This window comes from Spermophilus citellus, assembly GCF_964194105.1.
Source record: "Spermophilus citellus genome assembly, chromosome: 12".
NCBI classification, from domain to species: Eukaryota; Metazoa; Chordata; class Mammalia; order Rodentia; family Sciuridae; genus Spermophilus; species Spermophilus citellus.
In genome coordinates this window covers 12718786-12834831 of record NC_138198.1, presented here as the reverse complement: position 1 = coordinate 12834831, position 116046 = coordinate 12718786, and the positions used below count along the sequence as shown (strand labels likewise).

Here is a 116046-nt window from a genome sequence, read left to right as displayed (position 1 = left end):
GTTTTCATCATTTTGGAGTTAACTGGGGTTGGAGTGACAAAGATTTGAGACCATTCTCCAATTTAGTGAATACTGGGCACTTACTGTGTGCAAAACACCATAAGACACAAGAAATAGAAAAGTAGTCGGCATACATTCTGGTGGGAGAAGGCATTTCCAGTTTACAAAAGGAAATGGGTTCTGCTTTGTAAGAAAGGTAGAAACTGTATAGTTGGCATAAAAACCATTTACTTAACTGAGCTGGCAAGATTTGGAAGGGATGTGGGATTTCAACAGGTGGAGTTGAGGTGGAGGAAGGTGAAACAGGGTAAAGTGCTTAGGAAATAGGTAAAAGTCTGATGGAAGAGCAGAGAACATTTAAGGAGCCAGTGGGAGATTAATCTGGAATCATTCATTGTGGAAGGTTTTGAATATTTGTGGCTGAGGCGTAACATTTAGAGCACTTGGTAAAGAAGCTATGGGAGATGTTTGACTTTGAGGCATCCGTGACTATGGGGTGGGGCCTGTGTTGGCTCTACTAAATGTCTAAGGAGATTTGGAGTCAAGAGTTCTATTCCTCCTTTTCAGTGGGCAAGAAGGCTAGATATTGAGGTGTAAGATGATGGCTAATGTTTGTTGAGTACGGTTGTGTACCAATTCTTTCCTAGATGCTTTACATGAGTTAACTGCTTTATATCCTCACAGCAAGCCTCTGGGGCCAGTCATCTAAATATGCTTTTACAGATGAGAAAACTGGGCTTATTGCTACTCATCCAAGGTACAAAGCTAGGATGAAACAAGGGAGAGCAAGCACTCAGATGTAGGTAGCTTGGCTTTACTGCCTGCAGATCTCTTTGTCACTAGAAAATCATGAATATAGCAAAGTGACCAAGAAGTGGTAAACAAATGACCAAGTCTGGAAAACACTGTCATAAAATGTATACCATCAGTAGAGAACCTACAAGTTTACGTTGGCCCTCGGTTCAACTTGACCCTGATCAGAAGATGCTACTAGGTCTGGAGGGTTTTAAGAGGAGAGATCAAGAGAGGTGCAAAGAGGCCATAAAGCAGAATAATGGAAGGTGTGTGTATGTATAGAGAGGAGCAGCATTTTTCGTAGAGAAGGGAACCAGTAGAAAGGGTAAACAGGATTAATAACTAGGCAGTTTTTTTTTTTTGAGGAAACAAATTAATCAAATGAATGGATCAAGTTTAAACCAAGTTTAAATTCAACTCAGTGTTTTCCCCTCTTCATTCCTCCCAAGTGCATCTTTAAAAAATATCCAGTAACTGCTGAATGAAGTTAAGGAATTAGTTTTGGGAAAGAGGGACCTCTTTTACCTGACACTATATGGAAGAAATTTTGAGGTAAAGGACTGTATGAAAACTTTTTGCGATAAATTTTGAATGAAAGGTCCGCAAGACCTTTTTGGTCTGAATGACTGAAAGCAAACTGCCACATTTCAGCGCCTGCCAAGAGGTGGTAGGAAAGGTCCGCGGCTGCTAAGGACGGGAGGATATCATTCGCGGGGGCGAAAGCCAGTGTCCTGGGGTCCCAAAGTGAGCGCGGTGAGCTCCGCTTCCAAGCAGGCCAGGGCGTCAGGGCGGCACCCCAACTCCGCTACCCGGCGGCCGCGGCCGCGCAGCTTCAAACCCAGGGCGCGCGGGCCCCTCCAATCAGCGGCTCCAGCCGCGCTGTCACCCCGCGCCACCCAATCCAAGGCCGGCTCTGCGCCCCCGCCCTTCACCTTCTGACGCGAACTGACGTAAACCCGAGGGCCCACGGTAAGGCCGGCTGGGGGCGGTACGCACATGCGCACGCGCACTGGCGGTGCCGCCGGACGCGCCTTCTCTCCGTGGGCGTCTTTGCAGCCCTGACTGCTCCCGGAGCCTTGGGGGTGGGCTGGGTGAGTAGGGGCGGTAGCTCGATTCGGGGCTGGGGGGTGGCGACGGTTGGCCCGGAGGCGGGCGGGCCGCGGCCCCCGGGCTGCTCGGGCCCTGCGAGGCCACTTCGGGAGGGCAAGCGGGATTCTGGGCCTTGAGGTAGGCTTCTGGTGGGTGGCGCCCTTGCTTCCCCCACCGCTCGTTTGGTGTCTGGTAGCTGCGGAGGGACAGACGCCTTGTTCTGGAGTTGCCTGCAGGGCCTCTGCCTTCGTGGGCATTGTGGTGGCGGTTCTGGCTTCTTTCTGTCTAAACTGACCTGGTGGTAACGTCGTTCACGTCGAGGGTTCTGTTGGTATACCCAATCACTCAGTCACTCCCTTAGGCTTCTGTGTTCACCTTCATTCCTAAAACCTTCCATTTCTTACCTATGATTTTCTTAGGAACAGAACGTTGAATTAGATAATGTTTAATATCAATGTGTTTTTGCGTTGCTCTTCGTTTCAGACGTTGTTTAGTAAAGCATGAGGTTCCTCTCCATGCTGTCGTTTGGAGGACAGCTGTGTATATGACAGTGTTTCCATCTGTGGTTACCACTTTGAAGTCATTCTACTGGAGTTTTATCTGCTGGAAAATCAACTTTTTCTCCAGATTTCAGTATTACTGGCGAAGTTTGAGGTAAGCTTTGAAAAGTAACATATTAAATGTTTAGCTAATTCTGAATTTTATCTTCAAGGTGCCAAGAGTAAATGATGAATGTTGGGAAATTTGACTAGGTTTTGGGTTCCACAGCATGCACTTTTAGTGAACCTTTATTTTATTTATTTATATGTGGTGCTGAGAATCGAACCCAGGGCCTCACAAGTGATAGGCAAGAGCTCTACCACTGAGCCACAACTCCAGCCCCTCACAGCATGCACTTTTAAACATGTTCAATTGGATATGTTGATCTACAGCTAAGGACTGCAGAAAATGACCTTTTATGTATCCAGAAATATTATTAAACTGATTTAATGCTAGTAAAGCCATATGTGAAATGGTGAAGATGGCTACTTTGTTTCAAATATTGCAGAGGAAAAGATATCAGTGTGTTCACTTTAAATGGTGGAGGAAGTGTGAATAATGCAATGCAGAGGGAAGTTAGGGAATTTTTCCCTCTAGGAAAGCTTTAGGAATGTGGGTTTGTTCATGAATGGTCTAGAACAGTATAATCTTTCTGGAAACAAGACAGACAGGTACTAGATTACATCTTGAGGAATTTCTTTTTTTTTTTTAAGAGAGAGAGAGAGAATTTTAATATTTATTTTTTTTTAGATTTTGGTGGACACAACCTCTTTGTTTGTATGTGGTGCTGAGGATCGAACCTGGGCCGCACGCAGTCCAGGGGAGCGGGCTACCACTTGAGCCACATCCCCAGCCCATCTTGAGGAATTTCTTAATGGGTTGTGTTTCCATAGCAAATCTCTGCTGAAGCACTTAGCTGTCTATTCTTTGACAGGAATTATCAGCTCCCTGAGGAGGCCATCATATTTAATTTTGCATTCCTGATCCCAAGTACAGTGGTTTTTGCTTGATAATGATTGTTGCATGTGTGATCTTTGAGTAATAACAGAAGTTTCCTTGGTTCTGACCCCTTCTATGTAGAGATAACCATTGAAGAGTTCTGTGTGTGTGTGTGTGTGTGTGTGTGTGTGTGTGTGTGTATGTTTTTTAAATAACTTTATTTATTTTTGTATGTGGTGCTGAGAATCAGACCCAGTGCCTCACATGTGCTCGCCAAGTGCTGTACCACTGAGCCACAATCCCAGCCCTCACTATATATTTTAAGTAGTTTGTATGTTTAGAAATGAATGAATATCTTAGTAATTATAAAACTGGACTTGGGCAGGCTACTTGGGAGTCTTATGCAATAATTTTGAAGTAAGAAGTAGCAAGCAAGGGGAATGTAGCAGTGGGCCTCAGCTCCAGAGATGTATTTGAAATTAGAACTATTATAAACTGATAACTCATTGAGAGCAGGAGAGATCAGAATGGTCCTAGGTGTTTTGGTAATAGGCAGTGAATAAGGATGACATCAAGACTGAAGATAACTGGAGGGGTTGGTGGAGGAAAGGTACTAGTTTGGTTTTGTATTTGTTGGCTTTGCATTACCTGAGGGACATTCAGGGATAAGGTATAGTTGTCATAGAGCCATTTGGAAATCAGGATCTAGATCTCAGGATAGAGGTCCTGGCTGAAGGTGATTTGAAGATGAGGGAGGTGGCATTAATATAGAGGAAAGAACACTCTAGGACCAGACTTACTTAGTGGGAATCCCCCTGCTGTCTCACTTGCACCCTATAACTTGGAAAAGTATCTAGATTCTCTCTCTTGTTTCCTTGATAGTAGGGATAATGGCTACTTTATAAACTTGACAAAAGGATTAGGAAAATTATAAAATATCAAGCACATAATTTGATAATAAAGTAGACATGGAATATCAACTTGTATTCCCAGCTTGTGTATTAGATTCTGGAAATATATTTGAACAAAAAAGACAATTTCCCAAGAAATGGACCTTCTAAATATACAGGTATTAAAGTCAAAGATGAGGCAAATGCCAAGAATGTTGCCCCTCTTTCAGTTTACAAATATTTATTGAGTAGCTACTGTTTGCTAGGTGTTGTTCTAGACATTGGGTAATAGTGATGGACAGATAGGCAGGCCCCTGCACTCAGATGGCATTGGTTTCAGTGGAAGAAGACAGACAGTAGTGGTAAGTGTAGAATGGATGTGATAGGCTGTGGGGTTACATTTGACTTAATGATAAGGGAGAACCTTTCTTAGAAGGTGACATTTAAGTTGAGATGAAAGGAAGATACTAGCTATGAAGAAATTTGGAAGAAGAATTTGAGTAGCATCTTCTGAGTATTGTGATCAGGGTCAAGTTGAACCAAGGGCCAACGTAAACTTGTAGATTCTCTATTGATGGTATAAATTTTATGTCAGTGTTTTCCAGACTTGATCATTTGTTTACCACTTCTTGGTCACTTTGCTATATTCATGTTCCAGTTGTACTTTATTTAACTGAAAATTTTTCTTTGAATGGGTTTGCTGTTTAAACTGTATACTCTGAGCATGGGTATTGTTCAGTGGTAGTGTGTGTGCCTAGCACACTCAAGGCTCTAGGTTCATTCCCCAGTACCAGAACACAAAAACCTAGAAAGTATTTTCTGAAACTAGAGTTTTGCTTTTGTTGTTTGAATTTGTCTATTCTATTTAAAAATGACTATAAAATTGCCAAACTTTTTTTTTTTCTTTTTTTCTTTGTGGTGCTAGGAATAGAACCCAAGACCTCAAACATGCTAGACAAGCACTCTACCCTCTAAGCTATAGGTCTCAGTCTACTTCCAGATTTTCTTTTTTTTTTTGGTATGGGGGTTGAACTCAGGTGCACTGAACCCCTGAGCCACATCCTCAGCCTTATTTTGTATTTTATTTAGAGACAGAGTCTCACTGTGTTGCTTAGCACTTCGCCTTTGCTGAGGCTGGCTTTGAACTCCTGATCTTCTTGCCTCAGCCTTCCGAGCTGCTGGGATTACAGGTGTTTCCCATTGTGCCTGGCCCTGCCAGACTTTTAATCTTTTTTTAAAAAAAATTTTAGTTTTATATTTCTTTAGTTGTATATGGACAATAGTACCTTTATTTTGTTTATTTATGTGGTGCTGAGGAATTGAACCCAGTGCCCCAAGCATATGAGGCAAGCGCTCTACAACTGAGCCACAACCCCAGCCCTAGACTTTTAAACACACCCTATAATCATCTGTGTATGCCGTCTGTATTATGCCTGATCCTTGCTTTCTTTATTAGATAAGTTTGTGGTAATTCATGTTCCTGGCCATACCAAGCCAATGGTACTTTAAACTCCTGTATTTTCACTACTGTGTTAAAAAAGATAAGTTTAATGTTTGATGTGTATATTCTGAGCTCTAAAGTAGCATGATACTCTGAGTCTTACTCAACCTCAGAATAGTATTCCTTTTTAGCGATGTTGCAAAAACATCATTTTCTAAGGGTATTACTTTTCTAAGATTTATGGGGCTTGTACTCTTTATCATTAGAAAAAGTTTTATAGTAATACTTGATTTATAAAAATGCTTTTGTTGTTGCAGTGAGATGGATGATTTTCGAGGTATAGCAGAAGAGTCATTTCCAAGCTTTTTAACAAATTCATTGCTTGGTAATAGTGGGATTTTGGAAAATGTCACTCTTACTTCAAATCTCGGCTTGCCTGTTGCTGTTTCCACACTTGCTCGGAATAGAACCAGCACTGATAACAGGTAAGATTTATCTGAACATATATTTTCTTCAGGTCTATAACATTACTAATACACAGAAAAACTGTTTTTCCTGAAGGGATGTGAGTCAGGGTCCAGGAAGTGCTAAGACTTGGATTTCTGTCATTCCACTTCTCTGTGTGCTTCTCTCTTTGAAACTCTGTTGTTTGCTATTCTTTCTCTCAATTCACTGCTTTCCTGTTCCATGTTGCAGAATACTGCAACACAAACTGAAAAGGCACCTGTGAATTGCATTTTGTGAATTGCTGGTCCAGTGTAGTTTAGGTGTCCATTCCAGAGCCAGCTGGAATGGACATGTATCATTACATGTAGGATCTTTAGTAACATATAAAGCTTGTCCATGTTTAACTGACCACTCTTTCATCTCCTCTCAAACTAGCCAACAGGGTTAGATAAACTCTCTAAAAACTTAGCATTAAGATTTCTTTTTTCTTTTTTTAAATCTGATTCTTTTTTTGAATTTGTTCTTTTTTAAAAATTTTAATACTTTTATTTTTTTTAATGTATTATATTTATGCGGTGCCGAGGATTGAACCTAGTATCTCCCACATGCTAGGCAAGTGCTCTACCACTGGGCTACATCTCCAGCCCAGTGTGTTCTTTTTAGATATACATGACAGAGTATATTTTGACATAGTGTACATACATGGACTATAACTTATTAGAATCCCATTCTTATGGTTGTACATGATGTAGCATTAAGATTTCTGTGACTGGGGCTGGGGTTGTGGCTCAGCGTGGTAGAGTGCTCACCTGGCATGTTCGAGGCCTTGGGTTCAATCCTCAGCACCACATAAAAAGAAATAAAAATAAAGGTATTGTGTCCAACTACAATTAAAAAATAATTATAAAAAAAGATTTCTGTGTCTGTATTTTTGTTTTTGTTTTTAATTGAGGCACAGAGATTTATTTAGGAAAGTAAGGATTACACACTCGATTGCACAGCTATCTGTAGAATGAGGAGCCAACTCAGTTATTTATTTATTTTTTTTTAAAGAGAGAGTGAGAGAGGGGGGAGAGAGAGAGAGAGAGAGAGAGAGAGAGAGAATTTTTAATATTTATTTTTTAGTTCTCGGCGGACACAACATCTTTGTTGGTATGTGGTGCTGAGGATCGAACCCGGGCCGCATGCATGACAGGCGAGCGTGCTACCGCTTGAGCCACATCCCCAGCCCCCCAACTCAGTTATTGATACAGATGAATATCCCAGTGCAGATCCACAGGTTTCTGGTGCTTTTCACAGAAGATTATGGTTTTGGTGGTGGTTGGTTTTACTGTCATGTAGCACTGTGTCATGGTGAATTTTAAATGTATCTAATTTAATTCTTGACAAATTTGTGTAGGTATCCTGATATCCAGACATCCTACTTAGTAGATGGGAGGTTTTCTGTTCCATCTTCATCATCTCCCAGTTGCCAGAGTGATGCTACACCAAGAGAGAGGTTACAGCTTAGCTTCCGGGATGATGAGTAAGTTCATATCTTTATTACCTTTCATTACATTAGACGTTGGTCTTACTCTATGGAAAATGTAAGTATAACTGGGTATCGTGGTATGCACCTGTGCTACTTGGGAGGTTGAGGCAGGAGGATTACAAGTTTGAGATCAGTCTGGGCAATGTAGAAGAGATGCCATCTCAAAAAAAAAAGGACTGGGGATATGGCTCAGTGGTAAAGCACACCTAGGTTTAATCCCCTTTACCAAAAAAAGTTTTTAAAAAATGTAAGTATAATTGTGCCTCTGATTAATTATAACCATCTTTAAGAGTTTTTTTCACGTGTTTTAATTATATTTTTGGCCTTTTGAAAACATTTTTTCTGATTCTAAAAGTAATATATATTCATTGGGAATAAAATAGAAAGTACACAGAACTGTTAGAAAAACTCCTGTAATCCTGTTAATTAGAGAATAGCCACTGATTACATTATCACTTATAGTCTTCAAGATTATTTTCTCTGTGCATATTTGTATTTAAAAATTTCTTACAAAATAAGATTAAATTATTGTTTTTAACTTAAAAATTAATATATTTTGTTCATCTTTTTATTATAATTAATATAAATCTGTTATAGTGTTTATGACTGTGTACTCAAGTCTGTTGTGGGCATTTAGAAAATTATAGTTTTGCTACTATTAAAAGTAATGAATTCTTTTGGCAGTAGTGGGGTTTCAATCCAAGGCCTTGCATATGCTAGGAAAGCACTCTAGTATTCTGTCACCGAGCTACCTCCCCAGCCCTATAATGGACTTCTTTAAACATATACTTTTATACATACATTTTGCACACTTAGGATATTATTAAGATAAATTTGTAGGATTTAAATTGCTGAGTTAAAAGTGTTTTCATTGTAAAGATTGTTATCAACACATTACTGTTTAGAAAGCTTGTACCAGTTTACCTGCTCACTAGATGTATATGAGAATGCCTATTTGTATGAGCCCCACCCAACATTTGTTACTATTATTTTTAATCTTTGATTTTAGAGATAAAAATAATTTATACATGTGCCCATATGCATGGAAGAAAGTCTGTCATTCCATAAAATCAAAATGTAAATGGAAGTTACTTCTTGGTTGCGGTATTATAATCTTAAGATTTTCTGTGTTTTAAATTCATATTTGAGTATTTACAGGACTGAACATACTTCAACATTCATTACTTACGTGTCAGTTGTGAATTACCTATTGGTAGCCTGTATATATAAATACTTTCTGTATGTTAAAGATATCAACTCCTTGTACGTTCATTTACTCCCTGTGTATTTTTGATTGATTGCCTAGTATGCACTATTCTATCATTAAGAAGTACCAATGAACAAAACAGATGTTTAATGGAAATTATAAAAATATGCCAGTTTCATGGTATATTAGAAGGAAAATGTGCTAGAGGAAATTAAATCATGATAAGGAGGGTTTTGGAACTGCCAAAGGCATTGTCAGTGTGGGTCTCCTTGAGGACATAAGATGCAAGCCAGAACTCAAGGGAGAATGTTCGCTCCGTGGACACTGGGGGAAAGAAGAGGACCTCAGCAAAGGGTCACCTGAAGACACTGAGGTTGGAGCACACCCATTGTGTTCACAGGGCAGCAGGGGCCAAGGCAGGTGAGCAGGACCCTGATTCTGACCCTAAGTGAAATGAGAAACCATTAGGGGTCTCATTCAAATTACCTTTGAAAAGAAAATGGTTTCTCATCTGGCTACTGTGTGGGGAATAGACCATAGTGGTGAGATGGGAGCAGGAAGACCACCAAGGAGGCTGGCTTTCAAGGAGAGGGGGAGATGGAGAAGAGAGAAATGCACTGGGCATGTCTTTAGGTACTTCAGCATTGAGAAAATGGGGACAAGAGGGAGAGACAAAGACTAAGAATTAGTGATCAGAGGCAGGAAGAAAACAGTCTTCAAATCTGTGTCAAAAACATGTACGTATATAGTGGGTTAGTGGTACACACCTGTAATCCCAGCTAATCAGGAGTGGAGGTAGGAGGATTACTTGAGCCTAGGATTTGAGGCCAGCCTGGGCAACATCTCAAAAATAAAAATCCAAAAAAGATAGGGAAAAAACTCCCTGCAATTGAAAACACAACAAACTATCAAATAAAACATGAGGAAGAATTGACCACCAGAAAAGGGGGGAAAAAAAAAGAATCACCCACCAGGATTATCATAGGTTAGGCCATCAGTAACCTTCACAAGCAGTTTGATGGACATAGAGAGAGGCACAGTAGCCTGCTGAGCATGAGTTTAAGAGAATGGAAGGTTGATTTAGAGGCCAAGGACAGCACATGGCATCTTCCTGCAAAGGAGGAGAAAAATGGGTCTGTGGTGGCTGTTGGATGTAGTGGGTCAGGAGACCTTTTGCCTTTTTTGAGGCAGGAGACATTACTGCATGTTTGCATGATAATACGAATGATCTCCAGGAAAGGTAAAATTTCATTATGTAGAAAGAGTAAATGAGCCACAGCTGTGTCTGGAATGCCCCGGAGGGAGCAGCTTTAGATGGCTGGACCATGGACAGCTCCTATGTGCTCTCTGGTGCACCTGGTGGTAGGAATCTGCATTCCCTCTTCAGAGCCTCAGGTTAAAAGCTGGCCCAGTGAAGTAGGAAATGTGGTCATCAAGTCGGAGTGAGGGTAGAAAAAGAGCAGTTGGTGGTTTGGAAAAAGAAAAAAAGAAGTAAATAATCCTATGGTAGTAAAGAAAAGAGTTGGACAGCATTGAGGGCTCATTTGAGGGCTTATGTCGGGAATATAGCGTGACACCAGTGTGATTGCACATTGAGCTGCAGAGGTGCAGGTGAGGAGTAGGTGAGAGTTGATTTAACCAAGCTGTGGTTTGATGAAGGCGATGGGAGAGGAGAGCTGAGGATGTGTGATGGCCATGGGATTCAGGTTAGGGAGGAGGAGTCCGTAGCAGAGGGTGAGGAAACATGGCTTGTGGTGGTGGTGGGGAAGGGTTGGAGGTACAGGTGGGTCAGAGGATTATAGAGTTTTGGTACTAGAGGCAGGTGACATGAGGAGTGGCAGGGGACTCAAAGCTGTGAGGCTCTGGGAGAGTTACCTGGAGGTGGTAATGAGGGGCAAGGAAGGCACATGCATTCCGTCTCCATGCCCAGTGATGCCAGGGTTGCAGGAGGAACAGTGGCCCTTTGGACAGAGCTCAGGGAAAGCACTGACCTCCTGGGATATCCCTGCTTCCATTAAGGCAGTAAAGCCAAGGAATGTGAGGAAGAGACTCCGAAATAACAGACCTTGCTGGTCCAGAAGGCACAGTGGAAGGGTTCTGTTTGATGGAGAGGAAAGGGAGATGTACAGTTTTATGGGGCCTAGGATGCCGGCAGTGATGGGTCCTGGGCTTGTTGTAGGAACTGAAATGGATCAGTGAACGACATCATAGACTCCCTCTTCCACTGATGTTGGTAGGGAGACAGTGACAGGAGGGGTGGGGTGGATCTTGGATTAACCTGATTCTTGATGGGAATCAGGAGGTCTAGAGAGTATCTTGCTGATGGACAGGAGGCATGGTGAGGGTAATCTTGGATGCAGTGTGTGGCCTCTCTCACTGACTCCATCAGGGAAGAGATTAGTGTTTGAGGCTGTCCCTTCACTCTTGAATGATCTGAAGACCCGGGTGCAAGGGCTTCCTTTGGCCACTAATGGAGAATTGACAACTGGAGAGGCATGGTCTTATAAGGGACAGCTTCTTTGACTCTTGGAGGGTGTGCACGCAGATTTATATGTTTTACAATGTCTTTATTCTAACTCTGGATTAAATGCTTTAACAGACTCTAGGTGGGACGGGACATCATGGCAGAAGATGAAAATAAGCTTAACAAAATTTTGAAGACATATTAGAGAAGCCTGATGCCATTTCTTTTTTATTTTTAATTTTATTTTTTGAGTGTGTACTGGAAATTTAACACAGGATCACTTTAACACTGAGCTATATCCCCAACCCTTATTATTTTTTGAGACAGAGTCTCACTAAGCTGTTTAGGGCCTCCCTAAATTGCTGAGGCTAGCCTTGAACTTTTGGTCCTTCTGTCTCAGTCTCTCAAGTTGCTGGGATTATATAGGCCTGCCACCATCCCTGGACTGAGGCCTGAGGCTGTATTATTACTTTTTTTTGCATTTGAATAATTTTTTTCCTCTAGAAACTTAGAATCTTTTGGGTCCCTTGTAGGTGGAGGTATTTTCTATTTGGGATCAGTGTGGAGATTTGTGTTTTTCTTCTAGATAATTGTTATTTCTTCAGCAGTTGATTCCATTTTCTTTCTTTTTCTGAAAGAGAGGTTTGAATTTCCTGGGTTAATCTTTTTCCATTTTTTTCTTCTATTTTTTCTGTTTTTGGTGAAAAAAGACAATATTCTAGATAAATTTCTCCTCTTTGTTTCTCTTTAGTGAATCACTTGGCAATCATAATTTTGAGAGCTTATTTGTCTCTTAATATTTTAAAGGCCACTGTGTGTGTGGATGTAAATGGCTACTTGAATATTTTCGAGGATTCTAATTAGAAAATTTTCAAAATACTATACATTATTCCTTATGTCATGTTATTTAGTTTGTTCTCTTTCATCTCTTGAACTGTTCTTGTTTTCCTTGTGTCTATTTTGTGGCTATCTTCTGGGCTGTGAGTGTGGGTATTTGTTTTAGTTATTAGCCTTTTTGCCACTGCAGTAAAAGGATCCAACCAGAACAACTACAGAGGAGGAAAGGTTTATTTAAAAACTCTGGGTTTCATAGCCTCCATGACCCCCTAAATCCATAGACAGAAGGTGCCATTCCTCAGGGCTTGAAGTGAGCAGGACATCATGGTGGAAGAGAGGGCGAGAAGGAATCAGCTCACATGATGATCAGGAAGCAGAGACTCTGCTCTTCAGATACAAAATATATATCCCAAAGGTATGCCCCCAAAGAACCACTTCCTCCAGCCACACCTCACCTGCCTCTGGCCCTTACCCAGTTAATCACATCAGGAATTAATCCACCAATTATATTAAGGCTATGATCTGAGAAATGATGTGAGCTCTTGGAGTACACCTTGTATTCAAACCATAACATTCCACCCTGGCCCCCAAAATCTCTTGACCATCTCAAAATACAAAATATGTTTAGTCCTTTTCTTTTCTTTTCTTTCTTTCTTTCCTTTTTCTTTTTTTCTTTTTCTTTTTTTTTTTTAATGGTGCAGGGGATTGGGGATTGAACTCAGGGCCTTGTGCATGCAAGGCAAGCACTCTGCCCACTGAGCTCTATCCCCAACTGTCGCGAGCAGCTCCCGAAGCTGGAGCGGGCCTTGGTCTCGGAGGTCAGCCGCAGGCGAGTCCCCGGCCGTGTCCTACCCGGACCAGAATCCCCGGCGACACGAACACACCACACCGACTCACGGAGATGTCTTTCCAATGCTTCATTTATTCTCACAGCAGTCCTCACACAGCAGCAGCGGAGCAGAGACCGGACGGACCAATCAGGCGGCTGGTGTCAGTGCCTAACCTGAGAGGTGCTGCCTGTCCTCCGTGCCTTATATTTATACTAAGCCTAGTTTGTTTACATCTTATTGGGGTTTTTCCCTTACATCATTTGTTTTTCACTACCTTATCCATACCTAACACACTTCGCACTCATCACTATCTTATCTATACCTAACACACTGCACACTTGTAGCACAACATCAAAACATGTTTACCTAAAGTTAATATTATCTATACCTAACATGCTGCACACTTGTAGCACAACATCAAAACATGTTTACCTAAAGTTAATATTCACTCCATACAATACCTAATACTTATTTAACTACTATTCACTCCATACACCAGCCCTATGTTTAGTCCATTTCTAAAAGTTCCCATAGTCTCAAAATTTTCAGGAGTACCCAAAAGTTCATGTTCAAAATTTCCTGAGGCTCAGGGCAAGCCTGCATCATAAGTTCCTGTAAAAATTAAAATGAGTTATGAATATTCAAGATATAGAAGCATAAAAAGAAGGGATGGAACTGATACCGCCTTATGGTGACAAGTCCTGCTTCCCCACGTTGAAATTTGAACATTAGAGAAGCACACCCAGGCAAACATACAAAGCAGGGTTTATTTTAAAAGGTTAACATAGATTTCTCCCCTCCTGCGAAGGAGAAGGGGGCCCATAGCTCGTAACCTGGTATCCCCAGAAGGGAGGTGTTCTGCCCTTTTTATATGTCCTAGGCTTCCTTTGTTCTCCTGTCTTTCCTCCTTGTCTTTCTCCTTCCTGGGTCCTGTCTCCATGACTAGGCCCAGGAATGCTTGGTGGGATGGGCCTCAGGACGCATTAGCAACCTTAGGGAGGCAATTCTTAGGACAGGTTACCTTGGCAACAGGTTGTAGCAGGGGCAGGTTCTTGATAAGGGTGGAGGAAGGGCTCTGAAGGAATTAACTTTTCAATCCCTCAGGGGACAGTCTCCAACTTGCCTTGGAGATTAACTCAAAATTGGTCTCCTTGATCTTACCCAACTTTATTTACCTATCTATACTGACTGCCTGTCTAATTTTGGCTTCAGAACCAAAGCAGGACTGAAATCTGGCTGGGCAAACAAGTCCTATAGTTCTTTGTCTGTCATCTTAAATGTATAACATCGTGATGTTCTCTCCAAAGGGCTTGTGTGGATCTGCCCTCTTGGCCTTGTTGGTTCCAGCCTAAGCGGCCTTTCTGTTGGCTTGTCTTTGCTTAATTCTTGCAGTTTCCCTAGAATGATGTCCCATGTAACTGGAATTTCTTAATCTTGAGGGGCTTCACAGCAGCTTCATCTTCCCCCTCATATCTCCACACTTCGCCTTCTTATTCTGATCCTGCTGTGCTTTGCCTGGCCTCCCAGGCCTTCCTTTGGAAGCCTCCATGACCCCTAACTCCAGCATCCTGCATTTCTGCAGAACCAGCACCTTATGGTTTACACAAAGGTCTGCCATCATCTCAAATAGGATTAAAGCCTCCAGGTTCCTTGGCTGCAGTAGTCTCTGAGGGTCTGGGTGACAAAGTATTTTGGAAAACCTTCCTCTAGTATAGGAAGGATGCCCCACTGGTCATTTCAAGAGAATTTTTACTTTAACTGCATTGAGCCTGAGATGGGTGTGGTCTTTTCAGCTCCTGAGATGCCCTCAAACCATTTTTCTCTTTGTCTCTAGGTAGAGTCTTTAGCATTTGCTTAGTATTGTTACTTTAACAACTATAAATTCCTTAGCCTCAGTTTTACTCCTGCCTTTCAAGTTCAGGTTTTCCCAGTATGCTCTGCTTTCTGCTCCTGAATTTCACAATAAATCTGGCTAAAAGTCACCAGCAATTTCCATGCCACTTGAATGCTATGCTGCCTAGAAATTTTTCTGCCATATTAAGAAGTCCATTGCTTTTAAAGTCAGCCTCACAGAAAGTCTCAGGACATGGGCAAAATGGAGACAGTTTCTCACTCAGAACATAACATGAGTGGCCTCTAGTCCAGTTAAGAAGAGTGTTCTCCTTTTCCTCTAAACCATCTTGAGCCCTGATTTCACTGTCCAGAGTTCTATTGGCATTCCGGTCTTCTGAGCTCCCACCAGAATCAGCCATTAAGCATGGCTTGTAACAACCTAAAGCATTTCCAGCTTGCACTGCTAAACATCTTAGAATTCCTTCCACCAATTCCAGAAAGCTCAAAATGCTTATGAACCGCATGGTCAGGTTAGTCACAGCAATGACCCCATTCCTGGTACCAATTTTTGTTTCAGTCAGCTTTTGTGCTGCTGTGATGAAAGGAGCGGGACGAGAACAACTGTAGAGGAGGAAAGGTTTATTTACAGGCTTACAGTTTCAGCGGTCTCAATCCATAGACAGCAGGCTCCATTCCTTGGGCCTTGAGATGAGGCAGTATATCATGGCAGAAGAGAGTGGTAAAAAGGGAACCAGCTCACATGATGATCAGAAACCAGAAAGAGAGAGAGAGAGAGAGAGAGAGAGAGAGAGAGAGAGAGCCACTTTGAACTCGAGATACAGAATTTATACCCCTTGCTGTGCCCCTAATTCTCACCTCCTCCATGATAAACAGTCTGATTCCCTCTTAAAATTGGGAGCCATCTTGCCACAGAGACATAAAAAGCTAATTTCAGCTTTACTATAATAAATTACTGCAAATTCTAAACTGCTTGGAATGCCTGCCCGTGCCTTGAACTCACCCATGCCTGGCTTTCCCTGACTAGATAACAGCCCTCTCTGAAGCTCTAATGACCTTCATAAATTCTGATGTTGGGGCCAGCAAAAATATAAACTAGTCTTTGTATTATGCTCGTCAGAGTTTTATTATCTGTAGCCTTCCTTTGTGTAACTTTCTGGGTTATAAAGCTGAGCTGCAAGAAAGCTGTCTTTGGCTCCCTTGGTTTTTGTTGGGAGAGGCAGCCCAGCCGGTTGAAATAATAAGCTTGCTTTAATTTGATTTTAATTGGAGTCAGTGGTCTTTTCTTTGCGTGTCTAACACTGCAGACACACCCCACCTGCCTCTGGCCCCTATCTAGTTAATCCTATCAGGGGGTCAATTCACTGATTGTGTTAAGGTTATGACCCAATCTTTTCTCCTCCAGACCTCCTGGCATTATCTCACAAGTGAGCTCTTGGGGGACACCACATCTAAACTGTTCAGCATCTTTGGCAGCTATGGGTAGGTCTCATATCCTTTAGACTTTCACATGAATTCGAAGATTGGGAGTCTTAAACTTAAGCCAAGTGTTTAAACCATATTCTGCATTTCTTTGTCCCCACAGGCATTTATATCCTTGTCAACTGGGGAGTCCTTGCACTGCCCCCTTGCCTGGTGTTCTGTGTCATGTTTACAAAGCCATTTTGCTTGTTTGGCTTGCCTGGTAGACTTTCTCCTGCCCTTCTTCATTCCAGCTGTAGTAATGAAACATTTCTGCGGTTCTCACTGGCAGGTTTGTTTTTTCCTGTGCTTCTGGGCCCTTTTATTATAGTTCTCATTGTGGTTTCTTTTCTCCTGCACATCCCATCTACCTTTCAGGTTCTAGAACCTAGGGTACGCCTGGCTTAGGACAGGAGGTGAATCTCATGCAGATTGCTTTAACTTTTATAGATTTCCTTATCATTATTCATTGGACTCCTGGAAGTTGCTTTTGCTTCTTTGACTTGAAGCTCATGACTTATTCTGAAAAGTTTTCATGGGCTAATGAAAACAAAGGATGGCTGTAGTTTGGGGAAGGATTTGTTTTAAGGGGTGTTGGTGAGTTTAGAATGCCCCATCCTTCACTCTCTCTATTAACCTAAAGTTCTGATGGTCTCTTGGTCATACTGTATGCTTTTCTCAAGGGAGGACTCTAACACATGGAAGTTAACCTGAATGTCTCGACTTGTTTCTTATTTATTCATGTCACTATCTTTCCCCCTTTTCTTTCTGTCCTCTGACAAATGGCTTTCTGTCCATAGATACTCTTTCTGCCTGCCCTTGCCCACTTTTACTGAGGGTGACATTTTCCTGTACCTACTTGTGAGTGTACTTTTGGCTTAAGCTATTGGCCTTTACTGTAGCCCCAGAAAAGACTGGGAAATAAATTGTAGTTAAGATTGCAGAATTGCTTCTGCCATGGAGGTTAGGTGAATATGGAAAGATCATTTTTCTCTTCATCCTTCAGGACTGAATTTAACTCTGGCTCTAGGTATCTCTGTCAGTTGGTGAATTTATTGCACTAAGAGGCTTTTTCCTATAGTTTCATTTCCGTTTGGCTTTGGTAAGCTGCTACAGAACCGAGGTCTTTTATTGGATTCAGAGGAAAATTGTCCTTAAGGAAAAATATTTTCATTTACATATAAAAAAGCAGTGGTAAGTAGAAAGTTAGGGCTGACAGTAGGTGCGGATAAAAGGAGAATTCTAAAATCTTTATTAATTCAGAGATTTAGCTCTTTTGGCAGTTATACCAGTATTCTTTAAACCTTTCTTATTTTTAGAAAGCTGAGGTTTTTCTGGACATAATAGTTTCAGGAATATTTAGTGTACGAAAGAAGAAAAATATAATTTTATCCCTTGAGAGACAGAGTAGCAGTACCATGTCTCCCTTGGTTTTGGTAGACTGGTTTCTGGACCCAGTCTGTTGATTCAGTTCCTCGAGCAACAACAGTATTACCAGTTGCATGTTCTAGTCGTACTTAGAGATGTTTCTTTTCATTGTCTGTATCTATTTTTTTTTTCTTTTTGAAAGGTGAAATATGTAACTGGTAAATACACATTTTAGAGATTTACCCAAGGTGACTAACATTTTTGTCTTTATTCTGTTCTCTAATAAAAGTTCTATCTCTAGGAAAAAGAACTACATGGAAAGTCCACGTTTGTCCAATGCTCTCATGGAACAGTCAGCTTTTCACACTGCTATGCCAAGAGCACAAGAGGAAGAGGCCAAAGTTTCAGCTTCCTCTCAGGGTCAGGATTTTTTGGACCGGGTTTCACCACTGGAGCAAGTACAAGGTCCTGAAGTATTAGAAGTTATTTCTTAATGCAGACCATTTAATTTCTTTTTTCATTTCCCTTTCTTTGGACTGGTATTTATCTTATGCTATTGTGTGAAAAACTGAAAATGTTTTGGTTTGTTATATTCTTAATAGTCTAATATTTATAGTACTTTCATAGGGAATGGCCTCTTCACTGATCTCATAACTGTCTTCACTGATTAAGCTGAAACCTCCTTTCCTTTGCTGTCAGATGACCACAATATGCTTTATGTTCAAGACAAGGAGCCTGTTTCTACCATATCTCTTTTTGTCCCAACAATTAATTGCTCTCATCAAGTCATTTTTGTTCTTAAACTTATTTTTATGTAACTGGTGAAATATGAACTCTAAAAGAAATTATTGTTTCCAGGAAAATCAAGGTGAATACTTTGGAAAGACTAAAAAGTGAGTCATTTAAAAAATTGCTACCAGCTGGCCATGGTGGAACACACCCAGCAGTTTGGGAAGGTGAGGCAGGAAGACAACAGCCTCAGTGACTTAGTGAGACCCTGTCTCAAGATAAAAATTATCAAGGATTAAGGATGTAGCTCAGTTTAGAGCACTCCTGTGTTTAGTCCTAGTTCAAGGAGTGAGGGGAATGTTACCAACTTAGATATTGGGGGGAAACTATAAGAATGTGGGGAAAATTGTTAGGAAAAAGAGTTACAGGTTTTTATCTTGTTCTGCTTTGCCACTGTACCCCCATTGAACCCAGGGTCTGTGCTGAGCTATGTCTCCAGACTTCTGATTTCTTTTATGTATTCTGCATTTTAAAATTTTTTGTGGGGGGGGGGGTACCAGGGATTGAACTCAGGGGCACTCAACCATTGAGCCACATCCTCAGCCGTATTTTGTATTTTATTTAGAGACAGGGTCTCACTGAGTTGCTTAGGGCCTCGCTGTTGCTAAGGCTGGCTTTAAACTCTCGGTCCTCCTGCCTCAGCCTCCTGAGCTGCTGGTATTTCAGGTGTGCAGCACTGCACCCAACTACATTTTCTTTCTTTATTTTTCAAAACTGGAAATGGAAAATTGCATGCTTTTGGGTCATATAGCAATACATGTGATTCTAAACTGTAGTTCAATACCCAAAGACCTTGGTTGATCAGTTAAGATTGATGAATGAGGGCTGGGGTTTGTGGATCAGTGGTAGAGCGCTCGCCTACCATGCGTGAGGCACTGGGTTCACTCCTCAGCACCTCATAGAAATAAATAAAATAAAGGCAATATGTCCAACTACAACTAAACAATAAATACTTAAAAAAAATTGATGAATGAATGCACATTCATGTGTTTTAGTAAAAAATTTTAATGGACGTTTGTATTTTTCTTTCTTTTTTATTTTTTAATTTTTTTGTGGGGGTGGGTACCAGGATTGAACTCTGGGGCACTCAACCACCGAGCCCCATCTCCAGCTCCACCACCCTTTTTTTTTTTTTTTTTGTATTTTATTTAGAGACAGGGTCTCACTGAGTTGGTTAGTGCCTTGCTTTTGCTGAGGCGGGCTTTGTACTTGCAATCCTCCTGCCTCCGCTTCCTGAGCCACTGGGATTAAAGGTGTGTGCCACCACACCCAGCCTCATTTGTGTTTTTCGTAATGAAGAATGGCAAATAGTATTAAAGTGGAATAATAGGCAATAAAAGAAATAAATAAATTAGACTTCATCAAAATTTAAAATTAAGGCTTCAAAAGACATTTATCAAGAAAGTAAAAAAAAAAACGAATGGGAGAAAATATTTGTGAATCAAATATGTTGAAAGGAAGTAGTATTCAGAATATCTGAAGAACTCCAATAATTCAACATTAAAAAGACAAAAGGGTAAAGGATTTGAAAAGACATTTCTCTATAGTAGTTCTCCAAATGGTCAGTAACACCTGAAAAGATACTTAATGTCGTTATCATGAGGAAAATGTAGTTCAGCAATCACAGTGCCAGTTCACATGTGAACCAAGACTGGAACCAGCAAGCGTTGGTGAAGGTGTGGAGATATTGAAGCCTCCTGTATTGCTGGTGGAAATGGGAAATGGTGCAGCCACTGTGGCAAACAGTTTGGTAGTTTCTTAAAACATTACACCACATTACCCAGCACTTCCACTCTACACACACACTCAAGAGAAGGAAAAACATGCCCACACAAAAACTTGTGCATGAATGTTCATAGCAGTATTATTCACAATAGACTAAAAGTAGAAACTGTCAAGTATCTATGAGTGGTAAAAGGGTAAACTCAATGTATTAAGTTCACATGATGGAGTATTACTAATTCATAAAAAGGAGCAAAATACTGGTATGTGCTATAATATAGATGAACCTTGAAAATATCAGACACAAAAGGCCACAAAATACATGTTTCTATTTATCCATAGGCACTTCCATAGAGATAGAAAATTGATTTATGGTCATCTGGGCCTGGGAGAGAGAGGAATGGAGGGAGAGAGATTGTTAATAGGTTTAGTGTTTTTGGAATGAAAAAAATATTCTGGAATGTTAAAGTGATGATGGCTGTACAGTCTTGTGAATATACCAGAACCACTGAATTGTAGGCAGTAGGAGGGTGAATTTTATAATATGTAGATTATATATTTTAAAAGCCCTCCCATATAACTAAGTTTCATTTGAAATAAAATTTTGTCAATCTTGATTCATTTCTCTTCAGTTTCTCTCCTGAGTCAAACTTAAACTTAGGGCCTCATGTATAGTGAACAAGGGCTTCACTTCTGAGATACACCTCCAGCTCCCTCCCTTTTCTCCAAAATTCCAGATGTCATTTCATTTCTATATATTTTAGTGTATGTTTATTTTTTTATGTGACCACAGTGCTGTTAACACAGCTGACAGTTCTTCATCTAGTATGGCAGTTGTGTTGCTTGAGTGGGGTGTGAGGAAGATGACTGTGTCACGGTGCACTCATTACAGCTCTGATGTGCATACTTGGAGTAAGCAATGCCTGTCACATGTAGTTTGCCCCTCTGGTTGGACTTATGCACTTGGCTGGTTCTTTGTCATCTCTCCTACCTACCCACAGGAAGAAGTTCATGTTGCAGTTTTGAGATTAATACTCAAGTTCTGTGGCATGTGAATGCCTCTATGATTCTCCACCCAAACTTAAGAATTTGACCAATGATGGATTCCTGTGCCATGTTTGAAAGAGCTTCTATTTCATGATAAAAACTTTGAGTTCATTAACTTGCTGTTTTTAGGTGTATGGATATTTGGTTGATAAAATAGTTTGTGCTCTCAGTTTTGGTCTTTGTTTTCTTAACAGACTCATCTGTTGATTTTCATTTACAATCATGGATTAATAATCAGGAAGACAAGGTAAGTTTTTATGTGTTATTGATTTCTGGAGTGTCATGGGGGAGCAAAAGGCATGTTTCATAAGTGTGTTAGTTAAGATTAACTACCCTTCTAACCTCTAGGGACCCTTCTGATAGTACAGCATAACTACAGTTGATCCAGCTTCCGCAAAAATGGGAGTTTAGCTCAAGTAATAAGAAAGTTCAAGGGTAACACTGGTACTATGCAGTGCCTTCGGTATTTATATGACTTGTTTGTACTGTTTTCTGTAAAATTACATTAAGATCTCATGTTTTTATAATAAAAAATTATATATTTTGCAATCTATGTAGCTATCTATTATAGTGTGAAATAAAATCGAATCTTAGAGGGAAATGTTACATTTTCATTCTGGGCCTAGAGTAGTAAATTGCTGTGTACCTTCAGGGTTATGTGGTTCCTGTGTTGAGGAGCAGAGATCAGTCACTTCAGTGAGGGTTACGTGTCCAACTTTCTGTTACCTTCATCAATGAAGCAAGCCTCGCACTGCTCAGGGTTTAGTTGTGCATTTCTGTAGTGATTTTCTTAGTGGGTTCTCTAAGCATGTAGAAGCAATATGGTAGATGCCTTAAGTTTTAAGAGTGTCTTTCTGAACCGTTGGTGGGAGGTGGGGAATGGAGTGAGGGCATGCAATACATGTAAAACAGTTTTCATTTCTTTGACTAAATTTTGATTTCAGATACTGAGCACATTATAGATTGAGGAAATACTTGATCCCTTTTGTAGACTTATACTGTGCTCTTTAAAGCAATGTGCTTCTCCATTACACACCTTATTCTTTCTTTTAGATTGTTGTGCCTGATGCTGGAAAACAATTTGAATACAGGACTCCAAACAGTGACTTCAGCCATATCTTACTAGAAAATGAGAAACTTATGTCACTGACAAGTTTGGAAGATTCTTCTGGTACTGATGAAGTAACTTTTGTTTTCCTAGTCCTTACCTTGCCATGCCACTGTTGCAATCATTATTATGCCCAATTTGGGGAATTTTTGCCTTTCTCTTTTTCTCCTATCCAGCAGCACTTCCACTGAGTGATAGGATTTAAAAAAATTTTTATGATCTATCCTAATACTTTAGTTTAACAACATCAGGGTACAAAGTATCTACCTAAAGGTGGTACTTATTGTGAAACACTGTGTTAAGAAAATGGAGAACAATAAAATATTTAGCCTTAGCTCTCTAAGAGACCTCAGCCAAGTGCAGGAAAGAGCAGCACAGCCACACTTCAGATTGTGTGAGGTCTCCTTCTACACTATGAAGATGTGCTTGGGAACCCTAGGGATGATGAGTTAATTCTGACCAAGGAAGCTCCCTGCAAAAAGATGGGCCCAGGTGAGGCCTTGGCGGAGAAGTGTGTTTCAGGAAGGAGCATCCGCTTTAGCCAAGGCTCTGCCCTGCAACACACAGGGCACGAGTGGGAACTAGGCAGTGACTTTGTGTGGCAGGTTTACAGCACCCATAGGAGGCTGCATTGGGCCTAAAGGCAAGCCCGTGAGCTGAGTGGGAAAAACACATTGCACAGTTCAGGGCAAAGATCACTGTAAAACGAGTTAAAATAGAATTGTGGATAAGGACTTAATGATATGAATTTATCAGATCTTTCGTTGTTTTTAGTAGTCTGCCTGCTTAGAGGGGAAATTGCTAAGTCAAAGGTAATGAAATTACTAAGTCAAAGCCAGGTGTGGTGGTACACATTGTAATCCCAGTGACCTGGGAGGCTGAAGCAGAAGGCTCAGCCTGGGCAACTTGGTGAGATCCTGTCTCCAGATAAAAAAATAAAATAAAGGGGCTGGGGTTGTGGCTCAGCAGTAGAGCGCTTGCCTAGCATGTGCAAGGCCCTGGGTATGAGCCTCAGCACTACATAAAAATAAAATAAATAAAATAAAGGTATTGGCAACTACAACTAAAAAATAAATATTAAAAAGATAAATAAATAAAAATAAAAAGGCTGGGGTTGTAGCTCAGTGGTAGAGCATCCCTAAATTTAAACTTCTGTACTGTAAAATAAAACAAAGAGGCGGTGCCACCTTATATTATTACTGTGGTTGAGAGTTACTCTCTGTCTTAACCTTTGCCAAACTTAAGTCATAGCATCGAAAACCCTTGCAGTGTCATCTCTCTTTTTCTTCACTTCTGTGATAGACTTATCCAGCCTTTGTTGGTAGTACTGACCACTTACTACACTGTTTTCAGAATATTACACTCTTTTCCCACTGGTTTGTGATGCCACATGTATCATATCCTACCTAACTTTCTGTGATATGCCAGGATCTGTTTTTATCCTTTTCTCTCAAGGAGGTTAAATATTGTATTTAAAAAGTGTTCATAAGTGACTTAATAAATGACTGAATTATAAGTTTTCTCATGTCAAATGTGAAAATAAAATCATACCATCCACTTGTTTTATAGCCTTTTGGTTAAAATTATGTATAGTTCAGTTCCTACTCTAAAGTACATTGTATTTTGCTCCATTTTATCAACAGATGATGACATTAATGATGAAGAGTTTTATGATGATCATTTGGAGGCTTACTTTGAACAGCTGGCAATTCCAGGAATGATATATGAAGATCTAGGAGGACAGGAATCTCCAGAAAAGGATTTCAAGTTGCCTTCAAGGGATCCTAGTCAGGTATGTTCTGGTCTTGATGATTTTTCATAAATTGGACATTTAAAAATTACTCTTGATCTCATTGGATATTAACATTAAATTTAAGCCTTGTTTTTCTTTAAACTCTTATTTTTCACCAGATACAAATTGATGAGCAATGTCTGTTTTTTTCCCACTTCTTCTTCCTCTTATTTGCCCTCACCCACAGAAAATGATAAGAGGGTAGTTGAGTGGCTGTCTGTTTTTCCTTTCTGTACATTACCAGTTGTCAACGTCTTATTACCTTTGCATTTCTTTCTCTGTAAGTACTTACTTCTCTGAATCATTTGAAAGGAAGTTACCAACATTTTATGACATTTCACTCCAGTACTTCAGCATTTATCTCATGAATAAGAACATTTTCCCTACATCATCCAATTTTATTATCTAATTTCGATGTATAAATTTAGATTAATATACTGTCTTTGTTCAAATTTGCCCTTGTTGTCCCCAACACATTCTTTAAGAATTTATTGAGAGATCATATTTGCTTGTGGTTGTCATATTTGTTTGTGCTCTTTTAATTTGAAATTATTTCATGAATGTTTCCTGGGCTCCTGATTTTTTTTAGAATAACCCATAATCTAGATACATTTGCTTACTTTTTCCCCTGCTTCCTTGATTAAACCAAGTATTTTGGTAAGCATTTAGGTGGAGTGTCTTTCTTGTGTGTGGATTCACGTTAAAAAGACCATACTGTGTTTTCTCATTGCTTCACATCGAGAGACATGGCTTTTTGTCCCAAATGGTGTTGCTGTTTGATAGTTTTGGTTAAGCTGATGGTAGCCAGATGTCTCCTGGTAAAGCTACCTTAACCTTTTGTTATTAAGTCATTGTAGGATGACCCATCAAGGTTTTGTGAACATCCTGTACCCAACAGCTCTTTATGAACTGAGTCACTTAGTTCCATTGCTAAAGCCTCTTGGAAGTAGGTGTTGAGTGGTGATTTTTCTAATTGCTTCTACATTTGTTACCTGGCATCCTTCAGGGAATCAGACCTCCTGTGCTCCCCCTCTTTTCCTCCTCAAAATGTTTAATTTTAATTTAAAAAATTAATATAGCTAAGATATTCTTTCAACAGGCAAATGAAAACAGTAGCTCAAACTCCAAGTGTCAGTCAGAAAATAACAGCTCTCCAGTTTCCTGTGGCTCACATTCTTCAAGAAGTTCTGCAACCACTCATGGAGAGGGCAAGGAAGGCTGGGTTGTCTGCTCACCTGGGACCAGTGAGTGTTGAAATATGATTCCTTTGTTTTTAAATTTTGTGTTGACTACCTTAAAAAAATCATTGCTTTGTTTTGAGTTATTATATATTTACTGTCTATTCCCTCAAATCATTGAATAGTCTAAAACTTTTTAAAAGAGCTTTCGTAATACCTTAGTGTATCATTCATCTCCCAGGTTAAATTTGCTCCTGAGTAGTTTCGTATTGTATGTTGTTAAATATGAGATTTTTTAAAAAAATTATTTTTAACATAGTTACTTGTTAAAGAGACACTAAAAGTAAAAATAATACCTTGTTAAGTTGGTGCTGTTAGAAATACCACAGTATGTACTTTTTGGATTCACTGTTATGAATGATGATATTCAGACATTTGAGAATTGGAAACTGATTCTCTGTATGGTGGCAGCTTGTCCTGTTTATTGCCTTTCCATGCTTATTTTCTCTTGCTGCAGTTTGCTAACCTTGTCACATGAATGCTAAGTATTAGGTTCACATAAAGTAATTGGATTGGCAAGAAGCAGTTATGTTAGAGTACTGAAATGTTGACATTGCTTTGTGATCTTTTTTCTTTATTTCAGGTAACTATGGAGGTACTAGAGATAGCAGAAGATATGTAGATGGTGTGTTACTGTTTTCCTGTAATTCCTGGAAAAGTGAGGAGGAGAAGGTAGAAGGTTTGAAGGGTATGGTTCCAGATCATAGCAGAGTAAGTTTATATATTTATTTTCATTCATATGGAAAACAATAAGGAGTCTTTTGTGTTTGTATGTACTACATTTTTAAAGTCATTTTATTTTTTTTGTTTATTTTTATGTTGTGCTGAGGATTGAACCCCGTGCCCTCACATGTGCTGGGCAAGCACACTACCACTGAGCTACAGTCCCAGCACCTACTACATTTTGTTTTAAAGAAACAATTATTGTTGGTGTTTGAAAAAGATAAAGTATCAGAATCACTCTTGATGATGTTGGTGTGTGTGTATGTGTGTGTGTAGATATCTGTATCACTAAGATTATGTAAATATACATTTATTGTATGTATTCTTATATTTAAACATTTACTGACTTAGATGCATTTGCTGAGTTCCTTAGCCCAATATGTAACCATTAAGTAAAAAGCAAACTGATCATCTTTTACCTTACTCAGCATCTTTGTTTCGTAGTTTCAGCTTTTCCTGCTTGTTAATGGCACCCTGTTTTTCCTGTGCTTGAAACAGATCACTACTTCGGGACTCTTACCTATTCTTTGTCTCTTCTTTAGTAACATGTATGCCTCAGCATTGCTCAGTGGTTTTTAATATAGAGGGAGTGTGTTTGCTTACATATAGAAAGAGACGGTCATTTCTCCTCACATTAATCCTTTGCATGCATCAAAGCAGCGAGTGATGGGGTTGTTGTTGTGAGAGAGGTGGAGTCCAGAAGACTGGCACCCATCGGTGTGTCCTGGCCTGTCTTAGACTCTTTTTTGTTTCATTCCTTTACCTCCATCTGATTTACTGCCCCACTTACACTGTTTCTGCTGCTCTGTCCTGCCTGTCAACACCACACTTTTGTCACATTAATTTTTTTTTATGTACTGTCTTCTGTGCCCTGTCTCATACTGATGGCCTGGAGGTGCCTGTCGTCTGGCCCTAGAGCATGTTGACTGTCTGGATGCTGCACTCAAGCCAGCAGTGAATTCGAGTTCCTTTTGCTCCATGTCTTTGTCTCCACTTTGTGGAGTTCATGTTTTGGAGCTTGGCCACTCTAATAAGTGTGTAATGGTACCTGATTGCTTTAACTTGCATTTTTTTAGGATCGTCTTTTCATGTGCTTATGTGCCAGATGAGCATCTTTTTGGTAAATGAATTTTTATCTTAAAATTTTTTAAAATACTAATAAACAAATCATTATTGTATATATTTATGTGACACTGTGTGAGGTTTTGTTTTTTTTTTTGTTTTCTTTTGCTTTTTCAGTACTGGGGCTTAAACTCAAGGGTGCTTTACCACTGAGCTACACTTTTTCTTTTCTCTGTGACACAGGGTCTTGCTAAGTTGTCGAGGCTGTCCTTGAACTTGAGATCCTCTTGTCTCAGCCTCTCTACTAGTTGGGATTATGGGCACGTGCCATTGTACCTGGCTTAATATCTGTATACAGTATGGAATGATAAACTGAAGTTATTAACATATCCATTACCTCACTTTTCCTTTTTTTGTGGTGAAACATTTGAAGTTTACTCCTTTGGTTATTTTGAAATGTATGTTATATTACATTTTTATTGATATAATATTGTTAATAATAATATGTATATTATTCAGTGTAGATTTCACAATTTATTCTTCTTGTCTAACTAAAACCTCGCACCCTTTGACCAACAAACAGCTCCACACCATCTCCTTCTGCCATGTTCCCCTGCCTCTGGTAAAAGTACTCTGCTCTTTGCTTTTATAAGTCTGAACTTGGTAGAGTCCATATATAAGTGAGATCATGCAGTTTTTTTTTCTGTGTCTAGCTTCATTTAGACATTTTAATGTCTCCCAGCTTCATCTATGTTTTCACAAATGATAGAATTTTCTATTTTAAAGACTAAATAATATTGCATTCTAAATACTTGCCACATTTTTAAAAAAATCTGTTCATCCTTTGATGAACACTTAGGTTGAAAAGACTTTCTGCTCCATTATATTGTCTGCTCACTTGTCAAAGCTCAGTTGGTGATGTTTCGTGGGTTTCCTTCTGGGCCCTCTGTTCTGTTGAGTTGACATGTGATCTAGTCTTTGATTAGTACCACACTGTCTTGTTCCGGTCGCTTTATAGTAGTAAGTCCTGAAGTTGGGTAGTGTCAGTCTTCACACCTTATTCTTATTTTTCAATACTGTGTTGGCCATTCTGAGTTTTTTGCCTTTCCATGTAAATGTTAGAATCATCTTGTCATTATCCAAAAGTTGGGATTACATCAGAGGTATAGATCAACTTGGAAATTCTCTCCATTTTATCCATTGCAGCCCTTGGCATATTAATCATAATTGTTTGAATTTTTGGTCTGGTAATTTCATCATCCTGTTTTCTCTGCTTCTGCTTTTTGTTCTTTCCCCTCTAAACTGTGTTTCTTGCCCTTTGGTATGCCTTGTAGTTTTTTTTTCTTGGTAGCTAGGCATGAAAAATCAAAAAGAGCTGCTGTTTGTAGGTGTTGGGGACAGGAGCGTTCCATTCTACAATTAGGTTTTGTGTTTTAGAGTGCTTGTACCTCTGGGCTGTGGATTTTACAGGTGATTCTCAGTTATTTTCCTCTGCTTCATTCTCAACAAGATGGCTAGAGGAAGCTGGAGTTTCTCCCAAGTTAGTTAGGCTCTGAGAAAACCCTAGCAGGTTAGGTTCTGGTTAACTGGTTTTCCTGAGGGGTAACTCTGTTAAAAAAAAATGGTTCCTCTTCCCTTCTTGCCAGAAGCCTGAGGGATTTTTCTCCAGTATTTGTTTTGAGAACCTAGTTGAGCTGCTGGAAGTAAAATTCAAAAAAGTGTGGGAATCCCCCTGTGAGAGGGTCCCCTGGAGTTTTCAAAACCTCTGAGGCTTATCCACACTGAGCCTGTAAATTCAGCTGCCGTTGAGGTGTTCTGTGCAGGTCTTCATTGCTGTGGAGGCTTCTGCTCAGGAGTTTGTGCTTCAGCATGTTTCTCTCTGCCTGACAGTTTCTCCAGGTTGGAGGCAGTCGTTCTGTCTTGGGATCTCATTTCTCTCACAGATCCAGTATGACACGTCTTGTTAGTGTGGTACTAACACTGTTGATTTGTCAGTTTGTTGGTGACTTCTGTGTTCCTAACATGTAGATCCAGAAACTGGAAATCACACCTGTATTACATAGTCAGGATTATTTTAAGTTGTTTCATGAGTAAGATAGCTAGTTTTCCACATTTAAAAAAAAAAATTTTTTTTTAGTTATACATGGACACGATATCTATATTTTGTTTGTTTATTTTTATGTGGTGCTGAGGATCGAACCCAGGGTCTCTCACATGCGAGGTGAGCACTCTACCACTGAGCCACAACCCCAGCCCCTTTCCACATTTTTTTAAAAAGTCTTTGCTCTTATCATATATGAAAAGCAGTTATCTAGTTTTAAGTGTCATTTCCTGGTCATCTTTGTTTTTTCCCTCCGGGAGGATTAATATTTTCCTGATTTTATAAAGTCTCTGTGATATGGAAATATAGTGATGTTTATGTAGTTTGGACTTCAGTATTTGTGTTAGTTCCTCAGGGTTGCCAGAGTGAATTGCCTCAGTCTTGCTGTCTTCAGACAGTGGAAATGTGTCCCCTCAAAGTTCTGGAGGCCAAAAGTCTTACCAGGGCAGTGCTCACTTCAGGGGGGTCTAGAGGAGAGTCCTCCCGGCCCCTCCCAGTTTCTGGTGGCCCTTGGCATTCCTTGCCTTAACGTGGCATCCTGCACTCATCCTCCGTGTTCACTTGGCTTCTGTGTATCTGTAGTTTTCTTCTCATTTCTCTTATCAGAACATTGGTCTTTGTACTTAGGACCCATGATAAATTCAGGATCATCTGTTCTCAAGATCCTTAGGTTAATTACATTGCAGTGACCTTGTTTCAGAATAAGGTCAGGGCTTACATGTTCTGTGTTTAGGATTGGGGTATATCTTTTGCGGGGAACACAGTTCAAAATACTATAGTATTATGTTAGAAAATGCTGTCTACTAATGAATGGAAAACTTATGTGGATTTTGTCCTATACTTTTACATCTAAATCATGTAGAATTTGTTTTGATACAGGGTAGAGAGGTAATTTTATTTTGTATAATAATGTTGTAAATTCATTCAGTTATTCAGTGACAGCCTAACAGTTGAACCTTTCTTCTTCCAAACTCACCATGTATTCTCTTATATAGAACTACCCCTCTTACTATTTTAACTTGAAACTTTGCTGATCAGACTGTTTTGTTATTATACATCGTATTATAACAAGAACTATCGTTATAGGTTTCATTGGCATTTGAGATCATGGTGGTAGCTGACTGTCTAAAAATAGTATTACAGGCAGTTGAGCCTCTCTTCAGTGATTGTAATTATAGAAAAGAATAAATGGCATTTTGGGAAAGTGTTAGAGATCATAATTTTAAGTCACTGGCTTAACTGATACAGTTATTATTGGGTTCTTTAGGGGCATTTATAGTACCTGATGTTTTGCTCCTATTAAAAGATATTAATGAGTGTTTTCATTGGCTTTTATTCATATTAACGAGACTGGTCATATAGGACTTAGCCACACCTATAGAGACTTATTGGTAACTACGAAAGTCAGATTTACAGTTTTATTGTCCTGTAATGTAACAAGACAGAAGATCTACTTTTTTTTTTTTTTTTTTTTTAAATACAGGGGTTGAACTCAGGGACAATCAACCTCTGAGCCACATCCCCAGCCCTATTTTGTATTTTATTTAGAGACAGGGTCTCGCTAAGTTGCTTAGGGCCTCTCTAAGTTGCTGAGGCTGGCTTTGTAATCATGATCCTCCTGTCTCAGCCTCCCGAGCTGCAGAGATTACAGGCATGTGCCACTGTGCCTGGCGAGGATCCACTTTTGGCTTCTAAATCTGTTGATGTTATTTTGCCATGACCACATTTTAAAGTTGTTTGGTAAATTGCTTAACATTGGTTCATATATAGACTATAGTGAATATGTATAAGCTGTTCCTTCATATAATTTTATATCAAAGGTACAATTTTTCCTATAATATTATAAAATGAGTTCTGAAAAACTCTGTTCTGTCCCTGATTTTTAAAGGAAAGTGCAAGAGAGGATGTTCTGGTGAAGACTGTCAGCACTACCAATGAGAAACTTAACCCTGTTTGTTTTTCTGACAAAACTACTGATAACAGTGGTTTTGATCTGACTGACTCCGTCAATCAGCCGGCAATGGTTCCTTATCAAAATAAGCACATGGCATCAGATTCAGAAACAATTTTGCACACAGATGGATGCTTAGACACAGAGACTTCTACCATGTCCGTTCAAAAAGATGTTTGCATAGCATCTTTGAAGCCCATCAGTGACAATGGAATTAGTTCCACTGATATTCTGTGGTCACCAACTTGTGACAGGAGAACATGTGACTGTTACGAGTCTGTTGAAAAGAATGAAGACCGTAAGTGGACTCTTTTATCTTTTTGAATAGAATTAAAGAAACATGTAAGATGTTTACACTTTTTTAAAAATATTTTTTTAATTGTAGTTCGATGCAATACCTTTATTTTATTTATTTATTTTTGTGTGGTCCTGAGGATCGAATCCATTGCCTCATGCGTTCCAGGCAAGTGCTCTACCACCAAGCCACAACCCCAGCCCTACACATTTTTAATAGGTTGTTTCTATGTTGTCTTTCATATTGAAGTATGTAAATGTTTAATGGATTTTAAAGGTTTTTAAAATATACCAATATTAGAGGATTTTTCCCAGAAATAATATTCGTGACCAGAATCAGAGCTCTTGTGCAGGTGCCTGGAGAGGTCCTAATCCCCTTTTCCTTTACCCTCATTTTCCACTGTGGACTTTTGTGAGTGAGGCTGACTCCCGCCATCAGGGAGATGGATGTTCCCTTTCTGAGAGGAAGGGCAGACTTCAGTACTCCTTGTGACTACAGCAGTTAACTTACTTGAGATGGATTCACCATTGCAGTTCTGCATGTGTTGTGTGGGATTTTGTTTTCTAGAACCGGATCTCCTACAGAGTGTGATCTATCAAAACGAGGAGGGCAAGTGGGTCACTGACCTTGCCTATTACACATCTTTTGATAACGAACAGGATGTGAATATTTCTCTAACTGATGAGATGAATGAAGACTTCAGATCTGGTTGTAAGTATATTTGACAGCCCCTTTTATTGTGCCCATTGTGTTGTTTCTGGTGGTGTTCTGAGAGCACTCTGTGTATGCTGATTAGCCGTATTACATTAGACCCCTTCTGAAACCCAACAGTGTTGTGCATGTGCTTCACTGGCTTTTATAGGAACAAAGGCTTGAGCTGGTCAGGCTTAACCACCTCCTCAAGCAAGCACGGTGGTCAGACTAGCACACTTCTACTTCTGTTTGGGACCTGTGGGGTTGTAGGGCTGAAAAAGACTTTAGGCTTACATAGTCACTTTTAAATTCTGTCATGAGCAAAAGAAATGTTCTGATAAGTGTACAGTTACCAATGGCAGAGTCCATTTTGGATAAAAACTTAAGAAATGACAGTGAAAATGATGGAAATGACAAAAAAGGTAAATGAAATCTCAGAGGATAGGAGCAGTAAGAGAAGCAGTTGTTGGTTACATACCCTCTGATGTTGGAAATATATAGGTTTAGGTCTGCAGATACAGGTCCGGCCTCACCTGGGAAGGCATCCCTATGCTGCAACCTTCGGTGCCTTAGCAGCTCTGCAGCTGGTATGAGGAGAGGCACTCAGTGGCCTCTAAAGCCAACTTGTTTTCAGTAGTCTGGTAGTCTCCAAGGCACCAGAGGAACAAGTATGCTGACTACTGCCTGTGCCAAGCTTCTCCTAAAGGTCCAGCGATGCAGCAGTACAGTTGAATAATGTGGTATGTCAGCCCTTGAGACACTGTCAGCCGGAAAGGGTAATTTAAGAATATAAAACACACAGCAGCATAACAGACACAAACCAAATGCCTTTGAAGTTTAGAGGAGAAATAACTTGCATGAGTGGGTAGCAAAAGGATTTCATAGAGATCATTTTGTGGTACAGTTACAATAGGTAGTCATCTGGGGACATTAAAAAATTCTAAAAGGAAGGAAAAACTCAAGTTGAAAGAATGAACTGGTATAGCCTGGGGATTTTTGAGAAGGTGAATGGTCTAGTGTGTTGACACTCAGGCCAAAATAAGGGGCGAGTAACAAAAGAGGTCAGGCAGGGCCAGGGTGTCAGAGAGTTTTCACTCCTGTGGTAAGCAAAAGGACCAGATGCTCCTCTTAACTGGCTCTGCAAGCCATCTTCTGGCAGTATTGATTGGTTGAATGGGAAATGGAACAAAGTAGCTAATGAAAGACATGGAAGTAGAGCAATTAGGATTTGGTGACTAGATTTCAGAAGATGGTAGAAAGGCATAAAAAGGATTGTGTTTTGAGTTGCTTGGGAAAATGGCAATACCATTAACTGAGATGGGGATATCAGAAGAAATTGTTGGTTTTTGCTATTGTGTTTTGAGATGGAGGTATTTACTAGTTGGAAGTATGGATTAGAAATCTGTAGGTAAGTTATAGTTGGACTTGGTCAGTACATCTTGATTTAAAAAGGACAATGAGGGCTGGGGTTGTGGCTTAGAAATAGAGCACTTGCCTAGCATGCATGAGGGTTTGATCCTCAGTACCACATAAAATAAAATAAAGACTTTGTGTCTACCTATAATTAAAAAATAAATATTTAATAAAATAAAAATAGAAAGAACAACGACGACAGAGCATGAGCAGTGAATATTTATTTTGTCACTTAAAAAGTCAGAATTCATGAGCTTCTCGTGTATTGCTGTTGGGAATATAAATTGATTCACCATATTGGAAGGCTATTTGGCAGTATCTTGTAAAGGTGAACTTTATGAACTTCATACTACCTGACCTAAAAATTCAAAACCCAAGAATATACTAGCAGATAGGGTGTATCTATTAACCAGATAACACCCACTAGAATGCTTATAGCAGCATGGATTGTAGTAGCCCCATATTGGAAAGCTCCCTAGTTCTTATCAGCAGGTTAACTAATACCCTATAATGTCATGTGATGTGATGTGACAGAGTCTAAAAATTAATAAGACTGTACACTTATGAAGTATATTGTAGGCTGTATACTATACTTTGGTAAGCAATTTTTTTTTTTAAATTGGTGCATTGTAGTTGTACACAACCGTGAGATTTGTTGCTACATATTTGCGCACGTGCATAGAAAAACAATATAATTTGGCCAATAATCATTCCCAGTATTTCTCCTTTCACTCCTTTCCTCATTTCCCCTTATCCCTTTCCTCTACTCTACTGATCTCCCTTCATTTTCATGGGATTTTCCCCCACACTCCCATTTTTCTTTTCCTCTCCCTATAGTAAGCAAAGTTTTTAAATATTAGTGATTTAACTATAAAAAATTTAATTTGCAATTTATATTGTAGGTTAAAGGCCAATTCCTTAATACGTAGATAGTTCTAAAATCCAATAAGAAAAACACCTGCTACTCAATGTAGAATTGTATAAAGGTTATAAACAGTTTATAGAAAAGGAAATTAAAATTGTTTTCAGATGTGCAAAAACATTCATTCTTACTCATGGAGAGAAATGTAGTGTAAATCTACTCAATGATAATATTTTTCATTTATTTTATTGGCAGTAATCCCAGAGGTTGGTTATAACACTGTGTTGGCAAGGTTGTGAGGGAAGCATGTATTCTAGCCCATTGTTGGCACAGCCCTAGCAGTGGCAGTATTGCAGCATCTAACAAAGTTGCAAATGCACACACCAAACAACCAGGCCATTCCACATGGGGAATTCATTCTCAGGCACTCCTGCACAAATGGTATGTGATAAACACACAGGGTGAAGCAGCCTTTTTATAGGAAGGGAGGGGGAAATTGCTTAAATGTAAAAGAAGGTGAAGCATAAAGTTGGATCCAGGGCTCAATTTCATAAAACTTCCCTACTTATGGACTTTCGTCAGAAGAGTTACCTAAGAGAAATGAGCCTCTTTCCCATCTTCCCGCCCCTTCTCTGATGGCCTTGAGTTTTGCATTACTTCTGCCTTCTGCCAAGATTTAAGCACTGGGGCTGGGGGAAGCACATGGTTGTTTTAAAGTCCAGCCTGTGAAGGCTTCAGGCGACTAATAAGAGGACAGTTAGTTGGAGGCTCGGCACATAATTGAGCAAGGATTCCTATAAGAAACGAAACTCTGCTTCTGTAACATCTGTGACTGACTGATGATGAGCAGCTAAAGTAACAGGATACTCTCAACAGTCCCTTCCAGTTGAGCTATCTGCCCAGTGATTGAAAAACCATAAATGAGAAATTATATCCCAACTGATTCAAAGGTAAAAAATAAATAAATAAAAAAGAAAGATCATGTGACACTTGAGTAAATTAACTTTTTTCTGGGTGACCTTTTAAGAGACTGAGTTTCCTCCTTCCTCTCTTGGCTGTTGGAGCTGGTTGGTTGAACTTTCATATGAATGATCATGGTTTTAGCTTATTTGAGTCTGAGGTCCACAGGAGTCTCACAGAACATATTTATGTGGAATGGCTGTTTTGCCTGTAATTTCGGTGGCTGTGCCATAGGTCGAATGCCCTTGGATAAAGAATGTGTTTTGAGTGAGAAGTGACTGCTTCCCACAGTGCCTGTGGGCACTGGACTGTTCTCTCTGTGAGGATCTTCCGCTGTGTGTGGTACTCTGCTTTTCCTGACTGGGGCCATTACCCTGAGTTTCTCAGGTTGTGAATATAGATGGTCCAGGTTTCCAAAGGGGCAGTTTGGATCTAGTTAGTCCCTGATGACCATCTGAGAGTGGAGAGTATCTCCCTTGTTTAGGCCATGCAGGGACTATTCCTTCTGGCTTCACTCTGCACCCTTCTTCCGTCTTTTTTTTTTTTTAATGAACTTCATGACATTTCCAAATCTTATTTTGTGACTCACTAAGGCACTTATCTCCAATTTAAAAAATCATGGAAGTTTACAGGATATTATTCCATTCACGGATAATACTGTCTGTACATGTGAATTTTCATTGTTGTCTCCTCCCAGGTTTGAGGTCTCCAGATAGAACTCCCTTTGATTTACTAAGGGTAAGATTAGTGCCTTGAAAAACATGATTTCCTTCTGGTTTATAGAGTATATTATATATTATTTTTTCCATACAAGTATGGAATATATCTTATTCTAATTAGGATCCCAGTTCTGTGGGTGGTGAGATTTACTGTGGTGTATTCATTTTTTACATAGGAAAGTATATTACCTAAGACCCAGTAGGAACTTGGAAATGGGAGTGACTTCAACAAAGATATTACTTACAAAGGAATGATCAGTGTTAATAAAGTTCATCACAGGAAGTGTATCCCTGGGATAATAGCAGCAAGAAGCTATTACCACCTCTAGGCCTCAGAAGGCAAAGAGAGAGCAGTTATACTTTGGTAAGAACCTTGGAGAGTTGCTGAAGAAGGTGATCTTGGGCGAAGTGTTCAGGCACAGGGTGGGACAGTGAAAGAACTAGGGAAACGAACACAGCAGTCTCACGCTCCTTCTGCCTTCCAAGTACCAGGGATTGGGTGAGGTGCTACTGGACCCCGTGATGAGGTGCTTTTGGACCCCGTGGAAGTTTAGTTGATGCTGTCTGTGAACATCAGCTTCCTGGGCCACTCTGCTCCTCTCTGCACAGCCCCTCTAGTGCCTGCAGGGGCCCAGAGTGGACGGCAGACTTGGCAGCATGTTTAAAATTCCTTCTGTTCACATGCTTGGCAAGATCACATGCTTCTTGGCCTTCATTGCTCATTGGCCCCCAGTTTCTGAGGCTTTGATGTGGAGATAACCTTTGTGAGTGGGCTGACATTCATCTTACCTTGGAGTGGAGGTGCTCTGTGGGGACTTTGAGGGTAGGTATTAGGGGCCCACCTGTCCCTGAGGCTTCCTAGAATGTAGGATTTTATAAAACTGGTGTGTTCCTTGGCACACAAGTGATTTGGAATCCTACCTAGATGTCTTTGTGACTACTTTATAGAGAGGTTTGTCTGTCTGGTGGTGCCAGGTGAAATTCTGTGTGTATTCATGGGTGGTGAGTACCTAAACTCAGGTATGCCAGATTCTTCAAACTAAAATAATTGTCCACATTCTGGGGTGCTTTTTGGCACCTGGGATTGAACACAGGGCACTTAACCACTGAGCCACATCCCAAGCCCTTCCTATTTTTTATTTTGAGACAGGGTCTTGCTAAATTACTGAGACTGGCCTTGAATTTATGATCCTCCTGCTTCAGCCTCTGAGCCACTGGGATTATAGGCATGTGTAAACTCTCTTTTTTTTCTGGGTAGGATGTTGCCTAGGTTGGCCACAAACTCCTGGGCTCAAACATCCCTCCTGTCTCAGACTCCAAGTAGCTGGGACTATAGGAGTGTACCATCATGAAAAAATGCATTATAAAGCCCCTTTGGGCAAATTGGGGCAAATTAGTAAGTGATTGAATAATCACAGTAGTATTGTGTTCATTATCCAAAGTTCGATAACCATAGATTTACATACTTACAGATGCATAACTTATGTGAATGGGAGCGTTCACTTACTTGTAGAAATGTGTTTCTTCAATATTTCATTTTCCTAACTAACTTTTACTTGTCTACCAGCATAATGTAATTATATAAATTTGTTCTTTTTTTTTTTTAAGCTGAAGCATTGAATATGATTGCACAAGATGAGGAAAAATTTAATAAAGAGCATCAATTTATACAGGTTTGTAATTACTTACGAAAAGTAAATTTTTAAACTTTTCTTACATTTAAGTACAGGCAGAATGTTCATTTTTTTTGAATGATTAGTATAGAATCATTTAGTTTTCTTATGTTAAGACAGTTTTTGCTTTTTCCTTCTCAATTATTAATTGAAGAACTCTGGCCTACCAAAATAAATCTTCAGACTAGGAGTGCAGCTTAGTGGTACAGTGCTTGCCTTGCATTCATGAGGCACTGTGTTCATTCCCCAGTACCACAAAAAGATTAATAAGTAAAATATGGCTTTAATTCGCTTACTGCTTTAAATACCTTCATGGATATTTCTGTAGCTTTTAATTCTGTTTCTTTTAGTGAAGATGTATGCTTTTTAAAAATTCTTGCTCATTATGATTAGTGTTTGATTAAGCAGTATATTAGGACAATGCACTTTATAACTTGAGCATTTAAAAAATTAGTTTCTTGCTGGGCGCAGTGACACAGGTGAGTAATCCCAGCGACTTGGGAGGCTGAGGCAGGAGGATCGCAAGTTCAAAGCCAGCCCCAGCAATGGTGAGGCACTAAGTAACTCAGTGAGACCTTGTCTCTAAATAAAATATGAAGAAGTTACTATTTGGTTGCGACCCAGTGGTCAATTGCCCCTGAGTTCAATCCCTGGTGCCCCCCCACCTTCCCCCCCTAAAAGTTCTCTCTTTTGGACCTCATTAGTTTTAGTAGCTGCTTATGCTTGAATTTTTAATTTTTTTTTCCTAATTTTTAAGTTTTCATAGTTAATTTTGTTGTTGTTTTTATTTAGTTTCACATATTAGAATAACAGAAGATTTGCTGGGGGAAAGAATGAAACAATGACTTTTTTTCTTCCTAGGAAGAAAACATAGAAGCTCAGAATATTTCGGTTGCACTAGCAGACACATCCTGGGTTGCTACAGTTAATTATAATCTGTTGAGGAAATCACTTAGCACATCAGAGCTGGGCAGAGATGATGCCAGTTACATACGTCTGTCATTAGGAGAGTTTTTTGCACAAAGATCTGAAGCTCTTGGTTGCCTTGGTGGTGGAAATAGCGTGAAAAGAGTAAGTACAGAACATGCTTAAGTGGTTAAAGTCTCTGACATCTGAGCATGTTTTGAATTACTTTATCACAACACCAAACACTGGATAAAATAAAAGAAAAGAGGTTTGCTTTGGCTTACGATTTTGAAGTCTGGGAAGTCTAAGACTAGGTGGCTACATCTGGTTAGCCTCTGATGAGGGCTTGGTGCTGCAGCTCCTCATGGTGGAGAAGGAGATTTGTTTGAGAAGGAGAAGCAGACGTGCCAGAACTGGGAAGGGGTGCCAGACTTCCTTTTGCAGTACGTTGCCTGCTCTGCAAGAGCTGCATTAGGCCCTTCGTGAGGGCGGACCCTTCAGAACCCAGAAGCCTCTGAAAGACCCCCCACCATCTCTCAGAACCCTTAGGTGGTGACCTTAACGTGAATTTTGGTGGGGACAAATGATACTTTGAATTTTGACTGTCATGATGGTATTGCTAGAGCATAGTAACTTTAAAGCAGGGGCAGAATAGGAATATGATAGAACAATGGGGAGACTGAGCTTTTGAGTCACAGTTAGATCTGACTCCTCACTAGCCCTGCCTTTCAACTAGTTCTGTGACTTTGAAGAATGCATGTAGCTCTTCAATGCTTAATTTCCCCAACACTAAAAGTAAGAGTCTGTTTTACAGAGGTAAACACATTGGTACATAGAAAGTCTTTAGCCCCAGCGTGTGGCATTTGTCTCTGTTGTTGTATGTTTAACAGGTCGGAAGAAAATTCTAAGATTCACTTTTTAAACCTGTATAAAAAGATATTTCAAAATGTAGAGTATTTTGATTTAATAAAAGGTAGTATGTGTACAGATTTTTAAATGCAAATGATTATTGCTGCAAAGAATGAGTGTAGGGAAGGCACTGCTTCACCTGTGCTGGTCAGGATGATGTCCGAGGGGATGACATTGAGCAGGCTCTTAAAGGATGACAAAGAGGCAGCTGCTTAGAGCTCTGGAGACCCAATGTTCCCAACAAAGGGAGACCATCCATGAGCGTCCTGGAAGTTGGAGCCAGAGTGGTAAGATGAAGGCAGGCAGAGCTAATGTGAGGGGCCAGTGGTGGCAGGTAGGGTGGGTTGATGTTTAGTTCCAAGGGCCCAGTCATGTGAGTTCCTTGTAGGAGTGGGGTTGTATCTCACATGAACAAGCAGGAAGTGCTTGGAGGCAGGGAGCAACTCTGTCATGGTGCTGGGGCCCATCTCCAGGTGCAATAACATGCCACCATTTTTATAACTTGAGCATTAAAAAATGAGTTTCTTGCTGAGTGGGGTGGCACACGCCTGTAATCCCAGTGACTCAAGAGGCTCAAGCAGGAGGATCACGAGTTCAAATCCAGCCATCTTTGTTGGGACCCTGGGTGAGGAAAGTCACTGAAGCATAGAGGAACAAAAATAGGCAGAGGCTTAGTGAACAGGAAGAAAGGTGATGAAGATTGGGGACTAGGTTGACATGCAGAAACATAATAAGTATAAGGATTCAAGATTTGTTCTGAAGGTAAAGTCAACATGGGGAATTAGGGTAATTAGAGAGTATTTAAGTTGGATTTCATGAAGGGTATGTATTAGCTTTCTGTCACTGTGACAAAATACTTGAGATAACCAACTTATTTAGTAGAAAAGGTTTATTTTTGGTTCATGGTTTTAAAGGTGTCAGTCCATGGTTGTTTGGCCCTGTTGCTTTGGGCCTTGTGGCAGTACAGTACGTCATGGCAGGGGAAACTGCTCACCTTATGGCAGCCCAGAAGCAAAGGAAGACCAGAGGTGGTCAGGATCCCAATGTCCCCTTCAAGAGCATGTCCTCCATAACCTAACTTCCTTCCACTGGGCTCCACCTCGTACTGGCTGGTGACTGAGACTTGAATGCTTAGATAGGGAATAGTTTTGAAATACTTGATGTAGTGCTAGAAATCACAGTTGATTAACAGAACTTAAGTTTGAAATTGTACCGCCCTCCTGTCTCATCTGTGCAGTGAGTGATGAAGGAAAAATAATAAATATGTGAAAGAGGTAGATTTTCCTGCCTGGATTGATTGGGATTTTTTGAGATTTTGGGAGAAGTTGAAGAGTAACCGAATTTCTTCTTAAACAGGTGAACAGAGCACTGGATCATGGAAAAATATATCTATTTTTATTAGTTATGAGTTATGATATTTTATATGTACTAAATTTACTGGATCAAGGGAAGAAATTCCCAAGTGAAGACCAATCAAAAACTGAATTCTTGTTTTAGATTTGTCATTTGAAAGTAGCATAGGAAAGATGAGTGGGAATTCTGTGGCTGTGACCTGGCTCTTTGAATGCAGATCTTTCTAAAGCTCTCATTTCAAGTCAGCAGAAATTCACCTAATGTAATGCGTATTTTTTTTTTTGGTATTGGGGATTGAACTCGGGGCCACTCCTCCACTGAGCCACATCCCCAGCCCTGTTTTGTATTTTATTGGAGACAGGGTCTCACTGAGTTGCTTAGTGCCTGGCTAGATTGTTGAGACTGGCTTTGAACTTGCCATCCTCCTACCTCTGCCTCCCGAGCCGCTGAGATTACAGGCATGCACCACTGTGCCCAGCCATAATGCATATTTTTGAGGGTGTATTTATTGTATAAAACAAATGTCCTATACTCTAAGTTTAAGGAGGCAGGAATTTTTATCTTTTTTCCCTCATTGATTTGTCCCTGAAGATTAGAATAGTGCCTGACACTTAGTGGTTGCTAACAACAGTTACTGAAAGAATGAAGTTTTACTGAAAGAATGGATTTTTTAGTAAGGTTAACTTATTTGACACTATTACTGCTAACGTCTGAAAGCTAGCTGGTATTAAGGAAATAAAAGGTTTTCTCTGGACTTCTGAAGTTCATCTCTAATTATTTGATATTAAGAAGGAAGAAGAGTTTTGCCAAAGTCACTTAGCTGTGTTACCAGTATTAGATAAAATAGTCTAGAATTTATCAAAGCAGTTGAAAATTAAGGAAAATTAATTCATGTCTAATTATTTTTGTAGCCATCATTTGGTTATTTTATTAGCTCACCGGAGAAGAGAGAACCTGTTGCTTTAATAAGTAAATCTGATGTGTCAGGAAGTGATTTGGAGAAGGGAGTGGCTCATCCTAACCAGGATCTGTCTTCAGGTACGGATAAAGTGAACTGTGTTTTAGAGGAAACATTTTTTCTTAAACCACAACTTAGTACTTGTGTGATAATGTTTTTTATGAATGAAAACATGGATACTACTTCATAATTTTTCATTATTGGTTGCAGATTTGATTTATATGTAGCCCTATATTTCCTACTCAATCTACTTTCCTAAAGTAGACACAAGTCAGCCCAAATTCACCCAAATCCTTTAAAAAAAAAAAAAAAGCCCACAGAAAATTAAATAATTTTAAAAGAATGAGTTAACTTTGGCTTATTAAATTACCAAGTTAATGAATAAAAGATATTATGTTATTTCAATAAATTTTAGTTAAAGGTGTTTTGAAGTTTAGACTGTGGTAATCTAAATATGACAAATATCTCTGAAAAGCATTTATGATAAATATTTTAAATCAAATTTTCTTGGTTAACTTACAATTATTGAGCCATTCTTTTTCCCCAATACAATATGTTTTTCTATATATCATATGAGGTTGTATGAAATCTGCTCCATTTCTTAAAGAACCTATATTCCAATAGGAGTGTTGGGGTAAAAGGCCTGTGTGTGTAATTGGTTCATTTCCTACTTCTCTTAAGTAGTACCTATTTTGAATCAATGTGAAATGTTAAAAGCTGAAAAAAATTAATGTTTTCATTTCGTTGATTGATTAAAAATATATTGACTGGACATATAGTATGAAGCCTGGATTACATACAGACCCAGTTCTTCCTAAGTGAAATTAAATGAGTATTTGTAAGGCAAAAGTTAAAATCCAGTCTTCTTCCAAGTTTGTTCTTTGCCTAGGTGGCTATATGGTTGCTGTCTTAGTAAGGAGAACTCATGTTTGAGGTATGAAGATTATTCCTTGGCAATTAATCATTTTGACTAGTCCGATCTCAGACTGTTTCTGTGAGGGAGTGCATCTTGTAATTCAAGTATCCTTTGTTTTCTGCAGGAGATTTAGACGAACAGTCCGAGACACAGCCAAGTGAAGGATCAATTACACTTCGGGTTGAAGCCCTGGAGGGCACCTCTCTAGTGGATGAAAGTGATGTGACTTTAACAGCCAACAAAGACAAAACAGAGGTAGTAGCTCACACCTTTCCTGAAGGAAAGCTAAGATTATCTTATCACAGGTCTGAGATCAGATCACCTGAGAAGAATATATGCGGCTTCATATGTGTTTTTATTTTCTTGGATTCAATTTTATTACAAATGTCTTTAATTTTTTTCCATCAATTTTTAATATACATGTGAAAGACTTTATAAAACAAATCTACAGTTGATGAATTAATGGTCACAACTTGTGCATGCCCCAGGGCAAGGAAGAGAACACTGAGAGACACTTATAGACACACTCCCTGTATCTTGCCAGTTGATGTCTGGTGCCACCTCAGGACTAGACTAGCAAGAAGGCCATTGCCAGGTGCAACCCCCAACCTTGTGCATCAGAACCAGGAGCCAAAATAAACTTCTTTTCTTCATAACTTAAAATAATAATAGAGTAAAAAAAGAAAAGAGATCATTGCCAATAGCCCAGAAAACATTTTGCCCCCTCCTAGACGCTCTGCCCTTCATTAGTCCCCTGATGTCTCTAGTACTGTATTAATTTTGTCTGCTTTTGAACTTTATATAAAAGAATCCATGTAGCATTTATTCCTTTTCTTTTAACTCTTTTCTCTTCATCTTATGCTTATAACAAACCCATATATTCTGTTGTATGAATATTTGCAGCTTATATATCCATTCTATGGTCGATATACTTTCATTATGTTTTTGGTATTGGGCAATTATATGATGATGCTCTCTGAACAACTTCGTGCCTGTGTTTTGTTGGCAGTGTGCGCACTTGTGAGGTGTTCACCGAGTGGAACTCGTAGCTTGTAGGGTTTGTATTCCTTCATTTTTTTTCTGGAATGGTTGTACCAGTGTAGATTCCTTCCAGTAGTGTTTGATTCCTGTTACCACACATCCTCACAGCACTTTGTAGGTGTGTGGTTCTCTGATTGCTGATGGAGTTGAGTATTGTACATTTACTGGCCTTTTGTTTTCAAACGGGCTTTTAAAATTTTTTTTGGTGAAGTGCCTGTTCAAGTCTCTTGATCATTTTTCTAGTGGAATGTTTCTCCCGTTGATGTGGGAATTCTTTACATATTCTGGATAGGATCCTTTTGCCCATTATGAGTGTTTCACATAACTTCTCCCAATTCTTGACTTGCTTTTTCACTTATTTAATGTTATCTTTATTTATTGATTAGATCATTGCTTTCTTGTTTTGTTATAAATCAGATATCCGTGGTGGTGTGGATCTTTGTCTACGTTCTCTGTTGTTTTTTTTGGTCTCTTTGTCAACCTAGTGTCATGAGGACTTTGGTAAATATTTTTGCTTTATAATGAACTTTGGTATCCATAGAGTAAATCCTTTACATTTCATACCTGATTTTAATATCAGATTGTCAGCTTCCACACACCAATGAACTAATCCACCAGGAACCCTGTTGGACTTTTGTTGGGATTACATTTAATCTATAGAACATTAAAATTGACATCTTTATAATACTGATACTTGAACTCTATGAAAATTAAAGTCTTCAATTTATTTGTTTTAATCTCTGTGTATTTTATAATTCTTCATGCAGATTTTTTATGTCTCTTGTTAGACCTCTCTCTGAATTGTTGAAACATTTTAGTGTTTTACTTAGCTTCATTTTCTGTTCATTGTGACTATTCAAAGTATAGTTTCTTTTTTTTTTTTTTTTAATATTCTCACCTTATATCCAGCAAATTTATCTTTTGACTTCCCTCCCCATTTAATTGGTGCAATAGTCATATATATAATGGTGGAATTGTTACATATTCATACATGTACCTGTATAATTGGGCCAGTGTCACTCCCCACTTTTTCCCCTTGCACTTCCCTTCTCCCTCTCCCTTTCATGTACTCTGCTGATCTCCCTTCAGTTTTCATGAGATTCATCCTGCCCACCTTTCTAGTTCTTTTTCCTCTCTTGCTTACACATATGAGAGAAAATATGACCCTTGACTTTCTGAGTTTGGCTTATTGTGCTTAACATAATGTTCCCAGGTTCCATTCATTTTCCTACAAATGACATAATTTTATTCTTCTTTATGGCTCAGTGAAACTCCATTATGTATAGATACCACATTTTTTTTTTTAAATCAGTTCATCCATTGATGAATACCTAGATTGATTCCATAGTTTGCTATGAATTTTGCAGCTATACACATGGGTCACATGTATCACTCACACTAGCTGACTGACTTTAATTCTTCAGGAAGAATAATGTAGCAGGTCATATGGAAGTTCCATGCCTAGTCTTTTGAGGAGTCTCCATAGTGATTTCCATAGTGATTGTACTAATTTACAATCCTACCAACAGTGTAAAAGTGTTCCTTTTTCTTCAGATTCTCTCCAGCACTTTTTATTGTTTATATTCTTGATGGGTGCCATTCTAACTGGAGTGAGAGGAAATTGGGGTGCAGTTTTGATTTGCATTTCCCTAATTGTTGATGATATTGAACATTTTTTAAATAAATTTATTGGCCATTTGTATTTCTTTTTTTAAAAAAATTAATTTATTTTAATTAGGAATATATGGCAGCAGAATGCATTTTGATTCATTGTGCACAATCACAGCACAACTTTTTACTTCTCTGGTTGCACATGATGTTGCATCACATCACATGTGCAGTCACACATATACCTAGGGTAGTGATGTCCACCTCATTCCGCCATCTTTTTCTGACCCTATAACCTTTGCCCAGTCAAAGTTCCTCCATTTCTCCCCACCTCCCCACATCATGGATCAGCATCCACTTATCAGAAGGAACATTCAGCCTTTGGTTTTGTGGGATTGGCTTACTTCTCTTAGTATGATATTCTCCAGCTCCATCCATTTACTTATAAATGCCATGATTTTATTCTCTTTTATTGCTGAGTAATATTCCGTTGTGTATTTATACCACAGTTTCTTTATCCATTCATCTATTGAAAGGCACCTAGGTTGATTCCACAGTGTAGCTATTGTGAATTGAGCTGCTATAAGCATTCATGTGGCTGTGTTACTATAGTATGCTGATTTTTAGGGTATAGACCCAGGAATGAGATAGCTGGGTCAAATGGTGGTTCCATTCCAAGTTTTTTAAGGAATCTTCATACTGCTTTCCAGAGTGGTTGCATCAATTTGCAGTCCCACCATCAATGTATGAGTGTGCCTTCCTGCTACATCGTTGTCAACACTTATTGTTGTTTGTATTCTTGATGACTGGCATGAGATTAAATCTTAGAGTTGTTTTGATTTGCATTTCTTTATTATGAGAGATATACACAGTTATAGCTTTTGCTATTCTTGGTCTTTTATTTTTCCAAATTAATTTTAGGAGTATTTTATCTAGTTCCATGAAAAATATCATTGATATTTTGATTTGAATTGCATTGAATCTGTATATTGAATCTGTATGTTGTATGTCTCTCTTGCTTTTGGGAATAGGGCCATTTTAACAATACTGATTCTAACTATATGAACATGAGAGGTCTTTCTATCTTCTTTGGACTTCTTCACTGTTCTGTAGTTTTCATTGTAAAGATCTTTTATCTCCTTGATTAGATTTATTCCTAGTCTTTTGTTATGTTTTGAGGCTTTTGTAAATGAGACTGTTTGATTTCTTTCTCAACATATTCATTATTGGTGTATAGGAAAGCTATTGATTTTATGTTGCTTTTGTAACCTAGTACTTTGTTGAATTTGTTTATAACTTTCAAGTCTTCTGGTGGAGCTTTTTTGTATCCTTGCATCCCTGGAATGAAAACAACTTGGTAATGATGTACAGTCTTATTAATATGTAATTGAATGTAATTGCTAATATTTTATTAAGGATATTTGCATCTGAGGTCATCAGGGATATTGGTCAGTAGTTTTCTTGATGAGTCCTTATTCTTTTTTTTTTTTTTTTTTTAATAAGGTTGATACTCGTTTCTGAGAATGAATTTGGAAGTGTCCTATCCCTATTTTGTGGTATAATTTGAGAAACATTGGCATTAGTTTTTCTTTAAAGATCTGGTAGAATTCAACTGAGAATCTGTCTGGCTCTGGCTTGGTCTTTTTTGGAAAGCTTTTTATTATTAATGCTTCCATCTCATTGTTAGTTATTGGTCTGTTTAGGTTTTCTGTGTCCTGGATTCAATTTTGGCAGGTCACTTGCGTATCTATTTTTTTCTAGGTTTAATGGATTATTAGTTTAAATCTAATCAAGGAGATAAAAGATCTCTACAATGAAAACTATAGTTTTCCAGTTGAATGGAATATTAAGTTTTCAAACAGTCCCTAAAGATCCTCTGGATTTTTATGATGTTTGTGGTGATTTCTCCTTTTCATCTCTAATTTTGTTAATTTGGGTCTTCTTTCTTTTTCTTTTGGTTAGTTTGGCTGATGGTTTATCCAGCATTTTTTATCTTTTCAAAGAACCAACTCTTCATTTCATTGATCCTTTGTATTTTTTTATTTTCAATTTCATTGATTTGGTTCTGATCTTAATGATTTCCTTCTTATTTTGAAATTGGTTTACTCTTTATTTTCCAAGAGCCTTGAGATGTATCCTTAGGTTGTTTATTTGGGATCTCTCTGATTTTCTTATGTAGGCACTCATACCCAAACTCTCCTCCTAGAACCCCTTTCTTCCAGATGTTCTGGTATGTTGTATCACTCTTGTTTGATTCTAAGAATTTTAAAATCTTTCCCTTGATTTCTTCTGTCACCCACTTATCATTCAGGAGTGTATTGTTTAATCTTCCTGTATTTATGTAGTTTCTGTAGGGTTTTTTGGTGGTGTTTCTAATTTTATTCTGTTATGATCAGTTAGGTTGCAAAGAATTATATCTTTTTTTTTTTTCTTTTCTGTTTTCTGAGAGTTGTTTCATGGCCTAAAGTATGGACTGTTTTGGAGAAGTTACCATGAACAGTTAAGAACAAAGTATGTTAGACTGTTGGATGAAATATTCGATAGATGTCTGTTCCATTTAATTTACAATATATTTTAGGACTAAAGAGTCTATAATGAGGGCTGGAGTTGTGGCTCAGTGGTAGAGCACTTCCCTGGCACGTGCCAATAGGTTCCAATCCTCATAAAAATAAATAAAAACAAAACAAAGGTATTGTGTACATCTATAGCTTAAAAAAATTAAAGAAAAAAGGTCTATACTGAATTTATGTCTGGAAGACCTATCTATTGGTGAGAAAAGTGTGTTGAAATCTCCCAGTATTATTGTAATGGGAACTGGTTGAGTCTTTATTTCATGTAATATCTGTTTTATGTAATCAGGTGCACCAATGATGGGGCATAAATATTTACTGTCACTGTGTCTTCCCATTGCATTGTTCCCTTTACCAGTGTGAAACCATAATATTCTCTTGGGATCCTTTATTATGTTTGGTTCTTAAACTTCGTCTTCTTTTTATTTATGATACTGATTTTTTGCCACTTTCTCTTTTTTTCTTGGTCAGTCTCACCAGATAGTTCTCAGTTTTATTAAATTATCAATTTGATTTGTTCTTTATTCTGTGTTTTTGTTTCATACTTTCTGATCTTCTTGTGCTTTCTGTGGTTATAATTTATTGTTTTTCTGACTTCTTGAGATAAGTGTATAGCCCACTAATTTTTCTGTCTTACTTTCCTAATATATGCCTCTAAGAATACAAATTTCCCTGAAAGCAGAGCTTTGGTTGGATTCATATATTTGTTTTCCTTTTGACACTTATTTTCTGATGTGTTATAATTTCATTATCATTCTGTTTAATGTTTTCTAATTTCTTAGGTCCGTGAGTTTTTTGTAAGTTTATAGTTTAGTTTCTAAGCATTTGGGAGATTTTCCCATTTTTGAAATACTGATTTTAGGCCTAAAATTGTACTTTGATCAGGGGATTTTGGTTCTAGTCCTTTAAAATTTGTTAAGACATGATGGATGATTCAGCATTTGTTCATTTTTTATGCACTTGAAGAGACTGCCTGTCACAGTGACTGTTGGCTCTTCTTTGTGTTTCATGTAGAAGAGATTTATTAAATTAGGATGTTTAGGTTGCTTGCATTCTTAAAATTGCTATGTTGTTCTTTCAGTTAGTTAGGTTTTAGCATTTCTTGCTAAGATAGCATATTTGCCTGTTATTCATTATGGGTTTGTCAATATTTGCTTGAAACTTCTCGAGACTGTATTTTTGAGACTGTATTCTCTGGAAATCAGTCTCTCACATAACATTATATATGTCTCCCTCTTTCTATAGTGATCTCTTGCTGTGCCTTATTTTATAAGTTAAACTTTATTGTGTGTGTGTGTGTGTATGTAGGACAAAACACAGTTCTTAGTATATAGAGGGTTCAGTGCCCACTGGTTTTAGTCATCTAGTGACAGTCTTGAAACATACCTCATGGGTAAAGGGGATGCTGTAAATAAATATTAAACTAGAATATACAAGTCTGTGGAATTGGGTCAATCTACATGATGTAACTTCTCATTTCTAGGGCACAGGCAGGAAAAATAAACTCCCAGTACGCAATGATCAGCTCCAAGATAGTGGTGATTCTGTACTCAGAATAAGCACCATTGCTTCAGCCATTGCAGATGCTTCAGTTAGCACGGAGCCTTCCCAGCTTGCTGCCATGTTGAAGGCACTTACAAATAAAGCAAAGGACAAAATTTTACAAGACGATGATGAAGAGGACTCTTCCACGGTGTCTCATTTTATACCTAATGATTCTGAAAAAAGTAATGGATCCAGTGTATTTGATATGGAGAAATATCTTACAAAAACAGAGATCAGTAGACACGAAGGTGGGTTGGAAACTGTTTCAAGAGCTGGCATGTCTGATATTTGGGATTTATCTTTGCCAAAAGAACAGACTATTCAAGACATCCACACAGTTGACTCTGGAACTACTAATACAACTGTTACAGAGCCAAAAGAAAATACAGCAGCTGTTTTTTGTGTTGAAAATGGTGAGAGTCGGGAATCATTTAAAGCTTTAAACTCTTCAAATTCAGTTCTTACAAATAGAAGAGAGAATGAGAGTGTGGTAGTTGGTATGAAGACACTTTCCACTGACCACAGATTACTAGACATCGGTAGCAATGAGAAGGCTGCCTCCATTTCCACTTCAACTTCTAATAGTTATTCATCAGTAAGGAACCCCATAGTGACATCCCTGTGCCTCTTAGAAGAATGTGAAGAAAAACAAGCTAGCAGAGAAAATCAGAGGCAGCAAGAGTATGTCAGTGAAACAAGCGGCAGTGACAGACGTGTGACTTTTGATCAGCACTGCAGAGTCTCACCTAAAAATGTTGGTAAGTGCCTGTGTAATTGACCACATTTATAGAAGTAAAGTCTTGTTCTGTTCTCATTGGAAAATGTACCTTTCTGATAGATTTGAAAAACGCCTCTCCTGAGCATGGGGGATCAGGCTCAGAGGACCAGGAGAGCTTCAGACCCTCTACTTCACCACTCAGTCATTTTTCTCCTGGTGAAATTTCTGGAACAAGTTTATCTGGGTAGGTGCTGACTTAAATTCTTTCTTTCTTTTTTTTCTTTAATAACTATGTGCTATGTGTAGGAATATTAGAAAAAGGTATAAAGAAGAAACATTTCCCATTTATAGGTTCATCTCTCAAAGGTAACCATTGTAAATATTTTGTAAATTTCTTTCTGCTCAAGCTTTTGTATTGTGCTTTTTTATTTACAATTATTTTCTGAATTTTAAAGAAAAGTAATTTATGTTTCAAACTGCATAACGGGTCTTTCATGGTTTATTTAATACTTCTGGTGGATACTTAGTATCTGTGTTTCGCTATTTCAGTGACATTGAGATGAATCATTTTTCTCAAAATTTTATCTTATGTTTTCTTTGGTGACTTTGTAAGATATAAGTCACCAAAGAAAACATAAGATAAAATAAGAAAACACAAGATAAAAGTTTCTCTGTTGAAAGAAACTAAAAAATAAATGGAAATTTTTGCCTAACTAGTGAAATAATCAAAATATTATAGTTTTTATTTATTTCAAAATACTGGATTTCAAATTTATCTAATAATTATTTCCTAAATTGCCAATGAAGTTTTTCATATTTATCTGAAATGTGGTATGGGTTGGCTAGAGTTAAATAGCAATGGAGAGCTTAGTTCCATGTTTCAGTGACTTTTTTTTATGCCTCTGCTTTTATTTATTTATTTTTATGTGGTGCTGAGGATGGAACCCAGGGCCTCCCACACACTAGGCGAGTGCTGTACCGCTAAGCCACAACCCCAGCCCCTCAGTGACTCTTTATAGGACCGTTATTTTGAAACACTTTCATATGCACGTCTACTTCTTATTTAATAGTTAATTTTGTGCTCTAAAGGACATTAGAAATCATCTAGCCCAACAGATTTCATCATCTGTCTATGACATGTGCTAGCAAGTTTTAAATCTTTGGCTTTATACTTTCTTCCCCTGAGTGTAGTGTTTTGTTTTTTTTTTCCTCCAGTATGGAGGATAGAACCTGGTCCTCGAATATGCTAGGCAAACGCTTTACCACTAAGCTACACGCCAGCCCTTTTTTATTTTGAAGCAGGGTCTCACTGAGTTGTCCAGGCTGGTCTCAAACTTGTGATCCTCCTGTCTTAGCCTCCTGAGTAGCTGGAATTACAGGCATGAGCCACTGTGCCCATCTTCCCTTATTTATTACAGTGATTGCTGTACTGTCTCTATGAATGTTGAAGGAAAATCTGGGACTAGTCTAATATTTTTTGCTTTGGAATTGACTTGATCTTTTTGCAAGGGTTGGCAAAAGATTCTTTGTTTTTCAAGTCTAGTAATTTTATTAACCTGCATCTCTTTGTTGACTCCCATTGCTGCTTTTCCCTATTACTCACAGTGTGTACCCTTTCACTGAGGATTTGGGCATTGTCCTGCTCCATTCCCTCCTGTGCCTACCAACTCTGGTTGAAAGAAGACTGGCACAGGACTGATCATAGGCACAGCAATGACAGGCATAGCAGATTTATTGTCAGTCACCTGGCGAGGCTGTGTCGTGCAGAAAATAGCAGGAGAGAGGGAGCAGCAGCAGCTCCCCCTTAAGCATTATCTTTTACAGGCCAGAATCATGGCTGCCCCATTAGGGGCAGGTTTAGCCCTTGTGACTGGCATTGCAAGCATCACCTGATTTTGCAGAAAGCAAGTTTCTGTTTCTTGGGAACAGAAATGGGCAGCTCCTGTTTTTTTTTTTTTTTTTTTTTTTTTCTTTTTAAATTTTTTGTTTTGGGACAAGTTGGTGTTGCTAAGTTGGTGAGGTCGGCCCCAACTTCCTGAGTTGCTGGGATTATAGACCTGTACTACCAGCCTGGCTTAAACTATGATTTAAAAAAAATAATTTGTTTCTTTGTTCTAATCAGTTTTACATGACAGCAGAGTGCTCTTTGATTCATCATACACAAATGGGGTACAGTTTTTTACTTCTCTGGTTGTACACAAAGTAGGGTCTCACTATTTGTGCAATCACACATGTACCTGGAATAATGATGTCCATTTCATTCCACCATCTTTCCTGTCCTATGCCCCCACCCCTCCTCTCCCTCCCCTTTGGCCAATCCAGAGTTCCTCCACTGATCCCATCCCCTCCCCCCACCCCCCATGGATTAGCATGCACTTATCAGAACATTTGGCCTTTGGTTTTGTGGGATTGGCTTACTTCGCTTAACATTATATTCTCCAATTCCATCCATTTACCTGCAAATGCCATGTTTTAGTCTCTTTTATTGCCGAATAATACTCCTTTGTGTATGTATACCGCAGTTTCTTTATCCATTCATCTATTGAAGGGTATTTAGGTCGGTTCCACAGTTTGACTATTGTGAATTGTGCTGCTATAAACATTGATGTGGCTGCATCATGGTAGAATGCTCTTTTTAAGTCCTTTGGGTATAGACCAAGGAGTGGGATAGCAGGGTCAAGTCTTTTATCTTTCAAGGAAAGCACAGAGACTGGCAAGCCTTTATCTCACAAGGAGAGGAGAATAAAAACAGTATTCATAAAGTGGGGATGGGGAAAGGGAGATGGCTGTGGTTATGCCAACACTGGTGATGCATATGAAGAATCTATTTTATTTGACTTCTGCATTTATATTCTCCCAATTTTTGAAAAACTTTTTGATTTTGAAATATTTGTAGATTCACAGGAAGTTGCAAAGATGATATAGAGATCAAAGAATCCATCATCCAGTTTTTCCCAGTGGTCACCTCATACATAATTATAGGGCAGTTTCACAACCAGGATCTTGACATAGGAGCCAAGTGTGGATAGGGGTCAGCGTCATTTTATCACAGGTGTGGATTCAGTCTGCAGCCCCCACAAAGTTACTGAACGCTTCTGTCAGCACTGGCTCTTTTTTCATTTCTCTTTGATTGTTTACATTTCACATTTCTGATCTCTAGACTCCTGGCAGTGTTTTCTGCAGTCTTTTTTCCTTTGTGTACTTTGCAGTTTCATCTTGATTTCTTTGATATGGACTTTTAGAAGGAATTTAATAAAAACTAGGACTCTGCTGGGTGCAGTAGCACACACTTGTATTCCCAGTGGCTTGGGAGGCTGAGACACGAAGAGTTCAAGCCAGCCTCAGCAACTGTGAGGCACTAAGCAACTCAGTGAGACCCTGTCTCTAAATAAAATAGGGCTGGGGATGTGGCTCAGTGGTTGAGTGCCCTTGAGTTCAATCCCTGGTCCCCTGCCTCAAAAGAAACAACTAAATACTCTGTAATGACTTAAGTTATTATGATTTTCTCCTTCAAATTGTACTTTTAAGAAAATCTTCTTACTCATTAATGTAGGTGACATAACTTGAGGAATAGTGACCTTTTTCAGGAACTTGAAGTGTGGTCACATGCTTTTACCTTTCTGAAGTGACTCTGAAATTGGTCAGCTAACTCCACATGGGTACACTAGCCAAGCAGTAGCACCCTTTATCTCTCAGTGTTGGGTAGAACCATGGGACTTAGAAAAGTGTAAATTTATAAGACAGTATATTCTGAACTATAGCTGCTGAGGAATACCACAGGAGAGTGATCTTGTGTTGCCAGCTTTGTTGGCAAATTTTTTTTTTGTTGTTGTTGCCATGCTCACTAAAGCAAGTGCTAGTTGATATCTTTTGGGTAGTGTCTGCATGTTGATCAATCTGAATTATCCAAGGACAGGGAAGTGCACAGTCAAATTTTGGTCCACTGCTGACCCAATTTTATGATTTCCCAGTATGCATTTTTGTCACATTTTTTTAATTGAAGCTTAATTAAAATACAATAAAATGCACAACTATTAGGAGTTTCAGTCAATGAGGTTTGACACATATTATGCCTATGTAAACACCTGCCCCTAAAAAATATGGAGAAATTCTGCCACCCTTTAAGTAGCCCTTGCTCTTTTATAGTCAGTTCTGCTTCTCCTCCTGTCACCCTAGAACCCACTCTCTGATTTGTGTCATCATGGTTTAATTTCGTCTGTTCTTGGGTTTCATGTAAGTGGAACCAGACAATGTGTTCTTTTTGTCGTGGTGGCTTCTTGCACTGAACACAGTTTTACAACGTGTCCCTGGTGCGTGTGGTAATAGTGCAGCATGTTTATTGCTAACCAGCACTCCAGCGCTCCAGTGTGCCAATTCTGATAACCAGTTCCTCTGTTGCACAGTATGCATTTTTGTGTAATCCTAAATTTGTGGCTCTCTTTTATGTTCCTACAATTGATTTCTCTCATGAACTTCAAATGAATGTATCAGTCTCCTTTTGCTGGGATTTTGCTGGGACACGGTGACCACAGCATGCACAGTTTTGTCTTCTAGGGAAAGTTTGGCTTTCTGTTGTTGGTTGTCCTTGTGTTCTAGTTACTCTTCCCTCCAATGAAATACACTGGCTGGTCTACCATATTCCCTTTTCCCTCGTTTTCATTTCTGTCTGCCTTGTCTCTAAAGGAATGGTTGTTTAGGTATTTATCTTTTCCACCACTGGTTTCTTATGGTATTAACTATACTTTTTATTGCCACTAATGTGCACTTTAATTTTAGATTCATCTTTTTTTTCATTTTTTTAAAAGTTTTTGAAGGACTGTTATTTTATTTATTCATTTATGTGTGATGCTGAGAAATTGAACCTAGAGCTACAGGCGCTAGGCAAGTGCTCTACTCCTGAGCCACAACCCTAGCCCTATATTTATCTTTTTTGAAAGCCTCCTTATATTTTTATTTTACTGATGAGATGGATGTGATATTTCTACCCTTTTTCCTGTTTCTGCTGGCAGTATTCTATTTCCTCCTGATTTCTCTTCATGGTCTCTCTTGCCTCATCTATTTGTTCCTTGATCATTTATATTTCTGCTTTGTGATCATTGTTCTCAGAGGTGATTGCTTCATCAGATTTTTATATTTCTGGCAAAATGTTGATCAGAATTTTCATCTTTAGTGATAACGTTCCATGGTCAATGTAATTTATCTGGTAAGTGTTCTTGTTTGGTGTCATTCCTGCTAGATGATCTTCTGGCTTCTAGCTAGTTTCCAGCACTCAGTTGAGCTGATTTAGAGCTTCTAATTCCAGAACTGCCGCTGAATTTCAGTATGGCCAGCCACGTGGCAGCTTTTGGATTTGTTTGAAGTTTGGCCTCTCTATGGAAGTTTCTCTCTTTCCTCCCACACCACATGTTCTTGTAATTCACTTCTCATTCCTTGAGGTAGTTTAACCTAAGTGCATTTGTTCCTGTCAGTCAATGGAGCTAAGCTAAATAACACATCACTCCAGTGACCTAGAACTTTCATCCTGCCTTATCATGGCCGTGCACTTACATGCATATGTGCATACAGGAACCCATGTAGGTGCACGTCATACAGTAGCTGAAGCAGGCCCGAAGCAGTTTGGTTAATAATATTTTGTCTCCATTGGTTCCAATAAAGACAGAGAAAAGGGAATAGGGTAGACAGCAAATAACCAGTGCCAGGCATGGTGGTGCCTACCTGTAATCCCAGCAGCTTTGGAGGTTGAGACAGGAGAATTGCAAATTCAAAGCCAGCCTCAGCAACTTATTGGGGTCCTGAAGAACGTAGCAAGATCCTGTCTCAAAATAAAACATAAAAGGGGATGTGGCTCAGCGGTTAAGTTCCCCTGGGTTCAATCCCTGGTACAAAAAACAACAACAAAAAAAAAACTAACAAGGGTTTTGAAAATGCCATCTTAATGTGGGGCTTTTAAAAAATGTTTAAAACTCAAATATCAGTTTTCTCTGTGTGTTCCTTGCCTAGCTGAGTATTCTGACATTGTGCAAAATTGAAAAAAAAAAATGGCGGGGGATAAAATCTTCTCAGGTCAAGGACTCAAGTGAAATTGAGTGGTAGAGTGTCTGGAGGTGTGGGAACTGTTTGCAGAGTTTGCTTGACAGCTTTCCTGTCGTCTCCTGTGCTCTTCCGCCTGGGACTGTGCAGTCAGCTTATTCTCTCTTTGCATCTTAGCTAGATGCTCTGGTGGATAATAAAAAACAAAGTGAAGTAGAAGTAATATTTCTCTCTGTTAAATGCATTTGTACATAGTAAATGTGTGTGGGGTTCTCAAATTTTTTTGTTTTCTAATCCTTTTTTAAAATTCAATGTATCATGAACATCTTTGTGAGCCAAGTGATAGTATTGAACAGCACGGGTATTGGGTTTTTTGTTTTCATTTTATTTTCACAGTCCTGGGGATCAAACCAAGGACCTCACACATGCCAAGCTGCTGTATCACTGAATTAACTCCCAGTTATATTAGCATGTTTTTTTTTTTTTTAATGGTTGCAATGTTTTATTGTATGTTTTTGCCATAATTTCCCTAACCTGCTTCCTCCTCTGAGACAATTAAGATTGCCTATTTTGTTATCAATAACAATGTGATGACTTTTTCTTTGTGGAGTCTTTATCTTTAGTTTTTCCTTAGGATGCAGTCATAGATGCAGAACATCTGAGTTGAGGGGTTTTTGAAACATGTCACTTAATTGCTCAGCTGTACTACTTGATAAGGGCATTTCTTTGCCCTCATCTACGTAATTCTCCTTTTTTTTTTTTTGGTTCTAACTACTGAGTCACATCCCAGTCCTTTTTATTTTTTATTTTGAGACAGGGTCTCACTAAGTTGCTGAGGCTGGCCTTAAACTTGTGAACTTGTATGATGCTTTGTCTCAGTCTCTAATACACTGGGATGATAGGCATGTACCAACATGCTTGGCTCTCCTAACTTCTCTGAGGAAAGCCTACAGGATTTACTGTGTTTCCTTTTGCCTTTTGCTGCTGAGGATCGGAACCAGGGCCTCTTCACACAGCCCCAGCCTGGGCTCTTCCACTGACTGAGCTGTGTTCCCAGTCATCCTCTGGTTCCTTAGTCCGTCTCTCCTTCCCTCCCTTCTCCCTCCCTCCCTCCCTTCTCCCTCCCTCCCACTCCTCTCTCTTTCTTCCTTTTTTTCCTTCCAGGAGCACACAACTACTGAGCCACAACCCCAGCCCAGCCCAGCCCAGCCCTTTTTTATTTTGAGATATGGTCTTGCTAGTTTACTCAGGATCTTGCTAAGTTGCTGAGACTGGCTTTGAACTTGCGATCTTCCTCCTCAGTTTCTTGAATTGCTGGGTTACAGATGTGTGCCACTGTGCCCAGTTGGCTTTACTCTTTGAGGGCAGGAAGTTTTAATGTTTTTGTTAATTGCTTTATATCAGGTACTCAATACATTCTTTTAAATAAGTAGCTAATGTTGTTATGTGACTCCATGTGGTATTTAGTAATGAAAATGCCACATTTTTATTTTACAGTAGCTTATCAGATAGGTCATTCAGTAGGAATGTATAATTTATAATTTTTTTTTGTTTGTAATAATTTACAGTTTTAGATAATTAAATGTAAATGTTGAACCCACGGTTGAATTACTTCCAAGTTTATAGGCAGGCAGCAGCAAAGCGTAGATGATTCCAACATGAGGTATTCATTTCCTTTTCAGGTGTGCTTTGGAGTCTCTTGATTCTGCAGCTTGTCACCAAAAGTCCTCTTCTGAGAGCGAGTTGTCTCAGTTGGTGTGTTCCCATACTGATATGAGCAGGCTGACTTACGTCTCTGAACAGGAGAGCGCCTGTCCTCCCACAACTGCTGACAGTGGCCCAGAGGACTGCAAGGTGGGCGGCACTTGGACTGCTGCTTTAGTAAGGCTTTGTGTCCTTCTGTTTGACTCCGACTGAGTTCAGGCCTCTTTAACTGTTGCATTGCTGATTTACCTTTAAAATGAATTAGTGTGTGTATGTGTATGTGCATATGAGTTCATGTTTGGTGGGCACTAGAGGTCTGTACGGGGAGCTCCAGAGTCTGCCCTCAGAAGCTCTCTGTCTGATGCAAAGAGCTATATTGTGTGCTGTTTGCACCAAAGTATATGGGGCACCCAGATGCTGTGGGGATTCCTAGAGAGGTGGCCAAAAGTCTCACCACAGGGTGGGGGTGGTTCAGCAGGTTTATGAGAGGGAGTTTGGTGAAGCCTGATTTGGCAGAGCTACTTGCAGTTGAGGGAGGAAGGCAGGTAACAGATGGAGGAAGATGGGGAATGGGGAGCTGTGTGTAGAAGGGTGGCAGTGAATCTCACACATGGGAAAGGAGAGGGGTAGAAAAGAAGGTGGGCCCAAGGGAGAGAGGCTTGGATGTATAACTTAGTGTGAAGGCTTCTAAGGTGGACACTAACAGGATATGTTTTCATGTCTTAAAAGCTCATTCCAGTAGCAGTGTAGTGGAGGGAGTCGGGGAGAGCAAGGTTAAAATCAGGGAAGTTTGACATGAAGCTACTGTAGTCATTCAGGTAAGAGACAGTATGAGCCTGTCTTGAGGAAGTGTGTGTGTGTGGCGAGTGTAACAGAAGTGAGTTTCTTAAGGAGCTGAATTTGACTATTGTGGGCCTGTGGTGTAGACCTCCTCCACCAATTTGTGAAATACAGGGTGCAGTGTTAGGTGGAGTATTACATCCATTTCATTGAATGCTATCTTTTTGGTGGTGGTAGATATTGACTCTATGTTCTTCGCCTAGTGGTTAAGAACTGAGTGATGGCGTCAGACAGCCTGTCCTCTGCTGCTTCCTCAGACAGACTAAACCTTCCTAAACCTGTTTCTTCACCCTTGAGGAGGAATACTATGTGAGGGCAGTGCTTGTCGCCCACTACTTGGCCCCCAAATATCTATTGTTATTGTTAATAACCAACAAATAATCTTTCTTTATCAATATCTTTGTTTTTAAAGCTTTGGTCCAGGGGAGTTTTCCATACCTACATTTCACAGCTTCCAGGCTACTTTTCTTTGTGTAAACCAGCTCCTTTTCAGAGAGATAATGTCAGATCCTTTTCTGATTTTGTGTGAGATTATAACAGTATGGTTTGAATTTGTTATATTCAATCTATCTGTGGATAATTTTGAAAATTATTTTGTCACACTCAAGAGTGATATCACCAGTGAGTTGAGCACCACAATTATTCAATCAAGCCTAGCACCATTGGAGGAACATGCTATGGAAGAGCTGAGAAAAAAGGTTCCATTTCAGAATAGAGGAAAAAGAGCCTCATCATCTCTTATTCAGAACCAGTCTGATTTGAAAAGTGTGACTGAAACTACTTCTCTGAGTAGCAGACCTGAGGGTGGAGAATCAAGTCAAGATCCTACCTCCAAAAGAGGAGAGCCATTGGAAACCAGTGAAGAACGTTTGACATCAAACCGTAGTGACCTGGATCCAGTCAGCGAGGCTCTCCTGAGCAAGCCAAGTCTGAGCCATCAGGTGGGGCTAGCCTCATCTCACCTTGCTGTATCCTGCCTGAGGTCCATGGAAGAAGGTCAGAGAGTCATTTCTAAAGACACCTTGAGCACCAACAGTGGGTTCAGTGGCCAGATTCCTAATCAGAACACCTCTGGAAACCTGCGAGGCCCCGTCTCCCAACTCATGGCTCACGGCTCTGCTGAGGAGGTGCAGAATGTACCTGCTGTGCACCCCACACTCTGGACGGCACATTCTCTCAGCACCGCTCCCTTGAAACAGCAGTATGTGGGTACACTCTCTTCAGCAGGGAACGTTGCCTTGCCTCAGTGCCATTCAGGCAGCGCCTCGGCCTGTGGGTTCTCAGGATGCTTTACTTACCCTGCTATCGCAGGAGACCACGTTCAGAACTCCATGGCTATGGGGATTTACCTGGGACCCGATCTCACCCCTGGATTGATGGGTCCCACTTCGCTCTATACCCGGTGTTCTAATACCTTACATCAGAACCTGCTAAGCTCAGTACCATCTTTTACTGTGCAGTCTGGAGTGGAATCCTGGGATTCAGGAACCATGTCAGGATTTGGTGAGATGCTTCTTGTCTCTTTTTTTCTACTGTTGCTTTTACTATTTAAAGGTTGCTTTATGTCAAATGGGATTGTCAAACCAATGTTTCAAGGGGATACTGGCCATACTTTCTTACCAGTTTTGTTCTCTGTTTGGAGAACAGAATAATATTTCTACACAGAAGTCCCTTAAGTTGGCTTAGAACAGTAAGCTTATGCAGGTGGAAAGCTTCCTTGTCTTTCTCCTCATTCTTCTGCTCTATGCTTGGATTTTTGTTCTTTCAACTAGGAAGTGACCACTTTAGGAGTCCTTGACATACCTTAGGAGTTCAGAGAGGTGATGTGGTGGAGGGCAGCACTCCTGCTCTCCCCACAGGGATGGGTCTCTCCCTGACAGTGGTCTGCTCAGCAGGGCTGGGCACTGTACCTGTCCACCGTAGTACTGTCTTCTCTGTCCTTCAAGGTGTTTGCGTGAGGATGGAAAAGATGGGGGAAAGATGGCACTTCTGAAGATTAGAGCCTCTGTGGTTTCTTTCTAATTCAGGCAGTGGCTTATAATTTGGGAGAGGAAAAAGGACAGATTTCCAACTGATAATAACATGAGTGAGTTAATTGGCTGTACGTTGTGAGTTTGATAAATCATAATTTTTTTTTCTTCTCCTGGTCTGGATAGAGGAGGAAAAATTGTTAGCAGGCCTCCACTCAGGTTTGTGCAGCATCAAGGACTCCTGCACACCCAGGGCACTGTCCTGGGACTCGTAAAGTAGGCAGTCTTGTATTATAAATTCCATTTGACCTTTCCTGCTTTTAACCAGGTGTTTGATCTGAATGCTTGTTTTGATATCTTCTCATGCAGACAGCGTCAGAGTGCCTGAGGAGTTGAAGTTTCCTCATGCTTGCTGTGTCAGTATTGCTTCGCAGACCTACCTTAGTGTACTCAATCCAACTGGCCGTTGGCTGCAAGTCAGCATTGGGGTTCTCAGTGTTAGCGTTAATGGTGAAAAGGTAAGCTTTCTGCGACTTCCTGGCTTCACAGCCATGCATGGGGAAGCACTGACTTCCCTCTGGATTCGTCCACCCTGCGCACATGTACTGGAATGGGATCCTTCTTCAGTGCCCTTTTGGTTGTTTTACTCACAGTGGAAGAAGTGACATCTGAACGTGTTTTGCGTTTTCCATTGGCTATTATTAATCATTATGTTTTATCGTTTATTTATTAAAGTATGTCAGGTTGCTTTTAGTGCTGTTAAATCACTGAATGTTTTGAGTTTCTGGTCTCTACTTGTTGGTTTTTTGAGATAAGATTGGCTATAAGTTGCTATCATATATCCAAAAAAAGGAAAGAAAGAAACACGTCACCCTTGGGGTTATGTCTTTATTGAGTTAAGGGTAGTCTTTTTGACTAATTGATCTGATCATTTTCTTACATGATCTTTTGAAATACTTGAAAAGAAAAAACCAGTTTTTTAAAAAAAGTATGTTTTCCCTTAGTTGTTGATAGGTCTTTATTTTATTTATACATGGTGCTGAGAATTGAACCCAGTGCCTCACACATGCAAGGCAAGAGCACTACCACTGAGCCCTAGCCCCAGCCCCCCAAAAACCCAGTTTTAACAAGTTAACATTAACTTGCATGGTCTGGGTCTCCCACATGGTCAGTGACAGCTGCTTTAATTCCAGATGTAGATCTCATTTGAACAGAGTGAGCAGGGAAGGGGGAATATTGTCCATGGCTGCCTTCTGACATGTCTTGTCTGCAATACTGCTTGCTAGCCAGCGTTGGCAGATGAGCTTGCTCCTCCCTTTTTCCTCCTAAAGTAAAAGTGTCTCTACCTTGCCCCGCTTCCTTTCCTCCCTGCTTTCAGATCCTTGGTCATGAAAAGCAGGTGATTGGAGGAAGGCTTGAAAGTGGAAGGTGAGATTTGATTAGGGGCATCTGGGAGTCTGCGTAGTCCTGTCTGTGGATGTGGGAGTGGGAAGAAGATCCCCATCTACAGTGAGGAGGAACTATCTAATGGGAGCCATATTGCAGTACTGGGGTCTTATTGAGGCCCTGAGAGATCAGCCTGACTCCCTGCCCCACATGGTGCAGATGCAGAAGCCATGTTCCAGAGAGCTTTCCAGGGCCAAGTGCTTCCACTTTTATTGCCTCTTTTAAGAAGAGTGAGAGTATAGATAAATGTGTTTGCTTTAAAATAGGCTAGGGAGACCCATTCTTGATGCAGTAAGAGCAGTTCAAATGGGGAGCGAGTTGACAGATAGTAAGTTGTAAAATGTGGGTAATTTTGAAGATAAATGTCTAGATTTTCAAGTAACTGTGAAAAGGAATTTTAAACTTGGATATTCTCCTTGATTTTCATTTCTTAACAAATCCTGTGGGTTTTTTGTTGTTTTTTTTTAAGGTGGATCTTTCAACATGTCCTTGTCTAGTTTTCAAGAATAAAGTCATCATAAGACCCCATGCCACAGAGGAGATAAAAGTACTTTTCATACCATCCAGTCCTGGGATTTTCCGATGTATGTTCAGTGTTGCTTCTTGGCCATTTTCAGCAGATTCTGAGACAATAGCACAAGCAGAAGCTTTGTCGAGCAAAGTCACTTTCACTGCTATCGCTGAGACCCCTGTTATTGAGGTAAACGAGTCTTGTCATTCCTGGTGTTTTAATATAGGCTGTTTAACCTTAGATGTAATATTTGGGAAAAACAAATGTGGGCCAATGTGCCACAAAGTTAATTTCAAGCTGAACATTAGTTCTTAGAATCTTGTATTCCAGAATTTGAAATTATTTTGTTTTTTATTACAGGAAACATAAATACACTTACTAAGATGTTTGTAAAGCATAGTTTTAAACCCTATTTCCCACTGATTCCTTTGTGTATTTGACATACACTTAGGAGAGCACTAGGTACACGCTGCTTCTCCTTTCTCTGTGCCTGAAGAGTCCTTGCTTAGCTGCAAGCCTTCCTCTTCTACAGTCATCCATTTTCTGAAAGTGAAAGAAAAATCAGTCTAGCCAAACTGGGATGATATAAATGCTCATTGGATGACACACCTGTTGAGGACAGTAGGTTCCTGCCCTGGCTGCACGTTGGAATGACACGGGGAGCTTTCTAGGCTCCCCAAGACCTACTCAGTCAGAGGGATTACAGAAGGCAGCCTTAGCTACAGTGTAGGTACTTCCAAGAAGTGCCTCTTCTTAAGCAATAGTGAAATTAGAACTAACAGGGCAGGATGGAGGAATAGGAGAGGGCACAGACAGGAATGTTCATTAAAGCGAGTTGATTCCTAAAAGTTTAACAGAACCTAACATGTTTATTTAACCCACAGGTGTTACTGAGCTTCTACTAAAGCTAATTTGTTGTTTTGTTCAACAAAACCATAGCTGTGACTTATAGTTTAGAGCTGGGATGTGGGAGTGAGGGCCAAGGCAGCCTCTTGGGAGGCTGAGGAAAATTATCCCAGGGTTTTCTCACAGTACACTTTTCCCAGAGGAATTTGCTTATTAACTTCACCCGACAATTTCTAGGGCAGGGAGGAGAAAGTAGAATTTGTAGATGTTCTCTTTATTATAAACTGTTAATGATCTTTTTCTGAAGTGCCAGTTTATGTATTTCTCCATCAACTCTGCTGTGATTGCTTTTCTCTTGATCAGTTTTCAACTTTAACACTATTGACATTTTGGGCTCAAATTCTTTACGGGTGAGGGGCCCGTCTTTTGTTGTGTGGGATGTTGAGTGTTGTCCCTGGTCTATGTTTGTTAGATACCAGTAATAGTCCTTTCCCAGACCTGATAACCCAAAACATCTCCGGGAGGTGTTACATTCCCCCCTCAACCACCCCCCAATTGAGAACACAGCTGTTAATCATCTGCATGTCAGTATGTGTACACGAGGCTTTTGAACCTGCACTTAAGGAGCTTACATTTTTGTAGCACACATGAAAATCACTACTAGGCCATATTTAAAGTTGTCACGTCATGCGTGAGCAGCTCAAGTCAGTGGCATTGAGCAGTGTAAGGCATTGTTCCAAAACAGGGCTGTGCATTGGAATCAGTTGATGAACTTCAAAAATCCCGATGTTTGTGTCAGAGCTTTGAGTCTACCCGACAGTTTTGGGGACCACTGGAGTAAGTAAGGATCATTCAGCATCATCCAGACCAATTAAAGTTGATTTCTTAGAGGAGTGGACATGGGCCCTGAGGGACAAGCAGGGTTGAGTAGGGAGTGTGAGGCATGGTTCAAGAATGGTATAGAGGCCCCACCCACAGAAACAGAGGGATCTCCCAGGTACTACAGCAAACATACAATACGTAGCAGTGTGTGTATCTTTATTTTTGTATCTTTGCCAATTTACTCTCTTAATTTATATGCCCACAAGAAATGTATGAGAGCTCCTATTAGTGCTAACATTAGGGTTAGTTTTCTAATTGTTTGCTTGTTTTAAATTGGTTGCTTATTTCTTGGATGTGGCTTATATTTTAATTTGTGTGCTTGGATTACTAGTTACATTTAGTATCTTTTTCTCTTTGTCGTTAACTCTATTTGCTTTCCCTTTCTCTGCCCATTTTTCTTTTGTTTTGAAAGTATTGATTTTTTGTAGATGTTCCTTAAATTCTGGATTATAATTGTTTGCTAATTATTATGTTTTGTGGTTATTTTTTCCCATTCTTGTTCCTTTTCAACTTATTATCTTTAGTTGGGCTGAAATTTTAAATATAACATAGTCAGGTAGGACTCTATATACCAGATATAAAAATATCTCTGGTAATAGGGGGAGAAGCTGGGTCCTGCTGGGTCCTTCCCTACATATTCTCTCCTTTCAGAAATGCATTATTACTTGAGTGGATATTAGTGTGATATGTTTGAACAGTCATTTGGCATAATTGATGGTAAAAAAGGACATTGAAATTTAACCAGATTATGTAAGTAAATTATACACTAGCTTTTAAGTATCACTTTCAGAAGCAGTATGGTAAGTAAGCAGTGGGGGAAATCTTGAATATATGTGTATAGAATAAATAAAATCAAATATTCTGAACTGTGGTCCAGCTTAGTAGCAGAGCACTTGCCGAGGATGACAGGGCCTTGGGTATAATCTCCAGCACCACAAGAGCAAACAGCTGTTCTTTGTTATATGAATTAGTGCAGCTTGCAATAGTTTTCAGTGACAGCATCACACATAGATGAAAAAGTGCTGTGGGAGTGAGCTTTCTGGACACCTATGGACAGCTCAGGAGCAGCTTCAGTGGTGGAGAAGCCCCTGCTGTTGATGTTTCTGGGCTCAGTTTGGGTGCCTTCGCCTTCTGAGTAGGATCCTCCTCCCACGGATGATGGCAGGCTTCACTCTCACGTCTCTGGGCCTCTGAAGGGATGTCACCTGACTCGGTGGAGGGATTGGCAGTTCCCCCTGCCTCTCACCCCACCCTCCCCTTCTCTTTGGCTTACTTTGCTCTTTCACTGGACACCTTTCATCATCTGACAGCATAAGTCATCACTAAGTTATAGCCTCTGTTCCTTGTGTGTTGTTGCTGTCTACCCTCTTTGCCCTACTAGAGTGTGAGCCCCTTGTGGGCAGCATCTGTATTTCTGTTGTTCATATCCAGAATGTGCCTGGCACACAGGGGCTTGATTAATATTTTTTGAGCTCTTGATTCAAATCAGAAGTACAGATAGCAATATTTCTAAATTACATGGGTTTTAGAATATTGTATTTCTTAGGTACATCCCAGAACCAGGGGGTGTAATTAGCTAGCTGCTTGATCCACATTGCTGAAGTTTGTGTACTAAAGTTGCCTAGAAAGTCTTTAAATGCTTTTGTGGTTTCCAGCTGTGTGGGGGTGTTGGGATGCCCCCCCCCCTTCCTTTTTGTGCTCAAATACAAGATGGAGATCATCTGAAGCCCGTGTGTGTTCAGTCCTGCTGCTCCTACCTGTCTAAAAGACAGGGTGGTTCTTCTCTTCAGTCCTGAGTGCGTATGTGTCCTGGAGCTCTTTTCCTTTCCCTGTGTCCTTGCCAACACGTTGGTTAGCTTAGACTTTCAGCTTCTGAGAGAGGTGGCTGTAGATTTGGGATTTCTCCCATATGGAGAATTATAATTTCTATCAGTTTTGTCTTTGGTGTCCTGCAGCTGTATTGTCACATGTGTTTTAGGCTCAGAATTGCTTTATCTTTTACATGAAATGCTTCCTTTTAAGCAGCAATGCTTTTATCAGTTCTGTATTAAAGTCTCTTTTGTTTGGAGTTAATATTTCTATCATCTTTTGTTAACTAATTTCTTTTTTAAAAAAATATTTTTATTAGTTGTTGATGGATATTTATTTATTTATATATGGTGCTGAGAATTGAACCCCATGCCTCATATATGCTAGGCAAGAGCTCTACCACTGAGCCCCAACCCCAGCCCCTTGTTAACTAATTTCTTATATATCTATTTCCATCTCTCTATTTTTCAGTATGCAGCATATATTTTATTATAGTATCTTTTAAAAATTCAAAGTGTTTTTCTTGCCCTTCTTTGGACTAGTTTTGGAAATTATACATTTTATTTCTATTTTTATCATATTGGTTACCTAAGTCTAAAGCTAATCAGGAGTGCTGTTCTATCCCCCAAACAATACATTTTGATCGTTTTAGCACTCATCTTTTTCTTACTATTTTTAATTTTCTAGTTCCAAATAGCTTTTTATATCTCAACATTAAGATATAATAGGTCAATCCAGCTGTGCATACATTGGTTTTGCTCACCATTGCTTTATGAATATTCTGCTTTCCCCTCCATCATGGATCCTGTTGTATCTGTATTTAAGATGAACTTATACAGATGTGCCTCAGTTTACAATGGGGTTGTATCTTGATAAACTCATCATAAGTGGAAAATATTATAAATGGAAAGTGCATTTAATACCTCAAACCTACCAAATATTATAGCTGAGTCTAAGCTACCTTAAACTACTCAGAGCACTTACCTTAGCCTGCAGCTGGGCAGAACTATCTAGCATAGAGCCTATTTTATACTCGTGTCAGCTCTCTCATGAATACAGATGCAGTGTGCTCTGGGTATACTGTCACTGTTTCTTTTTGTGGCCACGTGGCTTAGGGGAGCCATAGCAGGCTGCCACTGCCCGGCACTGAGAGACCACTGTGTTTCCCTAGCCCTAATAAAGTCAGGGACCCTCTAGTTTATTTCAGGTTCTGGAGGTACTAGTGCTTCTGTTAATTATTTACTTATTATTTTTTTTAGTCTTCTTGATTATTTTCTTCACGTGGCTTCTAATTTTTTAAATTGATACTTGCAAGTTTTAACATAAGCGAACATTCATTTAGGCTGCTTTTGCTGTAGGGGGCCCACGTTGCCCTGGTCTTTGGAGTACTCCTGGAGATCATGTTGCAGAGTCTCAGCTGGGGCTCCTCAGGCCTAAGTTCAGGTTTTCCTGTTCTCCATGTGATTCTTCAGGCACCCCCATGCCTAGACAGGCTCCCTGGTATTTTTCCAGACATGGGATCAGAGTTTTTTCCAGTTCCCTTTTAATTTCTAAAAAGGGCACTTCTTTTAATTTTGGGGCTTTTTGCATGAAGTTCAATTTCCATTCTGTCCCACCCTGCCCCCAGCAAGCGAGCTTGAAGTCCTGTCTTCCAAGGGTATTAAAGCTCAACCATCTTGGGGTTGACTCTGGACCCCAGACCCTCATGGGACATCAGAGTCCGTTCCCTCCCACTGGGCAGTCTGCCTTTGGTTTCCTTGTATTTTATGTTTGGTTAGATAAAAAAAAGAAAGAAAAAAAGTGTTAAATATTGCCCAGCATTTCTACACGGGTCAGGCTATGAGCATCTACTAGGTGTCCTTCCACGTTTGAAAAAGTCTGTGTTGTCATGTAGTAAGCACCTGCTTTAAACTTTTGATATATCTAGTTAAATGTCATTTTAAATATTTTCATAGTATCAGAAGTCTGGATGCAATCTGAAAATGCCAAGATATTCATGATAGTTTTTTAAAAAATATTTTTATTGTATTTGTTTAGTTATCTATTTACTTTTTATGTGGTGCTGAGGATCAAACCCAGGGCCTCGCAAGTGCTAGGCAAGCGCTCTACTGCTGAGCCACAACCCCAGGCCTTCATGATAGTTTTGAACTGAGAAATTCCACCACGCGGCCTATGCAATGGTTTCATTAATGAGGTTCTAGGCATAAAGTTAGCTAGATGAGATCGAAATAAAACACACAGACTCAGTTACCTTATTTATATTGCTAGGTCCGAGACGGCTCCCCTCTCTGGTTCCCTCCTCTAACCGCCCAGCAGGGCAGCAAGGATTACTCAGGGCTAGCAGGAGAGAGAGAGAGTGAACACGCCTGGGAGTAGCCTTTTATTGGGGAACAAGAGATTCAGGGGAGAATTCCATCCAATGAAGGTTGAGGGGGTACCGCACTCCAAGGTCAGGGTCAGTGATTGGGTCCCCGGGGTCAGTGGTCAGGCACACCCCCACACGGATGGGCTCTCTCATCAGGAAAGGGCCGGGAAAGCTTCGACACAGCCAAAGCGCCTCAGACCCTTAACGGGAGCCACCCAATCACGTGTCAGAATGGCTTCCCACATATCCCCCCTTTCTTTTCCTAACAACAAGGCGGCAGTTCACTCTCTGGAGTTTCTGGATTCTTGATTGGAAGACTCGCCATCCTATAGTTACAACACAAAAGAGAATTAACAGCAAAGAGAATAACCCAATAATGTACCAAGCGGAGTGTTTAAGAATATTTCCAGGGTTGAATCCATTTAACTCCTTCAATATTTGGTTAGCCAAAGAAGAAGGATCTGAAAAATCAGCTCTATTATTTTGAATGTCTTGGATATGGTGATGAAGTTCCAGAATATCCAAGCTATTATTACTATTTTGCCAAATACCTAATAAATGGTTTTTAACCTCCTCCCAATCCCAGAGAGAAGCATTGTACTTGGCAGCTGTAACACATACATGCTTATAATTAGCATGGCATTTAAGCCTTTCTTTAAATTTCAAGGCTGAAAGTTCATTACCTATGTCTATAACAGTCGCCTCTAAGGCGTTTAATTTAGTTTCAATCCTTTCATCAATATTTACTTGATTACGCAGAGCCTTGGAAGTATTTTGAGCTAAATTATTAAGAAATTTTGCATGCTGAATATTCTGAGACAATGTCAGAGACGCAGAGACAGTTGAGGCAATAAAAGAGACCAGCGCTAACACACCAACAATTATGACTCCAATAGCACGTTTAGGTCTTGTTAGCTGGGCATGAATTTGCTGCAAGACTTGTAGACCAGCATCAGCATACCATGGCTCTGAAATATTAGCAGGTAATAAAACAAAAGAGGGCTGATGAAGTATCAGCACTCCTTTTCCTCCATTATACCTAGTAATACAATTGGTTAGGTTGCACTTATTACAAGTAACAATATATCTGTCATCTATCCATTTAACTCTTACATTTCCAATAATTAAAACATAAGGAGATTGGACACAAGCTCGTAAGCCATAGCAAGATCCCTCTTTACAGTTCTTTTTTTTTTTTTTTTTTTTTTTAAGAGAGAGTGAGAGAGGAGAGAGAGAGAGAATTTTTAATATTTATTTTTTAGTTCTCGGCGGACACAACATCTTTGTTGGTATGTGGTGCTGAGGATCGAACCCGGGTCGCACGCATGCAAGGCGAGCGCGCTACCGCTTGAGCCACATCCCCAGCCCCCCCCTTTACAGTTCTTGCCGACAAATTTTGGCAAAGGTTTATCTGTAAAATGTAAATATTCTGAGGCAGCAAGTAAACGCCAAATATCTTTTTGAGCACCTCCTTCACTATAAGTCAAAATATTACTAACAAATCCTGCAGGTGTCATAGCAGAATTTTTTCGTAATTGTCTCATCAATTTTTGGAGACCAGTCTAAAATATACCCACTATCTTTAGACACCTTATGTTGTACAGGAAAGGTATTCACACAATCCATCCATTTAGGAAAGGTGCCGATCTCAATTATAGAACTATTTGGACAGTGGGGTATCGGTGGAGGTTTTGCAGAAATGACTGGCTTGTTATGGGAAGGTCCTATCTTAATTACTGATCTAGTATTAGGTTTTAAGTCTCCATAAATAGAATTATTTGTCAGTCTAGGTCTACCAATCGCTGTCTTTTCTTCGAATGATACTTTCAGACAGCCAGCATGTTTATCATGTGACCAACACAAAGGTAATTGGGCACTGTAGCCAGAATAATTAAATCTAGTCACATGATTGGGAGTAATATGAGTATCTGTAAATCCTCCCATCATGAATGAGTCATTAGTAAATACTGGAATAGATTCTCCAGTCCACACAGCTGGGTGTACGAGGGGTGGATCTAGGAAATATGTCCAATAAGTGTCTACTTGATTCCCCTTTACCTGACAGCCCAGTAGGGCAATTACTGTCGCTACCATCATCACTGGGGTCCTGCTCTTTCCTAGGCGTCGAAGTATTCGGGAAGCCTGGGTTGTTAGCTTCTTCACATCTTTCCACGAAATCAGCTTTTCGGCTGGTTCAATCTGGTCTTTCTTCATCTTTTTCCGATATCTCCTCTTTCTGGGTAGTGGCTCCTCCGGGTCGATCCTCAGTCGCTTGAATCTGGGTTCTATCTCTTCCATGTCTGATAGCACGTTCAGGCACCCAAATAGGACGGAAAGAGGTTTCTGGGAAAATACAAGCATGACCTCGGCGCCACATTATCACTGGGTCCAGACCCTTCCACTGACCAGTCTGTAAATCTTTCCACAAAACTCTTTAGGCAAAGGGCCTGTTACTGAGGGAGACATTTGTCTCTCAGCAGCTGTGTGACCTTCTGTGTCACAGTTTAGAAAATTTAAAACAAACAAGGCATGATTAAGGCTATTTTGGGGAGTCACAATCCTATTCCCCCCTTTTAATTTTTGTAATTGAAGCTTAATAGATAAATGAGCTCGTTTCACAATGACTTGACCTTGGGGGTTATAAGGAATTTTTGTTTTATGATTAATTTTAAACTCTTGGCAAAATTGTTGAAAAGAAGAGTTTACGTAAGCTGGAGCATTATCTTTTTTAATCTACATAGGGCACCCTAAAACGGAAAAAGCTGCTAAGCAATGAGAAATTACATGTTGAGTATTTTCCTTAGTACGTGTTGTGGCAAAAATAAATCTAGAATAAGTGTCCACTATGACATGCACATAACATTGCTTACCAAATTGAGGAGTATGAGTTACATCCATTTGCCATATTTGATTTGGTTTTAATCCACGGGGATTTACCCCTGATGGCAGAGATGGAGTGTGAATAACACACTTAGGGCATTGGCTTACAATCTGACGAGCTTGTTTTCTGGTAATATTAAATTTTTTACGTAAGCTAGAAGCATTTTTTTTTTTTAAGAGAGAGTGAGAGAGGAGAGAGAGAGAGAGAGAGAGAGAATTTTTAATATTTATTTTTTAGTTCCCGGCGGACACAACATCTTTGTTGGTATGTGGTGCTGAGGATCGAACCCGGGCCGCACGCATGCCAGGCGAGCGCGCTACCGCTTGAGCCACATCTCCAGCCCCAGCTAGAAGCATTTTGATGATGCAAGGAATGGGAAGCTAGTGCACAGTCATACGAAGACATCTGTTGACAAAAAGCTACTAACTTATCAATTTTGTCATTACCTGAAACTAGAGGTCCAGGAAGATTAGTATTGGCACGTATGTGTCCTATGAAACATGCGTACTTTCGCATTAGCACTGTCTTTTGTAAATTATGAAATAATTCAAATAACTCCTGTGATGAAGTAAACCCAATAATTGAAGTTTCAATATTTTTGGTAACTCCGACTGCATATAAGCTGTCAGAATAAATATTTATAGGCTCATTTGAAAAGTAATCTAAGGCACAAATCAGAGCTTGAAGCTCTGCTCTTTGGGCAGAAGTATAAGAAGTTTGAATTACCTCTGTGTGAACACGGCTATGGAAACCTGCTTTACCTGAATTGGAACCATCCGTGAACACCGATAAAGCTTCCTCTATTGGATGAGTACGTACAATTTTTGGAAAAATAAGTGATGTTAATGATGCAAATTGTACAATCTTATCACGAGGATAATGGCTATCTGTCTTGCTGGGAAAATCAGCAAAAGCTATCTGCCATGAGCTAGAAGTTTGAAAAAGCCAATTAGTTTGTTGAACAGAAAATGGAATAATTATGATATCAGGTTCAGATCCAATTAATTGTAAAATCCTAGTTCTACCTTTAATTACTAATTGAGCTATAGAATCATGAAAAGGAATTAATGTTTTTTGAGGGGAGTGGGATAAATAAATCCACTCAATCACTCCTAATCTTTGCCATATGGCTCCTGTTGGGGTATGTTTAGTTGGAAATATTAATAAATACACTATTTCTTTAGGATCTATTCTAGTAAGCTGTGCATTTTTAATTGCATTTTCCACTCTCCTTAAAGCTGTTTTAGCCTCCAAGGTTAGCTGACGTGGAGAGGTTGGAGAAGGATTTCCTTGTAATATCTGAAATAAAGGACTTAACTCAGAAGTAGTTAGTTTTAAGGATGGCCTCAGCCAATTAATATCTCCTAATAGTTTTTGAAAATCGTTAAGGGTATGTAACTCCTTAACTCTTATCTGAAAATTTTGAGGACGGATTGTACGTCCTTGAATTATCTGACCTAGATATTGAAAAGGAGACACCTTTTGAATTTTTTGAGGAGCTATACATAAACCCATTGCTGTAAGTGAAGTCTCTGAGTAAAAATTTCTGAAAGTACTTCTGGATTAGCATGAGCCAATAATATACCATCCATAAAATGAATAATATATGCATCAGGAAAGCTATTTCTTATGGGATCTATTGCCTGATCAACGTATTTTTGGCACAGTGTAGGACTATTACGCATTCCCTGGGGAAGTACCTTCCAGCAATATCTTTTAACAGGTTTCTTAAAATTAATTGCTGGGACAGTGAAAGCAAATCTTTCACAATCTTCAGGATGTAACCTTATAGAGAAAAAACAGTCTTTTAAATCTATTACCATCAAGCTATAATCTAAAGGGATGGCTGTGGGGGAGGGAAGTTCTGGCTGTAATGATCCCATAGGCTGAATTGCATGATTTATCGCCCTTAAATCCTGTAGTAATCTCCAATTTCCTGACTTTTTCTTAATAACAAAAATAGGTGTGTTCCAAGGACTAAGCGTTGGTTCAATATGACCAGCCTGAAGTTGTTCCTCAACTAATCTATGAATTATTTTAAGCTTTTCCCCTGAGATGGGCCACTGAGAAATCCATATAGGCTCCTCTGTGAGCCAGGTGATTTTTTCAGCTGTCTTAGGGATCGGGGAAGTACCCAGGGCCCCTAGTAAAAATTTTGGTTTGGAGCATTTACTAATCTTTGTCGCGGAGACTGGCTTGTAAACAGATACTCTTCCTGAAGGGTCTCCTTATCATCTCCAGGAAAATACCTCTGATTAACTTCCTCAACTGACCTTATAGAGTTTGGAGTAACTAATAACAATCCCATTTTGGCTAAAATATCTCTTTCCCATAGGTTAGCTGGTAAAGACTCTAATACATAAGGCTTAAATACTCCACTGTTCCCATCGGAATCTTCCCAATGGAGATAGTTGGCACTTTGAGCAGGCTGTGAAACCTGTCCTATTCCCTCCAGGTTAGCTGGTGCTACATGTAAAGGCCAGTTCCTAGGCCAGAATCTACTAGACAATACCGAGATATCAGCCCCTGTGTCTATTATCCCTAGGAAATTTTTATTATTAATTCTAAGTTTTAATAAAGGGCGTTCTTGCCGTACTAACTGTGACCAGTATACTCTGTCCAGCGGTTTAGAAACTGAATCTACCGGCAGATGCCTTTCTGAGACACAAGGCAGTAATATTAATTGAGCAAAAGTATCCTTTGGGGTAAACCTTAGGGCATAATTGGATTTTACAGTAACTTATAATTGTCCTTTAAATTTTGAATCTATCACACCAGGTATTACCTCAATGGCTCCCTTTAAATTATTATGTCCCCAAATTAAACCTATAGTATTATCAGGAAGCGGCCCGAAAATCCCAGTAGGGATTTGTTCTGGCCCCATTTCAGGATTTAATTCAACTGTCTTTGAAGGTCCTAAGAAAACTGTCTGTGATCTCTGTCCCTGTCCTGGTAAAAATCGCGGACTGTCCTGGTCGGCGCCAGTGACGTCACACTCTGCGACCTCCCCTGAAATTCCCTGTATTGTTGCTCGGCCAGGGGAGCTTTCTAGGACTCGGAGGTTTCTCCTCTATGATGTTGCTCTCTACAATCTCCCTGCGGGCTAGCCTGATCTTGCAAGTTTAAGTTCACATTTTTAACCTTTGGCTTGGCCCCTAGTGCCTTTGTTTTTAAATGGCTTAAGGGAAAGGGAATTAACTTAGCCTCAGGCTGATTTTCCATTTGAATAGACTTAACAGCTCTTTGAATGCCTTTTAAAAGGTCTTCAGGGGGCCACGAACTCTGGCCCATATATTCAAAAAGACAAACTTCTAGAGCCCTCCAAGTTTTCTGAATATTTTCTATGCCTCCAGGTAGTTCATTAGAAAGACAGACTCTCTGTAACTTTCTTCCTAATTTCTCCCAAGTAAGTAAATTTGGAGATTCTTGTTGACAAAACCAAGGACAATATTCACCTACAATCTTTAAGAATTGTAATAACTGAGTTTTCTTTATCTGTTTTCATTTCTGATTAATTATACTGTCTAAAATAGATACATTTCCTTATCCGTAGAAGTTGAATTTCCCATTTTAAGTAATTTAACATCTCTTTCCTTCAATATCTCCAGGTACTTTTGTGACCCAATTTGTCACCTCTTCCTTTATCTTTATTTTTATCCTTATCTTTATAGCGCGCTCCCACTCAATCTAACTAATCTAGAATGCCCCCCTCGTGGGCGCCAATTCCACCATGCGGCTTGCGCAATGGTTTCATTAATGAGGTTCTAGGCATAAAGTTAGCTAGATGAGATCGAAATAAACACACAGACTCAGTTACCTTATTTATATTGCTAGGTCCGAGGCGGCTCCCCTCTCTGGTTCCCTCCTCTAACCGCCCAGCAGGGCAGCAAGGATTACTCAGGGCTAGCAGGAGAGAGAGAGAGAGAACACGCCGGGGAGTAGCCTTTTATTGGGGAACAAGAGATTCAGGGGAGAATTCCATCCAATGAAGGTTGAGGGGGTACCGCACTCCAAGGTCAGGGTCAGTGATTGGGTCCCCGGGGTCAGTGGTCAGGCACACCCCCACACGGATGGGCTCTCTCATCAGGAAAGGGCCGGGAAAGCTTCGACACAGCCAAAGCGCCTCAGACCCTTAACGGGAGCCACCCAATCACGTGTCAGAATGGCTTCCCACAAGAAATGTATATTCTAAGAATTGAATTCATTGAAGGGAGATTTATATACTTTATAAAATTCTCATTTTCTCTTAAGATCCAGTAGTTTTTTCAGAATAGCAGCAGCTAATCTTAGGAATTTATGTACATGAACTCCCTAAAAAGAAGAATTTAACATTTAGTTTTGTTGAAAATAAGCAATTATAAAATAGCTTAGGAAAAACTTAGGTCTAAATTCACTTTCAACATTGAGTAGTGATTGTGGTCAGAAGAGGCAGTGATATGTACATAAGGTATGGTCTTTATTCATGTATGTTTTTCATAAATCAGTTTTTTCTCATACTTAGGTAGAAACAGAAGAGAAAGGTGTTCTTAATTTTGGTGACTTGACTTATGGTGGCTGGAAGGCTCTACCACTAAAGCTGATAAACAGGACACATGCCACTGTCCCGGTCAGACTGACCATTAATGCTGTGAGTATCAACAGAGTAGGAAACGTTACAGAGGACGTGGTTTGGAATTGTAGACTACTGATACCCTTGGCTGATTTTTTCTGGTGGAAATAAATTGTGTTGTTGAGGGTTCTATTGCCAGAGATAGTGCTGTGGCTTTACTGAACTTGACCCTTCTGTTTCTGAATAGAACGCCTTAGCCTGGTGCTGCTTCACCTTTTCCAAGGAACCCATCCATGCTTCTCTGAAAGCTGCTCCTTATGCCGATGTGATTGCTCAGCTGGCAGCCCCCTCTGTGGTCAGTCATGTGATGCCTGCCAATCAGGAAGGACAGGTAGGCTAGGCGGGTTGAGGACTGGCTCTTCTCTCATGAAGACTTTATTCTTATTTTAACTAGTATACACTAAAATAATAATAATAATTCTTTTTTTTTTTCTGTTTTGTAGGATCCTGAAGTTTTGATAATTTGGGTTCTTTTTCATAGTCCAAAGAAACAAATTGCTTCTTCAGGTATCACATTTGTACTTTGTGGGAATTACTTATATCTAAATAAACTATAAATTTCAAACTTATTTTCTCTCTCATTAAAAGTGACTATTTTGACAATTGTAAAGAATTTTATGTTTAGAAAATGGGCAGATAGTATGATATTTTGGGTCAAACCTGTGTATTTATGGGTAACCCAACCAAATGTCACAGAAAACCTGTGGGGGGGTTCGTTCTCTCTCTCTCTCTCTCTCTCTCTCTCTCTCTCTCTCTCTTTCTCTCTCTCTCTCCACCCCCCACCCCTTTCCAATCTTTTCTGTTTCTCCTTTAATTCTTAAAAAAAAACCTCTTGTCTAAATCTTCTTGTGTCCCCTAAGGGCATTGTGTTGGCTGATGAGGGCATTAGGATTAAATAACTCTAGTCTCTGAACTAAAAGAATGAACTTTTGTAGAGATTCTAGACCCTGCAGAAGAATTCTTGGCAAGAGTGGATATAGAAGTTGACAGCCCAAACCCTACGCCAGTTCTTAGTAGTGTGGGTCTCCGAGCAAGAGCAGGAGTGGCTCGAATCCATGCTCCTAGGGACTTACAGGTACCTCAGTTCCTGGCTGTTGCCGCTGTTTTGTGTGCCGGCTGATGCACTGAATCAGGACCATTTTGTAAGCGTGGGTTTTGTCCTGTCCTTTAGACTGTGCACTTGCTGGCTGGTGTGAATTCCTCAACAAAGCAGTACCTGCCTTTGAAAAATGCTGGCAATATTGAAGTTTACTTAGATATCAAGGTAAGAGTTTCTTTCATTCGATCTCTCTTTTGACTGTAAAGATCTCACTTCTGAGGCTGCAGGACTTCCTTTCCTGGCAGAGCTTAAGGGTCAAACTAGAGAATCATCTGTGTTGTGAGAGCTGGGTGCCGCTGGCAGGCAGCATGCCCCAGTGCTCTTGTGTCAGAGCCTGATGTCCTGAGTTCAAGAACTGGCTTCTGACTAGTGCTGAAAAAAATGTGTGTGTCATCTCGTGGTGAGATAGGATGGAGAAGATTGGTCCCCACGGTGGACGTGAGTTGAGACCTGTGGGTAGACCTGTGAGAGGGTGGAAGGACTGGGCTTTGGGGATAGAAGGGAGATAGGTTTGTTATGGAGGAAGAAGGAGAAAAAATATATATTCTTCAAAAGAATAAATAAGTTGGGACAGTGATGGACAAGGAAGAAGGGACAAATAACCTATCATAGTGAGAAGTGTACATAGGACAAGCTTGACTGAGGGTGGGCTGCACTTGGATGAGTCAACACTGAGCGATGGCTATGATTATTCAGGTCCCAGGACCAGGAAGTCGCTTTTCAGTGGATCCAGAAAATTTATTCCTTAAGCCTGGTGAAGAACATGAAGTCCTAGTTTCATTTATGCCAAAGGATCCCAAGGTCTGTGAGGAAAGGTAAGGTGAACATACTTATGTGAAGCCCTTACTCATGTCACAACAGCCACTTGCTCCGACATACTTCACCTGGGGCCTGAATGCAGAAGTATGTGTCTGATAGAGCTCTACCTCTTTTTCTTTAAGCCTCAGATTTTTGTTGTTGTTGTTGTTGTAAAAAATCTTGTTTTAAACCAACTGAATAGAAATTAAGAAATTACTATTTTGAAGTATATTCTGACAAAAGTAAATAATAAAACATCAATATTGGTGTTTATCAATTTTGATGTTTCTCATTAATTTTTTCTTTTTCTCCCAGGAAACCTTTAATTGACCTTATTAATTTAGTACTATTTCCAGTCCCTTTTCCAGGCCTGTGGTTTTTTGGCCCCCAAATCATAAGCAAATATCAACTTATAGCCAGAATACCACTATTGTTTGTATTTGAACTTGAGTGCATAAACCTAGCTTAACACATACCATCTCTGAGACTCATTGCTTGCCGCCTACCTGGGGTGCAGTCTGCTGTTGGGACCCTGCAGAAGAAGCGAGCAATCTGGCTGTACCAGTGTGAAAGCTTGTATCTGGAATGCTTGCCCTAAACTCCCCTGGGCAAGTCCCTTCTGGGAAACTTTCCTGACTTCCCAAGTTTCTCATAAGTTGTATCCCCATAACACCATGACTGTCTCATGTCACCCCATGTGAATGTGATTGTCCCCTTTCTCTGTCTGCACTCTTTTCTGGACTGTGAGCTCTAACGGCAGGAATATCATGGTACCCCTGGCACCTAGCTCTGTTTCTTGGATAAAGAAGCACTTAGAAAACAGTTGCCAAAAGAATGGATACAGGACACGTGACATAGATTTTTCTCTTTGTTAGGATCTTGAAAATATTTGTACAGCCATTTGGACCCCAGTATGAAGTTGTGTTAAAGGGTGAGGTGGTTTCTTCAGGAGGTAACCCTTTGCTGCCAGGACCTTGTGCCTCAGATGTTCCATTGATCTTGTCCAACAGGCAGTTTCTGGCCTGGGGAGGTGTCCCACTTGGCAGAACACAGTAAGTGTGCACGTGGCCATCCACGTTGCTGAGGATTGCTGATTAATGTTGTTCTCTCCTGGGTGATTATGACCGTGTTATTGTTTCTAGAGTTGATAAAGCTATCTTATGTTCACTTAATCTTTCTACTCTGAATTTTCATGTTTGCAGTACAAAATTTTCCTCTTTTTAAAATACATCCCAAAGAAATAAGTTTGAGGTTTTTTTTGGCTCTTCAGCAAATTTTCTGCTGATTACCAAATGTAAGCAGTTAAGAGCTTGTGGGTTCCTTCTGTGGAAAGGAAGGGGGGGAAAAGTAGAGATGTTATCAACTTGTTACAGTCTTGTTTGTGAATGTTTGGTGCTGCAGTGTTAAAGACTGCAAGGGGTCTCTAGTGGAGCAGATGCGTACTGTTTAATCTCTGTCTTTGATTCTAAATAAATTTGTAAAGAAACAACTAGAAATACATAAATTAATACAACTATGAGAATAAAATTAAAACTAGTACACATCATAATTAAGATTAATTTGCATGTAATATATTTAGTATATTAAGTGTTTCCCTTTATAAACATAACAATATAATCAACTTTGTTTTTTACAAGCCTCAAATTAGTAAACAAATGCTTATAATGACTTAATAATGACTAGCCTGAGTGTTTACTCTTCCATATTTTGTACTTTTGTGTTTTTCCTTAAATGTCTTACACATACGCTTCCATGGTACCTGAGAGATAAGGAACTCCTGGCTGAACTTCTACTCTGATTGTGAAGAAATTGCTTTTTAAAAACTTATTTCGTTAGTTCTGAAAGGGTCTGCTTGAACCTCTTCACTTGCAGAGTTCATCCATGCCTTAGTTGTCTCTGTCTTGTTACCAAAGCAGCTTTCAAAAAGACGAGTAAGATGAGAACAAGTGGAAAGTGACTCCTGTGGGAAGTAGGAGGAGGTGATGTACAAAGGCAGGGAGAGCCCCAGTGCCTGCCGAGGCCCTGTGTGTCCCCACCCCCGGTGGGCTCAGGCCTGCACTGACAATCTGCCCGCACTGTGGAGAACCACACCATCAGTTACCCGGATCCCAGTGTGCAGAAGTGAAACACAGACTGGTTACTGCCTGGGAGAAGTATGACTCCTCCTGCCCTAGCTTTTGAGATGTACCTCCCCATAGATCTGTGCAGTACAATGAATCTCACAGATAAACAGCAGATTCAGATACCATTTCCAGAGACCCCTCTCCCACTTAGTTGCTTCCGTGTGGTCTGATAGTGGGGTGCCCAGGCATGGTACAGCAAAGCATTTATCTAGGCCTTGCCAGATCCATGTAATTGCAGCTTGAAATGGTTCAGGTCATTTCAAGAATGGGCAGTCTATGTATTCTTCAAGCACCTCACGGTAGACATTTCTCTCAGCCAGGCTTTTGGCAGTTAATTTGAAGTAATGATCCCTCTCCAGCAGCTCTTTTGCTGCTGGTCATGTGTGTCCTTGTGCTTTTGCAGCCAGCTAGATGGTCAGAACTGAAGAATATGTTGAGAGCAAGGCTGAGCAAGGCCATGTGCCTGTCTAGAAAGCTCTTCTAGCTCTCTGCAGTTGAGCATGAACAGTGCCTACATGACAGAACGTCCCTTGCTTCCCCAGACGTTGACTTGTGGTCTGCTGTAATACACATACACACAGTTGTTTGAGGTCCTTAAGTAAGTTCTGTGCTATGGAAGGCAACCAAAATCGTTTAACTGTACACTACAAACATCAAGACGAGGGATGCTACCTGACAACTGTACTTATTAATGTGCTTCCGAGTTAAGGTGGGGGCTGTAATGACACACAGCTTTTGACACACAGCTTTTCTCATAGCTGATCTTATCTGTTAAGTCAAAAGGCAGAAAAAAATTGAATCATTCTTGCACTGATCCTGAAGATTTTTCTGTCCTGTGAGAAAGGTTGTAATAAATAATCACTGTGGTAGGGATGGCTGTTCTTAAGATCCAGCCTCTCCTCAGATGCCATGCCTTCCTGAAACCTCACTTGCAGCTTTCCAAAAGTCGAATTAATGTGTGCTGAGTTATTTTAAAATAAAAAATATTTAAATTGGGACTGGAGTTATGGCTCAGCGGGAGAGCGCTCACCTAGCATGTGAAAGGCCCTGGGTTCAATCCTCAGCACTACATAAAAATAAAAATAAAGATATTGTGTCCAACTGCAACTAAAAAATATATTTAAAAAAAAAACTATAAAAAATTAGTTAAATTGAATGTGAGCAGTGTGTTGCCCGTGCTTTTGTCCTTGTCACTGGTGTTTCTGCCCTAGTGTCTTCCTGAGTGAGAGGCCTTCAGACTCTCCTCGCTTCATGGCTTCGCTTCCTTATGGAGAGTTCTTGTGCTCCGACAGGTGCAGGGAGCTTCAGTGCAGGAGTGTCCCTTACTTACAATAGTTGGGTAGATAAATTTGCCTCAACTGGAGGAATGTGCCAGTCCTGTGGGAACTGCTCTACCTGAGGTTGGTGAAAGCTGGGCTCTGAAAACAACATCCCAAGCATTAGTGGACATGAAGCTAATAAGCACAAGGTATTTTGTGCTGCACTTAGTGAATCTGTGGATTCTGTAATTCTCCTCACCCTGTTTTTGTGTCCTGCATAATAGAAAAAAAGTTTTTCCATCACAAATGGTGCATGCTGCCCCTCTGTGAGGGTTTTATGACAGAATTCAGGATAAAGAGGCACATTTATTGTCTGCTTAGAAAGGAAACTTCCTGTTTTTCCCCCACCATGAAATGTGCTAGGAGGCAGTTGAGGCTGTGCTGAGAGGGGGCAGATCATGTGTCTGCTGGGACCCCCATGCCTCCCCTCTTGTAGGAGAAGGTCCTGTTGCAGAATGTGGAGTACAGAGGACAAATTAATAAATGATAATGTTGGGGAAAATGTGATTAAATTAATGGACTTCGCTTCTGTTGCAGAAAGGAATGATAATAAATTACAGTTGTATTTTCCAAGCATAGAATGATCCAAAGATAGTATTTAATATCAAATTTTGGATTCCTACTTAAAATCTTCATTTTTCCACAATCTGCTTATTTATTCTGGTTTCTTTCTTATATGTGTGCTTAAACACTTCAGTCCTTTAGATTTTTTCCTCATTAATTTTTGTGAATTCCTTGAAGAATAAAGATATTAATCCTTTTTGTTTGTGGAATTCCTATTTTAAACTGGAAACCGAGTTCTCTTCCCCTCAACTTGTTAACTCTACTTCTTAAAATAATAACTGTTTCTTTAAAAATTAAAAAATAAGTAAAAATGAAAGCTTTACCAAGTAGCATTCCTCCAAGTCAGTCTTCCCTAGGCAACATAGCTATGGGTTGTTTTCCTAGGGGTGCGGACAGCTGGAGCTCAGTCTTTCCCTTTGAACACCAGGTGGACAAGGCCTAGACCACAGCTTCCATGTTGAACTGCTCATCTTTACATTTTGGGTGAAATAGGGCTTGGCCTGCATACTCGGTATTCCCCAATGGAGAGGCAAGTCACATGGTTTCAGAAATTCAAAGGGTTTCCTGCCAGCCAGCTGTTACTCACATGTTTATTTTCCTTGCAGTGGAACTTTTTAAAAGCAGGATGAATTCAGCACACTGCTAGGAGCACTTGTTTGCCTGAAAGCTAAATTGAGCCAGATATTCCCCTTAGCTGTGGCATTGACTTAATGACTGAATTTCTTCAGTGATGTTCATTGATTTTTTTATAAGGCAGACAATATGACAGAGAAAAGGCCCGCCGAGGAGCTGTAATTGGAGAGAGATTAAGCCAAAAAGCTCATCTGCTAAGGTGACCCCCATGCCTTCTGTTTTCAGAAGCGAGGGCCCAAGACTATGAGGACGACACTGGCCTGCTAAGATGGTGTATGCCACCAGCGCAGGTCTGCAGATGCCACGGTTGGTTTTGACTGGCTTTATTTTTGATAGTTGTAGCATTTGAAACATGTAATTGTTTCCAGACTTCAGAAGCTGGCATTGAGAAGTAACTCCACATCCATGGCCCAGCACTTGCGGCTGCTTATCAAAGGACAGGACCAGGACTGCTTTCAGGTCTGTAGAATGCATGGCCTTTGTTTTGCCCCGTGTTTTGTCTCCATCCAGACACTCACATATGCAGGCAGGTTTTTTACATTTTGTATTAGTGTGTTTTGTTTGTGCTACTATTTTGTTTTATGCAGTGATTATTTTTAAATTATAGCTTCAGAACACTTTTGGCTTAGAAGAGCGATTGACCAGTAACTGTGAGATCAGAATGCAGCCAAAAGAAGACGTTGTAATTTCAGTATTATTTGCACCTACTCGGTTATCTTGTATGTTGGCTAAACTGGAAATCAAACAGCTTGGAAATCAATCACAGCCAGGCATTAAGTTCATGGTAAGATAACTCCATTGCTTCTTTCCTCACAGGCAGTTTTTGACAAGTTGTAACTATTGGTTGGCAAGTTATATCATCCATCTTTTACAAGCAAGTTAGGGACAATTGTCAAGTTATAAAAGCAACCAATTAAGTATTTGTATTTTCTAACGTTTTTAGGTGTCATTTCAGTTTGAGGATTTTGAAATGATTCTGACTTTTTAGGAACACATTTTTTGGTAAATCCAGGTAGAGCTTTGTTTAAGATACTGACTTTCCAAGTAAATTTTTATCTTTTCAATTGGCAGTCTGTCTGGTCTGCTGTAACCAAATGGGTAAATTTATAAACATTTAAATTTGATGGAGGTGTCAGCAGATTCATTGTCTTCAGAGGGTTGCCGTCTGCTTCAGACATGGTGCTTTCATGTTGGGTCTTCACATGATGAAAGGAGCAAGGGCACTCCCTTTGTATTTGTTTTATTTATTTTTCTTGTGGTACTAGCGGTGGATCCTAGGGCCTGGTGCATGCGAGGCAAGTTCTCCACCACTGAGCTATATCTCTGTCCTGCTCTCATCCGCTTTTTAATGAGGGCACTATTCCCATTTTCAAGGACAGGGCCCTCACGTAATTCAGACACTTCTGAAAGGACCTCACCTCTTAACACTGTCATTTGGAGATTAAGTTTCAACATTCAAATTTGGGGGGACACTGACCTTCAGACCATAGCAAATATCTATTGATAGAATTGCTAGACTCTTTTGTAAATATAGAGATACAAGGACAAGTTTTTATATTTTGCCTATTCCCAGCATAATTTTTAAAAGCGATTTGAGGCTGTTTACATAACTACATTCAGAGCAACTAGAGATAAAGGGAATAAATTATTGAGGAAAGAAAATAAGAGCCTAATAGTCAGTGCAACTTGAGCTGCATGCTATTGCACACCTTCACACCGCACAGTCACCTGGCAGTGGGGCTGGGACCGACAGCCACAGAGGGCATGTGATGATTACAGGATTGGCCAGAATAGCTTTGTTTGACTCTGGCATTGACTTCTTCTGTGTGGAGTCACTTGATTGGCCCCACGGTGGGCAGAATTGTTTAAAGACCTAAGAGGTTGTTTTTAAACATGGCATCCGTAAATGTGACAAAACACTATGTACCTGAGTGCAAAGCTCTCTAATAATTTGGTTTCATGTAAAGATAAAATTTGGTTAGTGGAGAAGACCAAATGGGCTGTGTTTTAAGGTTATCCTGATTATTTTTTGAATAGTTTTCAGGTTTACTAGCCAATGTTTGAGGTTATTAGTGAAGAAGATTCCCTAGAGAACTAATAACTGGTGATTTAGGGTAGAACTATTTGATTTGACAGTCACCAAGCCCATGTTTGGGTTTGACATACTCTTAAAGAAACCCAGGGTCCTTGTGGGGTTTCTACTGAAGTCAGTGACCACGTCATCTTTTCATAGAGGTGGGCTGAGTAGGGCTCCCCGGGGGCTTTATTTCACAGGAGCATCAAGACCACAAATAGGGTGTATGGATAACACTTCACTGACACTTCTCCCCTGGACAAGGGAATCCAGGGAGCCATTCCTGTCTGTCACTTAGGCTCACCGTGAGTCAGTCCCTTCACTTTCTCTGACATGCAGCAACTTGTCATCCCAGTTTTTTTTGCAGAATTATTTAGTAGTTGAAAGAATTATGCAATAATACTCACATACCCTACCACTTAGATTGTAAAATCATATCTCACTCTGTCTCTTTCCCGGATTTAACCATCTATCAGTTCATCTTTTTTTTTTTTTTTTTTTTTTTGGATACCGGGATTTGAACTTGGGGACACTCGACCTCTGAACCACATCCCCAGCCCTGTTACCATGTAGCTATCAGTTAATTTTTTTTTTAATTATTGAGTGCATAGAGAGCTATGCACTCAGGTACATAGTGTTTTGTACATAATATTTTGTATTTTAATTAGGCACAGGATCTCACTGAGTTGCTTAGAGCCTCGCTGTTGCTGAGGCTGGCTTTGAATTCGAAATCCTCCTGTCTCAGCCTCTCAAGCCACTGGGATTACAGGCATCCGTCACCATGCCCGGCTGTTGCAGTTCATCTTTTTTATGCATTTCAGGGTAAATTACAAATATCAGTATGTTGAACCCTAAAAACTTCTTAAGCAAACATGTCTACTCTAATCCTTGGATCATTCCTCTGTCATCTAGGCTTGGCTTTTGTAACAGTGAAATGATTATTTTTAACGTACTAAAGGGCATGTAATTTTGCAACTCTTTATTTTTCCTTTATGATAAGGTTTTTAGGGGCTGGGTTGTGGCTCAATGGTAGAGAGCTTTCCTGGCACATGTGAAGCACTGGGTTTAATCGTCAGCACCACATAAAAATAAATAAAATAAAGGTATTGTGTCTGTCTACAACTAAAAAATATTTAATAAAAAAAACCAGATAAGGGCTTTATATAATGCTGGACTGGATGTGGGGTAACTTCTAGCCCAAGTACGCAGAGACACATGAAATCATTCTGTATCATCTTCTGACTATAATTAAATCTGCTTTCTTACATAAAAATAATTTTGTATGTGTATATTCTTTTAGATACCTTTGTCTGGATATGGAGGAACAAGTAATCTTATTTTGGAAGGTGTTAAAAAATTAACTGATAGCTACATGGTAACAGTGAATGATTTAATACCTGGCAAAGAAAGTAAAGTTGTTGTTTCTGTCCGAAACACCGGCTCTCGGGCAGCTTTTGTCAAGGCAATAGGTTTTAAGGATTCTCAGAAAAAAGTTTTGCTGGATCCCAAAGTATTGAAGATTTTTCCAGATAAATTTGTGCTCAAGGAAAGAACACAGGAAGTAAGTACAAAAGTCTCTGCCCTAAAAAATTCAACTCATTTGTAGATTAATAATGCTGTATTTTATGGTCAAAAGCTAAAATAGTATTTGGAAGTAATGTAGGCGTTGAAGTGCTAGTCCAGTCTTCTTGGAAGTGCCACATGTATGCAGTTGTGTCTGTGTTGGACATTTAGGCTCCTAAGACTGTTTATCCAGAGTGAACTGACTTACTCAAGAAAAATACTTAATATTCACTTCTGATTTTTCTTGGCATTAGGATGTTACTATAATATATAATCCGCCAGACAGAAAGAATGACTGTAAAACTGCAACAGAACTGTCAACTATATACTTCTTTGGTGGAGATGAAATTTCCAGACAGCAGTATCGAAGGTAGATTGCTTCCTTTAGACAATGTTGGGAATTTTTCAGTGGAAATAATGAAGGTGTAAATGATATGATATTTGGGATTTTTAACATACTTCACTGTGTGCTAGTGAACTGGCAAGTGACAATAGATCAGTGTCAGAGATTTTAAGAACCACTGAGAGTATACTGCATAAACATACCAATTTGGAATATTTCTGGGAATTCTGGGAATTATTTGAAAGAATTATATTTTAGAAGTATGTAAGATGTCTGAACTTCAAGCTGTTGAAAGCATGTACTTCTGTAGAATTTGATATATCTAAATATGGTTTACTATGCTGAACTTCTGACAAATTTTAAGATTTTGATCTAGGTCTAGGTGTGATTTAAACATAAGTTACATCCTTAGGTGTTAAATTCTGGAATATTTTATTATAAAATTCCGTTTCTTAGCCTGGAGGACCTGATTATGGGACATGTGGCGCTCATGACACTCATCTCTTAGTAGAAGTCATTGGCTGCAGTATGGCATGCAGTAAATACGCAGGTTTCCTTCAAGCCCTGTGTACTCTGCTTTGTTTTCTTCTCAAGATAATTTGGGAAACAGTTTAATTTTTAATTTGTTCGGGCTTATTGGAATGTTTGATAACAAGTAGTTAGTGGTGACTTGCTATAGGATGCTGGAACAGGCCACATGTGAAAAGCTCACCTTGGAACCTTGGCTTTATTTATTATTGTAGAAATAGAAACTGACTTTTAGAGAAGTCAGATTGCCAAGTTTTCTGGATTTTTAAAATTTCTGTCCAGTGGGATATAGAAGTTGGTGTATTTGTTTCAAACCTTTCTTTGCCAAAAATTTACATCAGTGAGATTTCCTTCGGTTATGAGCATCTGGGAGTATTATAAAATAATTTACAGTTGAGTTTTCATTTCAGAGATCTCTAGAAGAGCCTAGAATAGGTATAGTTAAGTTTTTCCATGTTCTTTTTCCCCCCATGTTCTTTTTTTGAGACAGATTTCTGACAAATTATCGTTATCACAAATAATGAAAATGTAAGACCTGAAAAGAATCTAATTTTACTATTCTTTTTATTCTTACATTAGAGAGTTCTTGTTTTGGTATAAATATTTAATGGAAGCTAGTGATTTTACTACCACATGTACTTTACAAAACAGATTTTTTTTTTAAAAGTACTTGTGTTAGGAATTAAAATATGAGATCTCTAAACTAATGTGATGTGCTGTTAGTAGGTCTTGCCAATGCATAAATGAAGAGACTATTTTAATACATCAAATTATTTTGAATAAAACTCTTCCCTGGCAGAGCCCTGTTGGATAACCCAGGGATTGTAAGACAGATCCTTCCAGAACACAGCGTGCTGCACAGCGTGAATTTTGCTGAAGTGTTCCGAGATGAGATGCTAGTCAATGAAGGTAAGCGTCTCAGTGTGTCTTCAGTCTCTTGGTCACTTCATGATGTCATCTGCATCATGATGTGGCCAAAGAAGGAAGATGTTAATTGGATGTGTTAACAGGCTGAATTTGAGCCACAACTGTGCTACAGTGACTTGGAACAAATGGTGTCACTGAGACTCAGTTCTCATTTGTCGAGTGGGAAGAATGGCATCTAGCTTCTCATCCATGGAGAGTTGTTCTGAGGATCGTGGAAGAGCTTTGCCTCATCAGTGTTCTGGGTGTTAGTAATATGTCCCCACACGTGTTCTGTGGGTAGGCTTGTGAACAGGGCAGAGCCATTGGTAAGCCCAGGTTATCTCATGTCATAAGTGTGAACTTATGGTCATGTTGAGGGCTGTGGGCTCCTGTGCCTACTGTAAGATTTATGAAGAATTTGATGGTAGTAAAACATTCAAAACAGGCATGGGAACTGACTGTAATCTAGGTGGTGGGCCCTATTTGAGAAAAACAGTTAAAAATGTTTAATAATGTCTGCTCTCTAATACAAAATAAATTTTGTACCAAGATGTGCAAATGGTGTAAAAATATATGTACATATTTCCAACATAGTACTATTTATAAAAGAAGTAAGACTAGGCATTTAGGTTTAATTTTGCAGTTTTAAGTGGTATGAATATATAAATGACAGAAAACTCTTCATCTATTTAGGAAAGCATTATTTTAAAATTTTGTGTAATATGATCTCATTTTGACAAAAATTATATGTAAATATTCATGCAAATAAAATTGCAGGAGTTTGCTCTCCAAACTGAATATTAGGTGGTTTTTGTTGTGGTAGAATTTCAGGTGATAGCTTTTGCCCTTTATTTCCTAGTTTTTTAATGATGGAATTATTTCTGAAATATAGTACAGCAAAGGAAAAGGACATTTGTGCCTCTAAACAGGTGATATAGAATAGGCTGATCTTTTCCATAAATTAGGAGTCTAGTTCATCTGCTCCAGGGGATGGCAGGCATGGATTAGACAAAAGTGATACACAGATTTATAATGGACATGTATGTCCTCAGTGTGCCAAGGAGCAGGGCATGGAGAACAAACCTTGGTGGTGGAAGCTAAGGCAGGGCCATCTCTGCCAGTTCTGCCCTTCTTCTCTTCTCTAGGAAGGGTCCACGTCAGAGCGGACCTGAGCTGTGCTTTGGCAAGGGAGCACAGACTCTAGTGACACTGCAGCGTGTTGAGCACCGAGGTCACAGGCAGGTAGCAAGGGCTTACACAAGCAGGATGGACACTTTCCTTTCAGGGTGTGGACAGCAGGATGTGTCCTGACCACAGGGCCAAGAATTGAAGCTTGCTAAAGCATGTTTAAGAATGCGGGAGAACACCAGGAGCGGCCTTCCATTGAGAATGAGGTGACCGAGGTGCTGATGGAGAGGGGCAGGCCTGGACAGGGAGCTGTCCGTTCCACACTTCAAGAGGAGTGTGCTTTCAGGGTTGTCTAGGGACCCAGCCAAGCACTGCAGCAGCCCATCCAAGGTAGGGGAGAGCTGGGACTTTGGCCAGGTCTTCGGGACATCAGGTCTTTGGGACATCAACTCTCAGTACAGTGGTATGTTTATTGTCCACATGAATAAAGGCAGTAATCCCACATTTTCATGTTGGTGAGTGCCACACACTCCTGTGAGGACGCTGCAGTTGCACTTTTTTGATTACTTTAAGTGACATTTGCTTGTACATATTACAAGTATTGACGATAGTGATCTCACGTTTATAAACTGATTTATAGCAAATATTCTCATGATAGATTTAAATTTTTATAATCAAATACCTTGGCTAATGTAACTTCCCATTTAAAATATATAATTTGTAATGATTATCATATTTTGCATAAAATATAAGTACATTCTATAAAGTTTAATGTATATAAAAATTCAGCTGACCTAATCTAGAGGTGTTTTGTCTGAGTAGTATTTTATTGATCTGCAAATTTTTACTTAAACTAGGCGTGTTTCGTGTTTCTGGGTGCTCTGGTTGGCTGTCTGTGTGACCTTCACTTACATATTGTGCATTCTTAGCCCCTTTGTACTTCAGATTCCTCTTTTTGAAGAAGACATAATACCTACCTCAAAGAATTGTTCTGAAACTTTAGTTAATATAAATGGGCTAGAATGATGCCTGGCCCACAGTAAGTTTTATATAAATGTTGTTGTCATGTTCCAAAACATTTTTTGTTGAGAGGATCACAATACCACCTGAGAGAGGTTGTTACTCCAGATTATCATAGAGGAAACTAAAGCTCAGAGAGGTTAGTAACTTGCCAAAGGTCACAGAGCTAATGAGAAGCAAGGGTAGTAAATGTTCAACTCAGAGCCAGAGCCGTCAACCACTGATGCTGAACTGCCTGTAATTTCATGCCAGCCTGTTGAATTAAAATCAGAATGTCACCTACCCCAACCTAGGAAAATAACATTCTATGGCTATTAGTATATAAACTTATGTATTTTGTGTTGTATTTATGTAATGATTGATGTATTTCAAAATACTGTTTTCTTTTTCAGTGTATGATCTTCCCCAATGGCCTATTGATATTCAACTCTTTTATGGAAACATGCGAAAAATTACCCTTTCAGTAATTGGAGAATTCAGAGATTCTGTCTCCTGCCATGAGTTTCTTCAGCCACCTTCTAAAGCTAACTTGGAATCTAAAAGGTAAAACAAATGTAACTCTGACCAGATTTGAGGATTGGTTTATAGTAGAACTGATGTTTTTCCCCTATACTTCTTTCAAAATGTTTATTTCACCTTTATTTTTTAGTTTAAGTTAAACATCATTTCAGACTTACAGGAAAGTTTAGAAATAGTACAGAGAACTCAAACCCTGTCCCTGGTATCCCTCATTTGCAATTTACTGTATTCAGCAAACTTAGCCACTGAGGCACATCCTCAGCCCTTTCTTATTTATTTATTTATTTTAAATTTTGTGGTACTGGAAGTGAACCAGGGTCTTGTGCACGTGAGCACTCTATCAACTGAGCTCTGTCCTCAGTCCCTCACTAAACTGCTCAGGGCCTCAGCCTCCTGAGTCGCTGGGATCCTGAGTGTGTGCCACCCTCCCTCGCTGCCTTGTCATCTTGATTTGAATAGATCTTTTTCCTGAATCACTAAGTGTGAGCTGTAGGCACGGTGACAGTAAGCCCTGAAGTTGCGAAACCACCCTCTGTGTAGTCATGGTAAACTCCACAGAATCAGAACATGTCATGCTAATACCGTGGTATCATTTAAGGATCCCATACACATTTCCCAGTTGTTAGAATAATATTCTCTATATTTAAATCAAACCACAAAGCAAAAAACTTCCTTTTTTTCTTTCCTCTGTGGTTCAAAGTTGAATCTGAGCTCACATGCCTCTGTACTGTCTCTCAGTATAGAAAGAGTTCTCCGTCCTTCCTCACCTTTCTCAAGTGAGCTAGCAGGGTTGGGTTACCAAATCAGATCTGTGGATTCAAAAGACATTCGGCTTTACTAATAATTTTAGGCAAAGCCTGGGGAAGTCTGGAGCTGCCTATGGCACTTTCTAGATACTTTTTACAGCATTCATTTACCTGTGCTCTGGTTCAAGTTTTACACAAGTTTTCCAGGTTGGGCCTGTGGTCTTTGGATGACACGAATGGCAGCTATTCAAGCCTGAAAGTTCTGTTTTATACTTTGAAAATTATGTAACGTGATAGTTCTTCACAGGACTATATCCATAAACCTGTAAGTTTCAGGTTTCCTTATCACAACACAGTTCTGGAGAGATCAGGTCTATCCTGTTAAGAGCCTTCCATAGATGAGCTGGGAGATCTGTCATTGGCAGGATTTCCAGATTTTTCCAAGTCACCTTTCATTTCTCTGAGCTTTTGCTGGTGACATGGAGAAAACAGGCTCCAAGCTAGCTGCTGATAACTCACCCTTGTCCTGCAGCGACTTTGAGGTTGAGGCAGCCTCCAGACCTTATAGATTCAGGTCTCATGCTTGGCAGAACACCCAGGAAGTGCTGCTACTCTTTTTTTGGTGCGTTTTCTCAGGTGGTGCACAGTTCTGGTCTATCCTGCTGCTCACGATATTTATCATGTAGTTGGAAATAGTGTCTCACACACCAGCTTTCTCATGCAGCTATACTCAGGAGATACTAAATTGACTTGTTGCTTAACATATTCTTCATATCCATCAATAGTAGCTGCCTGAGTCACACTGTTACTCTTACAGTCACCAAGGGGTGATATTTAGAATTCTGTTGTTCTCCACTTATTAGCTGGCTTTGCATTCTGAGGAAGAGGTTTCGTGTCTTTATTCACTTACATTAGGATGGACTCAGGGGTTCCATGTTGTTCTTCACTGTCCTTGCATTTTATATCCGCCTCCTTGATCCCTTCCGTCTCTTTCTGGCTCCACACATGTTCTAGGCGCACCCCCCACTCCTCCACCAGCCCTAGGGCAGCTAATTCTCCTGGGGGGCATAGCTTCTTTCAGCAGAGACTGGCACGGGGAGCCAGGAGGTTGGCTAGCGCTTCCTGTGGTGTCACTGCCCTAGTCCGCACAGTGGGCAGAGCTCATGTGTGAATCAACACACAGGTCCACCACAGCGACGATGTTCCTGTTTGCAAGTATGTTGAAGCCATGAGTTTTGCCAGACCCTCCAATTCTGCTCTCGCCACAGTGCTCTTTTCCTGAACTCTGGACCCTTTTTCTCCAGTACCAGGGATCCTGTCCCTGTTATCCCTAGCATGTTTACCTTTTCCCTCCATCCCCTGCTGTTCACTCCTCTTTCTGGCACAAGGGCCGTCTTCCTGAGCCCAGTGCTGCCAGTGAGTCCTGGCTGAGCCCCCTTGAGGGCTAGTGCTCCAGGGCCCTCCCACCTACCTTGCACCCTGGCCACCAGCCTGCTCTCTTTCCTGTTCTTTTAGTGCTGAACTTCATTCAGAGACATTCACGGAAAGACTTAAAGGTAATAGTTACATACGTTAAAAATCACCTTGAAACTCTTTATTTTATGAGGAACTAATGCTTAATTAGCAAAAAAGTCAAGAATGTTAAATGTTGTTATGGTTTAAATATTGCTTCTGACTTGTGGCCAGTGCTGCATTGTTTTCTGGAGCTGTAGAGGTCTGTTCTATTTGTTTTTTGTCACACCGGGGATTGAACCCAAGGGTACTCTACCACTGAGCTACATGCCAGGCGCTTTTTTTGAGACAGAGTCTCACTAAGTTGTCCAGGCTGGCCTTAAACTTGCCATCCTCCTGCCCTCAGCCTCCAGAGTTTCAGGGATTACAGGCTAGAGCCAGTGCCTAGCTAGAAGTCTGATTTGAAAAGCAGGGGACGGAGGGCCTGCTTAACAGGTAGAGACAGGGGTTCCTTTCTTTGCCGTGTGTTGACTTGAAGTAAACAAGGCTCTGCCACATGGTGGATGAATTTGGGCACTGCATAAAGTTTAATTACATCATGTGTTTGGTGATTACAAAATTCATTTGAACTAAATGTATTTAAAAATCTAAGTTTTATTAGAAAACACCTAATAGAAAGTCTTTCTAAATTATATTAGCATTTTGTCCTCTAGCATTTTTCCCAGAAGACTCCTGCTTGTGTATGTATGTGTGTGTGTATGAGAGAGAGAAAAGTGCGGCGTATTGTTAGCTTTATTGCCTATAATCTGTAAGACTCAACTTCATTGTGCCTTTGCAAATAGGATGTATCTTAAAAAACTGATCAGACTTTTCCATACATATAGCTTTATATAAAAGATTACAGTACAACACTATTTTTGTTATTATTGAAATGCTGTAGAACAACCAGGTGCAGTGGCACACACCTGTAATCCCAGCAGCTTGGGAGGCTGGGATGTGGCTCAGTGGTTAAGCACCCTGGGTTCAGTCCCCAGTACCAGAAAGAGAAGAAATGCCATAGAACTCAAGAGCACAGGGTAAGTACAATGAATATAATTCTGAGCCACCTGAACAGACAATTTGATAAGTCTTTAGTGTAAATGTAGAAAACATGAAGGAGGAAACAGCACACACATGCCGTAGTCATGAGCATACTGCCCCAGACACTGCCCTTGACACTGCCCTTGCCAGGCCCAGGCCCCCACAGGCATGTCCTCTGTCCAGGACATGCACCTCCTGCCTCTTGTGGCCACTCACCCTGTGCAGTTACCCAGACATCAAGAGTCTGGTTTTCCCTCAAGTCCCAGTGTTGAGTCATTTCCTAGTGAATCTTCTAAGGGACTTCACATGCAGAAGTCAGCCAGAAAAAGATTAGAAATCACTGAATTTTCTAATTATAGCGTATTTACTGTTTGACCTACACTGTACTTGACTTTTTTATACTGTTTTTCTTTTTCTCTCAGTTTTTTTTTCTTTTGTAATGTTTTTCTTTTCCTTTTGCGAAAAGTGCTGGATGCTGAACCCAGAGCCTTGGGCGTGCTGGGAAAGCTCTCTGAGCTGCATCCCCAAGCCTGTATGCTACTTTTAAGTGTCTAAAATACGGTGGATTTTTATTCACTGAAAAACCCATGAAAAACCCTTTTAGATTTGTCTTAATGTTTTTAGAATTATGAAGAATTAATATAAGATACATGAAACAAACTGTCTTTTCATAATTTTTCCCCTCTTTCTCTGATTTTTTTTTAATTAAAATTTTTTTTTTTTCTAGTGAATTGGGGACTTCTGGAAAACACAGTGGCCATGTCTCTTTGGATGTTTTACCAGTTAGAGGTCCTCAGGGTTCTCCTTTTCTCTCACAAACTAGCCACCCACCTCAAGATAACTCGGCCTCTGAAGAGACTTGGACTGTCCAGCCAGAGCACTTGATTCTGATAGCACCTTCTTCTTGTGAGTAGTGAGGCAACAGCATGTCAGCAGTGGGTTTGGGAATTGAGAGCTGCACCCCAGCACCCAGGGCTCAGCTGGGGTACACACGGCTTCATGCACTCTGGACTGATGGCCTATCCAGGACCAGCTCCTGCCACTGAGACCTGACTCCGACGTGACTGGGGTGTGGTCCTCACCCTGAGGCGGTGCTCAGCAGAGCCACAGTGCACCCCACGAGCTCACCCGGCACTTGGCCTGTCCTTCCTGTGACACTGACGTAATTTGTAATAGGAACATAGTAGGTACATGCACATATGTCAGAGTACACACCAGCCGGGAGCAGCCTTCACGTCTGTTTTTCTCTTAATGTTGTTTAGTGTTGCCAGTTAGTTTTTAAGGTTTATCAGATAGACTTATTTTAACAGGGGTTTGAAATTTTTATGAGTGGTTGGAGAAGAGCAAAATAAGCCGCTCTACTAGTTTATTTATTTAGGATTCACTTTTATTACTGACATGTCTTTTTTTTTTTTTTTTTAATCTAGTTCAGTAGATAACACATGGCATTTATCTCTTGATAACAGATGACATGGCAAAAACTGGATGTTTCCAGATTGCAAATCATTCCGTCAGGTTGCTGAAATTTGAGCTGTACTGGCCAGCACATTGCCTGACAGTCACACCACAGCACGGGTTTATTGCCCCTGAGTAAGTATATCTCTGTGCTCTTCAGGTGCTATCATGGGTCAGATAATAGATTACTTAAATTTGTTCAGGGGCTGGGGGTGTGGCTCAGTGGTAAAGTACTTTACCTACCATGTATGATGGTAGGTTCTGTCCCTAGCACTGCAAAAATAAGTGATGAATGTCCGCGCTCAGTGACAGTTTGTACTATGCTGACTACAGAGTGCAGCAGGCTCTGTGGGGCATCAGGGGGTTCAAGAGATCACATACACATCAGGGCTGGTGGCCTGATGTGGCAGACAGGCGTGTTTGAGGTGGAACAGTGACCCTGGGATGGAAGACTGAAGAACGTTCTGATGCAGCACTCCACCCCCAGAATCCCCTGGCACCGGATGAAGGATAGAGGGATCTTAAAACCAGATGGTCTGCCTTTTACCTCCTTGGTTTGGATTATATATTCTGTTTGTTTATGAAGGACTCTTTATACTCAGAGCTTCCTGACTTATAGGATAGCTAAGCCATAACCCAGCTGATTATTTTCTACACAGAATCGTGTGAGAAGTCTTTCAGGGTAGGCGGTTCATGCACAGTTTCCCCTGTATGAAGCTAATTACCAATAGTGGGTAAAGCTGCAACTCTGCAGCTTTTCAGGGACTTTACCTAGGCTAGCCCAGAACTCTCCCATCTGGAAGCTGCTTCACACTTGAGATTAGCAGATCTGCAGAACGAATGGAGTTTACTTACTTTTGCCCAAGTGATGAATGTACTTTTTAGAGTTTACCTGGCAGAGACTGAACAAAGGCAGGGACAGGAACACTTCAGAGAAACATTGCAGGGACCTGAGCAGTCAGCTCAGCATGCACTCAGGGTTTCCTACGCACCGTGTGCAGCAGGACCTTTCTAAAAAGTGCTTGAGAACGCCTTCTTCACAATTCACTTTCTCCACGGCTTTGTATATATAACCAATTGCAGTGGAAAATAACCTCACTCTGCCATTTTTGACATGTGTAACTAGTGATTTCTTTTAGTCATACGTCTGATCATGTGATTTACATTTAAACTCCTTTTTGGCACTCGTGGGTATTAAAGAATTTTGTGCTCAGGAAAGATCAGTAAGTGGGTGACAAAGAAACCGATTTCCCACTTCACGTCTCCTCTCCCTCATCTCCTCAAACCCTTTCTTCCAGTCTGCTCTCCAGCTATTGTCTTCTTATCTAGAGGCCCAGAGCATTTGTAGAGTGAGACCTTCTGTTCTAATTGCTTTTGAGAAGGTGTTTCTCTGGCATGGTTGTTTTCACCTGCACCTTGCCCATGCCTGGTGGGTTTTGTAATTCACCTGTTAGCCTTTGAGCTGCGCATGGGAATGTGGGGAGTTGACCTCATTCTCTGCTGTTTCCCAGACACAGGAAATAGTCGGTCGCTGGTAGAACAGTATTTGTGACTCTTATCAGTCTGCTATGGAAGTACAGGATATTCATGGTTTTTATTGTGAAATTCTTTTTTTTTTTTTTTTTAAGGAGTAAACTACAAATTCTTGTGAGTCCTAATTCCTCCTTATCCACAAAGCAGACAATGTTCCCATGGAGTGGTTTGATCTATATACACTGTGACAGCGGACAGAAGGTACTTGTAAAGTGTTTTTCTGAACAACATTTATTTTGTAGCTTCAGTTTCATAATCCATATTAACCCTTACATTTCAGAAGTCCTGTGAAGGTGTTCTTCCAGCCCAGCGAGGTTTATTTAGCTGGAGCACTTAGTACAGAATTTGCCTTTAGTGATCTGAGCGATTCTCTTAGGGGTTGAGAGTGAGGCCTAAAAGCCATTGCTAATTTGCAAAATTTTCCTTGAAAAAAAAAAAAAAAGGGGTGGTTGGGGAGATAGACTCAAAGTTGAGGTCTGAATACACTTTAATTTCTAAGTCAGCATTTCATTCTTTTGGCATTTCTTTTCTCTACCATAAATTTAGAATCAGAATTGTCTCTTTTATGATGGGTTTATTTGTCTCTTATTCTTTTATTTGGCTCATTTCAGAAAACTGTGAAAGTTCAAATTCGAGAAGATTTGACTCAAAGAGAACTCTTACCTCACTCGGCCTCTGGTCTGTCTGGAGTTCTTACCCCAGCACCTGAGCCTTCCTTTCGTCATTTGGTAAAACCATTGACAAAGCCACCTTCCACGAAAATTGAAATAAGAAGCAAAACTGTTACTTTTCCCACAACAGAACCTGGTAAAACTTCAGGTATGTATCACGGTATTAGGTGAGTCAAATGTCTATGGCTATCGATTCTTTATGCTCAATTGTTTTTTAGTTAAATTAATTTGTTTTTGTGATGCTGGGCATTGAATCCTGGTCCTCGCATAGGGAGACAGCCACTGTACCACTGAGCTGCGCCCCCCAGCCCCTAATGCTCTCTTCTGAGGTAACCTTAGCATAGTGATGAGTGTAAATTTCTCCCCAGCTTCAGGAGAAAATCCAGTGGTTACTGACAGTCATTTCAGTGGTGGGCTGGATTTGGAAATGTAATCTTAAAGTATGAAATCTAGGCACTCAGTAACTCTGTGCATTCCAAGAATCTTAGATTTTATTTGATGATGAACCATCCCTCTCCAACTCTCACCAATTGATGAATGAGTAGGTAGAGAAGGAAAGTGGGCGCAGCCGGGTTCACACACCACCTGTACAATAGCCACATAACCGTGTTGTCAAGGATACCCCTCAGATATCCTGAGGTCATTTCTCCTTTACCTCTGTCTCTCCTCCTTTCTAGTGGAAAGGAACGGTGGCTAGGACACAGAACAGCCCTCCCTGGGCCCCTGGCTTCTGGCCTCTCACTGGTTTTTTCTGTCCTTCTGCCTCAGTTTCCTTCTTCCTTGGGCCTCCCCTGGACCTTGCCCTTCACCCCTGATTGCTCACCTTGCTTGCAGACAGTGTCAAGCCTGACTCTTGGCTGACTATTGGTCACCACCCTCTCCAGCTCACTCACTCTGGGATTGCAGCAGTTCTCTGACCTTGCTGAGGCCTCCAGTCTGAAACCCTGCAGCCTCAGCACTCCCCACCACCCTGCTCAGATCCCCTCCTCCTAGGCCCCTAGGATCCTATGCTCTGCCATCATGGCCTTCCTTAACAGTCTCACATCCTTCCTTAACTGTCTTGTGTGCCTCTCCCTCTACATTCTGACCCAGGTTCAATCCACCTGTCTTGTATTCCATGTCCCTAGCACGGAACGGTCCTAGACAAAACGGTATAGCCATTGCTGACAGATTCATGGTCAAATGCCCCTTTATCCCGAGGCTTTGGACCCAACCTCCCAGCTGCGTGTGTCTCTACTCCCTCATAGGTCTTTCTCATCTGCACTTTCTCTCGCTTTTCCAGCTCTCAGTGGTGCCCCACACAGGAATCGGGAAGCTGTTAAATGAGAATGGAAGGCTTCTGTTTCTCTCATAAATAGGGCCTCTGCTTGGAGTCTCACCACCTGTTCTTGCCAGCTCAGGGACTTTCTCCACGCCTCCTGGGTCATGAGTGCCTCTATTTCCATCAGCCCCAAGGTCACCTGTGCCACCACAGTCGAGGAGGTGCCTCTTGGGCTGCCGCCTCTCCCTGCAGCTGCCCGCTTTCCACGTCCCTCCTGCTCTCAGGTTGTGCTGCCTGCCTTCCCTTCCTCAGGCCCAGAGTTGCTGAAACTGCTCCAGCTGTGAAGGTCACTGTAGAGCCCCATTTCCCTTTGAGTTTCAGCCTCTCCTTCCTCCTTAGAACACCTCTCATAGCCTCTTGGATGCTGATGCTCCAGGTTTTCCAGCCTCACTTGCTCTTTGTTAGATTTCTTTGTGAACTTTAGCCTCAACTTCCAAAGCTTGACATGTTCTTCTGAGCAGTTTCCTGTCATCCCTAACTCTGTGCTCAGGTGAGCTCCCTGAGGTATCTGCCTAGCACTGGCTCAGCTCCTGCACCTGAGCATCTTTCAGGTGTGTCAGAGTAACGTGCCCAGGACAGGCCTGCTCCTGTCCCAGTCTCTCCATGTCAGTGGGTGGCACTGCTGTCTTTCCATTTCACTGTCATCTTGTTCCCTTGCTGCGGCCGTTCAGCATCTTTGTCTTAGGCTTAAAATAGGATCAATAAGTATCTGACCACTTGAGTTTTTTAAGAAAATTCTGAAGCTCCTGTTGGACTACAAAGGGCTCCCTCCTTGTAGCGAGGTCACGAGGCCTGTCACAGAGGGCTACTCATCACTGGACTCTCTCAGAGTTGTGGTATGTCTGTTCCTTTTAGAGAACTGTCTGGAGCTCGAGAATCACGGCCCTGCAGATGCGAGGTGGCACTTGTCATCTTTTGCTCCGCCATATGTCAAGGTCAGTCATGATGATCTCGAATGCACCCGTCTCGCTGCCTTAGTTCTGTATGGGGTGTTGGAGCACGAGCTGATGCTCCAGTTGTTTGTCACACCAGTTCATTTACTTGATTTTCCCAGTAGATGGGATGATACATATCTTTTTAACTGACAGATTAAAATAATTTGTGTAAAAATATGTGCTAGCTCCATTTAATTGTATCTCTGAGTCCTGATTTTTATCTGAAATGATTTCAGGGTCGTCTTATCAGGCACTGTGGTGTGCTTACTGGCTTCCTCTCCACGCTGATGTGGCTGTGGTGCAGGAGGGGTTACTGCCTGAAATGAGCAGGCTTGTCATCTGTGTTGTTACAACACTGGAGCCTCTCTGCCTTGGATTTTTCGTGAAAATTAGTTTTGAGCCATAAACTAAAAACAATAAAATGTGTGCAAAAGATAGTTTTCACACCTAATGCAGAGATGTGACACACTGGTATTGTTTGGGATGTTGAGGTGTAGGTCCTGGCCTTTGAGGGAAGGCAGTCACTTGACACTGTAAACAGAATCATGAAGGACACTGGGGCCAAGGAGGTTCTAGAGATTGCCACGCATGGCCTCTGTGTGGTGAGGACAGCCATCATGATGGGCCCAGCCATGGGATGCACCGTCTTCTGGGAGTGCTTTGAGCCCTCCCCATCTGCTGCGACCTGGGCTGCTCTGTCCTTGATAACCGTAAAGGTAATCGTGTCTCTGAAGTGATCCATTCATTCCTTCAATTTTTGCTTAATTGTTTAAATTACCACTTTGCAGGGAGTTGACGAAAGTGGAGATGTTTTTAGAGCTACCTATGCAGCATTCATATGTTCTCCTATTTCTGGGATTCTGAAAAGCAGTGGAATCCAGAAGGTGAGTTGGGAGTTATTTTATAGCTAATTGGCAGGTCAGGCTGCTCCTTTGAACTAGCCACATGTTTCTTTCCCTTGTCCCAGCCCTGGCCTCAGAGAAAGGGGCCTCCTCGCTGCAGTCAGCACCTTCCACTGCTACGGCAGGAAGTCTCGCTGTGAGGGAACTGGCAGCTAAACGAGCACCTTGCTCAGGGTAAGGGCCTCAGCTGCCAGCACTTCCAGTGCATGTCCCTGCCTACATGACAGTTGTGCCTACCAGCCAGAGCCAGAGAAACCTGCTGCTGCTCAGGAAGAGCTCTGTGTTCGTGGCTGAGTCCCCAGTGTGTCTTCCAGCTGCTGTGAATCTCTGTGGTCTTCATTTATCTCTGAACCTGACCCAGCCCCTTCAGATGTCCCCCGTGGTGCTCGACAGCCCCTGGGATTCAGCAGTGCTCTTCTTCATCCCAAGGGCTGAAGTCCATTTAGACCATGGGAGGATGGGGAGTGGCTGCTGATGGTGTAGGACTTCCTTTTGGATTGTTGGAAATATCTTAAGACTGGTTCATGGTTCACAGTTGTCTAAATGCACTGAAAACCACTGACTGCCTTTGGCCTGGGTAACTTGTGCGGTGTTATGTGTTCTTCCACAGTCAGTTGCTGCTATAAAGGGACACAAGGGAGGCATAAGAAAATCAAGGTTTATTGTTCTCACTGGTCTCAGAGGTTACTCATGCCGAGCTGGAAGGAGGAGCGGTCAGCAAGGTGTTCAGATGGCAGAAAACGGGAACCAGGGGTAGCTCATACCACAGCTGCTCGTGAGATTCCCATAGGAAAACAAGGCAGGGCAAGTGGGATTGGCTAGCTTGATAAATTTTGGCCAAGTGTCAGCTGATTGACAGAGAGAAGCCCTGCTTCCCAGGATGGGTTCTGTGTGAGTGAGTTTGCATATCTAAGGCGTGCCCCTACCCAGGCCCTGGCTGTCTCTAAGGACTGGGCAGCCCAGCCAAAGAAGGTGTTTAAGGTGCAAGACATTGTATGCTTGGGGGTGTTTATATAAATATATAAATAAAGTATGGCATATGAATTGTGTCTCAGGAAAGCTGTAGGAAAGAGAAGGTGTGGGCTAGATTGTGTCCCTAGAGTTTATCCCTTTCATAAAATACGTAACAGCAACATAAGCTCTGTGAGGGCCTTGATTTTTGTTGTTTGGCATGTCAAACAACAAAAATCAAGGGTTGAACTTATTATTTATCACTTTGCAGGTAGTTGGTAAATGTGTCAGATGGCTTCTAAGCCTCATCACTTAATTTGTATTAAGGAAATTAGCAAAGCACATTATTCAGAGTCCATTTAGGAAAGTATTACCCTATAGTACAATCACTGATGTATATAATAGTGACCCAGCAGCGTGGGGAAGGTAGTTACAACCTTGTTCTTAAAGTAGCAGACACAATATTTTTTTTTTTTTGAAACATTGGTTGTGTGATATGAGGATAGTAAGCATTAGAGTTCTCAGTGTTACCTAATATTACAGGCAGTGTTATCCGTCTTTTTCTTTCCTCTTTGTGTTGGGTGTCTGACAGGTGTGATTGTGGTTAGGAGTCTCCTTGGCGTTTCCGCCCTTGCTTCCTCATCGTAGTCTGGGCCCTCTTTAGAGTTTAGTCCCCTCCTTGGGCTGCCATCACCTGACAGGCCTGCCTAGCCTCCTGTCTGTCAGAAGCCTTCACCTCCAGCAGCTCGGAGGCTTCTTGTGTTCTTCAGGGGTAGAAATGAGGTCACTTACGTATATCACATTTAGGTTCAAACACAGATTCTGACTCATTGTTAGTTGAACTGGTGATCAATATTATCAACACTGAAATCTTTGATAAAGCCGAAGCTCTTAACACTGGTAAATGGCATAAAATACCATTTCAAAAATATTCATAACTTCTTTTCAGGGTGTGGTGGCGCACACCTGTAATCCCCTTGATTTGGGAGGCAGAGGCAGGAGGATTGAAGTTCAAGGCCAGCCTTGGCAGTTATTAAAACCCTGTCTTTAAAAAAAAAAAAAAAAGGCTGGGAATGTAGCTCAGTGGTATAGCACCCCTGGGTTCAATCCCCAGGACTGTGTGTGTGTGTGTGTGTGTGTGTGTGTGTGTTTTCACAGCCTTCTCATTGAGCTTTTCACAGGTTGTACACATGCAGGTTTGTGTGTGACCTTGAACTGTGTCATCAGGACATCTGGCTCTGCTGGTGCTCTGATCACTGAGTCCCAGCTCTTCCCTTGTTCTTCCTGGTAGCCTCCAACCCTATCTCTGCAGCTTTGTCCTTGTGCATTATGGCCAGCAGAGGGGGCCATAAGCATGTTGGTCAAAAGCCAGATTGTTTTTCTGGTAGGACTTTCCCCACCCCGGGGTCTTGTGCTTGACTGCTCTAGTACTTTGAAACTTTTTATCCAAAATGTATACTGTGAATTTTGAGGAATGTGTTGTATAAAGCCTTAAACAAAAGTACCTGGTATAGATACTGAGCCCAGTGGAAATAAAACTGTTCAAATTCTCTTTGAATTACTAAGCAAACTAACCATTGCAAAAGCATTTGTTCCTTTAGTTTTTAATACCAAAATTTTGTATTGCTAATCTAACTGCATGTGTGTGGTGTTCAGGGTATGAACATTTCTTCTGGGTGTGTCTTATAGGTCTCCATCACGTTTTTGCCCAGAGATAGAGGGGATTATGCCCAGTTTTGGGATGTTGAGTGTCATCCTGTTAAAGAGCCTCACAAAAAGCACACGTTAAGAGTCCAGTTCTCAGGACAAGTGAGTATTAAACTGTAGTTAGCCAAATTGTTTGTGTATTAAAGTGAAACCTGTGTGAAAAACTTCTGAAGATGGAGAATATTTTTCTGATATTATTTCATTCTCATTAATTCTTTTTTTTTTTTTTTTTTGGTGCTAGGGATTGAACTCAGGGGCACTTGACCACTGAGCCATATCCCCAGCCCTGTTTTGTGTTTTATTTAGAGATAGGGTCTCATTGAGTTGCTTAGGGTCTGGCTAAATTGCTGAGACTGGCTTTGAACTCACGATCCTCCTGCCTCAGGCTCCCTAGCTGCTGGGATTACAGGCGTGTGCCACCATACCCTGCTCAGTTTCACTAATTTTTAAATTTTCTTTTCTGTATTAATTGATACATTTGAAGTCAGGGTTTGGCTCGCTTGTTCATAAACTTCATAAAACTAGTGTTTGACTTCATTATATGATGCTATCTGTGTGTATGTGTGCATACGCATAAAAAGGAAAGAAGAAAGGGAGACTAGACAAAGTAGGTAATAGGACTAGTAGTTCAGAAGTTTTTAAAATCATAAGTCTTTAAAAAGTTTAAAGGAAATGATAGAATTACAAAATGTCAATGTATATTTTCTAGAGTGTTCATTTCTCCTTCCCACCTTGTGATTTTTCATACAGAGTGTCAGAGCTGAAAACAAGCCTGAAAATGCACACCCTTCCACAGACACCCTCATTAAAGTGGATAATGCACTCACTCCTCGAAGACGTGCTGTGTCAGAGACCTCTGGTGTCCTGCCCAGGTGTGTTGGTGGTCATCTTGGGGGTCAGTAGTCAGTAAGAGGCTCAGTGACTTCACCTGTGTTTCCACATGGGCCTCTACCATGCCAGTCAAGGTACGAAATAGAGTGTGCCTCTCACCTCAGAAGGTTCTTTTTTGTTTTTGTTTTTGGGTCCTAGGGTTGGAACCTAGGGCCTCATGACATGCTAGGTAGGTGCTCTGCCCCTGAGTTACACCCCAACCTAGCCTCACCCTAAAAAAAAAGTCCTCAGTGTGTCCTTTTGTGGTCCAGATTTGTTCTGCTCCAGTTTCTATCATCACGGATTAGTTTTGTTTGAATGTCATGTACACATACACTCTTCGTGTCTTTTTCCATCAGAGAGTTTTCTGAGATTCATTCATGCTATCGAATATACCTATAGTTTTTTAATTGTTTAGTATTCCTTTATATGATCACAACACGATTTATTCATTTTCCTGTTGATGCTTAGGTGTCTCATAATTTGGACCTATTATGAATCAAGATATATTAACATTATTATATGGCATTTTGTGGATATATGTTTTTATTTGGAGTAAGCGTAATGTGATTTTACTCACATTGGTGGGTCACTGCTTAGTGTGTATTTAAGTTTAAAATAAATTGCCCCGTTTTCCCACAATGACTGCCATTTTACACCCCCACAAGTAGCATATGCAAGTATATTCTTAAAAACTTTAAAATTTATACACCTTTAATAATGATATTAAAAAATCCTACCTAATGAAATTTTTCTGTTTATCCTAATTAATAATTAAGCTTAATTTAGTTTTGGAATAAGGTGCTTACAAGAAAAAATATGTTAAGCATCCGCTAAATTTACTATAAATTTGGTCACTTATTTTCTAATAGTAGCAATAATATATTTTGGGAGAAATTAGAAACCTTAACTAGAGCACACTGTGCTCCCAGCACACTGCTGACTTCCACCCGTCTCCCTCCACCTGCTAAGGGCTTGCTGTTTGGTGGGCTGAGAGGGGGGACTCAGAGGGACTCCCCTGGTCCCATCTCCGGGGACTCCTCCTGCAGGAGGAGCCACAGCACATTTGATTGCAAACCATGGAGAGGACCGGAGAGAAGTAAATGGGAAGCATGGCCGAAGTTGCGTGTCTGTGGTAGCTGGAAAGAGCTTCCTTGAAAAGGGACACTTAAGCAGAGGAGGATGGATGGACATGGCCCAGTGAAAGGGGCAGATGGGTTCCCCTTGGTCTCTGGGTTCCCCTGTGTAGAGACCAATGGAGATTGTGGGCTCTGAGCCCATGTGGGAAGGGAGAGGCACGACAGGAAGCTCCATGTGTGTGTTGTGCAGACCGCAACAGGCCTTGTGCGAGCGGGAGCAGGGCCGCTTCTCTGGAGAGCTGCTGGGAGCCGTGGAGTGACACGGTCTTCTGTGTTTATAGAGCTTCCTCTGCCATAGCGTGGGCTGAGTCATAGCAAGCCTAGGCACACACACGAGCCGACCGCTGTATCTGTGTCCAGGAGGGAGGTGGTGTTGAGGGGGTGTGAAAACTCGGAAGGAGACCATGAGACCTCTATGGTGTAGACCCAAGGATGTGAGAGGGAAGAGGATGTCGGGATGGCTGTCAGAACCATCCCTAGGACAGGAACTGTTGAGGACCAGGTCTGAGTAGAGATCATGGATTTAGTCTTGTGTTGCAGGACCTGGGGTGTTTTGGAGGTATCCAGAGGGAGGGAGGGTGTCACGACTGCAGATAGGGGATGCTGCCAGAGGCTGCCCGAGCCTCCATACAAGTCAGTGTGTTGAGGAGCTCCCTGCAGCATGGGACTGCCTGGAGGGAGGGTCACTTGACCCTTGGGGAAGGGCTGCAGAGAGGTGAGCCAGGTTTACTAGGAGGGGAGGAAGGCAGCGCCCCAAGAGTGTCACCTAACGGCACTATAGTGAGAGCCCCCCTGTAGACATCACTCATGTAGATCAGGTAGGTGCCATTATAAGACAGCACCACAAAGTTTGATAAAGAGTTTGTTATATAGGTTTCACATAGTTACCTTTCAAACTTGTTTCCAAAACAGGCTAGTGGACTTGAATCACCGAGGAGTCTATGCCCCAGAAGATGTGTACACATTTCTGCCAACCAGAGTTGGAGAATCAAGGACACTAAAAGTCAATTTGCGAAATAATTCTTTCATTACACATGCAGTAAGTTGGGAGATTCCAGTGGGTTTGGGGAAAGATAGATTCAGCTATTGGATAAACATCTTCCTGGTGATTAAAAGTACTCTAGAGAGTACATTTAGGTTTTAATTAATTAATTTCCTAAATGCCCTATACTGTATTGGAAAAAAAAAGTAATTGAAATTATGATCCTGTATTTAAAAATCAAAATTTTGTGTTTTTTCTGTACAATATATCTTCAGTTAAAGTAATATAGAGTATGTTTGATATATGCTCAAGTGCCTAATTTGCATAACTTCATGAAGTATTTCCTGTTGAATTCCAGCTGAAGTTTTTGACTCCCCAAGAGCCTTTCTACATCAAACATTCCAAATACTCTTTGAGGTGAGTTTGTCAGAAATAGTAATGTTCTCTGTGGTGCAGGACTTGTGTCCGGGGAGTGGGGTATGAAAGAGCCTCCTCTGTCCTAGCCCCTGTTGTCAATACCAGTAGCACAGAGCTTTCAGCCCATGCATCTGCACAAGTAGCAAAAGGGAAGGTGCCTGTGAGGGCATGTGTCGGGGTGCTCTGCACTTGGCACGTGGCAGCCTGGCAGTATTGGGCCAGCATGTGATTTCTCTCACTGAGGATTTTGCCACTTCATCAATATCTTAATGATCTCATGCTTAACTTTTAGAATTCATGCTTCAAATGATGTTTTCACTGGTGGTATACTGAGAACCAAAGACTTAAATTTTCATTAATTAGGACAAAACTTTTCCTGGTTAATTGGTAAAGCTTTTTATTGTATATTTTTCATTTATCATTCTTCAAATACCTTGTATTATTCTTACATCAGGGCCCTACTTCTTGTCTTCCCTCCCCTGACCTCTGGAATAAATGGGCTTATTGAGTTATTATAAATGTTAGTCAGAAAAAGGACCAAGTCCTAGTATAAGTTTTCATAAATCCCCAGCAGTAAGGCCAGATAGCAGCTAGAAAATGTCTACCAACTCTAGAGCCTAGAGTATTTTTATAAACTCTGGAGGAAGGAAAGCTTTGCTTACATTGAACCACGTAGGCTGTAGATAAGAGAGGCAGGATTCAGAAAGTGGGCAGAGCTCTGGGATAGAAGGGTGGTCCAAAGGAGGAGTAATTGCTTCTTCTGGATGGCTTGGGGTGAAAGTCGGGGAAGCCCATGTATGAACACCGCACGTGGCCCTGCTGGTGACGAGGGTAGCCAAGGCTGCAGTGTGTGTTGGGGAGTGGCAACACTCTCCTGTTGGTTGGTCTGCAGCCTTTAACAGATTAACTTCCCTCAGCTCTTCCCACACAGCCTTATTTCTTATCATTCTTGCTGATTCTCTTTTTCTATTTGTACATTTAAGTTCAAATCTCAAACAGGGGTATCACTATTTTCTAGAATTTAACAGTAGGGTTCCATTGGGCTTAGTACTAAAGAATCTCTCATTTTAGTGTTAGGGAGCTATTCCAGAAACATGACCTGTGCTGTGAAAGTACAAAACAATTCTGCAAGCATTTCAGGACTCCCTTTGACCAGCAGTGCTCTCTGAGAGAGGCTGGACAGATGGCTTGGTCGAGGACTCTTCTCTGTGCTGCTTCCCTCTGTTCTCACTGTCCTCTCTTCAGCGCCCTTCCATGCTCTGTTCTGTCAGACATTGCTATCTATCTGTGGGCTGAACACTTCCTTTCCCTCCTGGGAGACTGCCATAAAGGCAAAAACTTTAGATTTCATTTCTGCAAACTCAGCAGTCAGTGCACGTAGGAAATTATCATGTGTTTAATCTCTCTAAGCCTCAGTTTCTTTATTTGCAAAATGGAGATGATGCTTCTTCTGACAGCAAGGAATTGGGAGAGGAGGGGGGCGGGGAGGATAGCAGTGTCAGAGCGTGTGGACATAAGCAGATGTTAGTGTCCTCCTGCTCCTCATCAGGTCTCTGTAGGTGCCTCTATTTATTCCAGGATTGATTTGTTTTGCAGTACTAAGGATTGAACTAGGGGTAGCTTCACCACTAAGCCACATCTCTATCTAGTGTTATTTTTCATTTTGAGATAGAGTCTTGCTAAATTTTCAAAGCTGGCCTCAAACTTATGATCTTCCTGCCTCAGCCTCTTGAATTACAGGTGTATGCCAACATGCTCAGCTTCTTATTTTTGAAAAATGACTTTAACAACAACAAGAAAAAAGCTTCTAAAAAAAAGTTCCATTTTCAAAAAAAAGTCCTCTTGAAGAGCTTAGTATCAACCTTTTTAAAAACAGTATTTACATTCACCTCATCTGTAGTTTTGGTGAAGAATCATGTTTAAAGTGGCTGGTTAAATTGTTGAGCTTTGTGTCACTGCTTTCTACTTCAAGGTTAGAGGATGAGGAAGTCAGAACCTACCAGGAGTTAATTAAACAGACACTTTGCAACTTTCGTCACTGAACACATTGTGGTTTCAGATTCTCCTTAGATATCGTATATTGTATATTTGTTTAATTTTTTTTTTTTTTTACAGTGCTCTTCAGCTAGAATCTGTAAGCCAGATCAGCTGTGTTTTGGCCTTTGCAGAAGGACTGGTCTTGGTCCATTGCAGTAGTGTTGCAGTGGAGTGTGGGAGCTGGACCAGGCAGGCAGAGAGATAGGAGGTGGGTTGGGGATGGATAATGCTTCTGTGCCAGCCAAGTCCATTTGCTCTGCTGTAACAGTACCATCACAGATGGCTCACAAATAACAGCAGGCCAAGATCAAGGTGGCAGCAGATTTGGCGTCTGGTGAGGCCCTCTTCCTGGTTCCCATTGGCCCTTCTCTCCCTGGGGCCTCCCATGGGCACTCACCTGTGACCGGAAGATTTCAACATAAGAGTTTGTTGAAATTTTTAAACACACAAACGTTCACTCTAGTGCATTTACTACAGTTACAGTTGGCTGTCATTTGAGGTCTCATGTTTATGGAACATGGATGGTATCTAAATTGAAATAGAATTAATCGTTAAGCAGGCTCCCTCTTTCTGTGTGAAGCTGCTTGGATATGATGGTGGTTTTCTGCTCTTCGTGTAGATTCTGCCTGCTCCATTACAGACATGGTGGGAGTGATGAGAAATCCACAACTTTGGCATGAGATAGCACCTCTTTAGTTTCATCCTGTTCGAGTTTTGAAATGGAAGTCATCATCATTTGGAAATAGAGGTGTTTGTGGGGGTGACTGTGGACTTGCTGACCCAGTGCTGCCCTAAGTCAGAGCCTGGGCCATGCTGACAGCTTCTGAGGAAACTTCCACACAGGAACAGACTTCTGAGTTCAGCAGACCATGGGCAGTTCAGATGAGCCAGCATTTTAAATAGCATCACAAGATACATTTTGTCTATCCACTTCAAGCATACTTAAATTTAAATTTGCCTTTAGACTTTAACACCCTGAAGACAAATTAAAATGAGATAGTTTCGTACTTCATTAGTGGCCAGGTACTTACGTTGTTCAAATCAAGAGTTTCCTGAAAGTGTTTGTCAACACTCACCATCACCATGTGACCATGGGGTGGGTGCACAGCATTACATACCCCAGCAGGGGCTTTCACAGTGAGTGAATCACAACATCCTGTGTGAAGCACTGACTGTGACCTGTGTAGCCAAGAGGAATGACACACCCATAGGTGGTGTGGATCAGGTGGAATGGCCGGCTTTCTCCCCATCCCGAGCAGCAGGACAGCAGCATACAAAATGAAGCAGTGGGCACTCATTCTTCCTGTGGGTTGAGGGCTGTTGTGTCTGTCCTCAACACTGGACACTCTGGACAAAGGTACTCCTAGAAAGTGATCTCTAAGAGTGACAGTTGGCTTGCTCTGGCAAGTGGAGCAAAAGCTGTGTTCATAGAACCCTGAGGAGCAGTGCCCGTCTTTCACTGATCACGTTTTCTACTTACTAGCACATGGTCTGCTCAGTGACGCTTCTAAGCACGCTGTAGAATGGAGATGGCTTAGTGATCTGCAGGTCACAGCACATGCTGGCCACAGCCGCAGGGCCTGCTGGGCTGTGTTGGCTAGTCCCCGCACTCATGGGTACAAGTGGTGTGTCCCTCGGGCTATCTGCTGACTGCAGCACACAGAGGCAGATGAGATCCCAGAAGTCACAGGAGTTAGGCCCAGTGCAAAGGCGGGGCTATTTCACCCCCATAAAGTGACAGAATGGGAGAAACATTGGTAACATTTTCTTGGAGAAAGATTCTTTTGGGGGCCCTTAATTGATCATCTCTTGTGTCTTTAGAAAAAAACTTGTTCATGTTTCCATTGAATCCCCGGATCCCCCTTGTAATCTGTGGTTCTGTGCACATCTGTCCTCGCTGAGGTGTTGGAGCCAGTGGGTTTCAACTGCCCCATGTCCACACCCACAGCAAGCTGCTGGCGAGCTCCTTTTGAGCTGGCAGGCCCCACTGTGTCATTTCAGAGGGAAGGACGGTTCACACAGAAGCCACAGTCAGGCACCTTCAGTGGGCTGTTGGATCTCTGCTGATGGCACAGGAACAAATCATTTGTATTTTTTTCAGTTTCTTTGATAATGATGGTACCTTGAGTGTACTAATATTGCTAGCTTTTTTCTACAAAAAGTGCTCCTTTGAAATTAGAGGTGGGGGAGAAAACTTATGAAGACAAATTAAATAGAATTGCTAGGTTTTGCTAAGCCCTTTCTGCGTAAGCAGGGCCTGTGGGGGAGTGAGGTGGGCTGGTGTGTGTGGTGCTCTTCGAGTTTCGGCTCTGTGTATGTTTGCTGTCCTGTCAGTCATGAGCTACTAAGAAGATTGAACTAGGCTTGCTGTGAGCTTGGCAGACTTGTCTTGTTTTCCCACATATGTGAAGAGGCGGATGAAACAGTTAATAATGGTACAAAGTAGTGTCTTAAATATGTCCATCTTGCTGGGGGTATCGAAGAGAGATGTTAAGCTCATGGTTCTTTCTGAATTGCATTCTGGTTAATTCAAATATCTGTACTTTAGGTTATCAGGTACCAAAGGGAGGTGACACATTTTATCACAGTACATTTTTAAAGACCATTTCTTAGTTGAACATAGGATACTACTATGTCCTATATTAAAATTCATTAATAATGGGCTCTTTGAGAGATTTATTTTGGGCTACTTCATTATTTCCAATGAATTATTAGTGATAGAGTCTCTTAAGTTGGCAACTTCTGAGTGCTGAAATGCTAACATGACAGACAAAATTGTAGTTAATGCCATGGACTAGATTTCGTTTAAAAAATAAAAAGCACATTAGCTTTGATATGGTGAAGTATATGCGTTTGGAGAAAATAACCCAGACTTTAAGTAAAAATATGGAAGTTGGGGATAAGCTGGGTGAAACAGCACTTGCCTCACATGCATAAAGCTTTGGTATTAATCCACAGCTCCACAAATAAGTAAGAAAGAATGTACAGGTAGCCATAGAGATACACATCTGTGTCTTTGCTGTTCAGACACACGTGAAGTCAACCCTCTGAATCCATGCATTACCTATGAATTGAAAATATTCAGAAAAAACTGTGCCGAACATGTACAGGCCTCTTATGATCCCTAACCAGCTCAGTAAAACGACTACGTGTGTGCGTATTATTTGCATTGTGTCTAGAGATGACATAGTAGATGATGCACACAGGTCACATGTGAGAACTATATGACATTATAGCAGGAACTCCAGAGCTTCTGGGCTTGGGTGTCCGTGGGATCCTGGAGACAGAGGGATGCCTGCGCCTGCTGTAGGTAGGTAAAGATAAACATATATATGTCCTTATGCAAGGAAAAGGGCTAGAAGTCAGTTTTCTAAATCTTTATCCCTCAATCTGGGCTTCGTCGATGTCGGAAAAGACAACAAACAAGAGCATATGTCACTGTGACACCCCCCCACACACACACACTTGAAGATGTGTGGTCTGGGAGGACACTAGGGTGAGGTGCCTTTCTGTGAGGAAAAGTCTGAAGGCTCTTGAGACAATGGAGACAGAAAGGTGACGACAACATTTAGGCTGTATGTGAAGTACCTGTGCGGCCAGGAAGGCATATTTGGGGGGACAGTTTTGTGGACATAAACTCCCCCCAATACAGCTTTTAAATGTGGACACTATTGTCTGACTCTGTATAAAATAAGTTAGTTTTAAGGCTCTGACTGAGGTTTCATGTGATTCTTAGAGCAAAATTGCACAGTGATGGAAATGCAGGGACAGCCAGCTGTCCTTCAGGCGTGGCGTGCTCCCAAGTTAAGAGTAGCCTGAGCTCTGGGTCTTTGAGTTTCTCTTCACCCTTCCTCAGGTGGACAGTGACTTGTTTTTGCAGGTAGCAGGAAGCTCAACATGTAAGAGGTCAGACCTCATTTCCCTTTTTCTGTTGAAAAGCCAGGAATATAGATGTGACACTATTTCAATCCCATTTTATTTTACCTTTCTATGATGCTAGGGATCAAACCCAGGGGCCTTATGCATACTAGACAAGCTCTCTATAGCCCAGCTACACCAATTTTAGTTCTTTCTCTCCTTTGTACCAGTTTTTTATTAAATAATAAATCAAAGAAATTAGAAATGGATTTCTGCAGAGAGTGACTTGGTTCTCATCAAGTTGGTGCTGCTTGGGCCATGCAGACGGCTGGTCCTGCTGACCTCACTGCTGCCGTTTCCTTCCTTTGCAGAGCCCGGCATTACATCCACATCCCCGTGCACTTCAGGCCAAAGTCCGCTGGCAAATTTGAAGCTTTGCTCATTACTCAGACAGATGAAGGCAAGAGTGTTGCTGTGCGACTGACTGGTGAAGCCCTTGAAAAAGATTAACTAGAACTCATTTTTTTGTAAAGTAAATTACATAAGTTATATTTTTGCAACTTCTTTTTTTCTACACTACGATTATGCTGTTGTATATATTTTGTATGATAAATTGATGTGTACAACTGTAGATATTCTTGGTTTTGAGAAGTTAACCCTGAAGACCTGACTAACATATCATGTATCCAGTCCATAGAATTGTATTAACTTTTCAGGGAGAAGAGAGTTCTATTTTTGCATTGATGATATATTCCTAATAAATATGGCATATATTTTAATGTGATATGTCCAAAAATAAACTTAATTTCCATTGAGCCTTTTTGTGTGCTGTCATATAAAGATTAGAGTATCGCCTCATACTGCTAGGGATATCCAAGCTTGGAGTCTGTTCTCGATTTTTCTCTGTCACAGCTTCCTCTCCCCTGAAAAGCCTCATCTTGGTTCCTTCTGCCTTTAGCTCATTGCCCACAGTAGAAAGCACAGATTACCTTCAGAGCTGCTTTTCTCCAGAGCAGGGGCGGGAAGGGGTGGGTGGAGCCTTCCAGCAGGCTGGCAGCCCTCCAGCCCCCCGCCCGGAGGCTCTCTCCTGTCCCTCCCCACGTGGAGGTCTTCACTCTACCTTAGAGGCCACTTTGCCATCAGGGAAACCTCTCAAACCTGAGAGGCCCTGCCTGCCCCAGATGCTGCCTCACCACTGTCTTGTGACTTAGTCAAAGCCCTGGCTGGGTGTCTGGCCCTTGTCCCTCACATTGGCTCCCTGAACAGTGTCCTACAGCTGTCTCCACCATTTGCCCCAGCAGTCTGAGCAGCAGCATCTCGACAGACTCCTTGGCTCTGGAACACTCTCCATCATAGGCAGAGGTGCACACAAAGTTCCTGGGGCCAGGAGGCCCTCATCCCCTGCCCTCCCCTCCATCCCCTGCTGTGCCAGCCTCCTGCCTTTCCAGTGGAGCCAAGCTCTTCTCCAGAACTTCGCCTGGCTGGCTCACCCTCACCACCCTCTCCAAGGCAGTACCTTCCTTTCCCTCCTCGTGTGGCACAGCTCTGTGTACAATCCCTCGTCTCCACCTCATGCCTTTCTTGCTGACTTGTTTGCTAGTTAATTGTCTGTCTCTCGTAGGGAACAACCCTGGAAGAAGAAGACCTGGCCTTCTGCCCAACCTGTACTCCCAGCACTTGGAGAGCACCTTGCACAGCACGGATACTGCCACTGGCTGCCAGCGTCCAGCACATTCACTGTGCTCCCCCATTCTGGAAGGCTCTCTGCTCCCCATCCTGATGCAGGTGTCCAGCTGCTCCTTCTCTCCACTGCCAGCAAGTTTATGCTTCTTAGGAGGGTCTCCACCCTTCCCTCAAGTATTTCTTACCTAGCTTCTTATCAATGTCCTCCACACACATTTCCTGATTGTAAGAAGTGATTGATTTCTGAGTACCTGCAATGTGCCAGGAGTGCCCCACATGCCACTTAGTCGTGCTTAGTTCTCAATAACTTGATAGACGTTGGGCCTTTTATGGCAGGGAGGCTGGAACAGAGCCCTTCCTTCTGCTACAGCCTCCAAATTCGGCAGCAGCCTCTTGGACAGACGGGTTTATAGGGGTAAGAGGTAGGCCTGGTCTGGCTTATGAGGTTGAAACTTGTCTTTAACAATGGAAAAACTAAACTTGGAGAGGTGAAGTCACACAAAAATCAGTTGAAAGAGTTTGAGCCAGGGCTCTAACCCTACTTTTCCTGACTTTAGCGTCCAGTTGCAGAGAATAGAGATGACTCCGGGCAGAACTGAGGAAAATGGAACATCTTGTGGGGCTGCTTTAAAGGTCTGATTCTTCTCTGATGGTAAAACAGCCCTCCAATTGCCGATGGATGTGTTTTGCCGGTTGAGCTCATTGGAGTCCACACAAGTGACGATGTCTCTCTCGTCAACCAGGTGGGACGTTCAGCAAGCAAGACCTGCACCTCCACAGAACTTGGTGATGATGAATATGCATCATTAACTGATCCAGTTTATCCATAAATGAGATGGAGTAAGAGTGTGTCTGTTTTTAGTAGTCAGTTGGGATGATCTTACCTGATATGCAGTGCATATGCTTTATGGAACGTGGCTCTCTGTGTGCAGAAAAAAAATTGAGAACAGACTCCAAGCTTGGATATCAGGACCATAACATTGTATTTGCTCTGTTCCTTAAGTGACTGTACTCCCTTGTCTATTTGGTATTAATTTTTTAACTTAATACTTAACATGGTAGGTTATTTTATAAAGGTTTGATTAAAAACCTCATTCTGAAGTCAAAAGCTATTTGCCCAGCCTCTTTCCAGATGAGATTATCTTTCCAGTTAATCATATCTTAGAAAAATATGTCTTTTTCCATTTAATGAAAACTTACCATGTCAGTTCTCTAAAAGGTGAATTTCTCAGCCACTACACATTTTGGATAGGATGTATTGACTTTACGCTTGTTCACAAACAGCAGCAGATTCATTTGCTCTCTGATAGTTTCACTCTCCAAATTTTATGCAAACTGTAGCTTTTTAGGTTTTCAACTTGACTGTTGAATTTCATGTGTCTCTATGAATCCTTCCAACCCTAGGTCCTGCTTCTGGCCAGTTCATGCATGTGGT

At 40.7% G+C, this 116046-nt stretch overlaps 1 protein-coding gene across 7 annotated transcripts; it reads left to right on the top strand.

The window, feature by feature from the left end:
* Nucleotides 1-1786: 1786 nt before the first annotated feature.
* Nucleotides 1787-113737, top strand: CEP192 (centrosomal protein 192). Of its 7 annotated transcripts, none has more exons than XM_081262572.1 (46): nt 1787-1886; nt 2368-2538; nt 6012-6179; nt 7541-7666; nt 17992-18155; nt 21443-21495; nt 22302-22419; nt 24000-24148; nt 25248-25392; nt 25970-26097; nt 31161-31521; nt 32086-32229; nt 37774-37838; nt 38700-38909; nt 41918-42044; nt 43005-43135; nt 49583-50402; nt 50483-50606; nt 58075-58246; nt 59545-60439; nt 61276-61424; nt 62822-63052; nt 76148-76273; nt 76443-76586; nt 76699-76762; nt 77191-77330; nt 77427-77519; nt 78051-78169; nt 79028-79204; nt 83160-83250; nt 83399-83575; nt 86166-86426; nt 86683-86798; nt 88099-88208; nt 90746-90896; nt 94878-95056; nt 95617-95740; nt 97234-97339; nt 97750-97957; nt 99986-100065; nt 100854-100949; nt 103608-103727; nt 104376-104497; nt 106547-106673; nt 106975-107033; nt 113300-113737. In XM_081262572.1, exons 2-46 carry the CDS (start codon nt 2429-2431, stop codon nt 113436-113438), a joined length of 7719 nt encoding a protein of 2572 aa, XP_081118698.1. In that variant the 5' UTR covers nt 1787-1886; nt 2368-2428; the 3' UTR covers nt 113439-113737. The 7 variants fall into 7 exon arrangements, with proteins under 7 accessions (XP_081118698.1, XP_081118694.1, XP_081118695.1 ...); XM_081262568.1 differs by having other exon boundaries at nt 58075-58273; XM_081262569.1 differs by having other exon boundaries at nt 17980-18155.
* The last annotated feature ends 2309 nt before the right edge of the window (nt 113738-116046 follow it).

What these genes read in the sequence shown, in the direction of transcription:
- CEP192 (XM_081262566.1), top strand. Translation starts at nt 2,429, where the DNA reads ATGACAGTGTTTCCATCTGTGGTTACCACTTTGAAGTCATTCTACTGG. An exon ending in CTTAGCTTCCGGGATGATGA is followed by an intron (nt 7,667 to 17,979) that starts GTAAGTTCATAT and finishes CTCTAATAAAAG; the next exon opens with TTCTATCTCTAGGAAAAAGA. An exon ending in TGTCTGCTCACCTGGGACCA is followed by an intron (nt 25,393 to 25,969) that starts GTGAGTGTTGAA and finishes TCTTTATTTCAG; the next exon opens with GTAACTATGGAGGTACTAGA.